General features: G+C 41.4%; 4 protein-coding genes across 11 annotated transcripts; all 4 read right to left on the bottom strand.

The window, feature by feature from the left end:
- Window positions 1–5494: 5494 nt before the first annotated feature.
- Window positions 5495–53067, bottom strand: TMEM248 (transmembrane protein 248). 7 transcript variants are annotated; one of them, XM_054693576.1, is made up of 13 exons: window positions 53005–53067; window positions 52270–52485; window positions 51336–51446; window positions 46751–46881; window positions 46356–46407; window positions 43257–43397; window positions 31988–32148; window positions 17847–18023; window positions 13954–14239; window positions 12472–12622; window positions 11244–11427; window positions 9770–9913; window positions 5496–9208 (listed from the first exon to the last, which is right to left on the bottom strand). In XM_054693576.1, the coding sequence occupies exons 7-13, from the start codon at window positions 31991–31993 to the stop codon at window positions 9188–9190; spliced, it is 969 nt and encodes a 322-aa protein (XP_054549551.1). In that variant the 5' UTR covers window positions 31994–32148; window positions 43257–43397; window positions 46356–46407; window positions 46751–46881; window positions 51336–51446; window positions 52270–52485; window positions 53005–53067; the 3' UTR covers window positions 5496–9187. The 7 variants fall into 7 exon arrangements, 6 of the variants coding, with proteins under 6 accessions (XP_054549551.1, XP_054549549.1, XP_054549550.1 ...); XM_054693574.1 differs by lacking the exon at window positions 46356–46407; XM_054693575.1 differs by lacking the exon at window positions 46356–46407 and having other exon boundaries at window positions 52332–52485.
- Window positions 53068–57456: 4389 nt separating this feature from the next.
- Window positions 57457–103156, bottom strand: RABGEF1 (RAB guanine nucleotide exchange factor 1). Of its 2 annotated transcripts, none has more exons than XM_037506784.2 (9): window positions 103066–103156; window positions 80687–80875; window positions 78544–78710; window positions 75720–75889; window positions 71350–71431; window positions 70123–70255; window positions 68621–68712; window positions 63389–63645; window positions 57457–58085 (listed from the first exon to the last, which is right to left on the bottom strand). In XM_037506784.2, the coding sequence occupies exons 2-9, from the start codon at window positions 80863–80865 to the stop codon at window positions 57687–57689; spliced, it is 1479 nt and encodes a 492-aa protein (XP_037362681.1). In that variant the 5' UTR covers window positions 80866–80875; window positions 103066–103156; the 3' UTR covers window positions 57457–57686. The 2 variants fall into 2 exon arrangements, with proteins under 2 accessions (XP_037362681.1, XP_037362680.1); XM_037506783.2 differs by having other exon boundaries at window positions 75720–75886.
- Window positions 84709–85088, bottom strand: LOC119241484 (small nuclear ribonucleoprotein G-like). Its single transcript, XM_037506786.2, has one exon. The coding sequence runs from the start codon at window positions 84942–84944 to the stop codon at window positions 84756–84758; it is 189 nt and encodes a 62-aa protein (XP_037362683.1). The 5' UTR covers window positions 84945–85088; the 3' UTR covers window positions 84709–84755.
- A 5714-nt stretch (window positions 103157–108870) lies between the features above and the next one.
- Window positions 108871–121225, bottom strand: KCTD7 (potassium channel tetramerization domain containing 7). Its single transcript, XM_037506785.2, has 4 exons — window positions 120959–121225; window positions 118048–118217; window positions 113397–113575; window positions 108871–112952 (listed from the first exon to the last, which is right to left on the bottom strand). The coding sequence occupies exons 1-4, from the start codon at window positions 121100–121102 to the stop codon at window positions 112576–112578; spliced, it is 870 nt and encodes a 289-aa protein (XP_037362682.1). The 5' UTR covers window positions 121103–121225; the 3' UTR covers window positions 108871–112575.
- Between the last annotated feature and the right edge of the window lie 473 nt (window positions 121226–121698).

Here is a 121698-nt window from a genome sequence, read left to right as displayed (position 1 = left end):
GAGCTTAGTACGTGACATGATGATTCAGTGAATGACCACTTGAACCAGGCAGTTAACCCATTTTCTTGCAGGTTATGAAAAATCAAACTCCCTATTGCAGTTGGGTTTTAATACTGCCTGAAGCACTTTGATTAAATCTAAGCTGTTGGTTATATACTCATCTTGGAACTAAAGTTACTCTGGGATATTTTAGGGGTTTTGCAGATGGAAACTCCAGAAATACAGGGAGGGAGGAATTAAATTCAGAAAATCCATATAACATCAGTGAATTAAGAAACCATTACTGTCTACTACCCTAGTGAAGTATTATGTCTTTCCACAAATATGATATACTTTGCAGGACATATTAAGTTTGAGAACAAAACATCAGCTAACCCAAACAATAGTAGTTTAGCTACTTGTAAATGTCCTTTTCTTACAGCACAACAAAAGTCATTTTACAGTGTATGATGTGAATTAACAGGCACTTTTGGGTCAAAGTAATTTGATTCAGTTCCCTTTTGTTATTTTTATTGAGATAAGTGGTTTACAACACTGTATATAATTTAGAGGAATAGAGGCACACCTCCTTAGGTGTGCATCAGCCCGTATCACCCACCACCAAAGCACCCTTCTCTCTTTACCATAGACAACTGGGCCATCAACTCCCTTTTGTTGCAACCCCCAGAAGGATACTAGAAGTATTCTCAATTCTGCAAGATATTCCCTTCTTAAAGGGAAACTTTTATTTCTTATCGCGTATTTTCCTTTTTAAAAGAGAGGGCTTATCTCACTCTGTTTCTATATGGTCGGCTTGTGTTAATTCTGGCTAGAAATTATTACCAGGCAATATTACCTAGTCACTACCTGTTGACCTACAGCCTAGGACTCCACAGATAACTTGTTCTGATGGACAAGGGAGTGATGACATGGTACCTTTCAGTGATTTCAGTATCTGAAGATGGTATGTTTTCAAAAACCTTTGCTTTTCTAAGATTAGTCTTTCTTTAAAAAACTTTAAAATAATAAAAGCAGAGGTTTTTGTTCCTCAACTCAAAACAAGTCAATAGATTCACCAGATGCTATGTGTACAGTTGCAAGCAAGACACACCCTTTGCCCTCAAGGAACCCACAGGTAATAGATATATCCAAAAATACATCATGACATTGCAGCGATAGATACAGATTTGACTTTAAGATGCTCAAGTCAGTTGTACTCACTCTTAGCAATCAGAGATGCTTACATTTCTCTGTCGGAAGCATTTCCGTATTGCTCCATTCAAAAGGTTTATTTGAAGAAAATCACTGATGCTGTAAATGAGAACTCCCTTGACACCCACACCAAGTAAAGAGCTGTGTATTTTTATTTTGCTATGAAATAATAAATTATGGCAGATGTTAAAAATACAGTTTCTATTGAAAACATGGAAGCAGAGAAAAATAGCAGAAAGCTTTGATTTTACTTTCAGGCAAACAATAAAGATAGATCATATGTATGTATATACTGCTCCAACAAAGTATTGGAATGGGAAAGAGTTGGAGATATCATTGGAGTAAATGCTGGGGTTTCTAGAATCATCCCTCCAACCCTCTCCACCATCCCTCAGGAGTAGCATAACCAGAACAAAATAGGGTCTGAGGCACAGAGCCTGCTGGAGAGGGAGACCCGCCAAGTTACCTGGGATTGCCCAGCCCTGCTCTAGAGGGAGTGGCCGGCTGGAGCAACTGCACTGGCCCTCGTTCCTCCTACAGCACTAGAAGCAGGAAGGCACACCTCCTGCCCACTGCACATTATACTGAGGTGTGGGCCTGACAGTCAAAAATCAGGGAGGGAGAGGCATAGATGACAGGCTGGCACACAGCCTGTAGGAGCTGTGGGGTGACAGTTGCTCTAAGTGCCCAAGGTTGCCCATAAGATGAGGCAGCATTAACGTTACTGTCTGGGGTGACAGCGGGAAAGCCCTGGTTTTCAACAGGGTAATGCCTCCCCCTAGGGGACACTTTGGAAAATGAAGGATTTTTTTGTTATCACCTAAGAGAGGGCTGCAGACATCAGGCATAGGACAGTGTCAAATGCTGAGGGGGCCTTGCTGCCCCAGCCAGACAAGACACTGGCAAGCAGCTAAGAAAAGGGCCTCACACCGTGGGGCCAAAGCTCAAAGAGCCTCACATCATGGGGCTGAAGAAAAAGGGCTTCACACCGTGGGGCTGAAGACTTTTAAAGAGCTTCACACCATGGGGCTGAAGACTCCTTGTGCCTCACACTGTGGGGCTGAAGATTGAACATCCCTTTGTTTTTTGTTCTTGGTTATAATAAGAAAAGAACTTCTCAGTAAATACATTGGGCAATAAATTATATGTATAAGAATATTGTAAGTACATGGCACGGAGAATTACTTGCTTAAAAATTAAACACTGAATAATTTGGCCCACTTGACAATGGGAAATAATGATTGCGCAAGGGCATGCCTGATAAGCAACCCAGAGCTGGCCACAATATTCCTTATATGGAAGTTCCGTAAAGAAGCCTTCTAATGCTTCATAAAGTTGATTATGCTAGCAGTTTCTAGGTAGAAAAAAGTTCTGATAACTGATTACCGGGAAGCAACTGGTCTCTAGCTACAGGTCATATAGATAGAGGAGTCTCCTGACATTGTAGCCTTGGTGATAGGGATGTACCAAGGACTATTAGCTGTCCTAGGTAGTTGTTTAGGCTGAAATAATGAGTCTAAGTTTTAATTATCTATTAACTTCTTTTCTCAAAAACACGTAGGTGCCAAAATGTCTATGGGAAAGGAATGTACTGATTGTTTCTGTTTTGCTTCTATGCATGCGATGATGTAATCCCACTGCTTGCCTTAACGTATAATGAAAGACCCGCTGAGACCCTCAGGAGGAGATACTTGCACCAATATAAGAGTGTCTGTGTCTGCCTCACTCCCCTTCCCCTCAGCCCTCAAGTTTGGCCTAGGCCATCTCATCCTTTCAGGGACACCTGACCCGACATTTTGCTGGAGCTGGTCTTTGACAGTCAAGATCCATTACGCTTCACATGGCTCCCAGTGCCTTATCCAACATTCATGTAGAGATGAAAAATGTTTATGATCATCAGCATTTGGAATCTATATTACAAAGCATTTTTTATACATACACTATTTTTAGGACTGCAATTAAGTGGGGAAGAACGTGCTTTGTTTTGTTGGGAAACAATAAAATCACATCTCAGCAGAGCTGTCAAAGGAGTGTGAGTGGCTCATTTGATACCTCACCTGTCACTCCACGGTAGAGTTGTCCATTCACAGCTATCCTCTCATAGGAAAACTCATCTCCTCCCATCGTCACTACTTCCAGGAAGGGGGTGCCCATGGGGTTTGCTTTGTTGTTGAATACATTCGAGTTTATTAGAGGCCGTTTTCCTTTTATTTCTTCTGTGTCTTTTATTTTCTGTTTTAAATTACATGTTACTGTTTTCTCTTTCAGGACGGTAAGATTCAAACAAAGGGGATAGGACAGATAAGGCAGTGCTCAAGTTGCTAGAGAGCAAGGGGTTTCTGATGCCCAGGTGTGACCTCGATTCTGCTCCTCGGTGTTCTCCCCCCCTGGGGGGTTTGCAGGAAAGTAGTCAGGTGGGGCCTGGATGGGTATCCTGAACCAGCGGGATAGGGAAGGGGCAGGTAGCAAACCACCACAGTGCCCATCGCACTCGTCTAAGTGGGAAGAGATGGGAATGCCTGTACTAAGCAGCAGTGCACTTTGGGCAGGGGAGGTAGATGCCCAGCCTCTATCCAGGCAAGACACATGAGCCCACCACAGGGTCATGGACATAGGTGCGAGATCAACTGAAGGACAGTGGAATTGAGAATCAGCTGCCTTTGAGAACGGTTTTGTAGAGCCAGGCGTGATCTAGGTGCCAGGCTGGAGATGAAGGGATAGGGGAGTGACAAACTGTAGAAGGGAGGAAACATTTAAAGGCACAAGGGCTTTAACTAGTGTCTTCCCTTTCTCTTCCTTGTGCCTTATTTCTCCTTTAGATTAATGCCTTCTTCATCTTGAAAATGAAGGTGTAGTCAACATGATTTCAAAATATCAGGCTCCAAAGTTGTGAGATCTGGAAATATTGTAACTTGCTCCAAATGACAAAACTAATTGATAGCTAGAATCTTGAAGTTTATAGACTCAGAAATCTCTCAGCTATAAGGGTTCTCATAAATTATCTAGATCAGTGCTTTTGGTACTGGGGGCTGCCATCCATTAGTGGGTTGTGTAATGTAGTGAAAAGGCCAGTTTTTAAATAGAAGAGGCTATAATTTTAAAATATCAATGTCATGTAGCAAGGGCGATTATTATTTCATGACAATTATTTCAGTCATCGGTTTTCACATAATGAATAAGAATCTATGGCACAGGCAGCACCAATGCTAATGAATCAAGCTTGGGGAAGATTCTGTTTTGCTAGTTCTCATCTACCAAAAGGTAACAAGAAGTGACCAACTAGCCTCACTCTTCCAGCCTCACCACTTCACTGTAATAAACAATACTGAGTGTAAGACCCTGTCCTAAACACTTTGGATTAACCTACTAATCCTCACCACATTCAAGTGGATACTGTTACCCTTATTTTACAAGTAAGGAAAATGGAGCAGAGAGATTAAGTCACTTGAGTCAAGTTACTGAGGCTACGAAAGTTGGAGCAGGGAGGCCCACACCTGCCATGACCTGCTTCAGATATGACAACTTCCCTGCAAGACCAGGTGGTGTAGCACCTCTTTGCACAGCTTCTGGCATGCTACCCCTGGGGCCTCCTGACAGCAGCCTGGAAGAGTCAGGCTGGGGAGACAGGCACCTGCAGGACTCCCTTTCTCCACCTGGCAATGAGTCATGGGCCTCTGGAGCACAGCCCTCTACATGGAATAGCCAGGGCTTCCCACTGGTGTGTGTCTTGAAATTACACCTCTTCCAAGATGCCTTCTGTGACCACCCCAACTGTATGTATCACATCTGTCATTCTCTATCCTAGTAACTCTATGTCGTTATCATCGGCCATTGGATTCAACATATCTGTTTATGGACTGTCTCATTAACAAGGAAGAGCCAAAAGGACAAGTATTTTGTCTGCACTGCTGTACTTCTAGTACCTGAACAGTGATAGCTATTAAGAGGAACCCCAGAGGGCCTCCCCGGTGGCGCAGCGGTTGAGCGCTGGGTTGAGAAGCTGCCCGCAGCCTCTGTGGCGCCGGTTCGATCCCCGGCTGCTCCCCGCCCACCGGAGGAGGGTCCCACATGGTGTGCAGACCTCTCCTGCCGCCCGCTGCTCCCCTCAGCAGTGTACTTTGGTCCTTCTGCCTGCTCTGCTCCCCGCTCTGGCTCTGGTGAATTCTCTCACCCTCCCGCGCTTCTGACTGTACCCAGTGCATGTATAAACAAAAACAAACAAACAAACCAGCAAACAAATAAATAAAGCATGCCTCTATAAAAAAAAAAAAAAAAGAGGAACCCCAGAAATATTTGTTACTGAATGAGCAAGAGTTTGGAGCAAAGAAGCTGAATAATATCAAAAGCAAAACTAAATCCCCTCTTTGCCTTTGGACATAGCACAGTTTACTTGCCATTTACTCTTGCAATACTCAAACCACTCTAATTCACCCATAATCAAGAACTAGCAGGGTATAAGGAGTCCAGGGTTTTCAGAAGTGGGCAGACTTTCTTTGAGAGAGGAAATAAGTTCACAAGGATCTTACTAGACTTCACAGGGCCCCACTAGTCTACGCATTCATGTTGCTGCTTCTGTACTCCTAGTCTGTGAGTGAGGCGCCAGGAAAAAAAATTCAGTTTTAAAGTACCATCTCTAACTGGACTTGAGGACTTGGTATGTGTCAGATCTCACAGACTGTAGAGGAGGAGGATGTGAGTTGTTCTCCAAAGGTTTCTGTCCTGCCAGGCAGATGAAACACCATACACACAAATAAAAGAGCACAAGGAAAGAACAGTGAAGGGCACCAAGTATTGCGAGTACGTGCTGTTACAGAAATAAGGGGAGGTGAAGGAGGTAGAAGAGACTTTGAGGTGTCCCAGCCCTAGGTGCTGTTTCTGCCCCAGTGAGTGCTCACACACTGACCCTCTCTGGCCCTGCCACCTGCTAGAGGCCCTGCCCATCGGAAAATGGATGAATTTATGTCAGTGAACACAATGTTCTTTCACAAATAACTCTAGAGGATGCAGTGTCTTGGTTAAGGAAGTCTAGCTCTGTAAGAGGAGAAGGCCAAGCTGGCTTAGAGTCTGCTTCTGGTAACTCTCAGACCAAGTGCACACAAGGACTTATGTAACTGAGAAGGGTGTATTTCCACATCTATTCAGTACCAAGTAGGCTCCCTATTGTTCTGTATTCTTTCTCCTTTGAGGCAAGTTGAGGGTGCGGTCTGCAAGCACTTGTGGTCTAGTCCACCTAAAGATGTTTTGTACTGTCAGGAGACCTGTGTGCTTGGTGAGGCCAGCTTACTAGGAAACACTGCCCACCCCTCATCCTGATGATAGCTGACACTGCAAAAGAGCAGCTTGCATAAACCCTCAACTGCTTATCACATATTTCTTCCCTTAAAAAACAGTCATCAGACGGGAGGAAATTGAGACAGAGAAATAAATTCAGATGTTTTATTCCATAAAGCACAAATGCACATATTTCAAACACGGAAAATTAACCTGGGCGTGAATTCCGTAACAGATCAGCTACTGACCATCATGCAGCAAGATAAGTGAAATGGATCCGCTGGCCCTCATAAACCCACAGTGCCTGCAGGAGGGTTGAAAAACTAGGATGCTGAATCCCTACACAGAGCCAAAGAAAATGCAACAAAAATGGCAGGTTCCTAACGATGAGAAAAACTTACAAATAGAATCAAAACTGATTCAAGTCATACAGTGAAAGGACAAAAGGAAAAAGGAAAGAGATCAATATGATCTGAAACAACCATTTTAATAATAAGTTGCTGACCTTTATTGGACCTCCAGTCCAAGATGCCTGAGGACAAGTCAGTGCTCCTTGTGCAGGGTCACCCCTGAATGGCAAAAGGCCCTCTTTGTGACACTCTTCTTATCCTGACGTCCCCCAGCCAGATATAGCGGAGTCTCAGGCCTTGGCCACAGATGCCTGGGTAGTAACATAACAGGTCCTCTGGACTTCCTGATGTCTCTTCAGTTACTAGACCTCTTCACCCAGGGCCTGTGACTTCTCTGCTTCTCCAGCCTTCCTTAGACACCGGCTTGACTAGGTTTCAATGAGATCTCTGAGAATTACCTTCTAGGGTATATGCTGAATTTTAATGTGTATGTCCTGGCCTCATGACAAGTCAGTATTGTCCAGGCATTTTTGGCACTTCCTTTCCTCATGCCTAACAGTGTCCTTCCTCCCCTGGCTACAGATTCCAGCCATTCCCTGTAATTCAAACAAGGGCAATTAATATTAGAAACAAGCTGGATTGCACAAACCATTGAAACACTTTTTCCACCTGTCTTTCTTCTTCTATCTTCCTCTGCCAGTTATGTCTATCCCTATATCTATACTTCATTGGGATATTATTAAATCAGTAGCAGCTTTACCTACAATCTGTTGGTCTTCATGTTGATGTTTCTAAAGGCCAAGTCAACTGGCTTTCTCAATCTTATAAGAATCTTAAAGTCTCTAAAGAGAAAACTCAATTAACAGGTTAGCCATGCATCAAAAAACTGGATAGACAAGTATAATTACTGTGCTTGAAATGTACTAAAAGGAATACTAACATATCAATTTACCATATGATTATTTCAACAACCTTCAGCAAAAGCCCACAAATATTTTTCATTCAAGAATGCCTGGGATAAAATGTTCTAGGCCAATATATTTCAGATGGCAAGACTGATTCTAATTTTGGAGCCTACAGTTACGGGAACGAAGTGCTGACGGTCATGTCCACGGTTTTACTTGCCCTTGTGCTATTAACATTGCTGGGGAGAACACAGAAGTCACCAATGACTTACTGAGGCAAAAAACTATTAATAAAAACAGTAAAGAAACAATGATTGGGAAAGATAATGTGCAATTTTTTTCAAAAGATCAAAGAAAAAGGGGCTAAATGAACTAAATGACCAAATTGGTGTATGAAAGAAAAATGCTTTTGGTTTTCCTGATAAATAGCAAATCAAAATTGCTTTCCTTCAAATTTCACAGGCATAGCTTTCATAATGCTACTGATCTACTAGCTGCCATTTTCCTTCTGAAAATGTTAATTGCATAAAAATAAATGCAAAAAAAGAAAATTCATTCCCTCTTCAAATAAACAAGTAACCCTTTCATAACAAACCAAATCAGCTCTCACTTTCCATCTGCATTCCAGAACACAAATTGGCCAGTTTTTACTCCAAAGCCATTTTAAGTGTAAGCCCTTTTGAGTGAGGAAGCTACTTTAATTTCTATAAGGGAAGGACGGGACAACAGAGGAGAAAAAGACAGTGGGATATTCTGTGCCAAGTCAAACAAGTCCAGGTTCCTCACCAACCACGTGGAAAATGAAACTTAGATCTTTACCATGTAGGTGACTTTTAAATACTTAACTTTTTACTCAAGATGAAAGCACAAGTCTGTCCTAACTAGAGTAGTGTTAAAAATGTGTCTATTTTTTCTTCAAAGAAAAAAGAAAAAAAACTTAGATAGGTATGTTTCCTTGCAAGCAAAACAGAAAAAGTTATTACTGTTGTTTACTATGATTATTGAGCCACAGACACATAAAATCCACAAAATGGATTGGTGGCTTTGAAAATGCAGTATCATATCAAAGGTGCAGACTGTTTTGAACATTCTGTACATATCGGGCTGAAACAAGAACCAAAGCAAACCTCAACCCCACCAGCAATGAAACGCTCCTAGAAAGGCAACAGGGCCTGCTCCGCCAGAGCACGATCACCTCTCTGGCACTCTGCAGAATCATCTCCCCAAGTGCACGGGTGAGGATGAGGGTTCTGGCTGCACCCAGTGCAAAGCACGTGCATCATTGGACAAATTTCTGAATAGATTTTTATAAATATATACAAATCAGTTACAGGCACTTGAAATGTCTTTGGCTGGAATAACCCAACATTGCAAGATAATGTATTCACAGAGTGTCCAGGCCCAGGCTGGGTTCAGCAGGCAATGATTATGGTTCTCTCACTCCCTCGCAGGAAACAGGCAGTTGTGCGATTAGGCATCAGCCAAAGCCACCTAAAAGAGAAGAAGATAGGCGTGCACTCACACAGCAGAGTGAGGTTCCGCAGCCCCACCAGCGCCCCTCCCCTTCCTGGGCTCCCTACCCAGAGACCAGGGAGCCCATCACATGCATCTATCATGCAGGGAAGCTACTAAATCCTTCACAAAAAAGTCTCATCTAGGAGGGAAAAAACAAAAATCTAAGAGTCTCCTGCTGATCTAGGAGGAACTGTGCTGAGAGACAGAGTTAATTGTTCTCAAACACTCCTCAGCATTACTGTGAGGTGCTTTCTCAAGCTGACAGAAGTGAAGGGGAAGCAACCGCTTCAGGGTCAGTTGCTCTCCGATGGAGACATGAGAACAAATCATGGTCAGTACCTTTTACCAGTGAAACCCCGACTACATGGATGAAAAGCCAACACTGTAATTTAGGCTGAGAGTAGACAACTTCTGACAAAAAGAATTAATGTTTGTAGAGGAAAGGTAACACTCAATAAATGGAGTAAGGACTCAGTGGGATTTTCTGTATATAGAGACCTCTAGCAAAATGCTGGGCCACACCCCATCCACACTCACCTTTTCAGGACAAAATTCGGGATTGCTCTGACGCAATTTGCTGGGTCTGCCTTTGATAACAGCATAGCAAAACATTGTTATCACCATCACGAAAAGGAAGTAACTGGTGTGCATGAGATGCAAATTTATTAATGAACGGTCATCCTAAATAAAGAGAATAAACCAGAAACATCTGCACTGAGTAACTGAATGATTTTAATGCTGAATTTCTGGAAATGAGTTCACACCCTCCAAACTTTATTGAACTTTAATTCTTAAAATGGAATAGGACATTTTCCCTTTTGTCTTCTACGTATTACATCTAGCTCTCATTAAGTGAAGACATGATCTTCCTAAAGCAGTCTTCTGCCCTAGCTTCTGCACCGCATCCCACTGCCCGGACCCTCTCCTCCTGCGCAGGTCTCTTCCTGAGAAGGCCCCAGAGACCCAGTCTTTAACCCTTCTGCCCCCTTTCCCTGATTGCCCTCAAGCTTCATGGCTGGCAGCCTCAACTCTGATACTAATTCCTTGCTACTCCCCACCTCTGCAATATCCCCTTTCCCAGGGGCAGCTTCTCTCCTTCCTTCTGCTTTGTCCCCACTTTTACAAGTGTCTGGCTAAAAACACCACGATTTTCCCTGACTTCTTCCTTTCTGATCTCACACAGGAATCAGTGAACATGCCCTGCCAGTTGTGGAGCAATCCCAGTCATGCCACCATTCCTTTTCCTTCTCCCATCTCCAGGTCTCACAACATTAGCCTGGGGCTCCCCTCCATTTACACACATCAGTTCTTCCTAACATACTGCTTTACAAATCCCCTACAGCCCTAACTGGGCAGTGATTGCCTACCCTGAAGAGAAAGTCTAAATGCCTTGGTGAGGCACAAAGGGCCCATCTTCCTACTTGATCTCCACTGCTCACTCTTGCAGGACAGGGCCTACCAATTTCCACAATTGGATAAAAAAGTAAGAGAAGAAAAGGACGAGAGAAAAGAAACTTACCTAACATATACTGACAGGAAGAAAATGGTATTTACAAAAAAAAAAAAAAAAAAAAAACTGCAATCTGTTAAAGGTAGGCTCAAGTCTAGCAGGAAACTACTAAAATCTGAATAGCATCTCACCCACTAATCTAAATTAATCTTCCCCTCCTTTCAATAGCCTCTCCTAATAGCCCTCAATACCTGGCCAAAAATTCACTTCCTCCTACATACTGCTACCTCCAAGCAGCACTATTTATCTCTCATATTGACACAGCCAAATATTCTTTTGAGTGGCTGTGTGCATGACTGAGACTGTACAAGCCTCTCAGCTGCTCAATAAATAGCTGCTGCATACAAAGAATGGAAGCAGAGTTGCACTAAATGAAAGATAGGCGTTTTTCCACCATGGTATGTCTCCACCACTCTGCCTCATAGTCCCAAATGCAGCTAGAATGGCAGGGGCTCAGCTAAGCAAGGAGAAAAACATACACACAGGATTTTTCTCACTTACATCTGGAACAATAACTGTGAGCTTGGGATTTAAAGCATGATAGACTTTTCCAATGGCGCCCTTATAACACCAGAAAGGGTTGTAATCTTGGGCATATTTTGTGTTGGCATCTCTGGCAGTTGTGAAGATCTTGTACCAGAGCGTGGCATTGCTGTATGTGTCAGGCACACAGTGTGGTGGCTGTCTGCAGGGGAAGAGAGGGGAATACATGTGCTCAGCGGACTAGTCATTCACTCGTGTCGCTCAAGTACCTGGCACAGCACTGAGCATAGTCAAGTACGGAAAGGAGAAACAGGAGACATGCATGATTCTTTGAGATCAAAACCACTATGCTTTTAGTTCAGGGATCTTTCTTCTCTAATAAAAAACATATAACAGAATAAGAACCAGAGGCCTACGAACTTCCACTTATATTTAGTTTAACTGTTAGATTTTTACCTTCAAAATTCAATCCATAGTCCTCACATGATGTGGCCAAAAAAGGACCTGCTCCTTTCAAGTCTTTCTCAATTATCTAACTTTTAGTCACAACTGGAAGTTTAACATACAAACTTCTCAGATAGTATGTAACAGTAAATTATTTTTAACTTATTTGATCTTGTCCTACAAACCTCCAAATGTCTAATAGATAAATCCCAGGATAATTAGTCTTAATTTAAAAAGATTTCCCATAGAATTCCTTTAAATAGGCTACATCTTGTATTTCATCCTATTTATAGATCATTGCCACTTTATGAAAACTTGAAAGGCAAGTGAGAACATTGATGGCCATGCAAAAAAAAAAAGAAAGAAAAAAGTTGCAGGAATATTAACTATTTCATGGAAAATAAGGTTCAATTTATGATCTCAATTTTAAAAATAACTGGATAACAAAGATGAACAATATATCTCTCAGGAACCTTAATTATGCATCATTCTGGTCACAAGATCAGCACTTATTTATCTTTTCTGTGACATGCTTCTTCCACTAAAGGAAAGGCAGACTAAGAACATGCAACCACAGCCAGAAGTTTTTACCACAGTGTTGAAGCACTAACTCTTTGACATTTAAATACAGAATTTCTATCTGTAGAATTCCCAGTTAAAAAATCCTTTAAATAGGTGCAGGTAATGACTAAAGAAATATAATGCAAGTATTCATGAGAACTTGCTGTTGAAGCAGCCCAGTTATACTCATGGTAAATGGAGTCTCTCACACACACCCACTGGGGCACAAAAAACCACTTACACGGTGACGGGGAACACACCAGGGTTGGCTGTGAGAGTCATGCAGGCTGTGAACACCACCTGCTCACAGTGACCATGAAGGGCACAGTCATCTGAGCTCCAAGAAGTAGGCAGGGTAAAAGTAATGTTTATCTCCTCGTGGGCTTCCCTGCCTAGGAAAGAGAAATCATTTTTTTTTTCTTTGTAAATAAAGGCAAGAACTCATATCCTCTAGGATTTGAATGAATACTGAAATTAAACCCACCCAGGAATCATCCATCAGTCCACAGAAGCATGATACCTGCTTTTGTAGGATTTGAGGGAAAATAAATCTGAGAGAGATCACAAGGCCTGCTCACCAGGTTGGGCCACAAATTGGCAAATGGAGATGAGCCACTTTCTGCCAAGCAAAGGCCCAGCAGTGCCCAAGCTGGAAAATGGGGCTAGCTGAGTTATTACCACCACTATTCTAGCATTTGTGCAACGCTTATTATTCTCAAACTATTTATATGTATTATTTCACTTAAAATTTACCATTATCCCACAGTAAACCAAAAAAGGATTAACTGTTTCCCCTTTTAGATCACAATCAGACTAAGGATCAATGGGACTAACAAACAGAAAGGTCACAGAACTAGTAAGTGATAGTTTAATGAAAACCAAGGTGTTCTAATACCACAGCACAAAGAAAAGGTCCACTTGCTACATAAAAAACACAGAAGTCACCTTTACCTTATTACATGGAAACAACTCTCACTGGTAACAGCCTACTAGAGGTGAACAGTCATTCCTGTGCTCCTTTAAGGACTTTAAAAGGTTCTTGGTAACCAAAATTCCAATTTATAGGTCCAAGTTTACAGCATAAACACTTTGCTGATTACTCCAGCACCCATTACTTTCAACATTTTCCTGAGTCACTTACAGTCATCATGGGTTTAGCACAAGCTAAAGGACAATGGCTCAATGCTTTATAGGTGTTTATTTTTAATATTATCTAACAAGCATTTATATATAGCATTTCCTTTGTGCCAGAAACTATTATAAATGCTTGATTAACACTAGTTCATGTTATCCTTGCCTCTTCCATAATCCCAAAAATCCAAAGAAAGAGACCAATCTTTGGCTTTTTCTGTTTCTTTCCAATAGCTAGCACAATACTGAGCTAACAATGACATTAAAAAATTGTTAACTAATAGCAATACTTGCAATATGAATTGAAAACACTGACAAAATAAACCTGAAAAAATTTGTTGTGTCTGTAAATATTAAGATCAGAAAAAGGCCCCAATTTTTCACCCTTATAGGTTTTTACTGAGAGCCTACCATAAGCCACACATGTTATTAAGTGAAAATGTCAAAATGGCTCCTTCTTAATTTCAGTTACTTCAACTCAAAAGGGGAGACACATGCAAAAAGAGTCTGATAAGTAAAATGTACATTGCTAACATTGTTTTGAAATATCTGTTGCCTGAGAAAGTCTGAAAGGAAACTAATAGTCACATACCTGAAAGTCCAATCTGATGCCCTAAAATGGTTGAGTACAAATGAGTAACATTGCGAGAGTACCCTCCAAAAGGTTTAAGTGGGTCCAGAGTTAGGGTGATTGCAACTGAGATGTTAACTGGGCCTGAATCCTCCAGGGCCTGTGGGGATTGGGTGGATGCTCTAGACTGCCCGCTGGTCATTGTGCTCTCCGGAGCTGTGGTGTCATTTGTGAGATGCTTTAATGTTTCATTCTCTGATACACAAAAGTCCAAATCATTAAAACGCAGCAGAAAAGTATTCCAATCCTTCAGTAAAATGAAAGAGAGAGAAACAAGTGTGAGGAACCCAGAAGTGCAGCCATTGCAGGAATACAGCCCTGACCTGCAGTGTGGCATCACACTGTTCATAGGAAATGACACTTCTATCATTTAAAATTAAAATGAGAATACCACTAGAGCTGGCATAACATGAAATTTTCCAAACCTTGTTCACATTCATAATTTAGAATATGAATTCTTCGTTGGCATGAGATATTGAACTGTGAGGTTATACCAACTTATTCACATGCAAAAAAAAATCCCAGCATATTAACCTTAAAGAAAATGATCAAGGGCCTCCCTGGTGGCGCAGCAGTTGAGCGCTAGGTTGCGAAGCTGCCCACGGCCTCTGCAGAGCCAGTTCGATCCCGAGCTGCTCCCCGGCCACCAGAGGAGGGTCCCACATGGCACGCAGACCTCTCCTGCCGCCCGCTGCTCCCCTCAGCATTGTACTTCAGTTTGCCTGCTCTGCTCCCCGCTCTGGCTCTGGTGAATTCTCTCACCCTCCCGTGCTTCTGACTGTACCCAGTGCTTGTATAAATAAATAAAAATAAATCTTAAAAAAAAAAAAGTCTTTTAAAAAAAAAAATGATCAAGCTTCAAAATCAAATCTGAAAACAAAGCTTTTATAAAAACAACAAAACATTAGAATTAATCCATACTCATTTACCAATTACAATCAGTTTTTTTTTTTTTTTTAAATAACGCTGTCAAAGTAATTCTTCAACAGGTCAATTACGTATCAATTACGTACACTTTGCCTTCTAAAGCTCTAGCATGGAAACCACAGTAAATGCCAATACTCATGAGGCACTTTTTCTCCATCATAGACGTCAGATGCTACTTTAGAACATGAATAATTTCAAAGGGGAGGGGAAAAGATGTTTTTGGACTTCTCTTAATGCCCACACTTTGTACTGATGGTTCAAATCATAAGCTGGTTTGAAAAATATACACAGCTGATTATATTCATGGTTAAACTGACATAAAGTACCCACATAAGCCAATTTTAATTTTTTGCAGAAACCCAAAGATAACTCATGCTGAAATAGCAAAAGACCTAACCTAGACTGTTACACACATATTGCTTTCTCCCAAGCAACATTCATCTACAAAAAAAAAAATATCACCAAATGCAAAGACAACCCAAGTTATACCTCAGATACTTTAACCCAATGTTAATTTAAAATGCCATTTGAGCAATTCCCAAGCAATAAAGAAAGTCTACCTTTATAGCATCAGTTTAACTGTATATTATATTAGCATTTAGTTAAACTGATGCTATAAAGGTAGACTTTCTTTATTGCTGAATTTAGATATATTAGGACTGAAATTAGATATATTCAATTATATTTTCCCTAACACCTACAAACTCAGTAGGCCACTCAAGAACAAAACAGCTGAAAAGGAAATCCTAACTTCATTCCTATCAGTCCTAGTCCTAACATGAGGAAACTGAAATCACAGAGAAATTAGGAACTCTCCAATTTCACAGTTGTAGGCAGAACTGAGATTAAATTTTCTGATTCCAGCCTAAAACTTTTCCCATGTAACACTGCCTTTATACAACCTAGGATCCTCACTTGAAAACACAATCACTAAGCTAATCATAACCAAAGTCCTGCAGCATCTTGCCACTGCTTTCCCACAGAGCTTTAGTCCACTTTGAGTAGTCAGTTAAATAGTAGGCCTCATTTTGATTATTAGGGCTAATTATTGAGCTCACTGTCTTTGGCCAAGTGTTGAACAAGGAATGGAGCTGTGAGGAAAAGCAATGCCAAAATGCTGCATAGCTTTGGTAGTGACTAGAATGTTCATTTTTAGCTCTAATGTGTACTGCAGCCCATTGGCATAACTTTGAAAGATTCAGGCAGGGTCAGAAAAGACAGAGACTCAAGCCAGCAAGTATGTTTTTTGATAAGAAACTCTTTGAGGGCCTCCCCTAGTGGCGCAGCGGTTGAGCGCTGGGCTGTGAAGCTGCCTGCAGCCTCTGCAGCGCCAGTTTGATCCCCGGCTGCTCCCCGGCCACCTGAGGGAGGGTCCCACATGGCGCGCAGACCTCTCCTGCCGCCCGCTGCTCCCCTCAGCAGTGTGCTTCGGTCCTTCTGCCTGCTCTGCTCCCCGCTCTGGCTCTGGTGAATTCTCTCACCCACCCGCGCTTCTGACTATACCCAGCGCTTGTATAAATAAATAAATAAAATAAAAAATTTAAAAAAAAAAAAAAAGAAAGAAACTCTTTGAAAGAGTTTCATGGTATGAATGCTAAAGTGTTACTTATAACTGTGTTAGAGACACTTCATGTGTGAAGGCCAAACCTCCTACTAAAATCATCTATGATCTAGAAGCCACAGAGCACAAGAGAAAGCCTTGACCCCACTATACTGCATAGAACCCTCCTCCCCATCACAAGGCATATATAACATACCAACAACACAATCCCAATCTGGCCCCCACCAATGAACACAGCCAAGAAAGTGTCAGAGAAGACACTCAAGGAGTCTTACAAAGAGAGAAACTGAATATAATCAGCTGTGTATATTGTGTCCGACAGAAACTTCATCCACTAGTAAAAAAAAAATTAATTCACCATATCATTAATTCAACATAATTTCTAACATAAATTTATTACAATAACAATAGTTATTAGTAGGCATATTATTATGCATATTTAAAGGAGAATTATCAATTTTTTATTGCTTTCTGATATACAAAAATACACATCTTTTAAAATCTGCATCAGGACTGTTCAAGTTATTATATGTCTAGATTAAGAATTAAAGAGCAATGCCATTCTTTACATGTTAGCATGAAAATCTAGAAAGCAAGTTCATAGACAACTGACACTTTCTTTGATTAAAAAGGCAAATATATTTGGAAATAAGATCCTGCTTTCGAAATTCTTTAGGATCCTCTCTTATCCAATGAAAAAGCTATAGCCTTTTTTTATAGCTATAGCTAATAAAATTCCATGATGATATTTAGTTTTAAAATAACAAATATTTACAGTTCTACCCGATAAGACATCAGTGTAAAAAAATAGTAACAGTACAAAACACAACAAAGCAAAAACGGACAATTATAAATCAGAGACATCCTGCAGGGGAGGAGGAGGGAGAGGAATCAGAGGGAGGGAGGAGCACAGGGGACTGAGGTGATGGTGTATGGGTGCAATAGTGAAGGAAACTCTATGGGACTACACCTGAGGGGGTGGGAGGAAGCAAATATTGTTTAAAAATGAACAATGACGTAAAAAATTAAAAAAATATTTAAAAAATTTAAAAAACATTTAGTGTTCTAAAAGATTGCAATGAGCTAACAACACGAATATCCAAAAAAGACAGTTCTCGAGGTTGACACCAATATTTTACAAAAAGACATTTCCTTGCTGAAATAGTCTAACTGAAACTGGTAGCATTATTTTAATCAATAACTATCTGACTAAATATTTCCTAGAATCAAAACAAATGACAGAAGGAAGACAAAAGTTTCTGATATCAATCTCCCTCAGAGTTAAAAAAAAAAAAAGTCACAATGTGCGTGTGGAGAGGCCACTCTGTAAGGTCAGCCTGCAAAGAGAACTTGGAATATACTGTACCTCCGTCATTTCTGGTGACTTAATCTCCTTGATTTTGAAGAAATAGCCCAGGGTGAGGAAAGCTATTGCCATGGCGCTTACACTGATCATAAAGACCACCAGGGGAGGCCGACTGCTGATATACAGCTTCAGATTCTCCAGGGGGTTGATGTTGAACATTATTCTCATCAGCTTCACCTGAAAGCAATAAATCAGAGACTCAAGGACTGACTTTCAAAAGGAAACCTAGGATTCTCACTTTTGTCTCCTTTAGTGGCATTGGGACGAGGAGGTTACTCATTATTAAACTTGAGAAATGGCTGATCATAAATCCACCCAAAAACTTAGAAGGGAAAAACTAAACATTATTTCAGAGGAGTAGGACCTTGAAAGACATACATTCTCTGAGTTTGAATCTTCTAATTATTCTACAGTGAACATTTGCTACTTCCATTTTACTTAAAATGTTTAACTAGGTCAGTAATGACACAAATATATGCCAACGTGTACAGAAATAGAGGATGCTCTCATTTCCTATCATTGAAAAGCTGAATTTTATTTATTCAACATTGTCTCTTCACTGCTATATCACTCATGTCCATCCCTAGCACCTGGTAGAGTAGATACTCAGTAAATATTGAATTTTATCTCTCCTGTTTAAAGCCCTCTTTCAGCTTCCCACTAGCCCCGGGATGAGGTCAGTAACCCCATCATCCCATGGGTTTCATGATCCAGAAACCATGCCAAGCTCAATGACTGCATCTTTACCAACTTTTCCTCCCGTTCCTTACTGGACTCCAGACACACCGACCTTGCTACTTTTTAGGATCAGCTTGTCAACTTCTGCAAGAATCTGCAGATCAGTTCAGGTAGAACTGTGATCTTAATATTGTCTTCCTTCCATTTCATGAACCTGAGATGCTTTTCCATTTATCTAGGTCTTCTTTACTTTTATTTATTTCAATAGTGTTTTATAGCTGTCAAGTTTGCACTTTTTTTTCTTTTGCTAAATTTATTCCTAGTATTTTATTCTTCTTGGAATTTTTTTTTAATAAATCCTACCTGAAGGTTTTTAACCTCTGCCAGAATGCTTGTCCCAAAATTTCTACACACTGTTTTTCTCATCCAGGTGTCCACTCACTAGTCGGCTTCCCTGAAAACCACTTCAGTACCCCTCTCTCAGTACCCTGCTTTGCTGCCTTCAATTGTTCAGTGCCAGTCAGTGCACAATTGATTTTCCACTTTTTTGTAATTGTCTGTCACACCTCTTTTGTGAGCTTCATGATTTCCCACATCTATTTATAAGTGAGAGAAGAAAACTGCAGACCATTATCATACTCTCCTTAACTGTATATACTCCTCGACTACTAAGACTGCGGCTTCCTAGCCTCATAAAATTGAATTTGCTCATGCAGCTGTTTTCTAGAATAATGTGTATACATAAGTGTTTCTATTTCTTGGAAACTTGAGAGGCCTTGACCAAGAACCATCTGAAACTGTCAAGTTTTTAATTGGTTTTGTATTTTGGTAGGTTCTCGTAACAACTTACTCGTGTTTTTTAATGACTATATGTCTATGTTTTCTATTTTTATTGAGCCTATTTTGATACTATTCTAGGAAACTGCTCCTTTTATATGATTTTTTAGAATTCTAGCAAAGTATTACTTTATGATGTATTCAATTTTAATTTACTTGTAGTTATATTTTTCATTACAAGTGATTTTGTGTTTTCCATCTTCCCTCAATTGTATTTGTGTTTTCAAAGTATTGGTATTTGGTTTTGTAAATTATATCTAGACAATTTTGTGTATTTCATTTCAGTAATTTCTACATATATTTTTTGTTTTTATTTTTTTTTGGTTTCTCTCAGTTCATATTTTCTGACTTCTTCAGCTAGATTCTTACCTCATATTTTCCAATCCTTCTTTTCTAATGTAAGCATTTAAGACTATAAATTTCATTCAAAATAGTCCTTGAGTTGCATTACTTTCCCTCACAACTACCACCAATTTAATGCATTAGCAAATCCTGTGAATTTCTTTCCAAAATATATCTCAGATCCACCCACTCTGCCCCATCTTCTAATTATGACAGGGGCTGATCACAGTATCCGTCCTGTACATGTCTTTACAGTTCTAAGACCTCTATATCCAATGCCCACTGAATATGCTGCACATGCCCAAAACTCAACTTGCCTACTTCCCTGTCCAATCTACTTTTCTTCCTGTATCCCCATCTCAATCTAGAACGCTATAAAACATCCTAGACTACTTCTGCCTTACCCATCCCTCCTCCAAAGCTAAGCAGGTGCTAAAGATACCATTTTTTAACAACTCTTACTTTTGCCTCATCTTTTCCATGCTTCTCTGCTATCTCCCTTATTCAGGCCCTTGTATCGTCTTTTTTGTAACTATTGCTAACAGTCTCAATTGGATCATCTGGCTCACACTCAAACAACCCATCCTCCATGAATTTAAGTTACCACCCCACAAAAATTAAATTCATGGGTGTAAATGTAACAAAATATGTAGATCCACATGGGGAAGATTAACAAAATTCTCACCAATAAAATCCAAGGACTATATGAATGGAGACACATTCCACTTTCATGGATAGAAAAACTCAATATATGTTGAGATGTCAGTTCTTTCCAACTTGACCTACAGATTCAATGCAATCCCAATGAAAATCCTGGTGTTATTTTGTGGATATCAATAAAGCTGTTCTAAAGTTCATATAGAGACATAAAAGAGCCAGGATACTAATGAAGAACAAAGATGGGAGAGTTGACTCTACCTGACATCAAGACTTAGTATAAAGACATAGAAATCAAGGCAGTGTAGGTTGTGGAGAAAAGGTTGGCGACAAAACAAATCAATGAAACAGAAAGAGACCCACATAAATATAGTCAACAGATCTTTGACAAGGAGCAAGGCAGTGAAGCAAAGACAAGTATTCTCAATAATTAGTGCTGGAATGACATACACACATACACACACACACACACACACAAAATAATAAATGAAGACACAGGCTGTATACTCTTGAGAAAAATGGATGCACAATGAATCGTAGAATTTATGCAAAATGCAAAACTATAAAACTCCTAGAAGATAACACAGGAGAAAACTTATGTGACAAGCCTTGAGTTTGATGATAACTTTTCAGATACCAAAGGTACCATCTATCAAAGAAAGAACTGATCACCTGGACTTCATTAAAATTAAGAATTTCTGTTCTATAGAAGACACTGTTAAGAGTATGAAAAGAAAAGGACAGACTGGGAGAAAATATTTGCAAAAGATATCGCTGATAAAGGACTATTATCCAAAATATACAAGGATATAATATGGGTATTATATCCCAACACACGTATTAGAATAGCCAAAACCCAAAACACCAAACACTGGCAGGATGTGAGGCAACAAGAACTCTCATTGATGGTAGGAATGCAAAAGGGTAGTACCCTGGTGGTTTCTTATAAAATTAAACATGCTCTTATTGTATGATCCAGCAACTGTGCACCTTTGTACTTGTCCAAAAGAGCTGAAAATTTATGTCCACAAAAAAACCTGCACATGGATGTTTATAACTCAGCACTAAAAAGAAAGAGCTATCAAGTCATGAAAATGTATGAGGAAACCCTGAAGCTAAAAAAGCCAACATGAAAAGGCTATCTACTGTATGATTCTAGAAAAGGCAAAATCATGGAAACAGTAAAAAAAGATCATTGGTTGTGAAAGGTTGCGGGGTGGGGAGGGATGAACAAGCAAACTACAGAGGACTTTAGATCACTGAAAACATGCTGTATGCTGCCACAGTAGTAGACACATGTCATCATACACGTGCCTGAACCCCTAGAATACATAAAACCAAGAGAGAACCCTAATGTAAACTATTGTCTTTGGTTGATCATGATGTGCTATGTAAGTTCATCAATTACAACAAATGTACTATTCTGGTGAGGGATGTTGACAATAGGAAGGCTGTGCATGAGTGGGAGCATGGATAACTGTTACATGGGAATCTCTGCCTTACTCTCAATTTTGCTATGACCCTAAAACAACTTTTTTTTTTTTTAAAGATTTATTTATTTATACATGCACTGGGTACAGTCAGAAGTACGGGAGGGTAAGAGGATTCACCAGAGACAGAGCAGGGAGCAGAACAGGCAGAAGGACCGAAGTACACTGCTGAGGGGAGCAGCAGGCAGCAGGAGAAGTCTGTGGGCCATGTGGGCCCCTCACCAGGGGCCGGGGATTGAACAGGCGTTGCAGAGGCTTCGAGCAGCTTCGCAGCCCAGTGCTCAACCGCTGCGCCACCAGGGGAGGCCCCTAAAACAACTCTTTTTTAAAAATCTTTAAAAAAAAAAAAAAGCAGAAAAATCTAGAAATGACTCTACCTAGGTCAAATTCATAGAATTCAGGAACCAAAATGTGAACAGTAAATAAAGAGTTTCACAATTAAGACAGAATAAAACTTGAGTTGTATATAAAAAGGAACCATTCACTACCTGGAGCTACAATTAGAAAATAGAAAAATCTGAATTAAAATTCATTTCTAGAGAAAAATCAAGTCATTAACAACATGTCACATCAGAATTTAAAACAGGAGAGGTCTGCCTGTGTGTGACCTCATACACCTGTATGTAAGTGTGTATCTACATATGTCAACAAAAATATACACAAGTTAGCAAACAATGTCAACAAAAACCAATTTAATTAGAGAAACTTCCAAAGGAAAATAACTGCACGGCTGATGAGATTACACATATCATTCTTGTTGTTCATTTCTATCATGAATATGTATTTCCTTTCTAATAATCTATAACAATAAAATTTATAAATAGATTCCTCCATTGATCCTGCTGACTCAGTGTTCAAAATTAAACTTCATTATTTTTTAATTGCATCCATTTTCTTCATTAATAAAGGCAATAGGAAAAAAACTTACGAATGATTTCTTAAACCAACTCAGTTCTTAAACCAACCCAGGAAAAAAAAAAAAATAGAAAACAGGACAGTGCCCTAATATGGCATGGGGCTAAAGAAAGACAGAACTTAACTAGCAGTGATCCGTACTCTGAAGAGAAGTGCTAGAAACCAAGAACACTTAGACCTGCTTCCTCCAGACAACTAAGCTGTGCATGCTGCTTAGGCAGGCAGTGCACACAGACTCTCCAGACAAGTGTGGGCTCCTCCATCAGGGCAGGTTGAGAGGCCAGCTGAAGGCATGGAGGGAGAGGGTGACCATGAACAGAAGGGTGCCCAAGATAGAGAGGTGTCCTGTAAGGGGCAAAGAATTTTAAGAAGGAAGAGGAATTGGTACAATGTTGCTGAGATGTGAACAAGCACGGAGAGTAAGAAAAAAGGATTCCTAGGCCTCTCGGTTCTTTAAAAAGCTCTCAGGTGAAACGGAACTCAAAATAATCCCCCTGTCACTGATGGCAAGATCACTGATGGCTCTGATGCTAGACTCAGGGGAGAGAGCAAAGGGTAAGGAGAGAAGAGGGATGAGGAAACTGAGGCAACAGGTGAGTATCACTGCTTCAAATGAAAGGAACAAGAGAGTGGGGTCAAGAGAAGTGAAGAAACGAATCACTGAAAGCAGAGGAAAGAGGGAGAAAAAGAGAAAGATTTCCAAAGGGACCAGTAGAGGCAGAAAAAGTAATTTTGTAATGTGGTTGTATTTTATTGGAAGGGAAATAAATGAACATTGACTATGCCAGATACATGAGTCCTTTCCTAGTGTCCTCCTCCCTCTCTCCAAAGCCCCTGTACTTTACAGTACACCACATGCCACTTGTCTCGGTTTAAAACTAGAATCTCTGGACAGGATAGGGTCTCATAGACCGAGGTAATAGTTCCTAAATGGTTTCTAACTTATTTTTATTTGAGATACACTACATCACTACCTATGACCCAGACCAAAAAGTTCATGCATGAACAACAAAACCAACTAGACTTTTGCCCTTAGGTTATATGGAAAATTCCTTTAAGATCACCTATAAAGTCAGGTCCTTTCCAAAATGTGAGAGAGGTTAGAAGTTAGGAGGGAATGCCACAAGGAGAATGAGAAAGGATGATGAAAGGCAAGTCTGCTCCACATGCCATTTGAGGAAATATACTAGTCTTGTGCTAAAAGAGAACGGCAGGAACTCATCTTGATGTAGGAGAGGGGTCCAGTGTGAATGCAAAAACAAAATCAGCATTTCTCAAATATCCTGTGATGTCTGAGATATCTGAAGGACTTCCAGGCAAGGAGGTGGAAACCCTAGGCATAATAAAGAATAGTAATGGATGAGAAGTCAGATGTCCAAGATTTAGCAGAGATAAGGATACTTGCCAGTATCAAAGAAACCCTGAACAGCCTCAAGCACCCAGCATTGAGTAGAAACATGAAGCAGAAAACAGACACAGTGCACCTGCACATTGCAAATAAACAGCAATGAAGGCAAAGGAAACCCTCAAGATCTCTAGGAAGGACTCAGATGCTGAAGCCCATGTCTGAAGTTACAGTTCTTACGTCACTGTGCAACTAGACACTGCAGCTCACACCTTCCTCTTCCAGCTTCCAGGACCTCACTCCTGGCTTCCTTGCAGTTATCTGGCCGCCCCTTCCTTCTCACTCTTCTTCAAAATCAGTGTTCCCTCAATCTGGCTGGAATCTCTGCTCAGTGGATCCACTCTTTTGTAGCTGACTGTCAAGTTTAATTATCTATCTCCTCACTTTGGACCCAAGCTGCCATCCACAGGAACTTTCTACTTAGATAACCCACAGGCACCTTGAACCAAATCAGCTCCTCCTCATAATGAAAGACAGAGCCATCTACCCATGACCCCTGCCAGTCATTCTTGATTCTCTCACTGTCCTACAAGTAACCAGTTACCAGTCCTGTCATTCCCTCCTCATCAATGTCTCAAAAGCATCTCTTGCTCCATCCCCACTGACACTAGCTTCTTCAGCCAACTGAAATCCAAGAATATCCTGCTCCTGTTGTCTCTCATTGCTGTGATGTCTATGCACCCTCCTCTCCCCGCACCGCCCACCTTAGGCAGTGCCTCACACTGAGAAGGTACTGTACATTAACATTTAACATCATGGCCCACTTTTTGTGAGTGAGGCACTAAGAGTTTTGCACATATTATATATGATCCTCACAACAAATTTAGCAACCTCCAGAGCCCATGCACTATTAAGTGCTCTGCTGCCTCCCAGTATGTTATGGGCTTGAACAGTCAACCCCAAATGAGAGAAAAACTGAAGAATATCCATGCAATTTTGTAATTAAGACATCAATAGTGGGCCTCCCTGGTGGCGCAGGCGGTTGAGAGCCACACTGTGAGAGCCAGCCCCTGCAGCATGGGTTTGAGCCGGGGAGAAACCCACATGGCACGGGAGACCTCTCCTGTCTCACCCGCTGCTCCCCTCAGCCATGTATTTTGTCAGTCTGCCTGTTCTGTACCCCCACTCTGTCTCTGGTGAATCTTCTCACCCTCCCGTGCATCTGGCCTGTACCCTGGTTCTTGTATAAATAAATCTTAAAAAAAAGGTGGATATTAAAAAAAAAAGACATCAATAGTAATGTAAGTAAAACCCCTTTCAGCTAGATAGCTGTGATGATAGCAGAAACTAGATTATAAGGGCTAAGAGTGAGGAAAAAATCATTTTTTTTAAACTTTTTTTAAAGATTTATTTATTTATTTATTTATTTATTTATTTATTTATTTATTTATACAAGCACTGGGTACAGTTAGAAGCGCGGGAGGGTGGGAGAATTCACCAAAGCCAAAGCAGAGAGCAGAGCAGGCAGACTGATGAAGTACACTGCTGAGGGGAGCAGCAGGCAGCAGGAGAGGTCTGCGTGCCATGTGGGACCCTTGCCCCCTGGAGGGAGAACGAACAGGCACTGCAGAAGCTCCGGGCAGCTTCACAATCCAGCACTCAACCGCTACGCCACCAAGGAGGCCCGAGAAAATATCATTTTTAATAGTGACCACTTAAAATGTATACACATTAGGAACTATGCCAAGAACTTTACATACATATTTTCTTAATCTTTGCAACACTACTAGTAAGATATTGCTATCCTCATTTTATAGAGTTTAAAGACATTAAACAATTTGTTCAAGGTTATGCTGCAAATAAACTGGGAGAGACCAATTCTGACCTAATTCATCTAAAAAACATGCCATCACTCACAGTGTCATGGTTGATAAGTAGGTTTCAAGTCAAATGCCAAGTTGAAAAAAACACTCACATGCCATGGATATATAAAGTGTATTTAGCCATTGCCTTCAATAAAAGCACAATTAAGATTGATTTTTTTAAGTTCCAAATGGTTAACTTATTTCCCATCTCTAAAATTCAGCAAGACAATTGCCTCAGCACTCTCATCAATTAGAGCATAAAGCAAAGACAAGAGGCATCTTCTGCTAATGGTGTCTTGTTTCTTAATCTAATACAGAAGGAAAAACTTTCACAGTAACAAGTTTAAATGATCAAGAGACATTACAACAGAAAGTATAAAGTTTTAGTTGCTAAATATGCATTTTAGGCGAAATTTGTACCCAGATAAAAACAAAAAGGACAAAAAGAACATGTGCTGTTATAATTACATGTTTGTAAGCAGACTTACTTCCAAAATTCAACCTTTAGGGCCTCCCTGGTGGCTCAAGGGGCTAAGCACCGCACTATGAAGCAATCTGCAACCTCTGCAGCACTAGTTCAATCCCGGGCCAGCCAGGGAGCAACCCACATGGCGCAGCAGACCTCTCCTGTCTCACCCACTGCTCCCCTCAGCAGTGTATTTCAGTCATTCTGCCTGTTCTGTTCCCCACTCTGTCTCTGGTGAATCCTCTCACCCCCTACATCTCTGGCCTGTACCCCAACTCTTAAATGCATAAATTAATAAATCTTTTTAAAAAAATTCAACCTTTAGCTGTATTTCTACTCATCCATGATTAATGAATGCACTGCTCCATTTTCAATCCCTGTAACTCCAAGTCCCCTTTTGTTTTTGAAAAAATTAATTCGCTGTAACCCTGCAACTGAAAATAACTCATCTCGTTCTTTAGTTTTTTAAATTGCTGACCATCTTTAAAATTAAACTACTGTATCCCCTTATCAAAATATAATAATTTGGGGTTTAGTTAACAGATATTTTAAAAAACCAGTGAGTGGCCAAAATTAAATAGACACTAAAATTTCAATATGACATAACATCCAAACTCAGTGTAAAGACTGGGAGATATTCTGAAAACAGCACTTTCAACCAAACCACACGAAAGTCCAACTGCTAAATGACAGTACTTTGCAGACAATCATCACCAAAGTCTGTCAAGTCCTCCCCAGGACTGCATTTAGGTATGTAATTACACAGAAAGACAATCGCAGACTTTGTCAAATTTGTTTGATGTGTGCAAAAGATAACTTCAGGATTTCCATGTTTATAAAAATAAATCCTCAACACTTTCAACTTTCTTTCCTCCATTACATGTTTTCCATTTTAATTGGAATGTCATAGTAAGAAATAAAATGGTAAAGTCCTCTTTCATAGCAATGAAATTCTGTGGCACATTAATACTAACTAAAGAATCCCATAGCTCTGCCATCCCTGTACGTCTTCCTTTAAGGCCACTCTTTTAAAGGTGCTTAGCTGTGAAGAGGAGGAGATAGAGTAGCAGGTAGAGGAAAGAAGATTCTTGTGTTACAAAATTAAGATGGTACAGTCCTGAGCATGTTTAAAGAAAGGCTGAAGTCAGTGAAATGTCCTGAGACAACCAATGTTCCTGCATAATAACATAGCATCGTGTTTGAAGGGCTTCAAAGGTTTTTTGACAATACTGGGTAAGAGAAATAAACAGCCTTCTGTAAATTGAATGAGATGTCATTAAAGACACTCAAAAGATGATTAAAGAGTTGCCATGTACCATATGGCTGCAGCCAGGGTGGCAGAGATGGTACCAAAACTGTTCTCCTGCAAATTAAACACAGACACTGAAACAACTTACAATTTGCAGAAACCAAATTGAATTTCCTGATGAATACCAGACAGTATCTTTTTCACTGTCCTTAAAAAAAAGTTAAGCACTAGTTATGTCACTGGCTGCTTAAGAGAACAAGACAAACTCATTAAATGAAAACAATACTTCAGAACTCAGACATCAACCAGAAACCAGACTGGGTAGCATATTGCTTTTCTGTCTTAGAAATGTATTTAACTTCTAACCAGCTGCCTCTGGCCCCAGCTACCTAGTCTAGGTGCTCTTTCACTAACTGGCCATAGTTTTTTCATCCCCCAGCTAATTCTGAATGACCCAAATCCTCCTAATCCTTCCAGGTCTGCCTCAAAAGTCACTTCCTCTATAAAACCTGTTCTGATCTTAACCGAAACAAGATTCCTAATAGTTGGTATCTCCATGTGGCAATTATGTCTTCCCACATTTTATAGCTTATTGCTTTCTCTAAATAAGTTCCTTGGGGGCAGAAACTATATTTGCACTTGCCCTCTCTTCCCTGCAGCAGCTGCAGCTCCAGCCCAAACAGAGAAAGTGCACTCAATCAACATTTGGTGATCTCAATATCCAGAAGGCAGCTGCCAGCCCTGAATCCTGCCCACCTCAATTCAGTCCACAAAATTCCTCCCACAACTTTACTAGGAAGTCAACACACTGCCTCCTTACTCCTACAGTGAACAGGCTTGAATAGTCATTAAGCATATCTTAGGGGCACAACAAGTCTATTTCCTTTCAGAATCCTTAAATGAAAGAAGTAGGAAGGCGCTCTAAACCTTCAGCACCGATGGAGCATTCATCTACAGGTGGAACAGGAATACTAGAGTTCAAGCTGACCAAAAAGAACGCCTGGGGGACAAACCAATTTACCAAACTTTCATCATCAACATTTCTTCTCACTATCACCCGAAGCGGCCCATCTTTGAGGCAAGAAAGTAGCAGTTCAGGAGCCACAATCTTTCTTGCCAAAGCAGGCTACAAAGTTCATCACCCATCACTCCGTGAGTGCCACAATCAGCCAGTTCCGAACTTAACTATCAGTGGATAACAGCTTCTTTCAATAAAGGCCCCCTCACCAACTATCCATTGGTTATGATGTTGATATAATTCAAAACTGCACAACAAACCTAGCTTTACCCCGGCGGTGCTGATTCAAGGGAACCTGAACGACATACCTGTAGATTACCTTAAACTGCTCCTTAAATTTATTAAATTACGTGGATTATTCTTTTCGATAATAATAATGATAATAATCCACTCCATCTCAGCAGATTTACCAAGCTTGACACATAAAATACCACTATTTCATTTTAACTTTCCGCACACACGTGAGTCTCTCCCTCCCACCTTCTTCCTGAGATGTGTGTCATTTGTAAACGGAGAAGTAACCCAAACACTGCCGAAAGTCAAAAGTGGCAAACTACCAAAGTGTCTCCGGTGCTAAATCCAAATGACCCAGGCCTCAGCTCCATACGTGGAAGTCCCGCCATCTCTAAAGCGAGCAGGAAACCTCTGCTCCCGGGATGCAGGTGGCAAACCCCGGTGGCGGGTGATCAGGCTGGAGGCCACCCGCGCAGACCAGCCCCGGCCTAAGGTGGGGCGACCCCCACCAGGAGCCGAGGCGGGGACTGCAGCCCCGAAAGCCCAAGAAGAAAGCCGGTCGGAAGGGCGGCTCTCGGACGGCGCGGCGCCCTCCCAGCCCCGGGGTAGCCCACGGCGGGGCCCCGACCCCCGGCCCACGCGCCCCGGCTCACCCGCCCCGGCGGGCTGCGGCGCGCCCCGGGCCCGGCCGGGGCAGTGCTCGGCTGACGCCCGCGGCCGCTCAGAGTTCACTCCCCGCGGCGCGCGGCGGGCCCGGGGCCGCTCGGCACCATCCTCCCCGCCGCGCCGGGGGCGACGTCCGGCTCCGCCGGGTCGACGCGCGCCTTGGACACCAGCCCGCTCGCGCCGCCGCTACACGAACTCTCCTCCGGCTCCGGCAGCAGCAGCGGTTTCCGGGTTAAAAAAAAAAAGCCTCCGCCAACGCCGCTGTGACCTCCGACACCTGGCGTCCGACGGTGGCGCAGCCGGGACAAGATACCTCAGCGCGGGCAGCGGAGCCCACGCCCCTGACGGGATCACGTGAGGAGTCACGTGTGCGTGCGTAGACTGTAAGCCCCATGACGTACGTTTGTGTACCTACGTGTGTAGCGTTGTGGGTGTGCGACGTGTCTAGGTCTCGTGCGGAGTGCGTGGAAGGGGATCCGTGTGCACCGGCGTGTGCTCGGTGGATGTGGATGTGTCTGTGGGTGGTGGGTGGTGGGTGGTGGGGTGACCATGGTGGTGTGTGCGTGCATGGGTGTGTATGGTGTGCGTGTGTGCTTCTGTGCTCGCGTATTTATTACTACTGAAGAAGGTATAATTTGGTACACTTTATGAAATAATATGGCAATATCCAGTAAACTTGAAGATATACGCGCTCTTTTTAGGATGTATTACCTGGAGAAACGCTTGGCACCTGCACAAGCCGACTTACAAAGAATGTTTCTAGCACCACTGCCTGTAGTCACTAAGAACAGAGGCGGGGCGGGGGGCAAACAACAGCTCATATAGTCAAATGTAAAAATATGCTTTGGCACTTTGGTGTATCTATAATCAAATACAAAAGAGCAGCGAAAATTACTGAAATAGTTGATACAACAGTGGGGGAGCAAATCACAAAATGATACAGCTTAATTCCATCCATAAAATTCCAAAACATGTTAATCTAATCAACATTTGCAAATACGTACATCTCTGACAGACCAAAAAAATGAGAAAAATGCTTCAATTTCTTGTTAAGCAGTAAAAGAGGATGGAATTGAAGAAGAGGCGCCCAGGACACCTCAGAGGTAAAAGATATGTTCTTTATCTTCAAAGGGTGACACAGTTATTTATTGAATTTTTTATATAGCTTACAAGTATTTTGTATCTACTAGATAGTTAATAAAAATGAAAAATACACTATAATTCTTCATGGAATTAGAAAGTTGAGTACAGAAGATGATCTATCATAAGAAAATTAAAGGCAGAAGCTACAACGTATCTTAAAATAAGTCAGGTCAGGAGATGCTGATAGGAGTCATGAAAGAGAATGGCCAGACCCCAAACATAACTTTTTGACAAAGGTATGAAGAACTTTCAAATGACTTTCAAAAGCTGCTTTCCAACTGAAAGTAATTAAACCAAAGATGAAACTTCTATCTCAAGATCATACTCTTAATGTAAATGTTGTTAAAGCAATCCAGACTATAAGTGGAGGCTTTGTCAAGCATGCCAGTGTAAACAGTGAACAACTTCCAGTGGTCAAGGGTAATTTAAGTGCATAATTTACTGTGGGGTGACTATGAAATAAACCTGGACTGTGATAGGGAAGAACAATATGGTGGGTCATTGTGTCAAGATAAATACATAAATTAAAAATAAGTTTTGTCCATTCTATATATCAAATTGAAATAGAAGAAAAAGATTTTTAACAGCACTATTTTCATGCACAATGTAATATTTTCTGAAAAGTTTTTGAGTAAATGAACATCTTACACTCAATGAAATATTAGAATCAATAAATACTGTTGAATAAGTGAAGGGACAATAAGCATTTCATAAGAGAAAAAATATGAATTCCAACAGACAAAGATGTCATTGCTAATAATGATGAGGATCCTCACTAAGGATAAGAAGATAGTTTGTGGAAAGGAGGCTCTGATTGGAGGTGGGGCTTGGGGTCTATGCCTGGCTTTCCTGCATACTCTCTTATCTCTGACCAAGTGACAAACACTATGAACCTCATGTTCTTCATTACAAAAGTAGGGGTGATAATACCAACTTATTAAAGTTCATGAAACTCCTCTAAACTCTCTATGACCTGTAAAGCAGGGTTAAGTGTGGTAGGCCCACAAAAACCTGAGCTGTGTTGTTAATTGCAGAACACAGACCTCTGAGGTTATACAGGCACATCCGAAACCCTGCAGGTTCTGTTCCAGACCACTGCACCATAGAGAAGATCGCTATAAAAAAATCACATGATTTTGGGGGGTTTCCAGTGTGTTTAAAATGTAATGTAGTGTATTTACATTACCCTCTCGTCTATTAATGGCACATTATGTCTCAAAAAAACAATGTACATACCTTCATTTGAAAATGCTTTATTGCTCTCTTCTCTATAATGTTTTTGCTGGTAGAGGGTCCTGACTTAATGCTGATGGCTGCTGATGGTGGTTCCTGAAGGTTGGGGGTGTCCGTGGCAATTTTTTAAAATAAGACAACGGTCCCGCATCAATTGACTCTTCCTGTTTTGAAAGATTTTTCTGTAGCATGCAATGCTGTTAGATAACATTTTACCCATATTAGAACCTCTTTCAAATCAATCACTTCGAACCCTGTCGCTTCTTTATCAACTAAGTTTACACATCTCAAGAAACCACTTTCTGGGCTCATCCACACACAAAAAACAACCCCTCATCTGTTACTTTTATTGTGAGAGTGCAGCAATTCAGTCACATCTTCAAGTTCCACTTTTAATTCTAGTTTTTTTGCTATTTCTACCACATCTGCAGTTATTCTCCTCTGAAGGCTTAAATCCCTCAAAGTCACCCATGATGTTGAAATCTATTTCTTCCAAATGTCTGCTAATATTTTCACCTCCCCCAGTGAATCATAAATGTTCTTATTGGTATCTGGAAAGGTGAATTATTTCCAGAATGTGTTAAATTTACTTTGCCCACATCCATAAGGAATCACATCTATGTTCGCAAAAGCTTATGAAACATTTTTCCATAAATAATAAGATTTAAATATGGAAACTACTCCTTGGCCCATGGACTGCAGAATGGATGGTATGTGAGCTGGTATGAAAACAACTCTAATCTGTATATTTCCATCAGAGCTCCTGGGTGACTAGCTACATTGTCATTGAGCAGTAATATTTTGAAAGGAATCTTTTTTTCTGAGTGATAGGTCTCAACAGTGGCCTGCAAATAGTCAGTTTACTATGTGGTAAACAGATGTGCTATCATCCGGCTTTGTTATTCCATTTATTTACCACAGGCAGGGTAGATTTAGTATAATTCTGAAAGACCCTTGGATTTTCAGAATGTTAAATAAGCATTGTTTCAATTGAAACTCAAAAGATTTATTAGCCCCTAACAAAAGAGTTACTCTGTCCTTTGAGGTTTTGAATTCAGTCATCGACTTCTCCCCTCTGGCTATGAAAGTCCTAGAAGGCTCTTCTTCCAACAAAAGACTGTTTCATCTACATTGAAAATCTGTTGGCCAGTGTGTCTATCGTCATCAGTTGTCTTAGCTAGATCTTAAGGAATACTTGTAGCTTCTTCATGGATACTGGCTGCTTCAACCTGCCCTTTTATGTTACAGATAAGATCGCTTCTTTTCTTAGACCTGTTGTGAAAGTGAAAACCTCTTCCGATTTCTTTTGGTTAGCCAAAGCAGGGACTAGTGGAGATCTTTTGTAAAGGTAAGCTGCATAATATAAACTTTTGAAAATGAGGGTTATGGTATTTTTCCTCCATAACAAACTGTAGATTTGTCATTTACACTCCCGAGTCTTCTTTAGCAGCCGAACCCTGTTAAAGCCTGCTGAGCTGCCATCATTTATGCAGCTGGTGTCTGGAGTAGGACTTACTGAGAGATCTCTGACTCATTCTTTACTAAGGATATACAGCTAGGACAATATTTAGAAAGAAAAGGGATTCTTCTGATAAAGAAAATTTAATGAACAAATAAGTGACTCTTGGTTTGAAGTAGCGCAGACTTTGAAATTAGATACTAGTAATAAAACTTTGCAGTGAAATCTGAAATGAAAGATCTGAACCTCAGAAACTTGAAAAATGGATCAAAAGAGAGCTGCAAGCGCCGGTTCGATCCCTGGCTGCTCCCCGGCCACCGGAGGAGGGTCCCGCATGGGGCACAGACCTCTCCTGCCGCCCACTGCTCCCCTCAGCAGTGTACTTCGGTCCTTCTGCCTGCTCTGCTCCCTGCTCTGGCCCTGGTGCATTCTCTCACCTTCCCGCGCTTCTGACTGTACCCAGTGCTTGTATAAATAAATAAAAATAAATCTTTAAAAAAAAGAGAGAGAGAGCTGCAAACTGATATTGTAACAGGGTGGTCCCCAGGAAAGGGGGAGGTTCCAGGTTTCCTGCACCACCCAAAGGAGGGTGGAGCTAAGCAGGGAGAGAAGCAGCTGCAAAGACTGAGGAAAGAAGGAAGCAGGATGGAGAGCCAGAAAGAGACCTGGAGGAGGCACATGGAGCTGAGAGACACATGAAGAAACTGTGCTTGCCTTTTGGTCGTGGACTGGTTGACACAGATGTAGGTGAGAGACCCGTGGGGAGGTGACAATGGCAGTTTTTGTCTTGATTTTGATTTTGCTCTTTTCCTTCCAGACTTGTCTGGTTGTTTCTGATCCTTCTCTGTGGGTCCCCACTGGAAGATGCTTTAGACTTGTAGCAGGCTTTGGGGCCTTGCTCTGGGCCAATCCCATTTGGATGGACTTTTACCCACGAGGGGAAGGATAACTTTGGGTGCATGATTTAGAAACTATATTCTTTGCCTATCCTGTCTTGTTTCCTAATTGTATTAAAGTTCCTTCCCATTAAAGTCTCATATGTTTTGTGTTGATGCAGCAGATGGCAGAAACTATTTAGAGCAGGCATGTTTGCTGGGTCTGGGGTGCCCCTTCCCTGTCCTGTAACAATATTATTACAATATCAATTGACTTGTTACAATGTCAAGTTCTTACTTGACATTTCAGTGGTTGCTGCTTTGAGCATTAGCAAATTGAAAGTAATTTCAGAATCTCCTTGGGTTGAGCTATGCCCTCTCTGGCTGACACTGTAATTTTTTGATGAATCAGCTAAGTCTGTGAAATCCATACAAGGAAGAGTGTCTCTGTTTTAAGTACTGCTAACTTCGGGGAACACAATTCTTACACACACACACACACACACACACACACCACACAGACAACCTCGATTGGCCAACACCTGGTTCCTGGGAAAACTTGTAGATTACCACAATGGAGTAAGAGCAAGTCCATCATACAAGCCCATGTAGAAATGGGCAATAACCCTGCCCCCTTCCTTGCCAACCCACGCTGAAGCTGCGGAAATAGCATAGGTGTATGGGACCATCTACATAATGACAAATGTAAGCTCTCTGATGGGGTACTCCTGGCCAAGGTTACGACACATACTATAATTAAAGGAGTCCCACCATTATTGGTGTATTGGCACCAAATATACCTTTCTAGTGAGACTACAGGAAATTGAAAATCTACAGTCTCAAATCTCTTATTCCAACTACCATGTCAGAGATTTGGAATTTTATAAAAGGAAAAGTTAAGTGGGTGCAGCCACATTGGAAACAGTCTGGCCATCCTTCAACAAGTTATACATAAATTAAGATTTGACCCAGAAATTCCAGCCCAGAGACCTAAGAGAATCAGAAACATGGCCACATAAAAATGTGTACACCGATGTTCATAACAGCATCATAATAGCCCAAGAGTATAAATAGCCCAAATTTATTAACTGATGAATTTGGATAAGCAAGGTATAGCATAGTCAAATAATGGAATATAATTCACCCATAAAGGGAAATAAAGATCTGATGCACACTACAGCATGGATGAGCCTTGAAAACACGATGCTAAATAAAAGCAGCCAGTCATAAAGTCCACACATTATGATTCCTCTGACATAAAATGTTCAGAATAGACAGAGATAGAATGTAGATTACTGGTTACCTAAGATAGGAGATAAAGGGGGGAGGAGTACTAAAGGGGAACAGGATTTATTTGGGGGTGAGGAGAATGTTCAAAAGTTGATAATGGTGATGATGGTAGCACAACTCTGGAAATATACTAAAAACCACTGGAGCCAATTTCCTGTGGATTCATCAATGAATTCTGGAACAGACATTGAAGTTTAAAGGAGAACTTCTTTCACACACTGAGCTGAAAACAAGGCCAGCCCACAATGGTGAGCACTAGTGAAACACAGATCATGGCTAGGCCCAGGAGAGTAAAACAAAGGGATAAAGATGGACAGGAAACACACTGGCCTTCCAAGGAACTGGACCTACAGTGGATGACCTAAAATGCAGTCGGGATTAAAGGGACCCATATTGATGGCACCCTGGACCACTTGCCTGAAAGAAACTCCTTTTTTGCAGCAATATAATCCTCAAAAAAAATTCTCTAAGTATATTTGATCCAGTCTGGCACTGAGTAGAAAATGAACAATAAATGTGATGGGATTGAAACCCAAAGGACAAAGTAAATGGACCCAGAAGGGATCCAGATATTGAAATAAATAGAGCTGGTTCTATCCCTCCTCTAACCCAAGTAAATTACTGGAAAGAATGTGTGACAACCAGTTACAACAGAAAGAAAACTGCAGATCACAGAAATCAAAGTAGGATGAGCAGGCACAATTCTGTACTGAATGAATTTCCTAAAAATACTGTGGAACCTGTCCTAAAAGAAATAGGGTTATCCCTTGGAACACCACGTTGGTGGAAAAAGCCCTCAGTGGAATTAAGTTCCTACTAGGAAGTAAAATGTTGGCAAGAATGACATTGGGTGGTGGGCCCAGCAGGGGTGAGATACTCCCATTTTACCAGCTTGACCCTTGAGGCATTCCCCTCACCGGTTGCCTGTTAAAAGAAACAACCCCAGGAAGTTTCCACAAATTGTGGCATATGAGGACACTGTGGAGTCTGTTGTGGGAGGACAGAGGAAGCTGTTCTGGGCCTAGAGGGGTGGGGGTGCCCGTGAAGGGCAGCCACTATGTGCCCAATAGACATAGGTTCCACCCACTCATCCCCCAACCTAGCCCGCTGCCTGACCCCCATGGTGGCAGAGGCCCCCTTAGATGGGACAGAACCAGCCAGTGAAGTGGAAGTTGCTGAGACTGGGCAGTGGCCCAGACGTTGGGCCCACCACCCTTTTCCTATCCCACGCACTTTATGCAAGACCCTGGGCCGCACAACCTTTAGTAGCCTATAAAGGGCACTGACGGGGTAGAATCCAAAAAGGCAGCCCCATTGCAGGAGACCAACAGCAGGGAGAAGAACGGGTCCTCCCATCCTGATTGCCATCCAGGTACCCAAGGCCTTTCCACCACCCCAGGCCACCCCAGCAGCCCACCACAGAAGGTGGGATGGCAGGACCAACCCCAGCCAAGGCCTCACCGATGGTTCCGGCCTGAGCTCCAGCAGCCACAAAACCGCCCCTATTCCCAGCAGCAAAGGCAGCAGCCCCCTGGATCCCAGCAGCCCACAGCCCAGGGACCTCTGCGCCCATCAGCAATGGAGACTGCCTCCACACACACCACACCTGAGTGATTCCAACTTACAGGACACCTGGAGCCATGTTTGGTCTCTGCCAGTTTACCAACTGTAGCCTAGGCAGCACCCCTCCCCGCTTACCCATAACACATGCCATCAAAACACCGGCTTTCCTGCCTTGTCCTTGAGACTCAGGAGGGCCAAAACAATAGCCTTTTATCCTAGCAAGGGTTGAAGGAAGGGCCCCATCCTTACTGTTCAGACACACGACTCCCGCCTCTAAATAAGACCGAGAAGGAAGCAGCCAGCTCTCACGCCTCCTGGTGGTTTTTCTTTCCTACTCTGGTTTTTGTTTCCCCTTGACCCCTAACTCTGAAGTCATTTTATCAACCATCATATGCCACCTGAACCTCCAGTAACAACAAAAAAAGAAAGAAAAGAAATATTATGTACATTGGTTGATACGTTCATTCACACAACCTTATTTGTAAGTATTAACACTTGGACATCTTACTTTTCTGCAGCCATCTTTGTTTGTAATTTGTCAAAAGTTCTACATTCTTCAGCATTCTGAATTCTGCTTCCTTGATTGTTTTCACAGACCTCAATGTATGGCTGTTTTTACTTTCTGGTAAGATGATATTCTTTTTTTTTTTTAAAGATTTATTTTTATTTATAGAAGAACTGTGGTACGGGCCAGAGGTGTGGGGGGTGAGAGGATTCACCAGAGACAGAACGGGGAACAGAACAGGCAGAATGACTGAAATACACTGCTGAGGGGAGTAGCGGGCGAGACAGGAGAGGTCTGCTGCACCATGTGTGTATCTCCCTTGCCAACCAGGAATCGAACCCATGCTGGACAGCTTCACAGCACTTCCCTCAACCCACTGTGCCACTGGGGAGGCCCATAGTAAGATGACTTTTCTTTGTGTATGATAACATAGACCTAGCAAGAACCTAAAGGCAGGAAGTTACCCTTTGTCTTCCCCATGCAAGCTCATTTCCACTCTATGGGGATTATTCAAATAATGAAAATACCTTCCCCGTACATGTATGGGATTTCAAGTCTCTCAGAATATATTGTCCCTATTTTGCATCCTGTCCATTTTCACTCATTTTCCTCCAGCATGAAGAGCTCCCTCCACAACAGAGTCCTAACTCATTGTTTAAACTTTTGTTGTGACATTTTGCCTGGCAATACCGGGGTTCTTCTTGATAGGCTCAAGTAGTGTTTTAATATCTACATATTCTACCAAGAGCTAGGTCATGTCAAAGTACTCGCACCCAACATCACACTCATATCATCTCTTGCTTCCTCAACACTTCTATGCAAACTTAAATTCATCTTATCTCCCTACTCTCGTATCTGTTCTTCCTCCTGGTGAACAAGTGACAGCAACATCTCAACATTGTCATTGAGACGCCAACCCAGGAAGAGTAACATTTTCAAGAGTTAAGAAGTCAAGTAGACATTGAAGTTACTTTATTTATTGACAGTTCAATTAAAACTCACATCAAACACCAGTGCTGAAAAAATATTATCCTCATGTGCACTCATGCCGGAGGCTGGGTGGCCAGGGAGCCCAAGCAGGAGGGGCAGCCTGTGCACGTCTCAGGTGGACACAAAGCAGGTGGATGAAAGAGCGAGAGGTGTCTGGGAGGGTGAGGGTGGGCACTGGGTGGAGTCATGGGGGACTAGTGTGGCAGGATGGTGGGTCAGGGAAGTACAAGCTCCAATCAAGTCCTAGAGGGGAGGGAGAAGGACTCTGACAGGTCAACAGGTCTGTGTGTCAGTAAGGTTAGCAGGACACTAGATCATCAGGTCACAAGAAACAAGTGAGTGGGACCCCTCCAGAGCAATTGGAGGGACAGAGGGTCTGTCTCCCTCTAAGCCTTTTCCTGTTTGATTGCTGCCTTAGCAACCCAGATGCCAGAAGCAGAGTGGAAGCTTTCACACGCCTCTCTAAGCAGGGATGATGGAAAAGAGAAGTGAACACAGACTGGAGCACAAGTTCGATCCCCTGCTGGCCAGGGAGCAGCCCTCATGGCGAGGTAGATCTCTCCTGTCTTGCCCGCTGCTCCCCTCAGCAGTGTATTTCAGTTAGTCTGCCTGTTCTGCTCCCCACTCTGTCTCTGGTGAATCCTCTCATCCCCGCACCTCTGGCCTACACCCCAGCTCTTGTGTGCACAAATAAATAAATCTTTTTAAAAAATTAAATGACACAACCAAAGACCCCTCCTGTTACTTCATACCAAGTGTTGTGGGTTATTTTCTGCAGAGCAAGAGACAAGCGTTGCTGGTTACACAGGCTTCACTCCAGCCGGGCTGTGAGATTTGGGGCAAAAGAGCTCTGAGAACCACTCAGGGTGCCCAGCCCCACACAGTAACCTCACCTTCCTGGGACACTTGATGGGGGTTTCACTGATTTCATGTGTGATGGCAGCTCCTCAGCACGTTGGTCTCAGCCGTGGAACAGGAACCACAGCAGGAGGACAATAAATGCCTCCACCAACGACCAGACCAGAGCTCAGGCTGAGTGCCATCCAGTGCTATAGTTTAAACTGAATGTTCATTGAAAGAATGCAAAGACAAATCGACTGTTGAGCCTTCCATGGTTAAAAGCGTAGTGACTTTGGAAAAGGACAGGATCAGGTTCAAATCCCATTACTTCCAATTACCATTCTATGCTTTGGAAAGTTACTTAAGTTCTCAGGTCAGTTTCCCTCTCTGTGAAAAGCAGACCATAAAGGGTCATTCTTCAGAGACTTTCTATTAAGACAATATAATAGGACACATCAGCTTGCGTAAGTTTACTATTATTCTTGTTTTTACTAGGCACCTGTTTCCTATAAACATATTGATTCTTGTTGTAGATACAGCTGTGGCTGGGTAGTCTTATGTTTTAAGGGGTCCCATCTCCCCCTGGCAATTGGATAACTGTCACAGATGGCCAATACCTGTGGCATGGCTTTGTCATGGCCCAAACTGTGAAGAGAGGGACACTACAAGGCTCAGATGCTCCCTAGGGCTGCTCAGCTCCCTGCCTCTGGAGATGGGGGGAGGGTGAATGTCTTGTCCTCCCAGAGCTCTGGGGTTTTCTCAAGCAGCTTGTCCTGGCATGAAGCCTCTTGGAAGTCTCAAATTTTATCTTAAACACTCATGCAAATTCCATACTCTGTTCCCCGCTATATTAGCATGTTTTAGAAAAAAGAACAAAAAACCCTCAATTTCCTAAATACACAAGGAAATCTGGCGCTGAGGAAAATATGATGATTTTTTAATTAGAAAGAAAAACCATGTTATTTTAAAAACCTTTCTCATCCTTCATCCTGACCTCCCTCCAAGACTGACAAATATTTGTTCAACAAATATTATTAAGTGCCTCATACTTGCCAGACAAGATTCAAGGTCTTGGGGATTCAGTTGAGAACAAACAGACAGGGCCCCAGGGTTCCTATTCCTGGGTAACTTATATTATCAGAACAATAATGAGTTAACATTAATTAAGCTATTATTATGTGTCAAACATGGTGCAAAGGCATTTCCACGTATTATTATTATTGCACTTAAACTTCACAGCAAGCTTAGAAAGTAAATAGATACTTTTCCCAGTTTTTCTCTTAAGGAAAAATGACACTCAAAATGGTAATTTTTCCAATGTCACACAACTAGTGTTAGGGCTTCAGGGTTGAGCCTTTTTCATTCTGAAGACCATACTATGTGTTTTCTGGTACATGGGCTGTCACTTTAACAGGGAGAGCGAGATTTTCATAGGATGATTTTCTTATCTGAAATTGAAGTCTGCCCCCTTCACCTTCTATAATATTACTGCCTCAGCTCCTAAGTTTTCTGGCTAGTTCAGATGCCACTCTGATGTGTGTCCAGGTGGCACATGATGCAAAGAACAAGGTCAGCATTTCTTATATTTTGAAATATTTTTTAACTGTTGACATAGTGATACTTTGAACTAGAAGTCATAAGACCTAGATCCCAATCCTGCAAAGGAACAGCTGAAAGAACTTGTCTGTGTCCAGATTTCTCATTCATTCATTCAGTCATTCACTCACTCATTCATTCTGAATAATGATGAAAAGCCTACATTCTTCTAAGCAAACGACATAATGGTTAAGCCAAAACACACAGTCCCTACATCCATGGTGCTTAGATACGGTAGAGGGAAAAAACTTAACCTAATAAGGTTAAATAAAAATATAGCCACAAAATGAAGTAAGGGCTCTGGAATGAAGGATGGGATTCTATGGAGATACAGTTTGGTATCTATGTGAATTAATACACTTTAGCATTTACACGTAAATACATTATTATGCTTAAATATACCTTGGTGTTTAAGCATAATAGTATGTGAAATAATTTCTTCAGTGGATCAAGGGAGCCTCAGCTAACAAAGTCTTACTGGCCCTGAGACCTGAAGAATGAATGCGGGAGTTCACCAGGGGTTGAGGTGGCTTGGGGTGGGGCAGCTGGTATGGGAGGGAGCAGGTTGCCCTGGAAGAACCTCAGATGCTTCATGCACAGACTATAGGAGGCCAGGGGCTGCTGATACCAGGAGTCACTGTAGAGGGGGGAAACTGGTCCAGATCTTCCAAGTAATTTAGAACTGAGACAGTAATTGTTGCCAATTACCCATTCCCCTTCCTCTGTCAAAATAAACAACAAACTGAACTTAGAACGAATGATCTGAGGCTCAGAGGAGCTTAAAAACTTGGGTTGGATTGGATTTTTAAGTTAAGGTGTTTAAATATCCAAAAACCTAACCATAAAGCATACAATGAGTGGTTTTTAGCATATTCATAATGTTCTGCAACCCTCACCATTAGAGGCTCTTGCTCCTAAGCACTACTTACTTTGGCCTCTTTTCATCCTCAGGAAAATTATTTTAAGATAATTTTTTAAATTGAGTCTTAAAATACACTTGTTAAATGGCACAATCTTTTAAAACAGCTCAATGAAACTTTTACATGTGCATTCCTCTGTGGAATCACCTACCAGATCAAGGTGCTCAGGGCATCTCCAGCTGCCTGGCTGGCTCCCCAAGCCTCCTACCACTTGGTATAAATCCCCCCCCCAAAAAAAAATAACCAGTAATCATTCTTAAAGTCCCTTAGTAAGTAACAACAACAACAAAAAAACCCACAAAAAAAGCCCCAACAACCAGGGCCTCCCTGGTGGTGCAAGCAGGTAAGACGCAACCTATGAAGGTGTCCGCAGCCTCTGCAGCACAAGTTTGATCCCCAGCCAGGGAGCTACACACATGGCGCAGCAGACCTCTCCTGACGGCCCGCTGCTCCCCTCAGCAGTGTATTTCAGTCAGTCTGCCTGTTCTGCTCCCCACTCTGTCTCTGATGAATCCTCTCACCCCCCACACACACACATCTGGCCTGTACCCCAGCTCTTGTATGCGTCAATAAACAAATCTTAAAAAAGAAAATAATGATTAGTTAGGATCAGGTGTCAACCCTGCCTGTTACGAAGCAAAGATGAGGGTCAGATCCCTGCTTGCTCCTAGAACAGCTTTCCTTCTCAGGAGGGAGCAGAAAGATCCTCCCCAGAGGCTCTGTCTACTGTGGAGGGGAGGGTGGAAGAAACTCCCAAAGCCCTGGTGGTATGGGGGCTAGAAGACATCATTCCTGGTCCTAACAGATTGTTGATTCATATTGAACTGCAGGGGAGGAGCCATTTGGATGCTCACTATCCCAGGTCCTCCGTGGGTGGGATAACACCCAGGGAAGTAGCCCTGGCCGCAAACACATTCACTGCAGAACATGCCACTCACATCGCTGACCACTGTGATGGCTCTGTCACATGTCACTGTGGCATTCAGATATTCCTTAATCCAGGCATAACTTCCACATCAAGAGATACAAACAGGGCCTCCTTGGTGGCACAAGGGGTTGAGCACCGCATTGTGAGGCAATCCGCGGCCTCTGCCCACATCTCTGGCCTGTGCCCCAGCTCTTGTATGCATAAATGAATTAATCTTTAAAAAAAAAAAAAGAGACACAAACATACAAATCCTTCCCCAGAAGGGTTTCTCATTGAGGGATGTTCTCCAATCCCCTCCTTGCTTACCTCAGGGTATATATTTCTCACTCTCCTTCTAACAGTCTTGTTGCCTCTGTTGTGGACTGTCTATGGGGCGTAAGATCCCAAGATGCTAAGAGACTCAGTGTCGGAGAAACATTGAAATCATTTATGCAATGGCAAGGAGGACTTCAGAGGGTTAGGGTGGTTGCATGTGAAGGAGAGAAAATAAACAAGAGCAGTGTTATGATAGGATCTTCAAAAAAGAAGAATTAAGAGAGTGTCTTGGGAAATTTTTTGAAGCCCTCAAATATTTTTCATTTAAAAAGTGACCATATTGGGCCTCCCTGGTGGCGCAGTGGCTGAGCGCTGGGTTGCAAAGCTGCCCGCAGCCTCTGCAGCACCCGGTTCGATCCCCGGCTGCTCCCCGGCCACCAGAGGAGGGTCCCACATGGCGCGCAGACCTCTCCTGCCGCCCGCTGCTCCCCTCAGCAGTGTGCTTCGGTCCTTCTGCCTGCTCTGCTCCCCGCTCTGGCTCTGGTGAATTCTCTCACTCTCCCGCACTTCTGACTGTACCCAGTGCTTGTATAAATAAATAAATAAATATTTTTAAAAAAAAGTGACCATATTTATAACAGTGTCACGCAATCAGGAATGAATTGAAAGATGCCATTACTGCTGACAAGTAATTTTGTCAGAAAATTTATACCCAAATTCCTCTTCATCAACACTTGATTCATTGGTTTATTCTAGGGATGAACACTTAGTTGCAAGTGTCATTACAAGTTATTAAATATAAAGTCAACTTAATTTCACCTATTTCAGATTTTTTTCAGAGCAAATTCTCAACCGATTTTTTTTTTTCCTTTCAAGCCATATAATTAAGTTTGGACTTTCCATGTTTCAAGGCAAACATTAAGGAGCAAAAGCAAACAAACAAGTCATCCTCATCAAGAGACCAAAAAAAGTCATGGACTAGGAGAAAATATCTTAAAAACACCTAAAGGATTGTTACCCAAAATACACAATGAACTCTTCAAATCCAACAATAAGGAAACAAACAACCTGATTTAAAAATGGGCCAGAAGGGGGCCTCCCTGGTGGTGCAAGGGGTTAAGGCTCAGCACTACGAAGTTATCCACAGCCACTGCAGCATGAGTTCGATCCCTGGCTGGCCAGAAAGCTACCCACATGGCGCAGCAGACCTCTCCTGTCGAGCCCGCTGCTCCCCTCAGCAGTGTATTTCAGTAGATCTGCCTGTTCTGTTCCCCACTCTGTCTCTGGTGAATTGTCTCACCTCCGCACCTCTGGCCTGTACCCCTGTTTTTGTATGTATAATCTTTTTTTAAAAAGGGGAAATTGGGGGCTCCCCAGTGGCGCAGCAGGTTGAGCACAGCGCTGTGAAGCTGTCCGCAGGCTCTGCAGAGTTGGTTTGATTCCCAGCGGGCCAGGGAGAATCCCACATGGTGCAGCAGACCTCTCCTGTTGCGCCTGCTGCTCCCCTCAGCAGTGTCTTCTGTCCCTCTGCCTGTTCTGCTCCCCACTCTGTCTCTGGTGAATCCTCTCACCCTCCCACACCTCTGACTGTACCCCAGCTCTTGTATAAATAAATAAATCTTTAAAAGGGGGGGGAAATTGTGAAAAATAATAGACAAAAACCACATTTATTTTATTTTTTTTTTTAATAGAGGCATGTTTATTTATTTGTTTGTTTGTTTTGTTTATACAAGCACTGGGTACAGTCAGAAGCGCGGGAGGGTGAGAGAATTCACCAGAGCCAGAGCGGGGAGCAGAGCAGGCAGAAGGACCGAAGTACACTGCTGAGGGGAGCAGCGGGCGTCAGGAGAGGTCTGCGCGCCATGTGGGACCCTCCTCTGGTGGCCGGGGAGCAGCCGGGGATCGTCGAACCGGCGCCGCAGAGGCTGCGGGCAGCTTCGCAACCCAGCGCTCAACCGCTGCACCACCGGGGAGGCCCCAAAAACCACATTTAAATGAGATTAGACTATAGGAGAGTGCCCATGTGTGCATACGCAATTAGCAAACTAACAACCTAACATGCCTTGCATCTTCAGGGGAAGTGAGGTTGAAAAAATAATAAAAATAAATAAATAAAATATTTGTATCCCCTATGATGCAAAGTACCCTGTCTGTACGCTAATTTTCACCTTGTTTTATTGAAAGCTAAGTTATTCAGTATCCACGTCTGATTTGCCGGACTGCCTCTCATAGTGATGTACGAATTTACATTTATACTCTCACGTGTAAGAACGCCAGACTCCCTCAGTCTTGCTGACAGTGTGTTTTCAACTTTCGCTTTTTCTGCTTGTTTGTTTATGTGTGAGGTAAAAAAAAATGCATCTGAGTAAGTTTTAATCTGGGTTAAAACAAACACCAAAGTGTTTTCCACAGCAGCTCCTGTAACTGGACTTGGCACCATGGGGCTTGAGCCTCGCCTTCCACTCTTGACTTCAATGTCTCTACACTCGCTCCTCTTTCTAAGCCACAAGTGTTAAAGCTCATTGATGGGGTTCTTCCGGCTGGCAACAGCCCCTAAATACAATCTAATGCCATTGTTTGCCCTTCTGATTTTTATGTTTGCTTTGTTTTTTCCTTGTGCAATTGAGGATTTTTGTTTGTTGCAGTTTCTTAATGGTTTCTTTATATTTCTGGTAAAGCATTGGTTTGCCTTTATATCAATGATAAAAAGTTTACTTTTTATAATAAAATGTTCTTAATATTAAAAAGTCATGGGAGTTAAAGCAATTCTTTTTAAGCCATCACAGGCCTGGATGATTTGGGGAGACGCTGTGTGATCATGCAGAACAGTACCTAGGGAGCTCAGCCCAGGAGAGATGTGTGGTGAGCCTGGCGCTGGTCACCCAGTGGGTCCCTCCTCAGGCACTACTCATTCCAAACTTATGTAGGGAAATTTTAATTCTCATTTTTAAGTCTTTGTGAAAGTCTTTGTGATGAATGCAAAACCTAGGAAGTTGTATCAATATAATATTTGAATGATAAAATAAGTTAAAAAGAAAATTGGAAATGTATGAGCCAGTGAATGCAAGCATCAATTTTTAATATATTAAAAAAATACTGTTATGCTTTTGTTTCTAAAACTGATTGGCACATTTTGCATAATAGTCTTACCCAATCTGGAAGTGGTCTTGATAATTTCTTCAACCACCACCACAGTGGGATCCTATGAATGAGGTTTCAGTAAGCTGAAATTAATTTTTAATCACTTAAGATTCACTGCATACCAAGAAATTATAAAATATGACAAACCTCTCCATGGAAAAGGAGATAAGCTATCGAATATATTTTTAAATACTATTGATGAGTTTGCTGCCTGAAGACAAGCAGATAAAATTATAATAAATTCTGCTTTTGGTATAAGTGAAATATTTAAGATTGAAATAAGTTTTACTATACCTATTTGCCAGGTTTTCAATATTTTTCAAATATCTCCATGTTAATTGGAAAAATTAGCCATTAAAATTGAATAAAAGCACGTACGAACCAATGGGCATCCTTCCATTTACCTTGGGCTTGGGTTCCTCAGTGCAATCTTGGAAGACTATGGTATTTAGTAGTTAGTGTACTCTCCAAATTGACACGGTCTCCCGTTTCTCTGATTTTGAGTTGGGATTTCTCCCCCAAAACAATCCTGAATCTGTTAAAGAAAAAAAAAATCTTAATACCATGGCATTTTTTTGGGGGTCTTTGAGACCCTCAATTAATGGACTCCTTGTAAAACACTATCAGAGAAAGGAAAAATAAACCACCAGAAACAGGCCCCAAATGCAAGGCTCTGTGCCTCTAACAAGCCCTCAGCACTCAGTGCCATATGGAAGTTTCTTCCCGCTGAGGAGGCACCGAGCTGAGTCAGCGCGCCCAGCCAGTGTCTCCAGGAGTGGAGGAACCTGCTGGAAACACATCTCTGGTTGTCCTTGTGGAAACCAGGTGGGTGAGACAGGCCAGTGCAAGCGCCCTCTGCCAGCAGTCACTGCCCCAGGAGGAAAGCGCCCACCCCTGTTAGCGGTGACCGCGCGCCCCCTCCTGGTCATCCTGGGAGTCACGAAAATAATTCTTGTTTTCCTATTGTTAAATTCCTTTTTTTTTTTAAATTGCGGTAACAAGGTTTACAAAGCTGTACGTAATTTAGATTACAAAGCTGTACGTAATTTAGTGGTGTAGGTTCACACCAGATGTATGTTACCACACCACACCCAGCACATGGCAATAAGGATGCTCTGCTCCAGCCAACCCTGTTCTCTGGGCTGGCACGTCTTAAGAATCTCGCCCTGGAAATAAGAAACCACTTTTCTTTTGAGTGTCAAATGAATTCATTAACCTATTATTAATATAATTATTTATATATTTACATAACTTAATTATTTAACTGGTGAGGCCACTTTAACTGGTGGCCTCATAAATATAGACTACAATTTTTCATATGCTAAGCAACAGAAAATTGTTTCCTCACCAAAATATTTGGGTCAAATAAAAAGTTGACACCCTTTGGACCCTCGTATATTGTTGGTGAGAATGTAAACTGGTGTGGTTACTATGGAATACAGTATGGAGAGTCCTCCAAAAACTAAGAACAGAAATACCATTTAGGAGAGCAGCCCGGATATTGAACGGGTTCCTGGCTGTGGGTCCTCACCTGCGCACTTAAAAGGGACTTATGAATACTCCACTACAGGCACACACACAAGGTTAATAAAAGGTTTATTTACAAGGGAAAAGGAAATAAGGAAAAGGTACAACTCAGGGAGAAAATAGGGAAATAAAGTCTTTAATGCGTCCTACCCGATCCGCCGACCTGGAAACCCAAAGTCACTCTCAGAGTTGGCCGGACGCTGCGAGCTGGCTGAGAGCCAAAATGGGGGCCCCCAAAGCCCACGTGTCTGCCTTTTATATCAACCTGGCTGCTTAACCCCACCCTCAGGTCCCAGCCACCTTCCCTTTGGTGGTGATGGGATTTGGAGTTCCCAGTTTCTTTGGCTTTGGCCTGGGGTGGGGGTGGAGTCCACAAAGCCTGTATGGAATTAGCTTTGGGACATCCTTTTCCCCCTAACAATTCCACTTTTAGGTCTTTATCCAAAGAACATGAAAACATTGATTTGAAAAGATAGTTGCACCCCTATATTCACTGCAGCACTATTTATAATAGTCAAGATGTGGAAACAAGCTAAGTGCCCGTCAATGGGGGAGTGGATAAAGACGTAGCCTGTATACATAATGGAATACTACTCAGATATTTGAAAAGTGAAAAACTGTCATTTGCAATAACATGAATGGAATTAGAGGGAATTATACTAAATGAAAAAAAGACAAATATCATATGATTTCACTCACGTGTGGAAGGTAAAGAAACAAAGCAAATAAGCAAGCTAAACAAAACAAAACAGACTCAGAGAACAGATTGATGGTTGCGGGACAGGAAAGTCTGGTGGGGGAAAGTGGGTGTAGGAGGTCTATGGCACAGTGGTGAATGACAGTGACATAATGCTCTACACCTGAAACTTACATAATTTTTAAAAAGATTTGTTTACTTATGCGTACAAGAACTGGGGTACAAGCCAGAGGTATGGGTGAGAGGATTCACCAGAGACAGAGTGGGGAGCAGAACAGGCAGACTGACTGAAATACACTGCTGAGGGGCATAGTGGGCAAGGCAGGAGAGGTCTGCCACACCATGTGGGTAGCTCCCTGGCCGGGGATCGAACTCAAGCTGCAGTGGCTGCGGATAGCTTCATAGGTTGCGTCTTAACCCCTTGCACCACGAGGGAGGCCCAAAACTTATGTAATTTTATCAGCTATTGTTATTTACATAAAAATGAACTTTAAAATGTTAACAGTTTTTTATAAAAATCATAGTTAAAAACAGCAAAACCGCTTTATACTAATTTTTCAAATTTCTCTTCTATCTTCATTAAAAAAAAGTTATTTCCGGTCACCTTGGAACATATGAAATTCATTGAGTGCCAGGCAGGTTCTCTAGTCTCCTACTTTGATGGTGAGAGCCTGACATGACAGGGTCGGAGTGCAAACCCACAGGGAGCTTCCTTTCTGCACTAACTTTCTACCCATACCCTTGATAATATTTTCTTCTTTTTTTTAAGATTTATTTATTTTTGCATACAAGAGCTGGGATGTGGGCCAGAGGTGCGGGGGTGGGGGGCGGGTGAGAGGATTCACCAGAGACAGAGTGGGGAGCGGAACAGATGGATTGGCTGAAATACACTGCTGAGGGGAGCAGCTGGCGAGACAGGAGGTCTGCTGTGCCATATGGGTCAGCTTCTTGGCCAGGGAGTGGACTCATGCTGCAGTGACTGCAGAGGCTGCAGATAGCTTCATAGTACTGACACTTAACCCCTTGCACCACACTACAGGGCACACTGCTAGAGCCAGAGGAAGCAAGCAATGTGGACTTTAGGGCCCGGTGGTGCAAGGGGTTAAGCACCGCACTATGAAGCAGTCTGCAATCTCTGCAGCACCAGTTTGATCCCTGGCTAGCCAGGGAGCTACCCCCATGGCGCAGCAGATCTCTCCTGACACGCCCGCTGCTCCCCTCAGCAGTGTATTTCAGTCAGTCTGCCTGTTCTGTTCCCCACGCTGCCTCTGGTGAATCCTCTCACTCCCTGGATCTCTGGCCTGTATCCCAGCTCTTGCATGCATAAATAAATAAATCTTTAAAAAAAAATATGGACTTTACCCACAAATAATCTTGGTTTGTGCCTCAGCCATCAACACTCCCTCAGGGACCTGTGGAAAGGCTTCTTTTGTTTTGCCCAGCTTGGTGTATTCTCAGGGCTGAATCAACTTCACAGGTAACTTTTGTCAAAAGCATTTAGAGGCGGGCCTCCCCTGTGGCGCAGCGGTTGAGCACTGGGTTTCGAGGCTGCCCGCGGCCTCTGCAGCGCCGGTTCGATCCCCGGCTGCTCCCCGGCCACCGGAGGAGGGTCCCACATAGTGCGCAGACGCAGACCTCTCCTGCTGCCCGCTGCTCCCCTCAGCAGTGTACCTCGGTCCTTCTGCCTGCTCTGCTCCCCGCTCTGGCTCTGGTGAATTCTCTCACCCTCCCACGCCTCTGACTGTACCCAGTGCATGTATAAACAAACAAATAAATAAATAAAAAACATGCCTCTATAAAAAAAAAAAAAGCATTTAGAGGCATAGGTGTTGGTCCCAGAAACCTGGGAAATTTAAGATGAAAGGGTTGAGGTGCAGTTGTTTGGTTTTTTTTTTAAAGTCTGTAAAAGTTAGGTTTGGCTGTGTTTAACTTACAAGCAGTTTTGAATTTAAGTGTCTTCAGAGATGCAGACTAATTTTGTCCTATGGAAAAACAAGATGAGAATTCTAAATAACAGAATGACGCAAATATGCTTTGATTTCAGGGGCAGAAACCCTGTGACACGTGATGGGAGAGGTTCCCAGTTATGACAGCACCGAGCACCCAGCAGGCCCTGGTTGTGAGAACCAGCTCAAGGACGGGTGGGGCCTGCCCTGCAGGTCACGGCTAAAGTTCACTCTTCTTCGCTCTTTCCAGTCTACATTTTCTGCATCTCTGACCTTTCAGAATCTTTGGATCTAGGATGAAACCGGGGGGCGCTATTCAGCCCCACGGAGATGAGACTGGGGCAAAGGATGAAATTATCCGCGAACATTCAAAGTTGCCCAAAACACGGGCTGGAAAGTGGGAGGGGTGACACCACATTTTTCGGTTATGAGATGCACAGCAGACATTCTAAACAGATGAGTCACCCAAACCAAACAGGAAAGGAGCGAATATCAACAACTAATACTCCCTGGTGTGGGAGGTCAGGACGGCACCCGCTGTACCAGGAGAGGACGTGGCGTTCGATGCTATGGTCTCATGCTATTTCCAGAACAGTCCTCAGCGTCTGAGCGCTTATGGCTTCAAGAGACACCACCAAGATGACCAGCTGAAAACAGGGAAGCCTGTAGGCTCCTGAAGAGGAGTTTGCTTTTTGAAAAGGAAACGACCCAATAAAGCCGTCACAGATTGCGCAGCCCAGAGACAAGGCCGGGAGAGGGTGCTGTACACATAGGAAAGTTTCCAGAAACAGTTACAACCCAACAGGACCACAAGCTCACCTGGCCCTCTCCTGAGTCCTCAGCAGGAAGGAGCTGCCGGTCCTCACAGGAGCTGCACCGACTCCGACGAAACCCAGAGAAGTGGAGCCACTTGTCTCACGGGCACAGCCTCTGCGGAAGGAAAACAAACCCTCCCTGCTCTCCTCCACTGTCTTCTACTCTTTTCCATACTCGAGCCCCTTACCGGAAGCAGAGGGCTCCTCACAAGCCTCATTGGCCCCCAAGGACAAAGGAGACTTGACCCCTGACCCTTGAGAAGGACCCCCTCTCACCCTAGAGTGTAACTTGCAAGTACTGCATGGTCCCTGGTGAAGGACCCCCTTAGTGGGAACCTGCATCTGCCAAAACATGTGACCTGAGCAAAGGAGTCAGGCTCTGTCCTCAAGACATTTTAACCATGAAATAACAGAGACAAGGCCTGTACCTATGAGGGATAGGAACCGGCCAAATCCATAGGATGGCAGATTGGGGTGGCGGTCACTAGGGGCTGGGGGGAAGGGAAATGAGGGTTCCCAAACATCCGGCATAAAGCTTCAGTGGAGTAAGATGACTAAGCTCTGGCATTCTGCTTACGACAAGGTACCTGGAGGCACGATAGTGTTGCGTGCACTTCAAATAGAGTTCAAGTGAAGTGTTCTTACCAAATAAAAAGTTAAAAAAATAAATAAACAAACAGAGGGGCTCTTGAACTAGGTTGCTGGGTTTGAATGCTGAGCCTGGCATCTTTGTGTACCAGTTTCCTCTTTGTACCTAAGGATAACAGTCACCAGAGAGGAGTAAATGTGTTGTTCTTTCTTCCGTGTGATGCACTTAGCACTGGGCATGGCACCTAGGAAGCCCTGAGTCATCAGTGCCATCTGCTATTATTCCTGCTCCACTAGATTTGTTAGACATACTAAGGTATATTTAAAATGTGGACTTAGCTGGTACATACAGGTTCAATACATGGAAGTTACTGGGATGGTTCCACTGGGCAGTTAAACATGCGTTTGGTACCTTGTCACTTAGGTTGTACTGACACTTAACAGAGTCTTGAACTATTTAACTTTCCATATTCCTACTGGATTGCAAATAAACTGAAGGCAAAGTCCAAAACAAGTGCTTTTTTGAGTTCCTCCTTTTGCAGATTTATATGTAGTCTGGGTTTAACCTATAGGTAGGGCATAGAATGAACACATTTTAAAAGCAAGAACCTCCAACAGACCACCTAGACCAGCCCTGCACTTGTGGGTTTATCTAAACACACACACACATACACACACACAGTGAAATGTGATGAAATATCTCACATACTCTCTCTCTTTCACACACACACACACACACACACACACACACACAACTTTCAGAATGAGTCACGTTGTTTACAAAGTGATAAAGTTTCCAGTTGAAATAACAATCCTGTCCATTCCTCTGCTTTTTCAAATCAGGAAAAAATGACAGACATCTCTGCCACCCAGCCTGTCGACCACCCCACAGAAGGTACCACCAGAAAATCAGGTTAATTAGAGTTCAGGGGAGATCCCTTCATATCTAAAAATCCACCCCAAATACAAGAAACTAGATTTCTTTAGCTTCCTTGACGTTTAAGTGTGTGATCCCGTTTCCTCTGGCAATGAAACTATTCAATGGGTATGTAGTTCTATAAAGGGGGCTTAAACCAGACTCTTACCCTTACAACTCATTATTCTTTCCCAGGGAGCAGGGCTCAGAATCTTCCAGAGAGTGATTCCACTCCTAGAGGTGGCATTCTGTATTGGCAACCACACAGGGTTGCCTGGGATACCCTGTTCAGAGGCTGCTGTGTCACTTTTACAAACTGCTCCCTTAAGAACTAATACAGGATATTGTAGTTTCCTGCTCTACAATGGCTTGGACAGCCTTTTGTCTTTATAGTTTCAGAGTATCTCTTCCAATTTTCTAATTATGGAACAATCATGGTATTGTATGAAGTTAGGAAAATTTAGGAAACATTAAAATGAAATATTAAATATTAATATTAAATATTAATATTACAGGTGTAATTTTACCTGAAATTCCAAACTCAATGGTAATTTCTGCTATTTTATTGTAAGCCAGGATGTGGATACCCCAAATGCCCCCAAAGATATGACTGGATCAAAAAGCTGTGGCATACATACACAATGGAATATTACTCAACGATCAAAAAAGAAACATGCTATTTGTAGCAACATGGAGGGAGCTGGAAGGGATTATGCTAGCTGAAATAAATCAGAAGGAAAATGATAACTATCGGATGGTCTCACTTATATGTGGAATATAGAGAAACCAAAGGTCAAGAAAAAGTCAAAACTAGCAAGCTGAGCATAAATCTGAGGCATATAGCAAAGGAGGGGTTAAGGAGGGAGGTCAAAACAGGAGGGATGAACACGAAGAGAATATGGTGATGGTTCACAGGTAATATGGTGGTGGGAGCACTATGGGGACTACAACGATGTAGGAAAAAATTATTTTATTGTAGTTCTGTTTTCTTTTGAACATTACATGGGAGTTTAAAACAAACTTGGTCAAAAAAGACAAAGTTGCATTGTTCAAGAGCCTAAAAAAAATAAATTAATAAAACAAACTTGGAACTATGCTTAACATTACACTAGAGTAGTTTTCTCATAATTATTCTTTAAACATTCCCTTCTGCAGGGCCTCCCTGGTGGCACAGGGGTTAAAGACAGAGCTATCAAGCTACTGCCAGCCACTACAGCACGAGTGCGATCCATGCCGGCCACATGGCACAGCAGACCTCTCCTGTCTCTCCCGCTGCTCCCCTCAGCAGTGTATTTCAGTAGATCCACCTGTTCTGCTCCCCACTCTGTCTCTCAAGAATCCTCTCACCTCCCACACCTCTGGCTTACACCCCAGTTCTTGTATGCATAAATAAATAAACCTTTGAAAAAAAATTCCCCTCTACAATTTAAACAATGAAAATTGTTATCTCTGTATACAGTTGCTGTTTTTTATATATAAATTTTCTGTTTATGATTATTTTTTAGCATAGCTTTCTAGAAATAGGTTTAGTGTGCCACAAAGTATAAAAGATTTCTAAGGTTCTTGACATAATATACAGATTTGCTCCCTGAAATGTTAAAATTTGTGCTTCTATCAGTGAGGTGTATTTCTCTGGACATTCAGTATTAATGTTGTATCATCTTTGCCAATTTGATGAGAGAAATTATACCTTGTTATTGAATTACTTTATATTTTTTATATCTTTTTAATTATTAATGAAGTGGAAAATTTTCCATCTCGGCCATTTGTAAGTCTAAATGGTGAATTGTTCATATTCTTTATGCATTTTTAAATATTTGAACAATTTTAAATTTGAAAAAAGTCCTTAAAATTTTAAGTACATGAATATTTTATTGGTGAAATTGGGCATCCCTGTCTTGTTCCTGATCTCAGGACATTTCAGGCTTTTACCACTGAGTATGTCTTAGCTTTGTGTTTTTCACACATGCCTTTTATTATGTTGTGGAGATTTCTATTCCTAGTTTATCATGAAAGGTGTTCAGTCTTACGAAATGTTTTTCATATGGCTCTCATAAGTTCTCATTTCTAGGTGACATATTTGTTTCTATTGTGAATTAGCTAGTAGTGACATTCAGAAGTCACTTTGTATGGTCAAGTTTAGCATTTCATGTCACCATTTTAGTGAATTTGGTAAGTTTCAGTATCAATTCCTTATTTTCCGTGGAGAAAAATCACCTACAACAGCTGACACGTGAGCACTTATCATTGCCAGGGACTGTTCTAAGTCATTTAATCCTTACAACCACCTCTTTGAAGGGAGTATTATTATTATCCCTATTTCACAGATGAGGTAGTGAAACATGAGTTTTGCCCCTGTCTGAAGAGCAAATATGTGGCAGAGTCAAAATTCAAAACCAATCCAAGCCGCCTAGCTCCAGTGTTCATTTACTCAAACACCAGACCATACACTAGCTCTGTATTGATTAGATTAACTCCTCCAGCCCCTGCCTTTATTTCTATTTGAAGACAGAAGGTGGGTAAAACTTTCAGACCAATTCTAATTATAGTGATAGCAAACATTCTTCTCTTGTTAATTTTAACTGGACTATCTCTAATGTTTCATGTTTAAATATGATGATGGCTATAGTTGAAAAAAATTTTGTAGTGTATGAATATTAATAATGTATATTATTAATGAAGATGAAGAATAAATAATCTATTTGGAAGTGGGAAGGGTTGTGAAACTTTATTGATAAGGACTTCTATTCCAAAGGTTTGTTCCAATCATTTTTATAGAACATAAAATATCAACATTGTCTTGTTGAGAAATCACTCTGGCCATAGTATTGAAGTTGATGTAAGAATAACATTAGCCTCTTATTGAGGCAAGAATCCATATCTGAAGAATTTGACCAATATGATACATATATATCATATATATAAAATCAATTCAATAACTTACTTTAAACAAAAAAATCAAGAGGGCAGCTCTTGTGGGAGGTTGATCTGCACATTTTATTTAACAAACATAATGTACAATGACTAGAAGAACTGTGTATTCCCAGGAGAATTAAGAGTGTATAACCTGTATTAGCACCTAGAAAGTACATAGAAAATAAAAAGGGTAAAGTTTACTAAAATCACCTGTTCCAGGTTTCTAAGAGCAGGTTCTAAGACATTTGATAGTATCTCATTGCATTCCATGACATTGGTGATCAAGTGAGTCCATTAACTGCTGCATGTCTCAGCACTTTATGACAAGAGATGTGTTAACTTGATGGCTTTTATATGTAAATTGAGTAAAGGATAAAAAGTTTTATGCTCACCCTAGTTTTAATGCAAAATTACTGTACTACAAATCTAGTATATTACTTGGAAGATACTGGGAAAGCAGGCAAACCTTTTTAAACTGCTAGTGTCATGTGAATTTGTTCAAGAATGGTGCCCTGGGAATTATAATTTCACAGGTATATTGATATCATCTGTACAAATCACTGATAGGAAGGAGGATAAGTGGAGTATTTAGGTTATGAAAGGTTCCATTAAGATTAGAAAAGTTTCCACATTGCTGGTGGCTTTAAAGCCTCAGTGAATGAATATCAATAAACATTATACTGTGCTTTTAATGCAATATTCTTTGGTTGCATCATATTAACCACCAAGAGGGTAAGTCCCTTGCTTATGAAATAGGTCAGTGGTTCTTAAGTGGGGGTGATTTTGCCCCTAGGAGACATTTGGCAATGTCTGGAGGTCATTTTTCACAATCGTGGTGGGGTGGGGTAGAGGTGGTTCTAGTGGTATCTAGTGGGTACAGAGGGTAGGGACGCTGCTGAATAGCCTACAAAGACAGAGCACCCCTGCCACAAAATTCCTCAGGCCCCAAATGTCAACAGTACTGAGGTTATAACAATATGCATTTGAGTTGTCTATAAAGTCAAAAGTATGCTACAGAGGCAAAAAGGCACCCCTGTTCTTTATCCCTGAGGGATCCCCATCAGCTCTCACCAAGAGTCCTGTTCCTTACTCTTTTGACCCAGACCTAAGGTCTGCTCCTTCCATCAACAACCTCTATAAATATTTGCTGAATGAATGGAGGAGGTATCAAGAGGCATGATTCAGAGCTTTCAGTTGACTATATTGAACAGCATCTTTATGTGACCTAATAATTACTTTGAACCTCAATGGTGTCATAGTCTGACTAGACAGGATCTCAAAGTTAGAGCTAACATTTTGTTAAAGATGGAAACAACATTTTAAGGGAAGTATGTCTAACACTTCTAGATTCATTTTAGTGGGGCAAAACAAATAAAATGATGTTAATGGCAAACAGTCAATATACTTCATTCCAAACTAAAAAATTAACACATTAAATGCCATGCACAGCAGACACCATTTTTTTTTACATATTTACAATATTACATATTTACTTAACAATATATCTTCTATCTTTACAATTTATAAAATTATCTCAAACTGTAGAATAGTGGTACCATTGAATTCCCTTAAACATACACTTTGTAGCATTCACTTGTTTTATCCTTTAAAAGGCAATTATTATTTACCCAAATCCAATTAAAGTGAATGCCACAGAGGAAGCACGTGGAAACCATGGAGAAAAAATAGATTTAGACAAAATCTTCACACAAACCTTAAATGAATCTATTTCATTAACGCAAATAAATAGTATTTTATTAATCACTAAACTGCCCTGCCAGGAAAAACAAAACAAAACAATCCCCACAACTGTACCTTTAAAAATGCTCTGACATTTATAAGCAATTAAGTTATAGTCTAGATCCTAATCAGTGGGCTGTAGTAAGGACTAGCTACAATTCAGGTTCAAATAAATACTATGTATGTAAATTTTTATCATCCTGCATAAACCTGAGGTTGCAATGGTGGAGGAAGTTTATCATTTTCAACATTTTCAGAGTCAATAGCTGCTAAAGATTGATTTGGGGGCTTAATTTCAAGTGGATATTTCTCAACAATGTCTTGAACCTCTTTTGCAATTCCATCAGTCCAATCTATTAGGTCTTTTTCAAGTTTTTTGGCTTCATTCATGATTCTTTCCTGTCGTTCATTCAATTGGGACAGGAGATCCAAGTTCTTATACATTTGCTTAACACCTACGCAAGCATCAGGAGACCAATTCTCAGATTCTTGCTTCCTGGGAGAAGTCTGGCCAGACATATATCGATCAAAATCTTCCTGACTTAAATTCAGTGACTGAGCATCTAATTTCTCAATGAAAGCCACAGCACAGCACTACAAAAGAAGAGAATGTTATTAGTCATAATCATATTAAATTATTCCCTTATTATGCAGAATTTTAAGTAATGAAGCAAAAGTAGATAAAATAGTTTAATGAACCCGCAGCCTCTGCAGTGCCAGTTCGATCCCCGGCCGCTGGCGAGGGTCCCACATGGCAGCGCGCGGACCTCTCCTGCCCCGCCCGCTGCTCCCCTCAGCAGTGTATTTTGTCCATCTGCCTGTTCTGTTCCCTGCTCTGGCTCTGGTGAATTCTCTCACCCTCCTGCGCTTCTTACTGTACCCAGTGCTTGTATAAATAAACAAATAAATCTTTAAAAAAAAATCAGGGCCTCCCTGGTGGTGCAGGGGTTAAAGTCAGCGCTATCAAGCTATTACCAGCCACTGTGGCAAAAGTTGGATCCCTGGCCAGTGAGCTGACCCACATGGCACAGCAGACCTCTCCTATCTTACCCACTGTTCCCCTCAATAGTGTATTTCAGTAGATCTGCCTGTTCTGCTCCCCACTCTGTCTCTGGTGAATCCTCTCACCCCTTGGATCTCTGGCCTACACACCAGTTCTTGTATGCATAGATAAATAAATCTTTAAAAAAAATCAACTTAAATGCCAACTCCCACTGAGTGACTGTTGGAAATTCAGTCCTCTCCTTGGGTTGTTTAAAAGTCCTAGGGTCATGTACAGAGTGAAGTACTTCAGGAGACACCTTTAGAATATGTTCTATCTGGTTACTACAGAGCTACCTGTGGACAAAAACCAAAGGACTCCTTCAAGTCAGAGGCCCCTGCTTTCCTGTTATGTTGCAGGGCAGAAGCAGCATTGCTGTGGCCAGGAGCTCCAGGGACAAGTGTCTGGAGCCCCATAGAGCTATTCCCTTTTGAGGTCTTGGCAGCTCCACAATGCCCACCCTTGGCATGGCCAGCCACTGACATGTCGTTAAGGTACTGATGTGGCACACAGAACTCTAATCCTAAAAGATAATTTAATGTCAAATTACTCCCCCCCCCAAAAAAAAGCTTTGAAATCAGACAATATGAGTTATCACCTGTGTTCTTTGACAGCCAAATGTTATGTGACCCTAAGAAAGTTATTTAGGCATCTGTAAAATTGGGAAATACCACCTACATATATTGTGAGAACTAAACATATCACCTGTAACAGAGCAGATGTACCATGCTTGGCTCATAGCTCTGTATTAAGCAATGAGTAAGTGGTAAAAATACTAGGGAAAGGGCCTCCCCTGGTGGCGCAACGGTTGAGCGCTGGGCTGCAAAGCTGCCCGCAGTGTCTGCAACACTGGTTCGATCTCCGGCTGCCAGCGAGGGTCCCACATGGCACGACAGACCTCTCCTGCCGCGCCCACTGCTCCCCTCAGCAGTGTATTTCGTCAGTCTGACTGTTCTGTTCCCCGCTCTGACTCTGGTGAATTCTCTCACCCTCCCCCACTTCTGACTGTACCCAGTGCTTGTATAAATAAATAAATAAACCTTTTAAAAATAATAAAAAAATAAAGAGTTGTACTTTAAAAAATTTTTTTAAAAATTTAAAAAATTAAAAAAATTTTAAAAAACCTAGGGAAAATGTTCTGTTAAACAGACGTGTGTTAGTCATACTTTCCTATTTTGATTAAATAATCAAATAATCTCATTTAATTGAATAAAGGTAAAAATATATTTTTGAGAGAAAAACATGTAACATAAAAATAGGCAGTTTTCAGAATTTCTTCTGAAAAACTCATCCACAGGATCCTACATTATTACCCATAAAACTGTAAGTGGATTTTTTTCTTCAAGGAATATTTAGTATATCTATTGTACTTGGTTCATCTGATGAGAACATGCCCATCTGAATCTTCCCTCAGGCTCACACTTTGTGTGGAATAGCTGCAGCTCCTGTTCTCGGGGGAGAGGAGGAATCTAATCTAAGATGATTGTAATATTCCCGACTTAGGTAAATATACACACGTACTGCCACTAATGTGAACAGTGTATACTGGAAACCAAAAAATAATTTGATGGAGAAGCATTTTCAATTTGTAACAAAATAAATTTGAGACAAAATAAACAGCTAGAAGTGTAGCTCAAAAGAGGTAGTATAAACCTTTGGGTCATCACTGTACAGGTGGCCAGCAGAGATCTGTAACCAGATGAGACAGTCCAAGGAGAGGGCTGTATATAAGACAGACCCTCAGGAAATAACATAAGTCAAGAAAAAATAGTGGACAAAAAAATCTATGGGATGCAGAAGAAGTGGGATGAAAATCATTGCAAATAATAGTACAAACATCATTTTGAAGGGAAAAAATAGACAAAACACTCTATGACATAGGCTGCCAGTGACATTTTTATGGATACTTCTCCAACAGCAAGAGAAACAAAAGAGAATATAAACAATTGCTACTATATGAAATTAAAGGTTTCTGGGCCTCCCCGGTGGCGCAGCGGTTGAGTGCTGGGTTGTGAAGCTGCCTGCGGCCTTTGCGGCACTGGTTCGATCCCCGGCTGCTCCCGGCCACCTGAGGAGGGTCCCGCATGGCGCACAGACCTCTCCTGCCGCCCGCTGCTCCCCTCAGCAGTGTGCTTCAGTCCTTCTGCCTGCTCTGCTCCCCGCTCTGGCTCTGGTGAATTCTCTCACCTTCCCGCGCTTCTGACTGTACCCAGTGCTTGTATGTATAAATAAAAATAAAATCTTTAAAAAAAAAAAAAAAAAAAATTAAAGGTTTCTGTACAGCGAAAGAAACTATCACTAAAACAAAAAGACACCCTACTGAATGGGAGAAAATATTTGCACATCATACATCTGACAAGGAGTTGATATCAAAGGTCTAAAAAGAACCCATACAACCCAATAAAAAGAAAACAAAAAGGAGAGCCTCCCCGGTGGCGCAGTGGTTGAGCGCTGGGTTGCGAAGCTGCCCGCGGCCTCTGCGGCGCCGGTTCGATCCCCGGCTGCTCCCCGGCCACCGGAGGAGGGTCCCACATGGCGCGCGGACCTCTCCTGCGGACCTCTCCTGCCGCCCGCTGCTCCCCTCAGCAGTGTACTTCGGTCCTTCTGCCTGTTCTGCTCCCTGTTCTGGCTCTGGTGAATTCTCTCACCCTCCCGCGCTTCTGACTGTACCCAGTGCATGTATAAACAAACAAACAAACAAACTAAATAAATAAAACATGCCTCAAAAAAAAAAAAAAAAAATAAAACAAAAAGGAGGCAAAGGGCATCCCCTGGTGGCGCAGCAGTTGAGCGCTGGGCTGCGAAGCTGCCTGCAGCCTCTGCAGTGCCAGTTCGATCCCTGGCCACCAGCAAGGGTCCCACATGGCACGCAGACCTCTCCTGTTGCACCCACTACTCCCCTCAGCAGTGTACTTCATCAGTCTGCCTGCTCTGTTCCCCGTTCCGGCTCTGGTGAATTCTCTCACCCTCCCACACTTCTGACTGTACCCAGTGCTTGTATATATAAATAAATAATCTTAAAAAAAAAAAAAGGAGGCAAAAGAGCTAAACAGGCGCTACAGATGGCTTACAGGTGTATGAAAAATGCTCATTATCACTTATCATCAGAGAAATGCACATCAAAACTATAATGAGATACCACCTCACACATGAAAGAATGGCCCACATCAAAAGACCAGAAACAACAAATATTGGCAAGGATTTGGGAAAAAAAGGAGCCCTTATAAAATTGTTGCTGGGAATTTAGACAGGTCCAATCCCTATGCATAGAGATGTCTCAAAATATTAAAAATGGATCTACCACATGATCCAGCTATTCCACCTCTGAGTTATCTACCAGAAGGATACAAACACACTAACTGGAAGGGACATATGTGCTCTCATGTGCATTGGAGCACTATTCACAACTGCTAAGCTATGAAGCAACCTAAGTGCCCAAATAGGAAGATGTGTTATGTATACATGATGGAATACTACTCAGCTATCAAAAGATACTCTTGCCTTTTGTGATAACATAGATGGAACTGGAGGGAACTGTGCTAAGCAACATAAGTCAGAAGGAGAAAACAATTACTGGAATATGTGGAATACAGAGAAACAAAACAAAAGGTCAGACAAAACCGAACCAACAACAAACTTGAAAAATCTGACTGTAGAACTGAGACTAGCAGGAAAATGGGAGAGCAAAGTAGGGAGGGGCGCTGTAATAGGGGACTATAGTGGAACACTTCCCCCTACCTTGCTGGTAGGTGTGATCCTCTACCTCTAAATCGTATACAATGTTGTAAACCAATGTTACCTCAACAGAAAAAGAAAAAGGTCCCCCAAAAGCAGCATTCCCAAGTCTCTCTGAAACAGCCTAGGTAAAAGAAATTGCAAGCCAGTACCCATTCTTTTGTGTGGGGGCCTGTAACACCTCCAGCTGCAATCCAGATGCCCCAGATGTTGGTAACTATGGTGACAAATAGCTAAGGGTGATGGAATAAGAGGGGAAGGCCTGGGTCTTGGGAGACCTGAAGCTTACACACTTTTGGGATAAGAAAAATAAAGGACAAGTACAAAATTAGGTACAGAAGTGAATATAGAGTTAGGTTGTAAAAATAACAAATTTGTGGAGCCCTGGATATTCAACTGTGGGTTCTGAGATCTTTTTAGGCAATTGTCCAGAAATGCTTCCTTCCTCCTGTAGCCCAATTTCCCCTCCCTCCCTATTACCCTGTACTACTTTCAGCATAGGAAACAAAGCACAAGTGGTGTCCTGAGGCTGAAAGTCATTAGCTTGACAATAAATCTAGGCCAAAGCAAACAAGGAGAAATTTAATGGTTGGTGAAAGGAAGGATTTGACCTTATAATTTAGATAAACATAATTTAATATTTTCTCGCTTAGATCTAACAAAACAATAATTGAAAATCATTGCATATCCTCTAAAGTGATTTTTTTTTGTTAAAATAATCTCAATATTTAGTTCTAAGAGGTAACCTATAAAGAAAACAAAATACAAATTTTAAGCCTTTTAATGAAGGAATCAGAGAACAAGATTTGACTTATTCATGGTTGAAACACCCAACTAAGCAATGGCTCTCATACCCATAACCCTCAGGAGTGATGGCCAACAAAAGCCAGTGATGATGGCACCTCAGCATGGCCGTCATGTTTCCCATAAGAGTACCACAGTCTTTGGTCAAGTATCGGGAGGTGGGGTCACCTGTGCGCTGTAATAGCAAGCAGGCATTCGCAGCTGTGCTGACTCCTCAACTCAGGGGCATTATCATGTCACATGCCTGTAAGTGATCTGTCATATCCTTAAATAACTTTATAGTTCTTTTCATAACACCAAAAAATCAAATACTTACAAGGTTGGTGAAATAGTAACCATCCTCTCCAGTCATCAATCGGCTTGGATTGCAGAAGCGGGTAATATACTGGATATTGGACTGAAGGCGCGGGGGGTTGCCCTTCAAAACAATGTAGATGAGTGTGGGTAAGAAGTCATCGGCTGAAGCTGGCTCATTCTTAGTGATTTTGATGGCATTGAAGATATGCTTACTGCACTTGGTGATGCAGGCCAACTTATCTCGAGGTACACGTTTAGAATCCATTTCAATGATATCTAAAAAGCAGAAAAGATACTACTTCCAATGAAAAAATCATTACATAAAAGAGCGGTATCAGTATAATAATTTTTTATCTATGAAGTTAGAGGTACCCTTATTAATGCCTTTTCCACCAGTTAAACTAGTATATGAAAAACTCAGAAGATGGCAAAAATGGTAAGTACTAGCTCATACTTATAGAACACATGACATGACCCCGAGCCAGGCACTACCAGCACAGTAAGCGCAGCAAGCATAGTTCTTTACAACTTCAGATTACACAATGGATACTATTATTATTAAGGGCAAAGAGGCTGAAGAAGTTTGATGATTTGCCCAAGATCAGAGAGACCATGAGTGACAGAGGCAGTTGATATAAAACCAAGTCCATCCAACTCTAAAGCCAATGCTTTTAATCATGACACTAAACTGCTTATGGGTTCCATGAAGAAATAGGAAGAGTCTTTTAACTGTTTCTGTTCCTCTAATACATTGCAAAATTCAATTTGGAAAGTCTCAATTTGCAAAGTGTTTTTTAGGAAGCAAACGCAAAGCATCTCTGTATTGGAAATCAAAAACAGTTGCTGAAATCCTTCACACAAAGGTGATAGTATGTAAAACCATGCCCATGGCAAATCACTACTATAAACATCTACAATACCTCTATGACACTTACAACCTGCTGATCAGTGGAGGGATAAATTTAACCTCTTGAATAGCATTTTATTTCTCTTAGAGAGAAATTTCACTGCCCTTGACTAAAATGCACACTATTTCTCACAAAGACTGGGAGGCAGTGACTAGTCTATCAGCATCACTAGAATAACAAAGAGGAGAGTGGGAGTGTGCCTTTGGATGTACATGCCTGCCTGCAATCTAGAACATCACGAAAGAAAAGAGCCAAGGCAGCTTAATTTGACAGCAATTTCTTGCCACTAGCAGGATTTTAAGTTTCAGATTTAGGCAGCATGTTAGTGCACACCAAAGAGTTCTTTCTGTTCTCAGCTCTCATCCCTGAGGTCAGCTACTTAGGGATGCCTCCCCACTCCCCCAGGGCCACCAGTTGTGGAAGACAAGTGTGTGGGAAACTGAAATGCTGGACAGTGCAGAGGGCTTATTTTTAACTTACTAACACTTTGATTTTCTTGCCTACATGTCTATTGTGTGAATTATATAATTTTGACTTACTTTATGGCTTAGTTTCTTTAATCTTTTAATTCTGAGTTGTAATTATTATTACTATGTCTCAGTCTTTTTCTTTCTCTATTTAAGCAGAACTTATTACAAAAAAAGAGATTTTGGAGGAAGAGTTTTAAACCATTTTTACTACTTTCACATGCTCTCTTTAAGTCTTCTACCTTTTATTGTTGATTTTTATTCTCAAACTTTTAACCACTTTCTCATTCACATTTATTTTTTAAGTATTAAAGTGAACAAAAGGTGAATTACTTTCTATCTGGGTGCACATGTGACTGACTACCACCACTGCCAATGTGCACAGTCAGGCGCATAAAAAAGAAGGGAAGAAAAAGAAAAGGAATGAGAATAAAGGCAAGGGAGAAGCCAAAGAGATTTTTCCCATTCTTCATCCTATAGCAACCCACCCCCCACCCCCAGCCTCACCCCTAATATCCCTGGCCTGGAAGAAGTAGCTGCTGTTTTCTTGAAACAGTTGTGGACCCCTCACCCCAATGTGCAGTTCCATCATCTATATGGCCCTAAAGCCTAAATTAGGAGACAGGGGAGGAAAAGTTAAAGAAAACAGGAAATTCACTGCTATATCAGTTCTTCTACTAATGATTTCCTTCCTCAATCTGCCTGCTATTATTAACTTTTCAGAGCCCTCAGATACTGCTTTGTGTCTTTTGTCCAAGGCTTTTACTTGTAATCAGTAAGATGATTAGGGTTGGGTGGACTTTATCTTAGCAGATATTGAGACTTATCCTCCAAGGGGTCTTTGAAAACATAATAAGCTATACCTCTAGGTTTTGGTTTCTCAGTCTCAGCACTACTGACATTCTGGGCTGGATCTTTTTTTGTTGTAGGAGACTGTTCTATGTACTACAGGATGTTTAACAGCAGTTCCGGCCTCCACCCACTAGATGCCAATAGCACCCCCATATGAGGAACATAAGAAAATGCCTCAAGATGACAAATGTCCCAGGCCAGGGAGGGTGGGGGTGTGGAAGGGGATACAACTAGCACCTATCTGAGAACCACACTCCTCTATAGAGGTGGCTCCCACAGCTGAACAAGAGCTGTGGAGCCAAATGAAAATGGAAAACACTCACCATTTTACATTTACACTCTCTTTATACCCAAACTCTTCGAGCTAAGAGAAACTGATGATGGGATTCTCTGATCCTGTATTTTCTCAAGGAAGATACATGTCATCAGCGAGTCCTAAAATCAAACTAAAATCTCAGTGCAGAGGTCTTGATTATGACCCCATTTTAGTGCAGTTTCTTTCAATAGATCCCATATGTGCCCCTTCTCAGGCCAAAAAACAAGTCCTTGACCTACCTGACACTGCATAACTTGTCTGACAGCATCTCCTAGCTAGTCCCACTGTTTACCAAACAGACACATCTCACAAACCACCATTCACTGCCCACCCTACTCTCCCCACTGATGGGTCAACCTAACCACTCATATCAACTAATGTCCCAGTGAATCGTGTCCTACACAGATAAGAGTCCAGAAGCCTGGAGACCCCTCTACCAAGAACTGGCCGTCTTGGATGGATGAAAGTGTTCTCTCACACTTGAGGTTGGTGGCTTCTACATCTGGTAGCTTATTCCTAACAAGTAAGACTTTTCCCCTTGAATGTGGCTAAATGGTAAATCTTAGTGTTTTAGCATTTTTCAACAGTTTTGAAGATCATGTTTGCAGTAATACTATTTTAAAAATACTTTTTCTATAGTCAAGATGTTAGACTTTTTTTTTCCCTCTGGCAATCAGAGGAAAATATCAGGATGGATGGGTCACTTCAGTGACTTTAGGGGCTCCCTACCTCCTCCAGCAGGAATTTGTTTTGACTCCATCCCGCACATACGAGGTGTGACCTGCATTAATCCCTGTGGCAATCTCCTCCAGTATACCTTCTATCCGCTTAACTGTCTCAATAGCTTAACTCACTGCATGTCTCCTACAACTGAAATCATTGTCTTGAAAGTTCCAGATAACTTTTTTTTTCTTTTCTTTTCCCACAAATAACTTTCTTTGAACCAAGATGAAGTGGTTTGACTCTTTTCTGAGGAATGTTTTTCTCTAGAGATAAATTTCAATTGAAATGGAAAATATCTCATTTACTTATAAACAAAACTGACAGTGAAGACTAGCACCACATGAGATATTTAAGACCATTGCTACAGATTGTCCTCTGATTATCCTGTACCCAGGCTGACAATTTCAGATTAGGGAGAAAGTGATCATGTAACCTTTGGTCCTTCAGAGGCAGAATGTGTTTGCACTTGGATTGGCAAGATGTGAGGGTTAAGATGAGAAAGAGTAAGAAGGCTTTTACTGCTGTGGCTGAAATTCTACTGTAAAATGATCTCTTGAAACTCCATTTCAGAGGCATTGAGATAAGTTTCACTTCTCAAATTCTATTAACAAATTATTAATGTATTGAAATCCTCTTAGTTCTATTTTTAAGTAAACAATGGCCTGGCACATGTAGTTTCTAGCTTTATAAGGTCTTTCCTGTGGGTTTTCAGAAGAATTATCAACATAAATTCCCATGTAGTACTTTAAACACATACCAATTGGTCTTGAACTTTCTGTAAGAAACTCTGGGGAAAAAAGCAAGATCTACAGTCAGGCTTTTGAGAGACTCTCACCTTCCATTTCTTACACTGTTTGTGTACCTGAGAAGAAGTTAGGGGGTAGAAGTAGGCCTTAACTCAAAGGAGTCAATTCAAGAAACCTATGCAGAAAGGCTTTGAACAACAAAGATGACACTATTCAGCTAGTGTCATCAGACTATTTCCAATCAGACTATTTCCAGAGCTCACAGGGGGCCTTGCAGAGAAAAATTCATTCAATAACAGGAGTTAAAATGTACAAAGAGAAGCAGAACCTGAGAAAGTGGAAGAATCATGTAAACATCAGATAACCTGGTCCAAAGGGGGGCATTGGGGGTATCTGTGAGAGTGCTGCCTCCCTTCCAATGCAGAGAATATCTTAAGCAAACTCCTATTTCTTGCTATAACTTGAGTGAGTTTCTGGTTATTATAAACAAAGGGGCCTACTTAATTGCAGGCCTCCAAAACAGCTATCATCATCTGAGGACTTTCCTTCCCAGCAGAATTTCATTAACAATCTATAAAGAAGCAAACCTTTCCCACTCTTCTCTTTAATTAAGGAGAAGGTGACCAGGGTCAGATGTCTCTCCATTAGGAGTTGTTTTGTTTTGCTTTTTAACTTTTGTGTTGTATCTCTACTGAATTATTCTTATGAATAGGAAACAGAAACCTTATTAGGTGTCTGGACCTGTCAGAAGGGCAGAGTCACATCAATTCAGAACATTTCATTTACTTCCTGGACAAATGAGAATAATAATTCAAAGCATGTCTCCGATTAACAACCAATTAAAGATGCATTTTAATAAGTAACTCTAGATTAGGGATTACCTTGCCTCACCAATTCCTTTTCTGCTCCAAGATTATTCTGAATATATAAATGTAACTGAGTTTTAAGAAATTTACCCTAACTGTATGTGTTTTCATTTTAGTTCAGTACCCAAGAAATAAGAAACGGTCACAAAAAGTGAAGGGGAAAAGTAGTTTATCTGCCAATCTGAATGTTCAAATTCAGAAAACTGAAACTCTTACAAAACAGTTTTATTACATTCCAATATATCTTTGAGAGTATACATTTTAGAAATACTTCAGGATATTTTTGATCAATGAACTAAGTATGGATTTATATAGCAAAATACTAACTTCAAAGGAAAAACCCTCAAATATAAAAGCTCTTGGTTTCACTCACCTGTTATTGCTTTCACCACCATATCAGACACTTCTGGAATTTCTTCATTAACAGGGACACAAAGCATCTGAGGTGTAACCCAGTGCAGGGCTCTACAAAGAGAGAGTGAGTAAGAAACAGTCTCCAAGAATGGACAGTAGTCCTTTATCTTGCTATCTCCTTCAGTTGAGGGAAAACATGGTGTACCACTGACTAATCAAGCAAATCTAGGTCTCCCAAGCACATCATCCCTGCACACATCAAGAAGTACAGCTGATGGGCTAAAATAATGAGAATCCTAAAATGAGGCTTCTATTTGGCACTATCATAAGAAAAGCAGAAGACAATTTTTTATTATTTAAATATTTTATTTTATATAATTCTTACATCTTTTTTCATCTTTGCACAATGTATGCATTTTCATTTTGGTTATATTCCCCATACAATTGCACCTCCCCCCTTATTTTGACTCTAGTCCTTCCTTTCTTCCCTCCTCCCTCCCCCCCCCCCAGTAGTGTCTCAAGCAGAAGACAATTTTACCAAATGAAATGAGATTATACTAAAACTAAAAAGCATTTAATATTTGAGAATGAAGATTTGAGAAGAATCTGCTGCCTCCTGTCCTTACTTTCACCCAGAGTCTTTTTTAGACTCTGTCCTCAACTTCTGAGCCTGTTGAAGAGATCAGTAAGAATGTTGTCACATCAGCCTAAATCACTGATGTTCCTAGTCATATTCTAACTTCATTCCAGAGATCCTACTACTGACTTTCAGCACTTGTTTCAATAACACTTTTGCCTTGAATCTTAGTGCAAAGCCCATCTGTTTACTTCTGTTTCCTAACATCTGGCTCCATCTTTCCAATACCAGTAACTCCTTACCTCTGGCAGGACGCCATCAAGTACAGATCTACCAATTACCAGTCCCCTTATCTGGGGACTCCATTTGGGATTCTTCAGCCTTTCTCCTCTAGAAACACCTCCTCATGCTCAGTCTTGGACCTGTTTCAATACTTAGATGGTCTATTTCCTAGGTGTCTCCTTGCCATTGGCATGCAGAGCACTGGGGATCACTCTACTGGCTTTGAGAAGTATTATCTACCATTAAGTTGTGGAAAGGTGTGATTAGAGAAGAGGTTGAATAATGTGCACCCCTAGTAGGGATGAGGAAACACCCACTGTCTGGATCCGGGTATTCACAACTTCCTTCCTGACAAGATTGTAAAATACGAAAAAATAGTGAAATTTCCTCCTCTTTTGGGAGAAATTTGGGAGATTTGAAACAATCTCAAACATCAAACAGGGTTCTTACCTAAAGTTGCTTGGAGACAGGTGGATAAGCAAGATGATGCCTTGAGCCCCTTTCTCTTCCAATTATACCATATTCCCTTTTTTCTGATATCACACAGAAGCTTAAATGCTAAGGAAGGACCACAGGTGCCTTAGCTGTTACTTGCTCTCAAGTGCCCTGTTTCCTACAACAGACTGTGGTAAATATGAGAACAAAGTAGAACAATCAACTACCTGATCCTCTTTTGAATAGCAAGATCTTTCTTCTCATCATCAGTAGTTTCCGGACAGAACACATATTTATAGAGGCGAGTCATGATGTACTTTTCAATCTGATCCATTATCTTCTCAACTCTTTCTGGAGGCACTGAAATACCCAAATAATACAAATAAATTTGCTAGAACTACATTAAACACAATCAGAAACAGAAGTATAACAAGTTACATTAAAAAATGCCTTTTAAAAAATTACCTCAACTGGGGCCTCCCTGGTGGCACAGGGGTTAAAGTCTCAGCACTATCAAGCTATCACCAGTCACTGAGGTTCGATCGCCCCAGCCAGGGAGCTAACCCAGATGGTGCAAGCAGACCTCTCTGTCTCACCTGCTGCTCCTCTTAGCAGTGTGTTTCAGTAGATCTGCCTGTTCTGCTCCTCACTCTCTCGGGTGAATTCTCTCATCCCTTACACCTCTGGCCTACACTGCAGTTCTTGTGTGCATATGTAAATAAAAAATAAAGCTTAAAAAAAATTAACCTCAACTTTTGGGACTACTTTTCATAGAATCCCCACTTCTAACTTAAACTCATTTGCCAGGACCTTAATAGTTGCACAGCCTGCCAAGGGAAGATCTCAGTATGGGTAACTCCTTATTACTGTATTAGAAAAGCATCTGAAACTCCAAAGATTGGTAAATGCTGGCAAGATTCATCCTGTCATTTTCCTGAGATTTACAGTAAAATCTAAGATGTATATATGGGGCAGAGGTCTCAATACATCAATGGAAGTCAAATTCACTAAGACCATCTAAAAACTTACATGCTAAAGCAGTGATTGTCAATTTTTTTTCTTTCTCCAACCCACTCAAATACATAATGATTAACAATGACTCACCAAAATGGTAATTTTGTTAGTAATTCCAAAATGGGGGTTTCATTGAGAAACCTCCCAAGGAGTCTTAATCAACTCTGCCCCACATGGAATGAATCTATTAAATATTATTCAATAAATTATCCAGTTGCTCTGATTATATAATGTATACGTGTAATAACAATACACACAGTGACATTCAAAGGCACTGCTAAGTATAAGATCAACTACTAGAATGTCAGTGGAATGAATGGTTTATAGAATGGAGTGGGCAAATCAGCAGGCCATCAGAAGAGAGTAACTTCTAAAGACTGAGCAGTCAGCCCCTGTGCAACTACCAATAGTCCCTCAACGATTAGCCTACAAAGCAGTACCTTTTCCACGAGTCTGCATTCTTTCAGCCACATTCTGGTAAAAATCCTGAGTACATTCCGACTGTTCCTCAATGCTTAATTCCTGAATAAAAAAGACAAAGAAGCTGCTTGGTAGCTGAAGAACAATCATGAGTAAAGTTCAAAATTTTATGACGTTTCCAAAACCCACTCTTGGAAATCAGTGCTAATTTCAAAAGTACTTATTAACTACATTAATTCTGCAAAACCTACACATTATTTACAACAGCCCATGACCTCTTGCTTCTTTTCACTGTTTATACATATCCTTACATGAATATACTGTATATTTTTATAACATACACATTTATGTGATTTTATATATCTAATCTATTTAATCATTTCGATAGTGTTATAACATCTCATTAATGAACTGGTTTATTTAACACACCCTAACATAGTACATTTGGGTTCTTTCCCTTTTTTCACTAGTTTGTACTGCAGTTATAAACAACTGTGTGAAAACTATTTATTTTGGGGTTTTTTTTTTGTGATATAGTTCCAAAAGTGACATTTGTGATTTAATAAGCACAAACAACTTTAAGTATCTATTACTATATACAATCCTCAGACTTAGTCAATGTCTAATTGTCATTAGCCATTATGTGTGCTTATTTCTCCATGCTCCTACAACATTAGGCTTTATAACTATTACTTGGTTTACTGACTTTATAGGTGTGACACATTTTTATTGTCCACTTTTATCCATGAATATTTAAAATCTATATAAATGATAAACACAGTTCAGCACAATAAACGAGGTGAGGCAACAGACCTCTATGTCACCCACTGCTTCTTAGCAGTGTAGTTCAACAAATCCAACTTTTCTGTTCTCAAAAAAAAAAAATTAAAATTAAATAAACCAGAAGATGATAAAAGAAGGAAAAAAGATGGAAAGAAACAGAAAGCAGAGCCTGGAATACAAAAATATGTTCCTTGACGATACAGAAGTTAGTGAGGAGTTGGCCCAACCCATACATTTGTCTCTAAACTTTCTAACAATCTTCATTGCTATGAAAACAGTCACATTACTCAAGTTCCGAAATACAAAACAAACAGATTCTGCAGGTGAAATTCTGACAACCAAATAAGAAATTTCTACCACAGGCTCTCACAAAGATGTCACTGTAGGATGGCATATGGCTCAGGACAAATTCCCCAGGACTGTTTCTCCTAGGCTGCCTCTACAAAGGCCAATGACTACACACACCAAGGGCTGAGGTACATATACAGTGAAACATGCAGATTCTGATGCTCTGATTTAATTCGGAAAGGATGCCTTAGGTTCAGGGGTAATGAGAAAATCATGCCTATCTATCTGTCTTTATGTCTCTCAAGGAGATCCTTCCCTGGTTTGGGCCCACAGTAACTCTCACCTCAAGTTTAGCCACTTTCCCCACCTCTACTCTTTTCCAACCATGTTACACACTACACTACAACTGATCATCTTAGATTATGATCTGGTTGCACTGCACTTCAGTGCCAATGGACACCCATCAGGTGCAAACTGAAAGGTGCACTGAGCTCAAACAGTGCATCCTCCTTCCCATTTACCCTGCCAAGTTACCTACTGTCCCAAGAACCTGTTTTTAGGTTTTTTTCCTCTACACTGAAATTATTCTCTGTCCAGGTTACTCCTCTTCAACTCTTTAATATCTGTCTGAGGAAGTCACCACGGCTTGAGTTCACATCTTACCTCCTCTAAGAGGTTGTCCTTATCTCCTTAGTCAAAATAACCATGTAGGTCTCACAGCACTCTGACCACCTTGACTGCTGCTCTCATTACTGTCTTAGTTATTTATATAAGAGCCATTTGGTTGAGTTAAAATTGATCTCTCTTGTCCAGTAAGGATTAGGTACTTAAATTTTATACATTTTATAATGTTAAACTTTTATTTATATCCACAATTTCCATTGTTGCTTTCTACTCTGACTTTCATTTTTTACTGCATAGATTTTTTTTTAAAAGTTAGTATCACTAAACCTTTTACCTAGGCATTAACGATTCTTCAACTGTTCAATATTACCTCCTTTCCACAGTTGGAACAAATATCCTAATGTACTTTCTTCTAAGTTTTTTCATCTTTCTGGCTGGATGCATAGTATGAAACAGACCCATGTAATGAAAATTGGCACTGGCTCCCTTTATTCTGCACTATCTTTTCAAGATAACCTGAAAACAGCCTTAGGAGACAGAGACAGTGAGTACATCCCTCAAGTGAAAAGGATAGATTGTTTACCATCCAGCATAATGTTTCCCTCTGGGGCAAAAATCACACAAGTTCATTGCCCTTTCCCCTAATGTAACTTGCCACATACCAAGCATTGCCTAGGTTTTACATTGCCATGTGGGAAAACTAAAGGAATTGGTGCAAATGCTGATGATATACTTTGGATAATGATCTTCTTATAAGAAAAAACTGGTCTTTGTTTCTGATACAGGAGATTTATGTCTCCTGCCAGTATCCGTGAAACTACAGCAGGCTAATTTGTTAGCTTGTAAACAGGATAAATCTCTGATTCATCACAGTTCTTGCCAGAGGAGCTAAGTGATAGGTGTGCACTGGCAAATTCTTTTAAGTTCTACAAAATTCCAAAGGCTTTTCATAGTTTTCCATGAAGAAAAACAGTCTAGTAATAGAAATGAAACCATTTTCTTATGTATTTTCTAACCATTGTTTGGGATCATTTTTTAAATAATGTTTATTTTGTTATTTTTCCAATATTTTTTTTTGTTGTAGCCTAAAAGTTGGACAAATGTGGGTATCTCTTCCATTGAATATTAATACTGAGAAGTACTCTGTATATTTTCTTAATTGCTTGGCTGAAGTCTTTCCTACCCCCAGTTTTGAAAACTTTGAGACTATTTCCTTAATTATGTTTACTGTTTTTAATTTTAAAATTGGGTCCTGGGTTACCTTTCTTCCCCCAACCTCTCCTCAATTTTCTTACCATAATTAAAGCCTATTTTGTTTATCAAAGTTTCAGTGCTTTAGATAGATACTTCTGTTCTCCTAACAGTAATTACATAAGGAAAATTACTTCTAGCATACACACATGGTTAAGAGTAGAAGGGTAATTCTAAGGCATAATAGGATGATACCTGTCTTTCTATTTATTCTGGGAAAAGAATGTGACTAAAGATACAGCCACATTTTAAACTACATTTGTTTTTTCTCTTCATTCAAACATTAAAGTTTTCCAGAGTCTATATCTTGACTTAAAAGTAAACTAAATTATTACAGAACAAGGGCATATTACATTTCTGAGAAAAACAACATTCTGAGCTGAGCAGTTTTCTAAAAAATAGTATCATAGTATAGATTACCTATAAACATTTCATATGAGCTGATGAACAAATGACATGAATGATATTTTGCTTACTTTAATTCTAAATGTCAATATTTACTTACAAATACCTAGAGAGGAAAAAAAGGGGCTACTTATTCTCAATGTAATTGCACATGAAAAAAGCATCAATTGATTATTGGTCTAGTGACCTCTACCCACATTTGGAATATAGCTAAGCAGTTCATCACTGCTGTTTCTCTAATTCTCTTTTTCCTTTCTAACTAACACTTTCTTACCTCATAGATGGGACTTTTGAGACAATTTTGAGTTTAATGGGTGTAGAATGTTACAACAAAATTAATCACTATTTATAAAGTGAGTCCCTTTACAGGGAGTCTTATGAGTTATTTCAACTAAATGTTTAAGTTAGAAATAACAGGTTAAAAACACACACATGGAAGACAAATTCTTATTCTGGCAGAATCTACCTATGTGACCTTGGACAAGTCACTTACCCTCTCTCTGAATTTCCCCAGCTAGAGAACAAAGGGGCTGAAACCAGATAGTTGCTAAGGTCCCTTTCAACATCTAAACTTTAGCTTTCTATTCTCTTTCTTTCCATTATCCTCTCTGAACACAGAGAGGAAAATTAAAGACCAAAATACAAATCAAAAACAAACAAAAAGACTAAAATGATTGCTACTGGTCTAACAACTATTATTTAGAGTTCAAGGTCTAATATGGCTCTCTTGGCAGCTTATGCAAAATGACAAGTTAGAAAATTTATTACTAACATATACAATATAAGTGTCTTTGATGTCAGACTTTCCACACAAAAATGATCCAAACACCACTGAGTTGCAGTGGAAAAGTACTAGCCTAGCAGTCAGGTTTTAACTTGCATTAGTGACATTTTTTAGGTGACATTTTTTAGGTGAGTAACTTAACATCTCTGGGTCTTGATTCTCTCAGGTAAAAAATGATAGCATTGCACTAGGTTATTTTTAAGACCTTCCCTAAAACCAAAACTCTATATTGCTAAATAGTTATTCTCAACCTACCCTTTTGTAAAGCATTGATTCCATAAACATCTTGGTCTGCTTATAGATTTCTTGGCCTGTCTTGTGGAAGGTCTTGAGAAATTCTATGAACTCTTTAGACACTCTATCTGTTTCAATGCTGGTTTGCCGGTTTATGGAAGGACTGGGAGCTTTTGCTTCCTGAATTTCTGCTGGGAAAATTAAATATAGTAAGTTTCATTATAAAAGATCCATGCATGAAATTACTTTAAGTACCTAACTTAAGATTATTTATATCATGCTTTATCAAAGTTAAATTTGAATTTAAATTACTTTATGTTCAAATATTTTAGCAACTTTCCTTAAAGTAAGCTTAGTTTGTTTTACAAGATGTATACATAGATAAAACAACATGATCTAAAAGATATTCCTATTCAAATAAAAATTGCTCTATTAGTATTTTCTTAGCCAAAATACATCATGCTTTATTATTTTTTTTAAAGATTTATTTTATTTATACAACAACCGGGGTACAGGCCAGATGCACGGGAGGGTGAGAGGATTCACCAGAGACAGAGCGGGGAACAGAACAGGCAGACTGACGAAATACACTGCTGAGGGGAGCAGCAGGTGAGACAGGAGAGGTCCACTCGCCATGTGGGTTACTCCGAGGCCAGCAGTGATCGAACCGGCACTGCAGAGGCTGCAGACAGCTTCGCAGCACTGTGCTCAAGTGCCTGCGCCACTGGGGAGGCCCCCAAAATATATCATGCTTTAAACTGTACATTTAATTGTTAATACTGAAATAGCACCACTGTCCTGAGTAATTTTCTTCAAAGGTTTATAAAATGACTCAACAATTAAAAGAACAATCAGAAAAAACAAAAATGTTAGATGACTTATAAAATTTTAGACAACCTTTCCAATTCTCATTTCACATGTTAAAAAGACAAAGTAATTTGTTTATGTGAAGACTAACAATAATTTACCCATCACTGTTTTCAAGTCAGACTGCTCAAAGAATGCATCCAGAGAAGCATAATAGTCATGAGACAACACACAGTAAAGACATAAAGAAAGCAAGTGAGGGGCCTCCATGATGGTGCAGGTGGTTGAGCATTGCACTGTGAAGCTGTCCACAGGTTCTGCAGTGCCGGTTCGATCCCAGCCGACTAGCGAGAATCCCACATGGCACGGCAGACCTCTCCTGTTTCGCCCGCTGCTCCCCTCAGCAGTGTATTTCAGTCAGTCTGCCTGTTCTGTTCCCCACTCTGTCTCTGGTAAATCCTCTCGCTCTTCCACACATCTGGCCTGTATCCTGGTTCTTTTATAAATAAATAAATCTTTCAAAAAAAAAAAAAAGCAAGTGAAACACTATCTAATCAGTTGAACATCAACTCTTTCCCCTCTTCAAATTAACATATACTGAAAATAAAATGAGACCTTAGCAGAAAAGACGTAAGATGTTGTGACACAGCAAGCACTCTCAGAAAACAAGAATTATCACTTGCTCTGGGATTCTTAGTCATATGATTTTGAACCGTGCCTTCTAATACAATATGTACATGGGTTAGAATACCTTATATGCTTAGGATTCCCTTTTATACCAAAAAAAAAAAGATAATTGAATAGAAAAAGTATCTTTTGAAGGGACTAAAATCAACCATCAATGTTTTCTCAGAATAATTTCTTATACTCTTATTTTTGGAATATTAGTAGCTAAGATACATTTCAATCATAAAGTTTAAATAAAGTTTTAAGATCATAAAAGCATTACAGTGATAGGTTTGTTAGTCTTTTCTGTAAAGGTCTCATTTTCTTTTTGGTGTATATTAATTTGAAGAGGAAAAAGAGTTGATGTTCAACTGATTAGACTGTATTTCATTTGCTTTCTTTGACTCTGCTGTATGTTTAAGTGAGTTAAACATTTGTAGATTATCTAGAAGAATGCACTATTAACTATGGCAAACTGTCACTTATTACATAATTAATTATTAAACTAATGTGGGGCATAGTTGCTTGACTTACGTTCAAATTAAAGCAAAAAGATCCTTCTCTCTCATTAAATAGTTAGCAGAACAAAATTATACTTTATAGATACCTTTCCAAATCAAGCATTTGCCTAACTTTTAAACTGTCAGGGGCTGCCTAACTATGATTCAAATATTTCAGTCACATTAAAAGATAAAAGCTAGTCGGGGGTAAGGAAACTCTAGCCATCTTCTTTAAGATGCTTTACTTGTGCATTCTCCTTCCCAACATATTCTTTTCTCCAAATACAGGTAATTTTGATTTAAAAACCTCATGAGGGCCTCGCTGGTGGCGCAAGGGGTTAAAGCACTGCACTATGAAGCAATCCGCAGCCTCTGCAGCACAAGTTTGATCCCCGGCTGGCCAGGGAGCAACCCACATGGCGCAGCAGACCTCCCCTGCCTTGCCCGCTGCTCCCCTCAGCAATGTACTTTGTTCAATCTGTCTGTTCTGTTCCCCACTCTGTCTCTGGTGAGTCCTCTCACCCCCCCTCACCTCTGGCCTGTACTCCAGCTCTTGTATGCATAAATAAATAAATCTTAAAAAATTTTTTTTTTTAAATTAAAAATAAAAACCTCATGATGAGTACCCCAGATTGAGGGGTAGAGGATGAAGCAGGGCTCCAAGGGGACAGCACTGTTGCTCAGTCTCCTTCACCATTTCAAATTTACAGTATATTTTTAGTTTCATACATCATCTGACCCTCAAACCCAATTTAGATCTCAAATCTGGGTTGGTATTCTCTGAAAGGTTATGGAATTAAAAAGACGAGTCTATATGCACTGTGGATCTCTGTCATATCTCATCTGGGCATAGAAGAAAATCAGAAAATTACCCTTCTTTGATCCAACCCTAGACGAAGCACTGAAGAATTTCTTCACCGTGGTAACCTTGCGAGTTTTCTCATTGGTTTTCTTTTCTTCAAACTTGGAAAATGTGAGGGACTGTGCCCCTTGGCTGCTCTGACTGCTGGCAAAGGCCTCTTCTTCCTCCCGCTGAAGTCTGTCATTCAAAAGAAGGTTATGAATGCCTCAAATGTTCTCCAAGTTTTCCTTGTATCTAAAGGTTATTACTCACTGAATTGAGAAGGACCTAAAAATTTTTAGAACTGGAGATAATACACACCGAATTGGTTGAGGTCTCTAATTTGAAAGTACCCTAACATGCTACTACGAACTTCGAAAAGGACTTTTCTCCATAGATCATGTTTATTCAGGAATTGTACTGGGGCTACATGAAAAGTCTAGTTCTTTCCCCTAATATGTCCAAGGCTGGAAGGGAGAAAGAGATACATAAATAACTACCATATAATGTGACAGTACCTACAGTAAAAGTAAAACCAAGTGCTATGAGAATACAGGAATGTATTACAATGGTGACATTTAGTATTAAAGGATGAATGCGATTTCACCAAGTGAAAGGGCATTCACAAGAGGAAACCACAAATGTGAAGACATGTGGTTTTGGTTGCCAAATTCAATGTAGTCAGAGTACTGACGGTGTAATGGACTATGATGCTGGATGCACAGGTAGGCTCCAGGTGCTAAGAAACCTCTACTGGCAAGCCCACTATAATCCTGTATTTTATCATGTGGTGAACGATTAATCCAACTCAAAAAGACTAAATCCAGTAAATTAGCATTATCTGAGCTATGCTTTAGGAAGATAATGCAGCTAGCTATGCAGCAACTTGAAGGGCAGAGAGACTAGACATGGGGTTAATAATTAATATTACAATTATTTAAGTGAGGAAGAACAAGTACCTGGAAAATGGGAGATGAAATTCAAAAGACTTCTCTGAGCTGGAATAAGTAGAACTTGCTCAATTAGTTGTAGATATCAAGGAAGGTGAAGGAGACATTAAGAATGATTCCAATGTCTTTTAGCCAACGGAATAAACAATGAATGTTACTAACTGAAACGGTAGGAGGGTTATAAGGAAATGCTGGGAGTAGGGATTAAAGTAAATAAAAGTAATAAAGTTGGCCTTGGACCAGTTATATTTAAGGTATTTATGATGTTGAAGGCTATCTAGAGAACAACAGTTCTCAGATTTCATAGATAGCAGCATCAGCATGACCTGATAACTTGTTAGAAATTCAAATTCTCAGGCCTCACTTTCAACCTACTAAGTCAGAGACTCTGAGAGTGAGGTCCAGCAATTACTATCTTCACAAGATTTCTAGATGATTCTCATACGTATTCAAATTAGAAAAATAGTAATACTACAGGAAATCTCTAGTGAGGTCACAACTGGAAGCAATAAAAAATAGCAACAAAATTACAGGTAGAGGTGTTAGTTTGAAAATGGAAAGGAACCCATTTTTCACTGAGACAAAAGAGAAGTTAATATAAAGATATTACTGCATTTTGATGTGGAACGGGGAGGAGGCCAAGAAAATTCATGCCTAGTGGCGTCTACTTTCTTCATGAAATAGGATCAGCCACTGAGAATCAGGAGTACAGTGGAAAACCTCAGGAAAAGTTAATATTCTAAGTCTACATTTTATCTCTTTGATTAGCTGTGGAGTCACTGAAAACAGTGAATGTCCTTTACAATTTCCCACAGTGAACACTGTGAGTTACCACAGATGCTAAAAAAGTAGTCATTCAATAAAGACTAGCCGATTAGATATAAAAAAATCAGCAAAAGCTGTCAGAATTCAGTTCGATTTCTTTTATTGAGATGTTATACTTTCTAGCTTCTTAGGTAAAGGATTAATATTATTCATGGCATTTTATTAGTTTCTATGCTCAGCAGGCTTTCCATCTTCTAATTTATATAATCAAGCTTTGCATAATACAAACTACTTTTGAATTACAAACTCCATTTCTCTTAATATTAAATTGACTCATGGATACATCAAAAAAGAAAAATGTATTTTGACAATAACTTAACTGTGTATCAAGTTCTATCCCTGTTAAACCACCACCTCTAAAAAAAGTTACTTTCCCTCCCTCTAAAAAAGTTATTTTACCTCTCTGCCAGTTCCCAATCCTCCTGAATCTGCTTTTGCCTGGCTTTGTGGTACTCCTCTCTCCAGCACTTGGAGCAGAAGCCTTGCCAAGCAGGGTTGCCATAGTAACCACATCCTTTCTTGCATAGGAGCTCTGATTGATCCACGTGAATTCCTCGACGTTCAGACTTAAGACTCATCTTCTCCCTGCTAATCAAGTAACAAACAAGGAAGTGTTGAAACATCACTATCATTCTGTAATACTAACAGCAGGGTAATTAAGACCAAAACATGAGAGTACAATTTTCAAGCTATAAAGGAAGCAAAAAAGGAGGGAGGAAAGAAGAGACAAAGAGAAGGATAAAGAAAGTTTAAATATAGCAAATTCTTGACATAGTCATGCTACAGAAGAGATTGCTAATCCCCTGTCCAATATACAAAGAATACATTAAGAAAGAACTAATATTGTATTAAAAACTTAAATGTATGACATTAAACTATAGAAATTCTAGAAGAAAATGTAGGGGGAAAACTTTGTAACATTGGATTTAAGGACAATTTCTTGGATCTGATAGCAAAAGCACAAACAACAAAAGCAAAAATAGACAAGTGGGACTACTTAAAAACTTCAACACTTTTACACAGAAAAGGAAACAATCAACAGAGTAAGACAACCTATGCGATGGGAAAAAAATATTTGCAACCCACATTTCTGATAAAGGGTTAATATTCAGAATATATAAATCACTCCTATAATTCAACAATAAACAATCTGATTAGAAATCAGCAAATGGGGGCCTCCCTGGTGGCGTAAAGGGTTAAGCACTGCACTATGAAGTGATCCACAGCATCTGCAGCATGAGTTCGATCCCCGGCTGGCCAGGGAGCAATCCACATGGTGAGGCAGACCTCTCCTGTCTCGCCCACTGCTCCCCTCAGCAGTGTATTTCAGTCGGTCTGCCTATTCTGTTCCCCACTCTGTCTCCGGTGAATCCTCACACCCCCCCCACCCTGAATCACTGGCCTATACCCCAGCTCATGCATGCATAAATAAATTTTTTTTAAAAAAAGGTTAAAAAAAATCAGCAAAGGATTGGGATAATTCTCCAAAGATGATACACAAATAACCAACTAACAAGTGAAAAGATGCTCAACATCACTAATTATAAGGGAGAAGTAAGTCAAAACCACATCCATTTCGGATGTCCACTATCAAAACAGAAAATAATAAGTCTCATTGGGGATGTGGAGAAATTAGAACCCACGTGCAGAGGTGAAAATATAAAATGGTCAGCAACTGTGGAAAACAGTATGGAGGGTCCTCAAAAAACTAAAACTAGATTACCATATGATTCATCAATACTACTTCTGGGTATATGCCCAAAAGAACTGAAAACAGGGCCTCGCCAGTGGCACAGCGATTGAGCCTGGCGCTGTGAAGCTGTCCGCAGCCTCTGCAGTGCAGGCTTGATTCCCGGCTGGGGAGAAACCCACATGGCGCGCAGACCTCTCCTGCCTCGCCTGCTGCTGCCCTCAGCAGTGTCCTTCGGTCCATCTGCCTGTTCCGCTCCCCGCTCTGTCTCTGGTGAACCCTCTCACCCTCCCGCACATCTGGCCTGTACCCCGGGTCTTGTATAAATAAATAAATCTTTATAAAAAAAAAAAACCGATAACAGGATCGTGAAGAAATAATTGCATACTCACATTCACTGCAGTATTTATTCACAATAGCGCAGAATTTGAAGCAATGAAAAGGTCATTTGAAGAATGAATGGATAAAGACAATGTGTTTATATAATTAAATATTAGTGGCTTTATAAAAGAGAGAATCCTGTCATATGCTACAACATAGCAAAAATCTTGAGGTATAAGAACCTCCACGACATTATGCATGCAAAAAAGTAAAGTAAGTTAGTCACAGAAAGACAAATACTACATGATTCCACTTACAGGAGGTATCTAAAGTAGTTAAACCAGAAAGTAGAATGATAGTTGCCAGAGGCTGACAGGAGAGGACAAAGATGGATACAGAGTTAGTTTTGCCAAACAAACATGTTCTAGTGATCTGCTGCATGACAAGGTGCAGTCATGTGCACTTTAAAAATAGACTGTACACCTTTAAAATGATTAAGATGGTAAATTCTATCTTATGTGCTTTTTCACATTAAAAATATTTTAATATTAAAAAAGGACTACTAGAGCCTTCCTAGTTACTACCAAAATCAGTTCCTATATTTTTAACTTGAAAGATATAAAGTACAATCCTCTTGAAATACTGTGTTCTTAGAGTATGTCATTTGACTCAAAAAGACTACTTCATTTCAATGATATGAAAGTGAATACTTTTTTTCAAATTAAAAAAATTTAACATGTACCAAGTAAGTGATGTGATCAAAGCATCAGAATAAATTCTAAATTTGAGATGGTATCCTAGGTCCTTCACAATCTAGGTCCAATTAACATGAGATTACAATTTGCCACTATCACTACATGCTCAATATTACTCAGGTACTTAATTATTTCTTACAACCAAGGTGGATATTATCCATCGACCGATGGATATTATCTCCATTTTATCAGTGATAAAAACTGAGGTTCAGATATTTTCAGAAGTGTGTTAACTACTGAATACAGCAGCAACAAAAAATAAAATAAAATAAAAATACAAGCAACAAAGAGATTTAAAAGCAGGCAAGACTCCAGGATCCTGTACCATATTGTTCCCCATCTATTTGTCTAATCTCACATCCCTGAGCACAGAAACTTTCAATTAGATTACCATTTCCCAAATAAATCATGTATGTTCATGCCTCAGTCTAGAATTTTTTTTACTGTACTTTTCTTCTGCTTTTTCAAAGATGATTCCTTATTGGAAACTCATTTTAAGGGCCATCTCTTCAATGAAGATTCTTATGAGCTAGCTCCCTCCCAGCATTAACTCTGAGACTGTCTTCTGGTAACACATATTTAGGAAACCAGTTATATCATTCTAGTTTGTTAAAAAGAATCATCTCTATATTTGTCTTCTTCACTTGTAGACTAGAAGCATCCTGAGGAGTTGATTTATACTCCCAATAAAACACAGCATGGACACTAAGGTGTTCAATGTATGTTCTGCATTGTATGTGAAGACAGGGCTGTTTTGTGCTCAGCCTTCATTTGGACAGTGAGTAAGCTTCTCTATAATATTTGACACAAATATGAGGACTTACGCAAGGTATAAAGTCAGAAAGTTGTTTGAAAAACCAATAAAAATGTGCTGAGTTGATTATGAAACCAGAGAACTTTTAATTATGGCTTTACTTTTTAGAAGATCAGCAAAATAAACTGGATTTTCTGCAAAGCTATTTCCCAAGTAAGATTCCTTACTTGGCAGGTTAAGTATATTAAGGTAGTCTTCCTCTTTGGCAATCAATTGTATTTGACCAGTCTTGCAAGGTTGAATCATTTGGCAATCCCTATTCTCTTCTTGCTGCTACCATGTTTTTACTGTTGAGAGAATGAGGGAGAACCGTCTGAAAGCTTCTAAAGGGGGAGGGTGGGATTATTATTCCTTGTATTCCTTGAATACAGGAATAAATGATATGATTTTGGACAAGTGTAGAAAAACTGACTGAATCAAATATTTGCAAATATAAAATCATCTATTCATGTAAACTGAGGAATTTATATCCCCATTTCAAAGTTGACAGGACAAAGTTCCAAGGGATCAGGTACTTGCATAAGGTTACACTCATTAGAATTAAAATTTGAAACACTATGTAACAAGTTCCAATGTCTGTTTTCTACTAACACTAATAAGCATATCTTATTTTTTCATAGCATCAGAATCATATTAAAAAGTGCTATCCAACAATTTCCAATTAAATTCATGGAATGGAATGGCCCTAGGTTTTTTTTGATTTTTTTTTTTGACTATTACAAAAGTTTATTTAACAAAAAGTTCCGTAGAAAATGTACACGACCCAATTTTTATATCATAGTAAAAAGATGCTGTGGAAGCAGACATGGGGAAGCAACTGATTTCTCTGGCAAACACAGCCACTGCTTATACTCATTCCAAGGCTTCTAACATGATGATACTATTTCCTCATATTACCACCATTCCAATATTGTTCTGTTGCCCACTAGTTGCCATCTCCACACACTCATCTATCACAAGATTCATAAAGGGATCAAATCCCCGTAATATTCCTTGGACATGGCTGCCACCATTTAATTTCACTGACAACTTTTTGTCCATAAATTTTTTCAACTTGGGAGGGTGAGCTTTGCTCATGGTGTCTACTCCCTGGGCTCAAAGGTGCCTCCACATCCACGGCCTCTGTCCCACTCTAAGATTTATTTTATTTATTTATGCATGTAAGAGCTGGGGTGTAGGTCAGAGGTGCAGAGGGATGAGAGGATTCACTGAGACAGAGTGGGGAGCAGAACAGGCAGATTGACTGAAATACACTGCTGAGGGGAGCAGCAGATGAGACAGGAGAAGTCTGCTGCGCTTTGTGGGTTAGCTCCCTGGTGAGGATTGAATTTGTGCTGCAGTGGCTGGTGATAGCTTCACAGTGGTAAGACTCAACCTTTTGTGTCAGCAGGGAGGCTCCCCCTTGTTCTTTACATAAACAAATAAACTGCCAAATAAGCACAGAAAAGTGGCACTACGCAGTGTAGATTCAAGAAAAAGTCCAGACAAAATTAAGTCCCAAGTCTTGGTGACTCTACCATTAACTTAACTCTAACATTCCCTAAGAGTTGACTATATGCAAAGAATTAAGCTAGATGCCATTGATAATTGATAGAATATGTCCTGTGTCCTCAGGAAGCTCATAATCAAAAACACAGACATACTGAAAAGTGCATAAAAAGACAACATGCTATGAAAATGGAGGAGAAGACGTCAGGTAATTCTGCGTTAGGAGTATGGAGAGAGAACTTGGGCCATAGAGTGGAGGTGTTGATCTCCAGCTGAACCTTAGGTGGTCTCAGAGAGATGATACAAAAGAGGAAGAGCATTGCAGTCAGAAAGAACATTTTTCACAAAAAAAAAAACAGTGACAGAAAAGCAAATGTAGAACATAATGTAGTATAAATGGGAGATAAACTGGAGAAGTTAGGTGTGAATTCAAATTGTAGTGTTTTAAAACTCCAGTTTAGAACAGGTTTGTATGGCTCCTGAGGAGATAGCATCAGGTGTGAGCTCAACGTTGGGATGCTGGTGGGGGGAGAGGTGGCTGGGTACAGAGAGGGAGGCCCAGGGAAATTTGGGAGCAGAATGCTGAGCTTCAGGTATCACTTCAGAACTTGCCTCCACCCCCTCTCCCCATCCCTGTCTGCATTCATGGCTCTGTGCTACCCCACGGCCATGGGTGACCAAGAATGTGAGCAAGCCAAGGCACAGCCTCCACTGCAGGTGCCATGCCAACCACACCAAATTCATGCTGGGCATAACGAGGAGGTGTGTGACTTTGCAACCTATTATTGGCACACCCTGGAACTGCTCAAGGTTGGGGGCCCTCGGTTAGAAAAGGGTGGGGACATACATCTGAACCAAGAGGAGAAAAGGGCTGAGTAAAGAACTGGTTGTCATCAGGAAGGCAACTGCCAATAAAGACTCCCCACTTCTGTGCAGAAAGAAAGTCTTTTCAGAAAAAAAAAAAAAAAAAAAAAAAACTAAAAACTCCAGGCTAGAGTCTGGATTGAGGTATCATTGAAAGCCCTGGAAAAGGGGAAATAATAAGATCTCTATTTTAAGACATTAAACTGAAAAGGTAGAAGTACTGTCTTCTAGTTTGGTGAAGTGAGGAAGACAATAAATCCTCACCCCCAAAATCAACTATAAGCACATTCCTTTTGGTGGCACACATACAAAAAAATAACTATAAAGATGAACCAAAAATTCTTCTCTGTTGATGGATCTACATGTGAGCCAAGGAATACAAGGTGTCTATAAAATTATATAGCATAACAGAGTTTCCTGGGGTGATGAAACTGTCCAGTATTCTGATGGTGGAGGTGCTTACACAAATCTATACATGTGTTAAAATCCACAGAACTGTATACTCCACCAAAATTCAAGTTTAGTGTATGAAAAAAAACACAACTCGAGAGGCAATCTAGGTTGGACTGGGAAAATATGCAAAACAGGAGATGGGGTAGTCATGAAGATACAACTACAATAACCTCATAACTCACAAAAAGATAACCCCCTTTTTTTTAAATTAAGAGCTCTGAATAAACACTTCCCCAAGGAAGATATACACATGGTCAATAAGCATATGAAAAGATGTTCAACTTCCTTAGGGAAATGCAAATCACAATCACAATGAGATATAGGATAGTTAAGAAAGTCAGATAATAGCAAGGATTGGCAAGGGTGTGGAGAAATTGGATCTTACTGGATCTTCACAGCTGGGGGGAATGTAAAATGGTGCAGCCACTTTGGAAAATAGCCTGAAAGTTCCAAATAATTAAACATAGAATTACCATATAATCCAGCAATTTCACTCCATGAGAAATGAAAACATGTTTGTACAGCAACTTACACATACGTGTATAACAGCATTAACCATAGTGGCAAAGTGTGGAAATAACCCAAATGTCTACCAACTGATGAGTGGATATGCAAAATATAGCATATTCATCCAATGGAATATTGTGGAAGTAAGTAGTGACACATGCCACAACACAATCAACCATGAAAACTTGCCTGTGAAGGAAACCAGTCATGAAAGACCACGTATTATATGAACCCACTCATGAAAGTCCAGAAGAGGAAAGCAAAAGAATGGATTAGGGGGCCTCCCTGGTGGCACAAAGGGTTGATGCATAGCACCGTGGAGCGGTCCACAGCCTCTGCAGCACGATTTCAATCCCCGGCCGGCCAGGGAGCAACCCACATGGCACAGCAGACCTCTCCTGACTCGCCTGCTGCTCCCCTCAGCAGTGTATCTCGGTCGATCTGCCGGTTCTGTTCCCCACTCTGTCTCTGGTGAATTCTCTCACCCCTCCCCCACATCCCTGGCCTGTATGCATAAATAAATAAATCTTTAGAAAAAAAAGAAGAATGGGGCCTCCCCGGTGGCGAAATGGTTGAGCCCTGGGTTGCGAAGCTGCCTGCAGCCTCTGCAGCGCCGGTTCGATTCCGGCTGCTCCCCAGCCCCCGGAGGAGGGTCCCACATGGCGCTCAGACCTCTCCTGCCGCCCGCTGCTCCCCTCAGCGGTGTACTTCGGTCCTTCTGCCTGCTCTGCTCCCGCTCTGGCTCTGCTGAATTCTCTCACCCTCCCGCACTTCTGACTGAACCCAGTGCTTGTATAAATAAATAAAAATAAATCTTAAAAAAAAAAAAAAAAAAAGAATGGATTGGAAGATTCTGAGGACTGAGAGGAAGAGGATAGGAATAAAAGAAATAGTTAAAAGATCATGGGTATTTCTTTTTGAGGTGATAAAATTGTTCTGAGGTTGACTGTGGTGATGGTTGCCATTGAATTATGTCCTTTAAATGGGTGAATTCTATGGTTTGAAAATTATATCTCAAACCTGATTTTTTTTTTTTTAAGCAGGAGGACGAAAGCAAAATTAGAGATTTGAAGCACTCCTCTGGTTTTAAAGGTGGAGAGGATTCTAAGCCAAGGAACGTAGATGGCTTCTAGAAGCTAAGAATGATCCCTGGCTGACAGCCAGTAAAGAAATGAAGATCTCAGTCTTATAACCACATGGAATTCAATATGGAAACAGATTCTCCCCATACCTCCCAGATTAAGAGCCTAGGCTTGGGCCTCCCTGGTGGCACAAGGGGTTAAAACGCAACCTATGAAGCTGTCCACAGCCACTGCAGTACAAGTTCGATCCCTGGCCAGCCAGGGAGCTACCCACATGGCACAGCAGACCTCTCCTGACTCGCCCGCTGCTCCCCTCAGCAGTGTATTTCAGTCAGTCTGCCTGTTCTGTTCCCCACTCTGTCTCTGGTGAATCCTCTCACCCTCCACACCTCTGGCATGTACCCCAGTTCTTGTATACATAAATAAATAAATCTTTAAAAAAAAAAAAAAGGGCCTAGGCTGGCCAAGACCTAAATTTTGACCTCTTAAGGTCTTAGCAGAGTACCCAGCTAGGCTGGCCAGGAGTCCCAACTTAAAGAACTTTGAGATAGTATATTGGTGTTGTTTTAATCCACTAAATTTGTAGTAATTTGTTCTAGAAACCACAGAAAATTAATACATTCCTCCTTTCCATTTCTCCTTTTGGGGGCCTTTGTAACTGTGTTCTAATACCTCAAATGCTGTGCTCACTCTTAAGTCATACTCTAAAATACTACCTACCCCAACCTACGCAGCTGGGCTCTCATGGCTAATCTAGACTCTGTAGTTTCTCCAATATCTTACCCATCTTACCCATTTCTAACAAATATTTATTTGCTTATTTACCTGTTAGTTTGGTTTTTTTAACTACTAAAATGCAATGCACTAAGGACAGAGACCTATTTTTCTTCTTCACTCTTAACATTTCTATCATTTAAATAGTGCCTGCCATGTCATGATGTTCAATTATTTGTTGACAGAACAATGAATAACTGAATAAGGCTATTGACTAGCTCAAGGAACAATTTGACTGTGGAGCAATGGCACATAACAAATGCTTAATACAAAAATCCTTCCCCCCGCATGACTGATCAGCCATTACTTAAAAATTATATATGCAAATCAACTCTAAAGGGAAAAATAAACACCTGCTGAATGGTTAAACAAATTGTGGTATATAAATACATACAACAGAATATGTGACAATGAAAGAACAAGCTATGAATACATACAATTTGAGAATTATGCTGAGTAAGAAAATCCTCATGAAGATTATGCTAAGAAAAAAATCTCAAAAGGCCACACATATTGTATGATTTGACTTATACATTCTGGAATGATGAAACTACAAAAATGGAGAACAAATTAGTGCTCTTAAGGGGTTAAGAATGGTGGGGGATGAGGGGATAAAGGAGGGTAAGGAAAGGTATGCAGCAAAGTTAATCTAGCACGTCCAAACTGCTTAAATCATGCACCTTTCAGAAGGGTGTGCTTTGAGTGCTCTTGGCTGACTCCTGGCAGTTGAAGTCTTGGACTTCCTTATATACTAATTGATACGTATTTGGAGCTTTGGACCACACTGTACCAGCTTGTGTAGTTTGTACAAACAGTGTGATGTATGGTGAACACCTGCTTTTCTTCTGGAGTTGCAGTAACAATGATCAATCATAAAGGCATTTGGGCCTGTGTGATGAGCTTCCAATAAAAAGCTGGAATCCTAGGCTTAATGAGCTCCCATAACAGAAAACACTTCACAAATGCTGCGACAGTTTGTTGCTGGGGGACTAAATGTACCCTATGCAATTCCACTTGGAAAAGACTCTTGGAAGCTCATGGCTGGTATCCTCCAAACTCTGCTCTATGCACCTTTTTGCTGTAATAAAACACAGCCAGCAGCACATGAGCTCTGTGAGTCCTTCCAGAAAATTACCAAACCTGGGCACTCTCGGGGACTACTAACACAGGGCATGAGGGAGTTCTCAGTAGTAATAGAATGGTTCTGTGGTGGTTACAGGAGTCCACATAGGTGCTAAAATGACAAAAAAAACATGCATACACATGTCAACTTCTTGATTTTCAGACTGTGCTGCAGTTACAATATACTAGACTTAACCATTGGGGCAAACTCTATACAGGACTTCTCTATTATCTTGGCAGCTTCCTGTTAATCTGTAATTTCAAATTACAAAGTTTTTTTAATTCCCACTTAAAATTATTCTTACTGAATGATCAATTGCCTGAGATTTAATAATGTCTTTCATGGGCGTACACATCTGTCCCTAGTCAGTGGGGCCACAACCAGAGGCAAATTAACATCATCAAAGCATCCAGGAAGAAAGTGAGAAAGGCCATACCCAGTTACTAGTTCAGGCATGAACGCCAATAAAAAGACTTTCATTGAGCAACCTGGATATAAAGAACACATAATTCAATTAACCCACTCACATTAGGGAAGGCTAAATAAAAATGATTTCTATTGCTGGGACAATTGAGATTTCTGTGAATTTTGCTTAGGGCTAGGATTTAATCTGAGGTAAAGTAGCCCCCAAAAAGGCCAGGGAATACAAAGCCCACAAGAGTTGTGGGTAGTTCTTTTCTAACGTCCTACATACAAATCAGACTCCTCTCATTAAAAAAGGCAAAAACCAAAAATACTTTGAATTTGAGTAGCTTCCCACTATTTGCCTTGTGAGAATTCTGCTTCTATCCTTTTTTTTTTTCTTTCCAAATTATGTTTATCGAGGTAAAGTAGCTTTACCTCTCTGTATCAGCTCCTAGGGTTAAAGGTTCAAACCTCTATAAGCACATATTTTCACACCCTTCGTACCACCAGCACCTCAACAATCATCCACTAGGTTCCATGGGCCTCTTTCCTTCCCCAGTCCCATGCCTATTTTGGGGGTCAGTCTCAAAGATCATTCCTCTTGGCATTTCACCAGAGATTTACAGAAAACATCAAATCAACTCTAGCAAAATGATAAACTATCCTTTGGGCTCAGTTAAAAAATAACACTTTATAAGTAAGCTTTTTTTCATTAAATGTCCTTTTTTTCCAGTTATAGAAAAGATGTTTACTCTTAAAAACCTAAGATATACAAAAAGAAAAATAGAAAGAAAATAAAAACATCACCAGAGACAGTCACTATATTCTTGTAGTGCTTTCTCTACTTATCACTCATTTTATTCAACAGATATTAATATACTGATTTATATCATGTGACAGATACATAGGATAAAAATGTAAGTAAAAGTAAAGTTTTAGTCCTAATGGAGTTCACTGTCTAGTATGGGAGCAATGACTATATATTGAGAAAAACTGATAAAAGAAATTAAAACTTTATGAACACCGTGTCTATGTGAAATATGTATACATGAAATCTATACATCTCTAGCAACAAAAAGTAGGGAAACAAAAATAGATCTCATTCATATCAGTATCAAAATATAAAAACATGTAGGGAGTATTTTAATTTAAAAAATGTGATCTACATAAAAAACTAAGATATTTAGGAGACATACAATAAAACATACTAAAATACAGTGTAAGAAAACTAAATATTAAAATGGCAAATGTTTCAAAATTTCTAAGTTTACTGTAAATGACCATAAGATTCCCAAAGATATTTTTAACATGACAAAATTATTTCATATTTCATTGGTAATAAACAGATGAGGGCCTCCCCTGGTGGTGCAGCGGTTGAGAGCTGGGCTGTGAAGCTGCCCGCAGCCTCTGCAGCGCCGGTTCAATCCCCAGCGGCCGGAGGAGAGGGTCCCACATGGTGTGCAGACCTCTCCTGCAGCCCGTTGCTCCCCTCAGTAGTGTATTTCGTCGGTCTGCCTGTTCTGTTGCCCGCTCTGGCTCTGGTGAATTCTCTCACCCTCCCGCGCTTCTGACTGTACCCAGTGCTTGTATAAATAAATAAATAAATCTTAAAAAAAATAAACTGATGAACAATTTTTTAAAAATTAACGAATTTAATTTACTGAATTTAAATTTTCTGGGGAAAAAACCCTGCTTAAAATAGTGTGAATTTAAACAACAGATCTGGCAAATCACTTAGAATAGACTGATTAAAAAATGAATGCTAATGAACTGAATAAAATAGTATTAAAGGAAGGAGAAGAGAAGAATTTTCAGTAAGCAGTATCAGAATAACTGGTCAATAATCTAATACCTTCAAATTAATTACAGGTATCTTTAAGTGTTAGTCTTTTAAAGACAAAGACAAAATAGAAAGTACTAAAGATTAAGTATGTATTTATGAAACTTCTGAAGAGGTGAAAGTTATCAAGGTTACAAGTCACAAGGGAAATCAAAAGGGGAATATTTGAATATATAAATTGAAACTTCTATCTAGTTTTAATTTAAAAAGCCCCACTAGGAACCAAAATAGAAAGGCATATAAGAGCTAGAAAAAATATTAATAGAACAATGAAATGTTTAGCATAGTTAGGAAGCATACCAAAAAGAAAAGAATTTATATATGTGTTGTACAGACATTTGTTATACAGACATAGAAGACATACAATAAGACATACTAGAATATATGGGCCTCCCTGGTGGTGCAAAGGGTTAAGTCTCAGCACTGTGAAGCTATCCAAAGCCACTGCAGCATGAGTTCAATCCCCAGCCAGGGAGATGACCCACATGGCCTAGCAGACCTCTCCTGTCTAGCCCGCTGCTCCCCTCAGCAGTGTATTTCAGTCAATCTGCCTGTTCTGCTCCATACTCTGTCTCTGTTGAATCCTCTCACTCACCCTGCACCTCTGGCCTACACCCTGGCTCTTGTATGCACAAATAAATAAAATACATGTTTAAAAAAAAAAGGCATAATAGAATGCAGTGTAAGAAAACTAAACATGAGCTGACCATTCACAAAATGGGAAACAGAAATATCAAAGGAACTATATATATTGGTATGTACTACCAAACTGGTTTCACAAAAAAGGTTCTACCAATTTACTTCCTATCTACAGTATATGAGAGAATATACTTCCCCACAAACTTAAAAACACTGCATTATTCTTCTCTGATTTGTGTCACTCTAAAAGGCAAAAGAAATCATTTCTTTTTTAATTTGCATTTCCTTACAAAGGTTAACCATCCTAACAAATATTTATGATCATTAGTATATTTTCTTGAAGAAATTAACAGTTCATATTCTTTCCTCATTTTTCCATTATCTTTTTTTCCTTTTACAGGTGTTCTTTTTATATTATCTTTTAAGTCTTGGTTTTACATGTTATGAAGACATAATAGAAGTTTTAATCAAAGACTTGGGGTTTCAAATCTGTATCCATGTTTTACCAACTTTCACATCATTAAAAACAATGCACTAAAATAAACGAATATTACACAGAGACTCAGTGGTAGAGTGCCAATTTTAAATATAACAAAACAAAGTATCTTAACACTTGCCTACTCAAATAATTCCAAATGATAATAAAACCCAAGGAATATAATGTACAGTTTATATTACTGGAATGAGCAGAGCCAGCAGAGCGGCATTCTTAGGGAGTGAGTGCTAGACAACAATCTTCTTTTGTACTAAGTCACACCCTTTAGTGAAGTGAAATTATAACTACAGTCTGCGCATGCCGTTCTCTGAGCTCAAAATTACATGCAAAATAATCTGGCTTCTCTGGCCTATGCCCTACCATACTCTATACTCTTTTCCATGATTCCCGAATTCCCCAATTGGTCAATTTATTTGACAAATGACTGGCCAAAAATAATCTCTTGTGGCTCCACCTCAAGTAACAGCAAACTGCAATACAGTTTCAATAATTAAAGGGTTTCTTTGCAAAGTTTCACTCTCTGACTCCGCAAAGTGATACAGATACACACATATATGAGATAAGAGAAATACAAAACACAATTGCCTGGACTGAAAATGCATTCAGATTATTAGATGGCGCCATCAAATATAAGTTAGTATGTGTTTAAGATTGTGTGTAACAAAAAATTAACCCACTTAAGCTGCAGAAACTTTTAATGGCTGCTAAAACCATCTTATCTGTAGTGCGTGGAATTGTGTTCCCAGGAAGACAGATAGAACCCTAATACTGTGACTGTGATTTGATCTGGAAATAAGGTATTCGCAGATGTGAGATCATAATGGAGTAGGATAAGCCTTGAATCCAATGACTGGCAGTGTCCTTAAAGAAGGTCTTGAGACAGACACAGAGGCCATGTGGCCATGGAGGCAACAGATTGGAGTAATAAACTGCAAGCTAAGGAACTCCAAGGACTGCCAGCAACTATCTTCCCTCGAGCATTCACAGTGATCATGGCACTGCTAGACTTGGTTTCAGACTTCTAGTTTCTAGAACTGTGAAAGAATTTCTGTTAAGTCACCCAGCTTGTGCAAATTTGTGACAGCAGTCCTAGGAAACTAATAAACCATCTAATAAGAATTGTTGCAAACTTTATAAATAATTAAAAGAAATGTGTTTTCCACAATTTGACATAGAACTATAGGTCATCAGCATCACTTGTTCTTCACAAATAGGGCAATCTCATATTCTAGTTAGCAAGAACAGTCCTGGCTTATGCTTGGTGCCCTAGCATAAAAGCACACATGATTCTCAAAATGACCTGCTTTGGATAATAAATTACATGATCATTTTATTTAACAAACCTAGAATATCCTCTGCCCACCTTCAAATCCCACCCTATTCAACTAACATCTGATTCCCCTTTTCCCACTGACAGACTAATTCTATTTCACTAATTTCTACAGCATTTTACACATACAGCTATTATAACAGTTCTAGTCTATTACAATTACATGCTTACACGGCCATTCCATATTCTTAGGGAATTAATACACTGTGAGGAACAGAGATGTTTTCTAAATATATTAAATGGCTTATTCAGAGTATCTGCATAGAGAATTTTCTTTCACTTTTGTCCATTATACACTCTCCAGGGCCCAAAATAGGTAAGGGTAGAAAATTAAAATTAATTTATCATAAAGCAGTGGTTTTTAAACTTTAGCATGTATCACTTGGAGAACTTGTTAAAACAAATAGCAGAACCACATCAGACTTTCTAATTGAGGAGGTCTGGGGTAGGGCCTGAGAATTTGCATTTTTAATATTTTTAACAAATTCCCAGATGTGGCTGAGAATAACTCTTTGAGAACCACTACTATAAAGAAAGCACAATAATTAATGAAAGATTAATTTATTCTCATTACTTCATTCCTATTGAGAAACTCCCTTTTCTAAATATGGTAAAGTAGCTTGTAGCATACCAACCAACACTCTTGGTGAGAACTAGAAAAGCTAGATACATCTTTAAAATCTATGTTAGGGCCTCCCCGGTGGCGCAGCGGTTGAGCGCTGGGTTGTGAAGCTGCTCACAACCTCTGCAGCGCCGGTTCGATCCCCGGTTGCTCCCCAGCCACCGGAGGAGGGTCCCACATGGCGCGCAGACCTCTCTTGCCGCCCGCTGCTCCCCTCAGCAGTGTACTTCGGTCCTTCTGCCTGCTCTGCTCCCCGCTCTGGCTCTGGTGAATTCTCTCACCCTCCCGCGCTTCTGACTGTACCCAGTGCTTGTATAAATAAATAAATAAATCTTTAAAAAAAATTAAAAAAAATAAAATCTATGTTAAAGACATCAGAAAGCAGCTAAAGTAACTAAGACTAGAAGGGTCTAGACTCTGGGAGGAAAAAAAGGAACTACAGAGAAATAAGATGACACTTCTAAATCCACTTGCCCCCCAAGTTCATTTGCTGATTCTGGGGCAAAAGACTGAGAATCCAGACTTTCCTTAGGCAAAGGAAGCCAGAGAGATTTAGGAAAAGACCAAAAGCAAGAATCAAGGAGATACCCATGAAAGAGGAAAGTTAAAGAACTGGGCCCAGTAACAAAGCTGGTTTCCCCATGAAAATATTTGGCAAATTCTGTAGCCACCCAGAATCTGAAAATTAAGAAGAATTTTCAGCAACCTCACTGTTCTCAGGAGATAAAGATTAGAATATAGGGGGAGGGAAGCCTGCATGAATTCACTAGACTTAGGTTGGAAACCCTGGATGTCTATTTGCAAATAGTAAATGTAAACCGGAGGTGGAGAAGCTCTTTATTAAAACTGGAATACACCCTGAACTATCAGCTCAGCCCCTACAAGGATTAAGTGATGAGCGCCTAGTCTACCTGGCAAGCAAAAGGGAGGGGTGATTTCCTCTGAAAAAAACAACATCATCTGAAGCTTCATTTTATTCACAACACCCAGCAACAATTGAAGTCCAAAAGGAGAAAACAGACAATAGAAATAGATACTCAGATGAACCAAACAATGAAGTCAACAGAAAAATTTTAAATATGATAAAAGGGGAAAGAACATATAAAAGGACAAACAATTTCAACTAAGAATTGGAATCCAAAAGCATCAAACTGAAATTTCAGATCTGAAAAGTGTGAAAGGGTATGAAATTCAAAGGGTAGATTTAAGAGCAGACCCTACAGAGCAAAAGAAATGTTAGTAAATGAAACCCAAGTAAATAAAATATATACAAACTGAAGCAGAGAGAAAAACAAATAGAAACCAGCAGAAAAAAACATACAAGAGGGACATTATGAAAAAGTCTATCATTCGTAACTGGAGTTCCAAAAAGAAAGTAAATTAGGCAGAAGCAATACTAACAGAACAAAAATGAAATTTTCAAAATTGATGAAAAGAATCCATAAATTCAAGAAACTCTAATAAACTCCAAGCAAAATAAATACAAGAAAACCACATAAATACATAGCATAACTAAATTGCTGATTAAAAGAGAAACTCTCTGAAGTAACCAGAAGAAAAAAGACACATTACTTTTTTAGGAGCAACAATGAAGAGGAATTCTTGAAAGATAATAAAAGTCAGAAGACAATGGAATGAGACCTTGAAAGTGCTGAAATAAAATAAATGTCTACCTAATGCTCAGTGACTATTTCCTTTGAAAATAAAGGAAAGGGCCTCCCTGGTGGTGCAGTGGGTTGAGGGAAGCACTGTGAAGCTGTTCAGAGCCTCTGCAGCGCAGGTTTGATTCCCAGCCAGCCAGGGAGAAACCCCCATGGCGCAGCAGACCTCCCCTGTCTCACCCGCTGCTCCCCTCAGCAGTGTTTTCGGTCCATCTGCCTGTTCCTTTCCCCACTCTGTCTCTGGTGAATCCTCTCACCGCCCCTCCCTCACATCTCTGGCCTGTACCCCAGCTCTTGTATGCATAAATAAATAAATCTTTTTAAAAATTATAAAATAGGGCCTCCCTGGTGGCTCAGCAGTTGAGCGCTGGCTTGTGAACCTGTCCGCAGCCTCTACAGCGCCGGTTCAATCCCAGGCCACCGGGTGAGGGTCCCACATGGCGTGCAGACCCCTCTGCCGCCCGCTGCTCCCCTCAGCAGTGTACTTCGTCACTCTGCCTGCTCTACTCTCTGCTCTGGCTCTGATGAATTCTCTCACCCTCCCGCACCTCTGACTGTACTCAGTGCTTGTATAATTAAATAAATATTTTTTTAAAAATTATAAAATATAGGGCCTCCCTGGTGGCACAAGGGATTGGGACGCAGCCTATGAGGCTGTCCACAGCCTCTGTAGCACGAGTTCGAGTTCTATCCCCGGCCAGCCAGGGATCAACCCACATGGCGCCGCAGACCTCTCCTGTCTCACCCGCTGCTCCCCTCAGCAGTGCAGTTCAGTCAGTCTGTCTGTTCTATTCCCCACTCTGTCTCTGGTGGATCCTCTCATCCACCACAGTTCTGGCCTGCACCCCAGCTCTTGTATGCATAAATAAATAAATCTTTTTTTAAAAAAAGTTTTACTTTAAAATATTAACTTCCTTTTAAGGGGGAGGAGGGGGGAAGGGTTATAAAGAATGGTGGTAGGAAAAAAAGTCAGTATTTGAGTGCCTGTTGTGTGTGCTCAAGATTAAGAGCAATCGCTTCTCCGCCTTTTGGCTAAGATCAAGTGCAAGATTAAGACCATCTAACTGAGCCTTCTCAGGCTGCCCCCAACAACAAATAAATAAAGCTAACAGAAAATTTTAAAAAATAAAATATCAACCTCTTTTTCCAGATTAGCATACTGCTTTATAAATATCACGTGGCTTTCCTGATCCCATGAAATAATTTATAGTAAGTGGAATTTTTATATGCATTACTGATGCAAACATAAAATAACATTTGCACTTCTCCAATCCTGATGGGTGTCTAGAAGATATATTCTTTGCCCAGTTTATAAGCAAACAATGGTGAAATACCCTGAACTTCTTGTTCCCAGCCCATTTTTTGGATGAGAAGATTCAGAACTATTAAAGGCCCTTTCTCATAAGGATGGGTTCTGATACTTGCCTGTGTTTACTTCTATTACCAGCATAGGTCTAGTCTAGCCCCATCTCGTGGGCCCACAATCGAGTCACCTAGGTAGTATAAAATCACAGTGATGTTCAGGCCACTGAGGCAGTCAAGAGTTCAAATCTCCATTATTTGGAACAAGTATCTGCTCTAAACCACATTTCTTTGTATTTTTCTTTTTAAAAGGGGAGTTAGGATATTGAGATAATGTAAACAAGGAGGTAGTGTCTGGCCCAGCACTCAATAAACTTGAGCTATTATTACTTACGCATGAGCAAAAACCCTATATATGAATTTACTGGATATTCCATTGAAGATGAGTGTATCTGTTCCTTTCTTAAAAATAAATTTTATGTCGGGGGTTTTCAAGCCCATGCTCTTTGTGCTAGAGCTAACACCTGAAAGGTACTTCTGGAAATGAAAATTCCCCGTGATTAAGCATGCATGTTAAAACATAATATCGCAACATAAAATAGATATATTCGAGGAACTTCTCAGGAAGCACAAATTCAAATCTCACTACTGATAAATTCACAACAAAAAAGCTCCACTGAGAAACAAAATATTTATGGACACCTAAAAAATGTGTAATCTAAAACAGATCTTCAAATTAAATCAGTTCATAGAGCTAAGGAGTTAGATCACATTATTTTGTTGCCACCAGCACTATTTTTACTGAATTACGTTCTGATGATGTATCATCAACCTATACAATGAGGAATTTACTAAAAAACAAAATAAAGCACATGCTGTATTTACTTAAAGATATAGTTGAGGAATTTCTCCAATACAAGTAGTCTTTGGAAATGCAAAAGAAAAATCAGTCTTTTATTTCATGGTCACTAAACCATGTAACTGATTATATTTCTCTCTGAATTGGCTACTAAAAATAATCAAATTTGTGGCCTTCTTACAAATACTTTAACTACTTTGTGTGCTAATCTCATTCCTGTTTCTGTCTTAATTTTGCTCCCTGAGTCCTGAATTTATCACCCCCTGATTTCTGTATGTTACGGACAGTATGCTGTATGTACCTTTGTAAGTCATTATGAATCCTTTCTGGAATAAGATGTAATATAAGTAAATGATACGCTCCATTTAATAAAACACCACAGCACAGTGAGAAGACATTTTCCTTCCATTAATAAACATTTCATGAGTTCAGTTTCTAAAGGCATGATCTTTTATGTACTCTACAAGGGGGGAAAAGTGCTTTAACAAATATGTCTAAAATAAGGAAAATCTAACAAAAGAGGAATTACAAAAATAAAACACTTTCATTATGTATTAGCTTTGCAGCACACAGAAAATTGTAAATATATCCATATGCAAAAATCCCCCAAAAGTGATTTTTAATTTTAAAATAGACTGAATCACCATAAATGAAACTGAGTATTCTGAATGGAATTAGCTTCAAAAATGATTCTTTAGGTTTTTTGCACAACTCCTTCTGAGTTACCCCTATGCCTAACATAGGGGATGCTGCCAACAATTCATTAAAATGAGACAGCACAGAATTTAGAGCACCAAACCTCTTACTACCTCTGCTTCAAGGATTTCCGCAATCTCCTCTCTGTCATTTAAGAAAAAGAAAAAGCTTTAAGAGTCTCTCAGTATATAAAAGTGTACCTGTTCATGAATTCATACTTATCGTTCTGATCATAACTTCTAGCTTTTAACTGCATATTCATCTAATTATGTATAATCACAGTGCTTCACTCTCCTAGTAACTATAAACAAGCTATACTACCAGAAACATGGAAACACATTGTTTTATACAATAATGAATACACTTCCTACCACAGGGACAGTAACTTCATCAAAAATTGCAGAGATCTTGAAAAGAGCAACAAAAAGTACAGCCTTTTCTTAAAGCATTTAGGAACTTTAAAGATCAAATAAAATATGAATTACCTAATATTAAGTAAGATAAAGATGAGCTAACTGTTGTTTCCCTGTTTATTTAACAAGTCTAGATTATTTTCAGGCATTTCTGTCATATGAAACAACATACATAATGCTTCCACTGTGCTTTATGATAAAAATGAGTATTTAAACGAGACTTTGAAAATAAGATCTCTACAGTGAAACTTGTGTTTTTATTGTGATAACTTTACTGATAGATTAAAAAGCTACTTAAGGGAAGGGTGCAATGGTCTAAGCCAAAGAATTATGGGTGCTTGGATGGTGGAGGGGAAGGGTGGCAACATACATCTAGTGAGGGGAGAACCTTTTCGCCTAAATCATATGTAGTGTTGTAAACCAATGTTACCTCAATCAAGAGGGGGTGGGAAAAGAAGTCATTTTATAGCATTTCTGTTCTGAATCACAGAATGGACAGGAGCTATGTACCTACATCTCCTACATCTTAGGGATGGGTTTACTTTACAACCAATAAAAACACATGAGCCAAAAATTAAACTCACACTGTCAAGTGTGAAATTCTAGTGAAAGACTGTGGTAAATAAATGAAATAGGATCAGAGCTCTTCTCTAAAGTAGTTCCTCCCTCTCCCCCTCCCTTCCCCCCAACAATCCTCAGGGACATAGCTGATGCCTGACACCAAGGTTAGTAACAAATCCTATATATATAATTTTTTCCCTATAGATACATACCTATGATAAAGTAAACTATAACCAGCTGAAATCGAAATGGGTGGTGGTGGGGTGGCTACTTTATATGTAGAAAAATAGTAAACCAAGTGTGGACAGATTTTTTTCACTGAAAACCAACAATTTGAAATCAATGAATTCTCATCAAGTCAATAAGCATTCATGGAACATTTGTTGAGGCCAAACTGGGAATTAGAATGCAGAGAGATTAAAAACAGAATTCCTGTTTTTAAAAGCTTACAAATTATATTCTTACACAAAGAAACAATTAGTAAACAGAGCATACAATTCAATCCAAGGCTTATGGAGCAGAAAAGCTTAAAATACAAAATAGCAGATAAGCCCTATAGTAGGCACAAACCTCATTAGTCACATAGCAGCCTGTATGTAAACATAAAATGGCAATTTAACCCCACAACGACCTTGCTTAACTCCTTTCCTAGTTGTCATCCCTTCCCCAGCCCAAGCTCCTGCATCTCTGTGCTCATCTCTCATCATCTGCGCTTCAATATTCGCCTCCTAGTAGTTACTGGCTTCTTCTCCTTTAGTCTCCCCACATACACACATTCCCACCTATCCCTAAAATTCCTACCCCACCTTGCTACTCTGAAAGATGCTCATTCTTCAAGACACTTCCAGAAATATTCACTTTTCTTCCTTGGCCTTCCCTATATTGCAGGATGGTCCAAGAGTCCCGCACACTACTTACCCATGTTATACTGAAAGTATCTTTACTGTCTCTTTCCTAAATTGACTAACTTCTGGAGAGCAGAAACACGTTTGCTTGAAACCGTGGTAAAATTCAACTGCTCAACACTTCCTAATCTTTCACATAAAAGCCAGTAAATCTTAAAAGTTAACTTATCATCAAATGGACTAACTATAATCAAGTCTTGCACCTGCGACAAGCCTTCTTGTTACAACTATTTTAATTAGCAGACTTTTTTTTAAAAAGCAGTGGTTTAGATTTACAGAAATAAGTACAACTATTTTTTTCAGTTAAAAGTAAAAATGTCTTCAGGTCCAAAAAACGACCCCCCAGGAGAAGCTGTAAACCTGTCCCGGCAAATTTTCACATCTAATCTCAAGGGTAACAGGCGCCATCCGCGCCCACTGACACATTTCCCAACCACAGGGCTTGGTCACCAGCTGAGACACCAGCAGCTGCCTATGACCTACTCCACGGCGGCAGAGTCCTTCCCTTCCTCCCTACCAAACTTCCGTGATGGGCATCACCTCTGCTGGCCTCCGAGAGGACTCGAAAGCAGGGACTTGTGTACCTAACCCCAGGCCCACAGCTTTGCCCTCAACTCCCGGGCGAAAGTTCGGAGCAGTCCTTCAGTCTCCACGCCACGAAAGACCGCGCCCTCGCGGCTTCGGGCTGTTTCGGGAGCACCAAGTGGCCCTGCCAAGGCCGGCTGCAATCCAGACGGGCCCCCGAGGGCCCCGGGGCACCCGACCGGCCACAACCACAGGTGTCCCTTCGGACTCCGCGGACTGGACGGACAGGCGGCGGACGCCGGGCGCAGGGAAGCCCTCCTGCAGGCAGGGTGGCCGGAGACAGCCAGGAAATGATAAGCGTCTGTCTGTCCGAGTTGGGCCGGGCCGCGGAGAACTTGGCGACGAGCACGTCAAGGCGACAGGCCGCGCACTAGGAGGATTCAGGGCCCCGGAGCCCGCCCGGGGGCAGCCAGGGCCGCGCCGCCCGGCCCGGGTCGGGGCAGAGGGCAGCAGAAGGCGCCCAAGCAAAACGGCTCCGGCCGGGTGGACGACGCGGACGAAGACTAGCAGCCCCCGGCCGAGACGGCGTCGCCGCCCCCGCTGCCTGGAGCCGAGAACCGGGTCGCCCCGGACCCGCGCTGTCCGCCCCGTACCTTGTCTGCGGCTCCACGGCCGTCGCGACCGCGGCTCCCCCAGAGTCACTCGCCGAGGTCCGGGCTCCGCCAGTCCACAGCCCGCCCTCGCGCCGGCCCTCCCTCCTGCACACCCCGCCCCCGGCGCGGCGAGCGCACGTCACGCACGCACGACGTCACTTCCGGGGGCCGCGGTCCGACGCGGGAGGTTACCGCCGCGGGAAGCCCTGGCTGTCCCCGCGGGATCCGCCGCGGTGGGGGGCGCGGCGCCGCGGCTGACGTGAAGGGCCGCGCCGGCGAGTCGGAGGAGCTGGGCAAAGAGGCGTCCTCGAGGCCATCCTTGAGGCGCTCGAGACACCGGAGCGGGCGCCAGGAGGGGCCAGGGTGTCCCTGCTGCTCGCTGTTCCCGCCCTCGGAACACCCTGAGCCGCGCTGCCCGCGGGCGCCTCCCGGCCCTCCGGCTGCTGGAGAGCGGGGACGCGGAGGTGCGGGAGAGGGGCCCTGGGGCCAGCAGTGGACGTTTGCCGGCCTGGGTGGATTGAAGCCACTTGAAGAAATGTTATCTCCCATCCGTTCCCGGAGCTTAGGGTTGGAGAAGTAGTCGCGTTAACGATCTTAAAGACGTAGGGTGACCCAGAACCTTCACAGCTGAGCACAACTGAGGCCCAGACGTTAAATAAATGTGCCAGTGTCGCCCAGATTAATGGTCGAGTTATAAATGGAATTCATTTCTTGTGATTCCCATTTCAGGAATGTTGGAAACAGCAGCTGCTTCTGTGTCCTGGTGCTCTCTATGGCAAAAAGTTCAGCCACAGCAGACGGGGAAAAAACTATACTGTATGAGGGATGCTGAACTGGGTGCATCCCGGTTTTACTGGTGATTCCTCTGAAGTTGGACAGGTTGCCACATTTCTCAGTTATTGTTCCATTTTTGCAAACTAGAGATTGGTTCATTCTTCATATTCTTCCTAAATGCTGATGGGGTGCAGAATATACCTTATAATACGCCTCTTTTGGTATAGGGATTATTTTGAGAGCAGCTCTGGAAACAAATTTAAGGTTACTCTCTTGTGAGGGAAATCTGCATTATAAAGGAAATCTTTTGCTAGGGTCTCTCCTTTCGTATCTGGAAAGAATGACACTAAATAATAAGACAATCCTACCCTTGGAGAAGACACCAACTTAAATCTACCTAACAAACCTTAAGCTTGTTTTCCGTGCTTTCTCATAACTAGTTCTCCCCTTTCCTCCCCACCTCCCCAAATACATACAAATACACCTTTCTTTTAAATTTTTTTAAAAATTTTATTTATGCATACAAGAACTGAGGTGTAGGCCAGGGTGTGAGAGGATTGACCAGAGACAGAGTGGGGAGCAGAACAGGCAGATCTACTGAAATACACTGCTGAGGGGAGCAGCAGGTGAGCTAGGAGAGGTCTGCTGTGCCATGTGGGTAAGCTCCCTGGCTGGGGATGGAACTCATGCCACCAGTAGCACTGAGACTTTAACCCCTGCACCACCAGGAAGGCCCACACTTCTTTACCTAAAGTTGGGATTTAAGTTGGCATTTTAAACCTTTTCTCTGGCTATCTCCCATGAATATAGGAGGTTTACATGTTAATACATTTTTTTCCCCCAATGAATCTTTTATTACAGACAGGGGTCTCATCCAAGAACTCAGAATAGGAGGAAAAGTGCATTCACTACCCTACAGGGACTCATGTATTTTATTGAGAATTTTTGTATCAGTGTTCATAAGGCGCAGTGCTCTGTAGTTTTCTTTTTTCTTATAGTATCTTGGGTTCTGTATCAGAGCAATGATGGCCTCATAGAATGAATGAGACGAGCAGTTTTTTGAAGAATTTGAGTAGAATTGGTACTAGTTCTTTTAAGTGTTTCATAGAATTCACCAGTGAAGCCATCAGATACACAACTTTCTTTGTTGGGAGGTATTATTACTGATTCAGTGACTTACTAGTCATAGGTCTATTTGGATATTCTGTTTCTTTGTGACTCCATCTTGGTAGATTTTGTTTTATAAATTTGTGCATTTCATTTGGTACTCACTTTGTTGGTGCACATATGCTCCTAATACATTTTCATAATACTTTTTATTTCAGTAAAGTCAGTAGTAATGCCCCCCACTTCATTTCTGATTTTAGCAATTTGAGCTCTTTTTTTCTTTGTCAACCTATCTAAAGGTTTGTCAATTTTGCTGATCTTAAAAAAGCAATTTTTGGTTTTCTTGATTTTTGTTACTCTTATTTTGATATATTATCTTTCATTTATCTCACTCTGGTTTTTTTTTTAAATGAGAACTCTTATTTTATTTTTTAAGATTTATTTATTTATTTATACAAGCACTGGGTACAGTCAGAAGCGCGGGAGGGTGAGAGAATTAACCAGAGCCAGAGCAGGGAGCAGAGCAGGCAGAAGGACCAAAGTACACTGCTGAGGGGAGCAGCGGGCATCAGGAGAGGTCTGCGCGCCATGTAGGAGCCTCCTCTGGTGGCCGGGGAGCAGCTGGGGATCGAACCGGGCTGCAGAGACAGCGGTCAGCTTTGCAACCCAGCGCTCAGCCCCTGCGCCACCGGGGAAGCCCTCTCTCTGATCTTTACATCCTGCCTTCTGCAATTTTATTTCGTTTGCTCATCTGTTTCTAGTTCTTTTAAGGCATCTAATCAAGTTACCAATGTGAGAACTTTCTTTTTGCCTGGAATTTCCCATTCTTTTACTTTCAGCCCCTTTGTGTCTTTATATCTAAAGTGAGTGTCTTACACAGAACTTCATAGCAAATACATTTAGCCAGTCTCTGACTTTAATTGGATAGTTTAAGTTTAATTGGTTTACATTTAAAGTGATGACTGATAGGGACTTACTTGCCATTTTGCCCCCTGTTGTTTATGTTTTACATGTTTTTGTTCTTCAGTTTTTCCAGTGCTGCATTAATTTTTTGTTTTTTGTAGCCTACCATAGTGATTAACTTCTTTCCTTTTCTGTGTATTTGGTTATCTTTGGAAATAAGTAATTTGGAATTACAATCAGTATTTTAAATTTAGAAAGACTTACTTTGAATAATACCAACTTATTTAAAAGAAAATATTCTGCTTTTATACATTTCTGTCCCTCTCATTTTATCTTGTTATTGTCACAGAGCCCAACTTTATAAATTGAGAGGTTTATAATCAGTGTTATGTGCATATGCCTTTTAAATTATATAGAAAAGTGGGCCTCCCCGGTGGTGCAGCGGTTGAGCGCTGGGTTGCGAAGCTGCCTGCAGCCTCTGCAGCGCCGGTTCGATCCCCGACTGCTCCCCGGCCACCGGAGGAGGGTCCCACATGGCGCGCAGACCTCTCCTGCCGCCCGCTGCTCCCCTCAGCAGTGTACTTCGGTCCTTCTGCCTGCTCTGCTCCCCGCTCTGGCTCTGGTGAATTCTCTCACCCTCCCGCGCTTCTGACTATACCCAGTGCTTGTATAAATAAATAAATAAATCTTTAAATAAAATAAAATATATAGAAAAGTTATAAATCAAAAGTATAATAGACTTTTATATTTACCTAGGTATTTACCTACACCAGTGTTATTTCTTCATGTAGCCTCAAGTTATTATCCAGCATCCTTTACTTTTCAGTCTGAAGGATTTTAGCAATTTATAGGGTATGTCTCCTAGTAATGGACTCCTTTCACTTTTGTTTATCTGGGGATATGTTAATTTCTCCTTCATTCTTGAAAGAACAGTTTATTCAGATATAGGATTCTCGGTTGACAGGTTTTTTTTCAGCTCTTTAAATATGTAATCATACTGCCTTCTTCCACTGCAGTTTCAGATGAGAAATCAGCTTATAATCTTACTGAATATCCTATGTATATGATGAATTGCAGCTCTTGCTGCTTTCAAGAGTCTTTTTTTTAGCTTATTACAATTTGGTTATGCCTTGGTATTGGTTTCTGAGTTCCTCTTACTTGGAATTCTTTTTTTGGCCTTGTAAATTTGTCCCCATTTTCTGTAACACTTGATCACTAAATTCTTTCTCTCTCCCCTCACACATAAATACACACATCTTTTCCAAAGAATATGAAATCTGCAGACTCATGAATCTTAACCCCTACATACCAGTGTGTATTTCCTAAGAATTAAAGATATTCTCTTAGAAAACCAAAACAAAATTATCAAAATCTACAGTCCTTATCCAACTATTGTTTCTCCTGTTTCCAAATTTAAGGATCTCTTTGGTCTTCTTTTATCTGGAATACTTCTTCCATTTTAATTTGTCTTTCACAATCTTGAAATTTTGAAGAATAAAAAAGTCATCCTAAAAGCTGTCCCTCAATTTGGTTTTGTCAAATATTTTCACATGATTAGATTCAGGTTACTCAAATTTTATTTTTTTTTTTAAAGATTATTTATTTATACAAGCACTGGGTACAGTCAGAAGTGTGGGAGGGTGAGAGAATTCACCAGAGCCAGAACGGGGAGCAGAACAGGCAGAAGGACCGAAGTACACTGCTGAGGGGAGCAGCGGGCGGCAGGAGAGGTCTGCGCGCCATGTGGGACCCTCGCCGGTGGCCGGGGATCAAACCGGTGCTACAAGAGGCTGCGAGCAGCTTCGCAGCCCAGCGCTCAACCGCTGTGCCACCGGGGAGGCCCAGGTTACTCAATTTTGGCATAAAAGTCACATCAGTAGTATGTCCTTCTAAGGGCATGGGTAGTGCACATGATAATGCTGTCCCATTTTGGCCAACGCTGAGCTAAACTACAAAGCCTCCCATTCAATTATTCTCTTGAAGCCAGGAGTCTCTGAAGAACAGTCTCAGTCCTGGGCATACCTCCCTGTGTGGGCAGGCTCACAGCACCTCTGTGCAGTCAGACTGTAGGCTGCAGGAGTCTGATTAATTTGGGTTCTCCTGGATCATCCTGTCTCATTCAGAGTCTAACCAGGGAGCCAGTACTCACCTGCAAGTCATCCTCTACTCACTGCTCCATAAGCAGGCTCTTTTCCACCCAGTAGACACTCACACTCATTAAGAAGGGGCAGTAAATTGGGAAAACCATCAACTCCTTAATCCTAGGGCTATTTAAGGCCTACACTCCTAAAGAAGGCTCTCTACCAGAGTACCTGTTTTTTAAATCTTAACATATTAGGCAAAGTGAAGTCCTGAGCCTCAGCAGTGGGTGCTGAACTGCTAAGAGGAAGGTAGGGTTCTGCTGCTGAACACCCCTGGGGAGTTCAGAAAAGAGCTCTGAGTTTGAACTCTGGCTCAGTCACTTACTGGCTAGTGTCTTTGGGGGAAATTACACCTCTGTGAACTTCCGTTTCCAAGCTATAAGGTATTATTAGTATATTATTACTGTGTGATTGTATGCACAGTAATCAGGTCAGGGAACACATTTGAAACAGATGATGCAATACTTTTTGTTTAAAAGTCAAAATAATCAGATTTAAGGGCAGCAGTTAGAGGGTGATGTGACTACCTGTCATTTCAGAACTCACCTTTCCTTACTTGAAGTGACTCCAAGAGCCATCATGATGTTGACACTCAGAGCCAGTAAAGTGTCAACCTCTGCTTTCAGAGGAAGAACAACTTACGTCCATTTTCCTCAAGGAAGGGTCTTAAACACTGAGGCTCACAAAAGCTTAGAGCCAGTAATATCCCTCTTCGAAAAAGTGGTAATATGATGGGAGAGATTTCTCTCAGAACTACCTGAAAAGGTTGTGAGCCACACACGTGACTGTGCAACCGTGGTTTCTTCTTCCACTGGAGAATATGCAATAGAAGCGGGCAGGGCTGCCTGCCTAAGATGGGTAGGCACACACCTACCTGGAATAGAGACAAAGCTAGAATAAAAGGGCCCTCACGGTGTCCTTTTAAGTTCACATCAGGGCCGAAGTTCAGCTGCTAGTCTCAAGAAGAACCTGTGTTATTTAGTGTGATGTCCCCCAAATTACTACATTCTAAGCAAAAATCAAAACATGTTCAAAAAGTGAACATCAGGAAGAGGCAGAGGAAGTATGAGAGTAAAAAAAAGAAAAGGCACAGCACCCAGGTTCTAATTTTTGACTTTAATGCCATGTAAGGGTACTGAGGCTCCATGCACCAGAGCACTCATAGACAGGTAATGAACAGACACAGGAAGTGTTATACTGTACACACAAACCCAACACCATACAGAAGACAATGGACCCAAGTGGCATCCCACACTCCAGAGAACTCTTATTCCTCCAGTCTTTGTTCCTCCCTCCTTTAAATCCCTGCTAAGCTACCCTTCCCCACTTAACATATGTATATATGTGTATTTTTTTCCAGAATTCTCAAAAGTGCCTCTCCCAACTCAGTTCCCAACACTCTGACTTATGATGAATAAATCCTTCTTTTAAGGATCAAGACATAGGCACCACCTTCATGAAGAGTTCCAGCAAAGTGGTACCCAGGAAAGCTTAATCACTTATTATTAGATTCAAATATGGACAGAAGGTATACAAAATTCTTGAAATTCTAACTGGGATCAAGCTGCTCAGTGTGAGTAGTTTTTGTTTTGTTATTGTTTATCTTAACCTCTTCAGGATCCAGCTTGGACCAGGATCACACACTGAGCTCAGCTCACCCCACCTTGTGGCTTGCAAACATCAATTTCCTAGTCCTCCAGCCAGCAAACAACAGGAAGGTTATCACCTGATCAGCCTGAGGTACAAGGTTCAGAGAGCTCCCAGAATACACTGAAGACCCAGAAAGAATAGAAACTTTCAGAACATAATTGACTGTGCTCGATGTGACAAGCATCAGACAATCTGGTAAATTATCCAGAGGTAGGATAAGGATGGTGACAATTTTTCTATTTCTTCTATTTAGAGTTTTAGCAAAATAATTCCTCCACCTGGAATGGTATGATGTGTTTCATTGTGGGTTCTTTCCAGTCTTTTTGTTGTTGTTGTCATTTAGCTTTTCATTTTTTTACTTAACTGTGTTAGGGCTAACACCACACATCTAGTCCTGTCGCCTAAAATGTTCACCTTCCCAACCAGTGAGCCCCACACAGGGAGGAAGAAGTGCCCAAAGTCAAACATAAGGGAAGTACCAAAGGCAAACACTTTGGTTTGACCTACTGAGAACCGATATCCTGTTCACAGCAGGATGAATCAAATGAGAGGCATTTATAGACATTATGCACAAGAATTCTATGAAACATACTTCAACAGGGGAGAAACAATCATACTTTGTAACCCTCCTTCCTGACCCAATCCTCCTTCTGCTCTGGGCCTGGCCATTTAGATTTGGAAAACAATCCAACTAAGAGAAGCTGTTGCCTCAGAGGGACCCTTTAATTGGGAATCCATTACCACCAACCACGGCCTCTGAATGCACTTTGCAGCCGGGCTCCTCATCAGAGAATGGGCAAACTGGGCCACCAAATTCTTTGACGCCTCTTAGAAAGAGTCCCAAGCTGGCTGCCAGTGTCCCTGCTCTGCCCAGAGCCTTTTCTCCCCACACTGGCACAGAAAATACCACCATGAGGAAAATAGGGGGAGAGACAAACTGGACAGCGTCCTTGTCCAGGATCCCTGTAGCCCCAAGCAGGTCATTAGGGCCTTTTTTTTTTTTTTTTTAAGCAAATCTGCATTTGTGTGAGCAAGTTGTTCTCTGTGGACTCTAAATAACCTAGTGCTAAGAAGTTCTGTGCCAGGGATGGGAAAAGGAAGCCCTGGGCTTAATTCATCTGCTCTTTACTCACACTGACTTCCTCCTGTATAACTTGCCCCAGTAGCTGTCAAAACTGAACTTCTATTAGGGAGTAATACCAATCAGAACAACTTAAAGAAATATTTTTTCTGTTAGAACAAGGCAAAAGCCATGCTGCTGGGCTAAGCTCCAAGTAGGAACATCAGCTCCAGAAAAGTGATGATCCATTTGTGGATGAGGATAACAGAAAACACGTACTTTAGAACCTGAATCACTGTACTTTCCTTGTAGATTTCAGTCTGCACCTCTGTCCACTCATACAGAGATTCAACAGAAAGGTACAAAAATCAAAGCATGGAATTGCTGTTCCCACACAGGGCTATGAAAGTCACTGTCCCATCAAGGAATTCAGTCAAGGTCCCAGGTCTTGGCTTTCCCTTTCTCAGAAGGAGGCAGACATTTGCAGCTCCTCCTTGCCCTACACCTCACCAGTCTGGTCTTGAGACCAATGAGGCTGTCCTTACCAGTTTTTGTATATAAAGGATCTCCCCACAAGAATACCCAGGAACAAAGGAGGAGTACAATCATGATTATAGGGAGAAGCCCTTATCCAACACAGAAGTGCTATATTCTAGTTACTGGGGCTATATAGCTCTTTCTTTAGGAGATGCATCTCCACACCCTGACCAGCTGCCCAGGCTGCAGATGGAGCAAGAAGAAAATACAGTGGGAGCAGATCCTTGCGGATCTTTCTCCCTTGCTCTCTCTCTCTGAAATATGGGAAAACAGAATGGAGGGTTGCTGCTATCTTTCCATAGCTTGTGGGACAACTGTACTGCTCACCCAGCCCTTTCTTTGTTTCTCCATTATAGAACATTTTCTTAGAAGGAGAAGGTTAACAGGATAGAGCAAAGGGGCTAAAATAGGGGGTGGTTCCTATTCAAGGAGGTTCACCACAATTTGTATTGTAACACGTGAAACAGCCGCCAAGAAGGTATTCCAAACCTCTGGAAAGGATGTTACATATCAAAAATAACAGGCGATCTAGGTATCTTGCCTCCTTGACTATGGGAATTTTCAACAGGTGCCTCTAAAATTTGCACCCCAGCCATATACAATAACCCCTCAAGCAAGGAAGGTTGGCAGAAGGTAGAAGCTAAGGCCCCAAGGCAGGGCTGTAAACATTGTGATTTTCTAAGGCCAACCCGGTGCATGGCTTTGGCAACTATGGTTACAGCTCCAAAATGTGGTGAAGGATATGTCTGGAGAGAAGGAGTCTTCCACATCCTAAGACAAACATGGGACTATTCTTAGAGGCAGAGGGAGTGACTGGGAGAGGAGATGCTATTCCTTCTTCAGCCAAGGACTGAGGGTGACTACTTGGGCAAATCCTCCATCATATTCTATGTTCTTACCTATATATTGAGCACGTGAAGAGAAACTTGAGCAGGGTCGAGGAAGTGATGATGCCTACATTCGTTTGGTAATGTGGCTCTAAAAAGGGCAGAAACGCTCTTGCCAAGTCAAGACAATGACAAAACCTCTGGACTTCCTAGTCAAGCCCTAGCTAGCCAGACCCCATCAGCCTCAGGCAAAGACTGCCATGCCTCAAGGAAAGATCAGGTGAATGAAGGCCCAAAGTCCCCACGGGTCACAAGCCCTGCGTCTGACCCTGAGGTACAGCTGGGAGACTGGAGCTGCACCTCCATCCTCTTGGAGCTGTGCCTCAGGACTTGGTCCTCACCTCAGCAGGTTCTGGGGCAATCAGTAGCCCTTCTAGGAATCCTACTCCCAGAGCGACGAAGGGGAATGGATGCCCTTCTCTGACGGAACTCTGCTCCCTCCCAGATCTACTCACCACCATGTGATCTTGAACTCATAGATGGGACGCTTGCAGTAGTAGTGATTGATAAGGTGCTTGTCACACACCCCGATGCACTGGTGGTCCACAGTGAGGCCCTGTGCTGAGAGGTCTGTGACCAGGCAGTGCAGCAGGTCATAAACATCAGCCACGGCCTCCCAGGGCCCAAAAGACACATCCACTTCACAGTGGTGCTCAAAGAACTGCCCATCACTCTCACTCCGCTCAAAGCGCAGGGAGTTGAGAAGCGGACACTCATAGGGGGTGATGGGCATCTCCTCCTTGAAGACACAGACCTTGAGCTTGGCAAAACGGGCCTTCCGCTGTACTGCGCGCAGCCGGGCAATCTCCACAATCCGGTCCAGATGGTCTATGGGGTGAACACAGCATCGATCACTGGGGTGGAGACTGAGGGGCAAGACAGAGGGCAGGTGCAAAGAGAGTCCCAGTGACAGATACCTCAGGATCCAAGAGGGAAGAGACAGATTTTGAGGAAGGAACTCCGTGAGCCTTGAAGGGCACAGACTTAAACAGATGGATCATGGTCCTCCACAGAAAAAGAAAACCAATGCGATGAGGACTGTCCTTCTGATATACAATTTGATTGTCACAGGCACGGTGGGGACACCTGAACCTGAATCCTCCCAGTGTGACTGGGAAGTGAGGGCAGGAAGGGATGCAGAATTCTTTCCCATCTTGAGCAATACAGATGAACCTTGGACCCACTGGTTCTGATAGAGACCTAGGCATTAACAAATCCCCTGCACCCCACCTTTCCCCACACCCTGACAGTCCTGCACAATTGACCCCTCACCTTTGTAATAGGGCATGAGTCCCAGAAATGCCTGGCGTACTTTCTCCCCCTTTAGTGGCTGCATGTTCTCCAACTGTTCCAGAAGGGGTCCAATGGCATAGTACTGGGCCTCTTTGTGCACAGCCCGCACACGGTCCCGGGGTGGAAGGTCCCCTGAGCGCAGGAAATTCAGCACATCTCTGATCAGGAGGAAAGAGGATTGGTGAAAAGGCGCTAATGGGCCTGGACAGTGTAACACTGATGCTAGTGCACAGAACCTCAACCAGACGTCCTTCTGGGTAACTTTAGGCAATGAACTTAACCACTCAGTGTTTAATTTTCTCAACTATAAATAGAGGAAAATAAAAAAAAAAAAAAACTATCCCATATTATGAGGGGATTACATGAGCTACTATAGAAAAAGTGCTTCAAGCAAAGATAAACAGCTGGGACTACATCAAATTAAAGAGCTTCTGCACAGCAAAAGAGACAATAACAAAAACAAAGAGAAACCCCACCAACTGGGAGAACATTTTTGCACCCAACACTAATGATAAAGGACTGATCACAAAAATCTGCAAAGAGCTGATGAGACTCAACAACAACAAAGAAAATAATCCAGTCAAAAAATGGGCAGAAGAGCTAAAAAGAAACTTCTCTCAAGAGGAAATGCAAATGGCCAACAGGCATATGAAAAAATGTTCAACATCACTTGCCATCAGGGAAATGCAAATCAAAACTACCATGAGATACCATCTTACACCAGTGAGAATGGCACATATTAAAAAAACTAGCAACAACAAATGTTGGCGAGGATGTGGAGAAAAAGGAACTCTTCTACACTGTTGGTGGGAGTGCAAACTGGTCCAACCACTGTGGAGAGCTGTGTGGAGATTTCTGGACCTACTAAACATAGAGCTTCCATATGATCCAGCAATTCCACTCCTAGGTATTTACCCAAAGGACACAGAAACAACAATTCCAAAGAACACCTGCACCCCTATGTTTATAGCAGCACTGTTTACAATAGCTAAGCTTTGGAAACAACCCAAATGCCCAAAAATAGATGACTGGATCAAGAAGATGTGGTCCATATATACCATGGAATATTACTCAGCATTCAAAAAAGATAAACACATGCAATTTGCAGCAACATGGATGGCGCTGGAAGGGATCATGCTCAGCGAAATAAGCCAAAAAGAAAAAGAAAAATACCGGATGGTCTCACTCATAGCAGGAATCTAGAAAACTTAAATAAGGGACCAGGAAAACGAATAACTATAAGAAAGTGAAAATCAAAATCAACAAAAAACTATGAACCAGAGACACTTTTAGGGGGGTGGGGGCGGGAGGGGAGGGATTGGGGTCAGAATGGGGGGGCTGCAATTGTATGGGGAATACAACAATAAAATTTATTATTTAAAAAAAAAAATAAATAAAAAAAAAAAAAAATAAAAAAAAAAAAAAAAAAAAAAAAAAAAAAAGTGCTTCAAATATACCTGGCACAGAGTAAGACCAGTAAGTGTTAGTATTCATTATCAGTATGTATCATTATAATTACAATCATTATTAGGTATAATATTAGGTGCTGTTATTATTAAATTTATACAGGAATAATGGAAAGATATACTAGCCCCTTAACATACATATTCTAGTTGAGATATACTATTCAGTAAATATATAAATCTTAATTGTACAATTTAATTTCTTTTTTATATATGGTTATACCCATACAATCACCTAGATGAAAACATGGAACATTTCATTCTCCTTAAAGTTTCCTTGCGCTGAAGCCTCCCTGATGGCACAGGGGTTAAAGACAGACTATCAAGCTATCAGCAGCCAATGAAGCACAAGTTCGATCCCCAACCAACCAGGAAGCAACCAACATGGCACAGCAGACCTCTCCTCTCTGCCCTGCTACTCCCTTCAGCAGTGTATTTCAGTAGATCTGCCTTCTGTTCCCCACTCTATCACTGGTGAATCCTCTCACTCCTTGCACCTCTGGCCTGTACCCCAGTTCTCGTACGCATAAATAAATAAATATTTAAAAATTAAAAAAAAAAGTTTACTTGTGCTTCCTGTCAGTCAGCCCCTATAGAAGCAACCTATATGTCTTCTACTTCTATCAACAAAGATTAGTTTTACTTTTTCTTGGAATTCATATAATACCATGCAGTATATGACATATTCTGGCTTCTTTCCCTTGACATAATTTTTGAGATTCATCCCCTGTTAGGAGTAATAGTAGTTTGGCTTTTTATTTTATTGCTAAGTTGCATGCCATTGTGCACTATATACTTGTATGGTATCTTACACTGTAATTTATTTACCTATTCTTCTGTTGATGCTTATTTGAGTTGTTTCCAGTCTGGTGTCTCATGAGTAAAGCAGTAATGAACATTCCTGTATATGAGCTTTTGTGGACACATGCACCAATTTCTCTTAGGAAAATATCATCAGGAGCAGAATTGTTCAGTCATAGGGTAAGCACATGTTTAACAAAGTGGCTGTAGTATTTTACATTCTCACCAACAATGCAGAAGAGTCCCACATGTTGTACACATCCTTGCTGTTAGTATTATTCTGCAGCTTTATGGAGAAGATCAAATGCCAAACCCTGACATTTGAGCAAACTGGTTCCAGGAGAGAATAAAATTATATATTGCATTTTCTTAAAATAAAAATATAGTTTTCAAAATTCTCTCTTTATTCTTTAGTGCTAAGAGTAACCAGATCTATCACTGGTAGTTGTGGAAAGGGCTTTTCTGTAAGGGTGTATGTGTAAACCCCAAGATCAATCTGTTCTCAATAGTTCGTCTACAACCATAATACAACACAGCTAATACTAAATACCAATCTGTGTCAGCCACTATTCAGGTGTTATCCCATTTCATCTTTTTAATGATGATGCAATAAGAACTCTCTTATGTCCATTATAAGAGTGTGGAACAAGTGGGGCTCAGAGATGTTAAGGGACACCTATGCTCAAGGAACCACAGCACACCAGAAGTTCAAATGCAGGTAGGGTTGACTCCACCCCGCCTCCCCTCAGTGCAAAGTGTTGTGCTCTACCCTAGATGGAGGCCCAAGCAGCCTCCCTGCTGGGTGTTGGGGGTATGTGAGCTGCATCAGCAGAGAAAGGAACCCCATTAAGTGCCAAAAATCCCTATTTTTTTTTTTTTAGTTAGTCTTCATCAACTTCACCTGTTGAAAATAATCACAGGTCATTGGAGTCGGCTGCCTGAGACTGATGCCACAATATCCTGCTTTCTGCCACACCCTTGTCTGGCTCTGCCACTCTCCAGCTGTGGCCAGATGTGGTATAGGCATCAGCCTACTGCCAAACCCTTTTCCCTTCCCCACCTCACCTTCCAAAATTAGTTCTCTAGGATATTTAGCAAAGCTTGGTGAATTCAAAAAAATATAACCCCAGGGCAAGACCCAGCTCAGAGTGCTAGGGGAGCTGCCAGCTGGGGCCAGCCCTTTCCACCCCCCCAAACAGCCTGCAAACAAAAATCTTTTTATAGCTCTGCAGAGAGATGTGACACTTTGTTTTCTCAGCATTGGAGGCAGCTGACAGCCCAATGGGGAAATCCAGATGCTTCTAAGCAAATTATTTGACCACAGGCTCCTTTCTGAAGATAAAAATGACCTTCTCCCAATGTGGGCACTCCTACCTGGAGGCCAGCACAGAGACATAGTGGTTGGAGCATTTCAGCCTCTGGTCATTTTGTTCAAGGTCATTTTGTTCAAGTATCATGTTAATTTTCTAGTCATCTCCAAAGTTAGACAGAAGGGCAAAGAGCTTCAGTCATATGCGCTGAAAGGATGAGGCAGGGGTCAAACCAAGACTCTATTTAATCTGCACGGCAAGCCTCTAAGGCAGCTATAATTGTTTCTCATTTCACAGATAAGAAAACCAAAATACAAATTGTTTAACAATTTTTAAATTGTTTTATGAGTAAGTTTGTTAGAAATCCATTCTTGGGAAGAGCTATCTTTTGAGATTGTTTCTTTGCACACTTTAGTATTAAAATGACAGTAACAATAGAAAGGTTGCCTTTTTAAGGACTTTTCTTGACAAAAGTAAAGGATGGCAAACCCTGTGTTGGCCCTTCCCTCACCAGTCCTGTTAGTTTGAAACTACTCAAAGAAGTCTGGGAACCACTGCTATGGCCCTGCTCGCCCCTGCTCCCCCCTGATGGCAATGCTAAGAAGTCTTTTTTTAAAAAAAAAAAAAAAAAAACAAAAAACAACCTTCTGTTGGCTTCTAAACACAAATAGATGGAAAGACATGGTCTCAAAACAGGTTTGCCAGAATGTGGAACAGAGAGTATTCTTCAAGAAGTTGTTATGGACCTCCCTTGCCTCTAGGTGGGATCGCACACAGAGGACAACTTTCAGGTCTTCAATTGTGTAGAACAGAAGCATTTCATCCTATGGAGCCAGTGTGTGTTGCCGGATTTCTCCAGTTGTCTTTGTCTCTCTTTGGGAAAGAAACTAAGAATTTTGATTCAATTCAATAAACACATTAATTAAATTCCACCAGTTTGTTATCTCTTCTTCTATGTACTAGGGGATATACCAAAACTCCGTGTCCAAGACCATGCGACTCACGTGCTGGGACCGCGTGCCATGACGGCACATGATGGCATGTGGAGAGACATACCCAAAGTGCGTGCCATCCCGATCGATGAAGTACCGGCCCTCCGCATCGGTGGGGATGTAGTGCCGTCCGCTGAACATGGCTGCCAGCATGGTGTCCTCGTAGCGACGCAGGGTGGACAGGCGCGTGGTGAAGTGAGCCCCTCCGATGTTCAGAGGGACCACTTCGGGAAACTAGAAAGGAACCACCCGCATTCTCAGCCAGGCAGTGGGGAATGAGAGCTGCAGCTGCTGTTTTAGGTCTTCTTGGCTAGTGCCACACCATTCACTCAGTCATCCAAGGCCATAACAGGGGGGTTTTCAAACATTTTCTTCTCCCTTCTCCCTTTTCCCAACCTCATCAATTGCCAGCTCCTTTCCTTTCTCCCCCAAATCAGGTCTCTCCATCCCAACTCTACTATCTCTGCTCAGGGGCCCAAAACCTTCATTTTCCTTCTTCCACTTCTTGAATTTAGCACTTTTTTTATGGCCTTCCTTATGCTGTCTTTGCTCCAAATGCTCTTACCACTCTTCTCTGACCAACCAGCACATGCACGTGCCCTATATGGCGCTGCATGTTGTTCACTGTGCGAGGGCACGAGAGTGATCTGCTAGCCCAGCATGAGCCCGTTTTCTAATTCACACCAAGGCACCATATAGGTTAACAGCACCCACCCATTCAAAAAGCTGCTATTCAAGTTCCCCTATTTGTGAGCATTTCTGCTCTATTGTTCCTCATCTGCCCCCAAGACAGAATTAATTGAGCATTCCCTCCACTGCATCATGCGTCCTCTCCTACAGTACCCAGCATGATACTTTGGCAATTGTCATCTTCTGTCAGCCCACACTACCTCACCCCAAGCTCCCAAGGGCAGGGGCAATATGTTGTTCCCCACTCTCGAGGAGGACACCGACAGCAGGGCTTATATGTGTTTGCTGAGTGCTTCCAGGCATCCATCCCTCACTCTACCTCACCACTGCTCCCCCTTGATCTATAGAGTGAGAAGATTAGTAGCCAGTTGAGCTAAGGTTCTGGAGGCAAAGGCAGGGTGAGAAACACGGGGAGTGATGGAATAAATTTGTCCTGAGACGCTCAAGGTTTTCCTTTGTATTTTTTAAAACATATCTTTGACTCCTTGTGGTTTTTATCCAATTGCATCTGAAAGAAATAAGACCCATGCTAATTGTCTCACGAACCTCCTCTAGATTAACTAAAATGTTAGCCCAGTGCATACTTTTCAATATTATGATAGCTCTCTGGCTCCACCTAAAGTCTCTATATATTTATCAACACAGTTTTTTTCCACAATTTTCAAATCCTTTGTGGAAAAAAGTGAGATACAAATATATCAAATGGGTCTCCCTGGTGGCACAAGGGGTTAAGCACAGCACTGTGAAGCTAGCCACAGCCTCTGTGGCAAGAGTTCAATCTCCGGCTAGCCAGGGAGCTACCCACATGGCTCAGCAGACCTCTCCTGTCTCACCTTCTGCTCCCCTCAGCAGTACATTTCAGTCAGTCTGCCTGTTCTGCTCCCCGCTCTGTCCCTGGGTGAATCCTCTCATTCCCCCCCACCTCTGGCCTGCACCCCAGTTTTGCATGCATAAATAAATAAATCTTTTTTTAAAAAAAATAGAAAACAAATACATCAAATGAAATTTACTCAGGGCCTTGTGCAGTATCTGGCTCACATTAAAAACCCAAATATGCACTGAATGAATGAGTGGAGGAGTTCTGTGCATGTCTGTACTGTATCTTCTGCACCCAAAGGCCAGGAAATGCCTCCTTCTTATTCTAAGCTCCTCTAAACCATTCTCTGCACTTACCAAGCTCTTAAATATTATTTTGGAATAATAATACATAATTTACATTTCTGGAGTTCTTTACACATTTCCAAGGACCTCTCGTCTCAAACCAAGTGCTTGCTCCATATTAGAGACAAGAAGACTGAAGCAGAGAGGAAAAAGCAATTGAAAAGTCTTAGCACTCAGATGCAGCTAGTCACTGGGGGAGCTGGCACTGCAGCCATGGCCTCGGCTCACAGCCCTGTGCGCTTTCTCTCAAACCACCACATTTCCCCTACGACTGTGAACAAAACAGTTATGTTTTTCCAATTCCAAAGAATACTAGAGTTTTACTCATTTTCACAAGTGTCTTGTGATGGTGGGGGTACAGGGCTTCCAGCCCTAAGAGGACACTCTTTGCTTCCCAAGAGTCTAATCCGGCCCTGCCCTCCTGGGGTTCTGTCCACCCCTTAAGGACTCCACAGGTCCTGTGCTCCCATATCCTGCACTACCTTAGCCCCAACCATGTCGCCAGTGCCCAGCAGCACCCCCTCTTTTCTTCTCTTCTCCCTCCTCGTGCAGTTATTTCAGGCGTGTCAACATGATAGTGTCACATACATTACAAGTGGAAGCCACCATGCATCGTGCATGGCAGGACAGGGAAACCCTGGGGCAGTCGGGTGGGCGTGGACACCTTCATCAACTGACCTCATCTACACACAGCCCCTTACCCACTCTCTGGGCAACTGGGTTTGGGCAACCACCAAGGCCTTCTCTTGGATCGGTCTGTCTAGAAGGCACGATCATCTTTTGGAGCTCCAAGGTCCCCCTCCCACGTCTACCCACCCTCTCCCCCCGCCCCCCAATCTAGCTGGCATGGGCGGGACATAGAGATGGGAGTAAATCAACCTTGCAGGCAGTGAGTAGGGGAAGGAGCCTGCTGGGTGGCCAGGTGCCAGGGGCAGGGAAGACACACCAGGAGCATTCTACAGGGGTGAATGAGTACAGGAACACAGCCCCTCTGGCTACTCCACCAGCCCAGTCCCCGGCCCCCAGTCCCAGCCCCACTCACACCCCAAGGTCAGTTCTTCCCAGCATCAGCTCTCCCTCCTGCCCCTCTCCGCGCCCCATCCCTCCCTCCTCCGTCCAAGTACCTCCTGGGGCATCAGGGGCAGCGCGTGCCCCGCCTGCGTGGCCGTCGGGGTGGCCGGCTCCAGAAAGTCGTCTTCAGCGTCGGAGCTGGACATGGCACCGTCTGGGCGACGGCTGTCTGGCTCCCGCCCCGTGACTACCACCATCCCTCTGGCTCTGGGCAGTGGGCGCGGCTGTGAGTGGGCGGGCGGACGGCGGCCGGAGCACTAGCGCCAAGCAGTGCCTGGCATGACGGGCACGTCCGACGGGTGGGGCCGGGGGGTCAGAGAGCGCAGCAAGCGCGGGCCGGACGCCGGCCGCTCCCTCAGCGCCGAGCGGCTCCGGGACCACCGCGCGGACCGCAGGGCCACCCGCCTGACCCAGTCGCCTCGGGCTATTGGCCGAGACCCCGCTTGCTCCACCTCCGACTGGCAGGCAGCTCGTCCAGTGCCGGAGCTGGCAGCGCTGCCCCTGCGCCTGAGTGGCCGCCGGGAGGCGGGCCTGCTGGCATGCCCCGTGCTGATTGGTCACCTGCCCAGCGCGCTGGCCTTCTCCACCCGCTACCCCGCGCCCGGCGCGCGCCGGCGCCGCCTCGGAGCCGGGCCTCCTGGCCCCTGCGAGTGGCTCTGGCATCTGGATCGCCTCCTAGTAAGGCAGGGGAGAGCGGGCAGGAGGGAGGACTCACAGCCTAGTCGTTCGTTTGTCTCCTGGCCAGCGGGGTCTGTGCGCCTCCTTGGGCGTGGAGGTTCAGACATCTGGGAGG

The sequence above is a fragment of the Talpa occidentalis genome, unplaced genomic scaffold, assembly GCF_014898055.3.
Source record: "Talpa occidentalis isolate TD23 unplaced genomic scaffold, MPIMG_talOcc4v2.1 talOcc4.12, whole genome shotgun sequence".
NCBI lineage: Eukaryota > Metazoa > Chordata > Mammalia > Eulipotyphla > Talpidae > Talpa > Talpa occidentalis.
Note: the sequence above shows the minus strand (reverse complement) of the source record. Positions and strands in the feature narration are given on the sequence as shown.

What these genes read in the sequence shown, in the direction of transcription:
- TMEM248 (XM_054693576.1), bottom strand. An exon ending in GCATCAGATTGGACTTTCAG is followed by an intron (nt 12,623 to 13,953) that starts GTATGTGACTAT and finishes TCTCTTTCCTAG; the next exon opens with GCAGGGAAGCCCACGAGGAG. An exon ending in TCACAGTTATTGTTCCAGAT is followed by an intron (nt 9,914 to 11,243) that starts GTAAGTGAGAAA and finishes CTCTTTATTTAG; the next exon opens with GATGACCGTTCATTAATAAA.
- RABGEF1 (XM_037506784.2), bottom strand. Translation starts at nt 80,865, where the DNA reads ATGAGTCTTAAGTCTGAACGTCGAGGAATTCACGTGGATCAATCAGAG. An exon ending in GGTGGTGAAAGCAATAACAG is followed by an intron (nt 63,646 to 68,620) that starts GTGAGTGAAACC and finishes TCTGCTTTTTAG; the next exon opens with ATATCATTGAAATGGATTCT. An exon ending in GTTACTATTTCACCAACCTT is followed by an intron (nt 58,086 to 63,388) that starts GTAAGTATTTGA and finishes CTTCTTTTGTAG; the next exon opens with TGCTGTGCTGTGGCTTTCAT.
- LOC119241484 (XM_037506786.2), bottom strand. Translation starts at nt 84,944, where the DNA reads ATGAGCAAAGCTCACCCTCCCAAGTTGAAAAAATTTATGGACAAAAAG.
- KCTD7 (XM_037506785.2), bottom strand. Translation starts at nt 121,102, where the DNA reads ATGGTGGTAGTCACGGGGCGGGAGCCAGACAGCCGTCGCCCAGACGGT. An exon ending in TGCCCCTGATGCCCCAGGAG is followed by an intron (nt 118,218 to 120,958) that starts GTACTTGGACGG and finishes GTTCCTTTCTAG; the next exon opens with TTTCCCGAAGTGGTCCCTCT. An exon ending in ACTCATGCCCTATTACAAAG is followed by an intron (nt 112,953 to 113,396) that starts GTGAGGGGTCAA and finishes TTCACCCCATAG; the next exon opens with ACCATCTGGACCGGATTGTG.